General features: G+C 49.5%; 6 protein-coding genes and 1 long non-coding RNA gene across 22 annotated transcripts; 3 read left to right on the forward strand and 4 right to left on the reverse strand.

Annotated features, from left to right (window-relative positions):
* Positions 1-13,356: 13,356 nt before the first annotated feature.
* Positions 13,357-28,084, reverse strand: MAG (myelin associated glycoprotein). Of its 2 annotated transcripts, none has more exons than XM_082436853.1 (11): positions 27,906-28,084; positions 25,785-25,844; positions 25,218-25,286; positions 24,668-25,036; positions 22,942-23,238; positions 22,598-22,855; positions 21,283-21,543; positions 16,398-16,685; positions 15,950-16,046; positions 14,843-14,942; positions 13,357-13,872 (listed from the first exon to the last, which is right to left on the reverse strand). In XM_082436853.1, the coding sequence occupies exons 3-11, from the start codon at positions 25,261-25,263 to the stop codon at positions 13,708-13,710; spliced, it is 1,881 nt and encodes a 626-aa protein (XP_082292979.1). In that variant the 5' UTR covers positions 25,264-25,286; positions 25,785-25,844; positions 27,906-28,084; the 3' UTR covers positions 13,357-13,707. The 2 variants fall into 2 exon arrangements, with proteins under 2 accessions (XP_082292979.1, XP_082292978.1); XM_082436852.1 differs by lacking the exon at positions 27,906-28,084 and adding an exon at positions 27,626-27,718.
* A 4,180-nt stretch (positions 28,085-32,264) lies between these two features.
* HAMP (hepcidin antimicrobial peptide) lies at positions 32,265-33,756 on the reverse strand. Its single transcript, XM_082437092.1, has 3 exons — positions 33,603-33,756; positions 32,557-32,616; positions 32,265-32,475 (listed from the first exon to the last, which is right to left on the reverse strand). The coding sequence occupies exons 1-3, from the start codon at positions 33,687-33,689 to the stop codon at positions 32,374-32,376; spliced, it is 249 nt and encodes an 82-aa protein (XP_082293218.1). The 5' UTR covers positions 33,690-33,756; the 3' UTR covers positions 32,265-32,373.
* A 2,354-nt stretch (positions 33,757-36,110) lies between these two features.
* Positions 36,111-46,032, reverse strand: USF2 (upstream transcription factor 2, c-fos interacting). Of its 2 annotated transcripts, none has more exons than XM_082437085.1 (10): positions 45,476-46,032; positions 45,159-45,205; positions 44,930-45,048; positions 44,674-44,793; positions 44,027-44,177; positions 43,815-43,902; positions 43,424-43,482; positions 37,139-37,233; positions 36,861-36,989; positions 36,111-36,764 (listed from the first exon to the last, which is right to left on the reverse strand). In XM_082437085.1, exons 1-10 carry the CDS (start codon positions 45,538-45,540, stop codon positions 36,675-36,677), a joined length of 963 nt encoding a protein of 320 aa, XP_082293211.1. In that variant the 5' UTR covers positions 45,541-46,032; the 3' UTR covers positions 36,111-36,674. The 2 variants fall into 2 exon arrangements, with proteins under 2 accessions (XP_082293211.1, XP_082293210.1); XM_082437084.1 differs by having other exon boundaries at positions 44,593-44,793.
* On the forward strand, positions 45,160-53,262 carry LOC309648483. Of its 10 annotated transcripts, none has more exons than XR_014256680.1 (6): positions 46,216-46,351; positions 49,553-49,605; positions 49,694-51,392; positions 51,873-52,164; positions 52,427-52,588; positions 52,764-53,262. It is a non-coding gene; the product is annotated as an uncharacterized lncRNA (long non-coding RNA). The 10 variants fall into 10 exon arrangements; XR_014256685.1 differs by lacking the exon at positions 49,553-49,605 and having other exon boundaries at positions 46,218-46,351; positions 49,694-49,875; positions 50,096-51,392; XR_014256687.1 differs by lacking the exon at positions 46,216-46,351 and adding an exon at positions 48,448-49,452.
* Positions 46,679-61,082, reverse strand: LSR (lipolysis stimulated lipoprotein receptor; the record flags this gene model as incomplete). 2 transcript variants are annotated; one of them, XM_082437082.1, is made up of 10 exons in its annotated part: positions 46,679-46,811; positions 46,906-47,540; positions 47,802-47,933; positions 48,033-48,092; positions 48,243-48,404; positions 51,498-51,644; positions 52,199-52,255; positions 54,150-54,269; positions 59,275-59,619; positions 60,800-61,082. In XM_082437082.1, the coding sequence occupies 10 exons, from the start codon at positions 61,080-61,082 to the stop codon at positions 46,776-46,778; spliced, it is 1,977 nt and encodes a 658-aa protein (XP_082293208.1). In that variant the 3' UTR covers positions 46,679-46,775. The 2 variants fall into 2 exon arrangements, with proteins under 2 accessions (XP_082293208.1, XP_082293207.1); XM_082437081.1 differs by lacking the exon at positions 52,199-52,255.
* Position 61,083: 1 nt separating this feature from the next.
* LOC309648479 (protein FAM187B-like) lies at positions 61,084-72,549 on the forward strand. 4 transcript variants are annotated; one of them, XM_082437087.1, is made up of 2 exons: positions 61,084-61,198; positions 70,685-72,549. In XM_082437087.1, exon 2 carries the CDS (start codon positions 70,867-70,869, stop codon positions 71,485-71,487), a length of 621 nt encoding a protein of 206 aa, XP_082293213.1. In that variant the 5' UTR covers positions 61,084-61,198; positions 70,685-70,866; the 3' UTR covers positions 71,488-72,549. The 4 variants fall into 4 exon arrangements, with proteins under 4 accessions (XP_082293213.1, XP_082293212.1, XP_082293215.1 ...); XM_082437086.1 differs by having other exon boundaries at positions 61,106-61,189; XM_082437089.1 differs by lacking the exon at positions 61,084-61,198 and adding an exon at positions 61,205-61,512.
* A 2-nt stretch (positions 72,550-72,551) lies between these two features.
* On the forward strand, positions 72,552-90,570 carry LOC309648477 (protein FAM187B-like). Its single transcript, XM_082437083.1, has 2 exons — positions 72,552-79,194; positions 82,409-90,570. Exons 1-2 carry the CDS (start codon positions 78,425-78,427, stop codon positions 82,794-82,796), a joined length of 1,158 nt encoding a protein of 385 aa, XP_082293209.1. The 5' UTR covers positions 72,552-78,424; the 3' UTR covers positions 82,797-90,570.
* Positions 90,571-115,281: the final 24,711 nt, after the last annotated feature.

Here is a 115,281-nt window from a genome sequence, read left to right on the forward strand (position 1 = left end):
ATCTCAACATAATAAAGGCCATATATGACAAACCCACAGCCAACATCGTCCTTAATGGTGAAAAACTGAAACCATTTCCACTAAGATCAGGAACAAGACAAGGTTGCCCACTCTCACCCTATTATTCAACATTGTTTTGGAAGTTTTAGCCACAGCAATCAGAGAAGAAAAAGAAATAAAAGGAATCCAAATCGGAAAAGAAGAAGTAAAGCTGTCACTCTTTGCAGATGACATGATACTATACATAGAGAATCCTAAAGATGCTACCAGAAAACTACTAGAACTAATCAATGAATTTGGTAAAGTAGCAGGATACAAAATTAATGCACAGAAATCTCTTGCATTCCTATACACTAATGATGAAAAATCTGAAAGAGAAATTAAGGAAGCACTCCCATTTACCATTGCAACAAAAAGAATAAAATACCTAGGATTAAACCTATCTAAGGAAACAAAAGACCTGCATGCAGAAAACTATAAGACACTGATGAAAGAAATTAAAGATGATACAAACAGATGGAGAGATATACCATGTTCTTGGATTGGAAGAATCAACATTGTGAAAATGATTATACTACCCAAAGCAATCTACAGATTCAATGCAATCCCTATCAAACTACCACTGGCATTTTTCACAGAAATAGAACAAAAAATTTCACAATTTGCATGGAAACACAAAAGACCCCGAATAGCCAAAGCAATCTTGAGAAAGAAAAACAGAGCTGGAGGAATCAGGCTCCCTGACTTCAGACTGTACTACAAAGCTACAGTAATGAAGACAGTATGGTACTGGCACAAAAACAGAAATATAGATCAATGGAACAGGATAGAAAGCCCAGAGATAAACCCACACACATATGGTCACCTTATATTTGATAAAGGAGGCAAGAATATACAATGGAGAAAAGATAGCCTCTTCAATAAGTGGTGCTGGGAAAACTGGACAGCTACATGTAAAAATGAAATTAGAACAGTCTGTAACACTATACACAAAAATAAACTCAAAATGGATTAAAGACCTAAATGTAAGGCTAGACACTATAAAACTCTTAGAGGAAAACATAGGCAGAACACTCTATGACATAAATCACAGCAAGATCCTTTTTGACCCACCTCCCAGAGAAATGGAAATAAAAACAAAAATAAACAAATGGGACCTAATGAAACTTCAAAGCTTTTGCACAGCAAAGGAAACCATAAACAAGACGAAAAGACAACCCTCAGAATGGGAGAAAATATTTGCAAATGAAGCAACTGACAAAGGATTAATCTCCAAAATTTACAAGCAGCTCATGCAGCTCAATATCAAAAAAACAAACAACCCAATCCAAAAATGGGCAGAAGACTTAAATAGACATTTCTCCAAAGAATATATACAGATTCCCAACAAACACATGAAAGGATTCACAACATCACTAATCATTAGAGAAGTGCAAATCAAAACTACAATGAGGTATCACCTCACACCCTCACACTGGTCAGAATGGCCATCATCAAAAAATCTACAAACAATAAATGCTGGAGAGGGTGTGGAGAAAAGAGAACCCTCTTGCACTGTCGGTGGGAATGTAAATTGATACAGGCCACTATGGAGAACAGTATGGAGGTTCCTTTAAAAACTAAAAATAGAACTACCATATGACCCAGCAATCCCAGTACTGGGCATATACCTTGAGAAAACCATAATTCAAAAAGAGTCACGTACCAAAATGTTCATTGCAGCTCTATTTACAATAGCCAGGACATGGAAGCAACCTAAGTGTCCATCGACAGATGAATGGATAAAGAAGATATGGTACATGTATACAATGGACTATTACTCAGCCATAAAAAGAAACAAAATTGAGTTATTTGTAGTGAGGTGGATGGACCTAGAGTCTGTCATACAGAGTGAAGTAAGTCAGAAAGAGAAAAACAAATACCGTATGCTAACACATATATATGGAATCTAAAAAAGAAAAAAAAAAAGAAAAAAAAATTGTTATGAAGAACCTAGGGTCAGGACGGGAATAAAGTCGCAGACCTACTAGAGAATGGACTTGAGGACACAGGGAGGGGGAAGGGTAAGCTGGGACAAAGTGAGAGAGTGGCATGGACATATATACACTACCAAATGTAAAATAGATAGCTAGTGGGAAGCAGCCACATAGCACAGGGAGATGAGCTCAGTGCTTTGTGACCACATAGAGGGGTGGGATAAGGAGGGTGGGAGGGAGGGAGACGCAAGAGGGAAGAGATATGGGGATATATGTATATGTATAGCTGATTCACTTTGTTATAAAACAGAAACTAACACACCATTGTAAAGCAATTATACTCCAATAAAGATGTTTAAAAAAAAAAGAATATTATTCAGCCATAAAAGGATATCTTGCCGTTTGCTACCACATGCATGGGACTGGAGGGAACTATGCTAAATGAAATAAGTCAGACAAAGAAAGACAAATACCATATGATCTCACTTACATGTAGAATCTTTTAAAAAAATGAAAATTGACTCATAGATACAAAGAACAGATTGGTGGTTGCCAGAGGCAGGGAGCGTGGGGTGGGTAAAAGGGGTGAAGGTGGGCAAAATGTGCAAAATTCTGGTTATAAAATAAATAAATCCTAGGGATGTAATGCACAGCATGGCGACTATAGTTACTAATACTGTACTGTATATTTGACAGTTGCTAAGGGAGTAGATCTTAAAAGTTCTCATCACAAGAAAAATTAATTCTGTAACTATGTATGGTGATGGATGTTAACTAGACTTATTGTGGGGGTCGTTTTGCACTAAATACAAATACCAAATCATTGTGTTATACACCTGAAACTAATATAATGTTATATGTTGATTATACCTCAGTTTTAAAAAGAAAGTAGGAGTGGCTATAATAATAATAGATAAAGTGGATTTCAGAACAAAGAAAATGACCAAAGCCAGAGAAGGATATGTTATAATAAGGAAAGGGTCCATCCATCAAGAAGACATAGCAATCTAAATGTGTAAGTACCAAACAGCAGACCTACAAAATGTGTGAGGCAAAATCCAACAGAAGTGAAAGAAGAAACAGACAAATCCACAATTACAGTTGGAAAATTCAACACCCACCCTCAACAACTGATAGAACAACTAGACAGAAAAGCAGCAAGGATATATAAGAACTCAACGACACCATCAACCAACAATATCTAACTGACATTCATAGAACACTCCACCCCAAAACAACATAATACACATTCTTTTCAGACATCCACGGAACATATACCAAGATAAACCAAATTACAAAGTGAGAGAATGGCATGGACATATATACACTACCAAATATTAAATAGATAGCTAGTGGGAAGCAGCCGCATAGCACAGGGAGATCAGCTCAGTGTTTTGTGACCACCTAGAGGGGTGGGATAGGGAGGGTGGGAGGGAGATGTAAGAGGGAAGAGATATGGGGATATATGTATATGTATAGCTGATTCACTTTGTTGTAAAGCAGAAACTAATACACCATTGTAAAGCAATTATACTCCAATAAATATGTTTAGAAAAAAAAAAAGATAAACCAAATTTAGGGCCATAAAACAAGCCTCAAAAATTTGGAAATAATTGAAATCATATAGAGTATATTCTCTAACTACAATGGAATCAAACTAGAAATCAATAACAGAAACATCTCCAAACACTTGAAAACCAAACGGCACACTTCTAAATAACCTATGGGTCAAAGGGGAAATCTCAAGGGAAATTTAATAATACGTTGAACTGAAAGAACATGAAAATAGAACTTATCAAATTTGGGGGGACACAACTAAAATACAAGGGGGAAATTTATAGCACTGAATGCTTACATTAAAAAAAGTAAGTCATGGGAGTTCCCTGGCAGCCCAGTGGTTAGGACTCGGTGATTTCACTGCCGAGGGTCCCAGTTAAATCCCTGGTTGGGGAAATAAGGTCGTGCAAGCCAAAAAAAAAAAAGTGAGTCTCAAGTCAATAATATAAGATTCCATCTCTAGAAACTAGACAAATAAGAACAAAACAAACCCAAAGCAGGCATAAGGAAGGAAATAATAAATATAAAGGCAGAAATCGATGAAACTGAAAACAGAAAAATAATAGAGGAAATAAAATACCTGGTTCACTGAAAAGATCAATAAAATTGACAAATCTTTAGCAAGACTGACAAATAAAAAAAGAGAAATTGCTAATATCAAGAGTGAAACAGAGGATATCAGTACATATCCTGCAGACATCAAAAAGATAATAAGGGATACTATGAAAAACTCTATACACGTAAATTTGGCCACTTAGATTAAATAGATCAATTCCTCAAAAAGTACAAACTACCACAACTCAATCAATATGAATCAGATAATTTGACTAGCCTTATAACTACTAAGGTAATTTAAAACGTGAAAAAGAAATGTTCAGGCCAATATGGTTTTTACTGGAGAATTCTACCCAACATTTAAAGAAGAATTAACACCAATTCTACATAATCTATTATGTAGAAAATAGTAGAGGGAATGCTTCCCAACTCATTCTACGAAGCCAGTATTACCCTGAAACCAAACCAAAGCAAAAAAGACAAAGATAGCACAAAAAGGAAAACTACAGACCAATACTCCTCATGAAAATGGATGCAGAAGTCCTTAACAAAGTATTGGCAGATAGAATTCAGCAACATATAAAAAGAATTATATAACTATAACCAAGTGGGGATTATTCCAGGTATGCAAGTCTGGTTCAATATTCGAAAATCAATCAATGTAATCTCACATTAATGGGACAAAGAAGAAAAATCACATGATCATATAAATTGTTGCAGAAAAAGCATTTGACAAAATTCACCACCCTTTTATGATAAAAACTCTCTGAAAACTAAGAATAGAAACTTCTCAACTTGATTACCTACAACTGACCTACAAAAAATACAGCTGACATATTTAACACTTAACAGTGTTAATACTTTCTCCTCTAAGCTGGGGAACAAGGCAAGGACGTCTACTCTCAATCACTCCTATTCAGTATAATACTGGAAGTTCTAGACAGCATAATAAGACAAAGAAAGGCAATAAAAAGCATATAGATCTGAAAGAAAGAAATAAAACCTATTTACAGATAACATAACGGTCTATGTAGAAAATCCCAAGGAACCTACAAAAGAAATTCTAAAACTAATTAGTGAATTCAGCAAGGTTGCAGAATACAAAATCAACACAAAAATTAGTCACATTTCTTTATATTAATAATGCATATGTGGAAGCTGAAATTTAAAATACAATTCCATTTCCAATGGCTTACAAAAAGAAACACTTAGGTGTCATAAATCTAACAAAACATATATAAGACTTGTATCCTGAAACTACAAAACACTGCTGAAAAAAAATCAAAGAAGACTTCTTCAATAAATACCATGTTCATGAATTAGAAGACTAAACATAGTAAAGATGTCAATTTTCCCCAAATTGATATACAGATTTAATGCAATTACTATCAAAATCCCAGCAAGATTTTTTGTAGATATAGACAAGATTATTCTAAAGTTTATACAGAAAGAAAAAAGAACTAGAATAGAAAACATTTCTGAAAAAGAAGAGTAAAGGGAGAGGAATCACTCTACCTGATTTAAGACTTATTATAAAGGAATATACAATAAACAACAATAATATAAAAGGCATATACACATAAAATACAATGTGTGGTATTGGTGGGGGGATAAACATGTCGATCATCTGGACAGATTAGAGAACTCAGGAATAGCCCTACACAAGAACAACCAACGGATATTGGATAACAGAACAAAAAATGATTCAATGGAGGAAATACAGTCTTTTCAACAAAGGGTGGTAGAACAATTGGATAGCCATAGGCAAAACATGAACCTCAACCTAAATCTCATACTTCATACAAAAATTAACTCAAAGTGGATCATAGACTCGCATGTGAAACATTAAACTATAAAACTTTTAGAAGCTAACATAGGAGAAAATTTGGGGTACATAGGGGATGATGAAGAGTTCTTAGACATGAGACCAAAAGCATGACCCCTAAAACTCAATAAACTGGACTCCAAAATTAATTTTTTTTTGGCTCTGGAAAAGAGTTTTCTAAGAGAATGAAAGGACAAACATAAACTGGGAGAAAATATTTGCAAGCCACTTATCTGACAAAGAATTCATATCTAGAATGAATATGTAGGGATTTCCCCAGTGGCGCAGTGGTTAAGAATCTGCCTGCCAATGCAGGGGACACGGGAAGATCCCACATGCCGCGGAGCAACTAAACCCGTGGGCCACAACTAGTGAGCCTGTGCTCTAGAGCCTGCAAGTCACAACTACTGAGCCTGCACACCTACAGCCCGTGCTCCACGACAAAAGAAGCCATCGCAATGAGAAGCCTGCGCACCGCTACGAAGAGTAGCCCCCGCTCGCCGCAACTAGAGAAAGCCCGTGTGCAGCAACAGAGACCCAAGGCGGCCAAATTAATTAATTAATTAGTTAGTTAATTTTTAAACAGAAAAAATTATAGAATGAATATATAAGGAACTCTCAAAATTCAACATTCAAAATAAAAATCAAACAATCCAATTCAAAGATGGGCAAAAAAAAAAAAAAAAAAAGGTGGGCAAAAGGCATGAAGAGACATTTCACTGGAGATGCTATATGGATAGAAAATAATCACATAGGGACTTCCCTGGTGGTCCAGTGGGTAAGACTCTGTGCTACCAATGCATGGGGTCCGGGTTCGATCCCTGGTCTGTGAAGTAGATGCCGCATGCATGCCGCAAGTAAGAAATCCGCATGCCTCAACAAAGATCCCGAGTGCCGCAACTAAGACCCGGTGCAGCCCAAATAAATAATAAATAAATTAATATACAAATAAAAAATTAAAAATAATCCAATAAAAAGATGTTCAACGTCATTAACCTTTAGAGAAACGCCAGTTAAGATCACAATGAGCTATCACTCCCACACCCCTATTTGACAGCTAAAATTAAAAAATAGTGGCAATAACAAATGCTGGAAAGGATGTGTAGTAATGGAATCTTTTATACATTGCTAGTGGGAATGTAAAATTTTCCAGCCACTTTGAAAAACAGTCTCAAGACAGTTTCTCAAAAGGTTAAACATAGAATTCCCATCTACCTCTGTGATTCCATTCCTAGGGTATATACCCAAGAGAAATGAAAACACACCCACCCAGAAATTTGAACACAAATGTTCATAGCACATTATTCATAAAAGCCAAAAAACTGGGAACAACTCAGATGTCTATCAAGTGATGAACGAATAAAGAAGATATGGTGTATCCATACAATGAAATATTATTTGGCAATAAAAAGAAATGAAGTACTGTAGAGATCCTGCAAAATGATGAACTTGAAAACATTAAGTGAAAGAAGCCAATCACGAAAAGTCACAAATTGTATGATTCCATTTCTATGAAATGTCCAGTAAAAGAAAATCTGTAGAGACAGAAAGTAGATTTAATTGTTGCCTAGGGCTGGGGTAGCGGTGTCGAGAGGAAACCAGGAGTGACCGCTAATGGGCACGGGTTTCTTTTTGGGGTGATGAAATGTTCTAAAATTGACTGTGGTGATGGTTGTGCAACGCTGTGAATATACTTAAAACCATTAAAGGGTACACTTTAAGTAGGTGGATTGTATGGCCAATTAGAAAATGGGCAAAAGACAAGAAAAGACATTTCACCGAAGAGTATACACAAGCCCATGAACAGATGTTCAGCACCACTAGCCATTAGTGAAATGCAAATCAAGACCATGCAAATCACTGCATACCAACGAAACAGCTAAAATAAAAAATAATAACAATATCAAATGCTGGTGAGGATGCAGTGTAACTGGGACATTCATGCGTGGCTGGTGGGAATGTAAAATGGTACAGCCACTCTGGAAAATAGTTGGTAATTTTCTTGAAAAACTAATGAAATATTCCTACCGCATGACTCAGCAATTGCACTTCTAGGAATTGATGCCCAAGAAATGAAAATTTATGTCCACACCAAAGCCTGTACACGGTTGTTCATAGCAGCTTTATTTGTAATAGCCCCAAACTGGAAACAACCTACATGTGCCTCAATAGCTAAATGGTTCAACAATTATGATACATCCATACCGTGGAGTACTGTGTAGCAATGGAATGAAGTATTGAACAGGCAGCACCTTGGAAAATTCTGAAGGGCATTTTACTGAGTTAAAAAAAGCCCAGTCCTAAAGGGTCATGGACCATATGATTCCTTTTATGTAATATTCTTGAAATGACAAAATGGTAGAGATGGAGAACAGATTACTGGTTGCCATGGGTTGGAGACAATAGAGGGAAGGGAAGTGGATGTGACTACAAGGGTGGTCTTTGTGGTAATGGAATAATTCTGTATATTGACTGCAGGGTTACATACATCTAGACAAGAGATAAAAGAACTCAGAACTACATACAGGTTGTACTAAACATAATTATGTAACAAGTAACCGTGAGAGGAAACTCAACACAGCGCACGCCAGACTTCTCTCTTCTATCTTTGTCACTTCCTGTAAGTCTATAGTTATTTCAAAATAAAAAGTTAAAAAAACCCCAAAACCCCAGTGATCTCAATGGGGGACTCCCAGGCCAAGGGACAAGATCCCAAAAGTCTTCTGGGACCCACTGGGGACTCACAGCCCTGCTCATCACGTAGAAGGAGCGTCTGAGGCCTCTGCTGGCACAGCTCCAGGCATTGGTGATGGTCCCGCCACAGGTGGAAATTGGGCAGGGGGTTCATGCACGTGCCTTGATTTCTGGAGGCCAAGGGCTGCACGGAGGAGGAAAGGGCGGGAAGCAGGACTCCCGAGAATGTAGCTCTGGTGCCTTCACATCTTTCCCTCCAAAGAGGTAGATGGTCTCTGTTTTGGGCCACTTGGCTTGGCTGTCCCCACCCTGCCCTGGAAGCAGTGGAGCCAAGCACCTGTGAGGCCTGGGCTGCCTTCCCCACCTGGCTGTGTGCCCCCTCTGAGCCCCCTGTCCAGGCTGAAAGATGCGGATGACAGTGCCTTTCTCACAGGGTTAGTGAGGTCACACACGTGCTGCACTCAGCTGCATATGAATGACAAGCACCTGGTAAACAGACCGGGGTTCAAACCCCTGTCCTGCCATCTGTCATCCGTGACCTCCCTCAGTTTCCCCTCTAAGGATGATGCAGACACTGGCGGTTCTGACTGCCTGAGTGTGCCGTGAGCAACCGCGAGCACGTAAAACGCTTTGCAGGGTGGCCGTCGTGAAATGAGCACTCTGTAAAAGCGAGCTGTCATTATTACCAACAGTCCTTTGCTCTGTTTGACCAATACTCCCTGGTGACATCACGTCACATACCTCTGGCTGCTCAATTCCAGACTGTGCTGGACAGAGAGGCCCTTTGAGACAAAACAGTGGTTCCCCTCCCGCTCCCCAGCGAAGATGTCCCAGGCAGACCAAGCTCTGGGGATGGGAGGGGGTGGGGGGAGGGGTCTTCTCTTCGGCTGCTGCCCTGCCCGTGAGCTGAGGTTGTCACCTCCCCTCCAGGGAGCAGACGGGAACTGAGAATGAGGAAGGTGGCGAAAGGAGGAGGCTTGGATCCTCCTGGGTGGAGTTGTGAGCCCCCCCCCCCCCCAGGGGAGGAGACTTGGAGTAGCCAGCATGGCCTGGAGCCCTTTCATTGATGGGGATAATGGAGTCGCCCACCCCAGGCACTGGTCCTCAGGACAGCGTGGGGGGCGACCAGGGATGGCTCTTCTCAGCCAGGAGCGACCCAGGAGGTTGGCGGGAGGGGAGGGACAAAGTGGTCTATGTTGTCACGCCTGGTGCCTGGCCATCCTCCCTCCTGCATCGGGTGGCCCATCCCTCCCGACAGCTGCAACTGTGAGACCTGCTCGCCTCTATTCCAGGCCAGCCAGACCTCTTCTCCTGCATGTGTCCCCGTCCCTCTGAGTCACTCTGACTCTTCCTCAGCTTGAAATGTCCCCAGGGAGGGGTCCCGTCAGCCTTGCCTGTCCTTGAACGTGCTGAGCAGAGCATGCTGTGTTCTCCACCAAACGAGTTCCTTTCGACCTCTCCAGCATCCAAGGAAGTGGCCTTAGATCTAAGCATCTAAGCATCTCGGACTCCTCTCTTGCTTCCCCTCCGTACCAGCCAGCCCCATAAGTTCCCCCTCTAGAACAGGTCCTGATGCTCTTCCCTCTCACACCTCCACTTCCCCTCTCTCTTGGACAAGAGCCGTGGCCTGCTGAGCCCCTTGCCTGTATCCGCTGATCCCCTGCATTCACTGTCCGCACAGCTGCCAGCAGGGTCTCTGAAACCTCCAGCCCCTCCATAACGTTCCTCTGCATATAACTCTCCAGCAGCTCCCCAGGTCACTCAGAGTAAAACCCTGTGTCCTGACAGTGACCTAAAGCCCCTCTGTGATCGGGCTCCCTTGGGCAACCGCTCCGGCTCCTACGTCCCACTCCACGCAGGCTGGTTTCCTTCTCATTCCATGAACATAACAAGTACATTCCCACTCTAGGCATTTGCACCTGATCTTGGCTTTCCCTGGACCCACAGTCCTCAGAAATCGACAGAGCTCCCTCCTTCTCTTCCTTCTGGTCTCTATACTCAAATGACCGCTTTCTAAATCGGCAGCCTTGCAAGCACACTCTGTCCTTCTATCTCTCTTAGTTTCCTTCTTAGCACACTCACTATCTGACCACGTGTTTATCTGGTCTTTGTCTATCTCTTCCACAGGATGTCAGCTCCACCAGGTCAGAGTGTGGTTCTTTTGGTCCGTGCGGCGTCCCTAGAGCCCAGCACTGGCTTGGCACAGAGTAGGTGCTCAGTAACCATGTGTGGACAGAATGGATGAATTATGGGGGGTCCAGGCGCTGGGCGGAGTGTGATAGCTGAATTGTGGGTCATCACTGAACGTTAGTCCCTCCTAAGAGATGGCCTTTGTGTCAGATCACATCACTGCTTTCCAAACTTTAAAGGTTTGCCTGTGACCTTCAGGACTTTTATCCTGTCTGTGAACCACCTGAAACACTTTTATTTCATACATTTCTTTAAATCAATTCAACTTGATTTGTTTTTTAACTCAGCCTCATCCTAAGCTTTCATCAAAAAACAAAAAATCATGTTTGGTATGCTGCTTTCCTTTTGCTCTGATACAGACTAAATAAAGCATGACTATTCACGTAAGAGTCGCTCCACACCCCTCCTGGGGACACCCAGCTCACCCGGGCGGCGCTCAGGCTGCACCGCGGGCAGCACAGGGTTACTCGACGGCCCTGATTATTGACACTCCTCTGCCTCTCAGGGCGAAGTCCTTAAGGTCATTCCTCCCAGGCCAGACCTGCTGGAGCCACGGCCTGTTGTCGGCAGACAGGTGTGTCAGGGTGGGGCCCCTGCACGTGCGCAGGAGCTCTGGTCGAAATGTCTAGTATGGCTGCTATGAAGCCCCTGCTGTTCTCTGCCACCCTCTCTGACCACTCCAGCCTTGTTTCAGCTCCTGGAACTTTGCCAAACACGTTCCCACTTGGGGCCTTCACACAGGGCGTCCCCGAGTGACTTTCCTTCCATAGGGAAGCCTCCCCAACCCCGAGACCCTAAGTCACACTTCCATTCTAGGCTCTACCAGCCTTCCCTGTGCTTCTCCTTGGGAGCAGGGGGTCCCACTTTGCAGCCAGGTGTTCTGCCTAAGGTCATTTATTTAATGTCCTTCTCCCTGCATGACTGCCAGCTCGGTGAGGAAAGGGCAGGCCTCAGGGTGGGGTTCTGCCCCACTGCCCACGGCCCCGTTACCACGCACCTCTCTTCCTTTCTCATGCATGTGGACATCCCACTCCAGCCGAAGCGGCCTCGTCACCTTCCTTTCCAACACAGTTTCGTTATTTCCGCCTCTAGACCTTGACTTTGGCCTCCGTTGTATCCTCCGCCCTCTTCAAAAACCAGGGCAGAAACACCTTCCTCAGGAACCTCGCTGGCATTGCCCTCAGCCCTGCAGCTCTATTCTTACCACCCCCTCAGCACCTTCAGACCCATGAGCTCCCACTGCTTCTCACTGAAACGGCAGTGATGTACAGTGGTCAGCGCGTGGGCTCCAGAGCCAGGCCCCGGGGGCTCAAGTCGGGGCTGCAGCTGGGGGACCTCGAGGAAGTGATGCAGCCTCTATGCCTCGGCTCCTCCAGATTCTCAACGTCAGTGCATCAGAGTCACCAGGAGGACTCGTGAAAACACAGACTGCTGGGCCCCAGCCCAGAGGTTTTGATTCCTGCAGTCTGGGTGGGGCCTGAGAATCTGCCTTTCTGACAAGCGCCCAGGTGCGGCTGCTACCACTGGTGCAGGGACCCCACTTGGAGAACCACTGTCGCAGTCGTTAGGGAGAGCAAATGGAGATGAATTCATGTAAACCAGGTAGAACCACGTGGCACGTAGTAAGCGCTCAACAAAAATGTTAGTTGTTGATACCAGTTCATGCCAGTGAGTCTGGCCTTCTTTAAATTCAAGAAGACCTGAGTCCAGGGTCTGGCCACACCGTTTCCTGGCTCTGGGACCCTGGGAAAATCACCTGGCTTCCCTGAGCCCCAGCGTTCTCATCTTCACAGGACTGTCCTGGAGGTCCCTTCCCAGGATAGCCTGAGCTTCCTAAAGGGCTTCAATACACAGCTGATGCCTGATGGATATTTCTTGAACCAAGTGAAGTTTGAAAGATTGGGAATTCCCTGGTGGTCCAGTGGTTGGGACTCTGCACTTCCACTTGCAGGAGGCACGGGGTTCAATCCCTGGTCAGGGAACTAAGATCCCACATGCCGCACAGCATGGCCAAAATAAATTAATTAATTACTTTTTTTAAAAAAAAAAGGAAAAGAGAAAAGATTGAAGCTGCAGAGCACAGCATGAATGTGAGGCACGGCGGTGAAACCGACACAGGCTCATGGAACACTGAGATCTGAGGCCACCCCGCGACCCGCAGGGTACAGGGGGGGATGTCAGTGAGTGAAGCCAGCCAGGTGTGGGACAACAGGAAGTGGTGGGCAGTGTGGCAGATCAGGAGCCAGGCCCCTTCAGAAGAAGCAGCCACCGTCTCTTTCAGTGAGATGTCGCAGTGTGTAAGCGCAAGCCCGGGGCTGTCAGTCGCTCCACCTGTGGCAGGAGCAGGAATGAGGGTCGTGATGTGAAATCACCCAGCAGTCAAACATGACCTACTGTGGACCAGAGCCAGCCCAGAGCTTCCAGCTTGGAGTGGAAGCAGCTTAAGAGCGGCTGGCCTGGGCTCAGCGCTAGGATCCCTGAGGACCCAGGGAAGGGCAAGGAGGGGGGTTGGCAGGGTCCCCAGGGACGGGTCTGAAATCATCAGGATCTAGACGGGTGTTTGGCTTCAGGGCATTTATTTCATGTCCCTCCGGACAGGCCCTGGGGCCAGGTATGGGGACAAGAGACCAGGCAGGGGTAGCAATAAATAACACGGACAGACGGGCTCCCCTCCAGACAGATGAGGTTAAAGGAGGTTACAGGGGAGCCACAATGCGGAGCTGGGGCACTGGCAGGGCGGGGGCAGCTGGGAAGGAGGGGGAGGCCAGGCCCCCAGGACCTCGCTGTCACCTGCCCCGTCCCTTCCCTGCCCCAGCCCCCGCTACTTTGGGGAGGAAGGGAGCCCACAGCCAGTGGGGGCCAGTGAGGGTCCTGAAGGGGTGGTGGCCATCTGGGCTGCCCCCGGCTCCCTCACTTGACGCGGATTTCAGCATACTCGGCTAGCTCCTCCGTCAGGGTGTAGCTGTCCTTGGTGGGTCGTTTCCCCAGGTCCGAGTGAGAATAGCTCAGGTCCAGCTCTGGGGGTTCCCCCCGAAGGCCCAGCAGCCTCCTCTCAGATCCCAGGCGCCTCTCACTCTATGAAGGGAACCAACCCATTAGAAGGTCCTGTTCCACCCTTGCCAGATGCAAAGGCTGGAGTCGCTTGCACCCGCCAGAGCTGAGTCCTGTGTGAGCCTCCTTCCTTAAGGACCGCCAGCCCAGCCAGCCCACGGTCCCCGGTCCCCCTCTGGAGCTCTGGCCTGTGCCGATCCCCCCTACGCAAAATCACCTCCTCGCTGCCAAGCCTGAAAGCCACCCACAAATTCAACGTCCCCAGGAAGCCTTCTTCAACATAGGAATTTGGGGGGCACCCAATTCAGTCCATAACATGCTCTCAGATTAAAGCCACCTGGTCGGGTGCCCACCTTCCCCAATTTTTGTAAATGCCTGACTCAGTATGTTTGGGTCTGGTGTGGTCCCCCTCCTCAACCTGGGAGATCCTGCAGGTGCAACTTCGGCTTCCCTGTCACACTTTCCATCCCTGCCCCTCACCTTTGGACACACACACACAGGACAGTGGCCACAGACACACAGAAGCGAGCAGCAATGGGACAGAATAGACAAGGCCAGGAGTGCTGGGCAGAGCCAGACTGAAGTGGGGACCAACCTGGACGCCTGATGGGACGCACACACATGCACGCCAACCCCAGGGCCCAACAAGGGCCCAGAGGTGGGCACACTGAGGCCCCCGGGACCTACCTCCTGGGGTGCTCATTCCGGGGTAGAGAACTCTCTGGACTATTGGAGAAGGAAATGCAGTCATAGACGCAGGCGGGGTGGACGAGGGCTTCTCTTGGGCCCCGAGCTCCACGGCCCCCCGCCAGGCCTCAGCCTGAGTGCCCCCTCTCAGCCCAGGGCCAAGCCAGCCCTCCGCACATCCCCTCCTTCCCTTCTGCGGGGCCAGCTCCCCCTCTGCCCCTGGGCCTCCCAGGTCCTCCCCAGGCCCTCGGGGTCCCTGGCACACAGGATCTCCAGCTAGCCTGGCGCCACAGGGTTCTGGCCTCACCTCATATTTCTCCGGCACCCCAGAGATGCGGAAGTCACTGCTGAACAGGACGGGGGGGTCGTCCCCCGCTGAGAAGCTGGGGCTCTCTGTCATGTTCTTTCTGCAGGGCAAGACATGTCAGCTCCAGTGGGACCCCCAGGTCCCCCCACTCCCCTCTCTATCTGCAACCCCATCTACCTAAGGAGTTTGGCCCAAGGGACCCCAGTGCTGCTCCCGCCCGCCTCTCTAGGATGGGCAGCCGGCCCCTTTGCTGAGCACCTCTTCCTGTTCACCACTGCCCACCCCGCCTCTGCTTCACAGCTGAGGAGGAGCCACCTGGGCCCTGGTCTCTGCCACTTTCAGGACCCCAGCCTGGCTCCTCTGGGCTCTCCTCATTCGCTCTGGGGCTATCCGCACCCCCTTGCCGCCAGGATGCGGAGCGGGAGATTAATTCATTGTCAGGAGAGCTGATATGTGTGCACCACAAGGAAGAAAAACAACAGCAGCACGCTTGTGGCAGGTGGATGTGGCTTGGGACTGGGGAGCGTTTTGTTGTGTTGTGTTTTGTTTTTTTAAGATTTCTTTGATGTGGACCATTTTTAAAGTCTTTTCATTGAATTTGTTATAATATTGCTTCTGTTCTATGTCTTGTTTTTTTGGCCACGAGGCATGTGGGATCCCAGCTCCCTGACTGGGGATCGAACCCACACCCCCTGCCCTGGAAGGTGAAGTCTCAACCACTGGACCACCAGGGAAGTCCCTGGGGAGCGTTTTTGATACCACAGATATGTGTAATTGTTGGGGCTTCTGGAACCAACTGTGACTGATGTTCTGGCTGCGAGCCAGGGGTGCCGGCTTTCCCCATCACACCGGAGGGGCAGGAGGCCACAGCACAGGATGTGGGGCACAGGTATTGACTGGTGAGAAGTGCTCGGCTCAGACACTGGCATGCGTGACCCGACCCCGGCGGCTCATGTTAGCCGGGGCCCTCTCTCCTCCATCCAGCTGAACATGCTCAGAGCAGAATCCGCCCTCCCTTGCCCACCCCTAGCCTCCAACTGATCTGCCCCTGCCCTGCCCTTGGAGGCCACCCCGCCCCGCCCCAGCTCAGCCCGGAAGGCCACTTACTTTCTGCGCGTTTGGGTGATGTAGCAGACGATGGCAATTAGGATGGCAAAAGCAACCACCGCTCCCACGGGCCCGATCTTGGCCCACATCAGGCGATCTGAGGAAAGAGAAGACCCAGGCGCCCTCAGGGCTGCCGGTGGGAGTGAGGACACCTGGGTTCTTAGGAGACAGGCTGGGGCAGGGGTGAGCGGGAAAATATTTACACCGCTGGCATATCCTTGCACTGACTGGCTAGCCTGAAGGCCTTCGTTGCTGGAGGGGCCAGTAAAGTACAGGCAAGCTTGGGGCATCCTCTCCTAACTGGCTGGAAAGGGCATCTTTACCACCCGATCGACTGCGCAGCCTGACCCACGCGCAGCGGCTGGTGATCAGCCTTGGGGAGGGGAGCTTGGATCCAAGAGGGGTCCTGTCTGTCCCTTGACTCCCAGCCCCAGGCCACACCACTCACGGGTTCCCTGGAAGGGCAGCTCCAGGCTCTTGGTGCCATAGAGGTTGTGGGAGGAGCAGATGACCCGGGGTGGGGCCTGGGCCTGGCCCCGCAGCGTGAGGATACTGGTGAGCAGGAGGCCGCTGCGCTCCGAGTACACGAACTCGCGCTCCGTCTCGTTCACGGTCACGTTACGCGAGGGCAGCTCGAAGGCCACGGACGGCTCTGGGTTGGCTTTTACCACGCACAGGCACTGCACCGTGTCACGGGCCGCCGCACAGTGGGACTCCAGGAGGATCACGGGGGCAACTGCAGGGGCAAGACCGAGACCCCGCGGGCTAGAGATGGGGCCTCGGGGGCTCCTTGGCTGTCGCAGAGATGAGCTGCCTGCTCCCCTCTGCACTCTCTTCTACGTCCTCTCTAACTCTGCTCACCTTGTGAAACATAAATCAGGTCACGGTGCTGCCTGCTCAAAGCCCCCCTCCAATCGCTCCCCGTGTCACTTAGAATAAAACCCCAAGTCTTTGCCTTTGCCTGCAAGGCCCTGCAGGACTTAGCCACGCTCTAGTCTCCTGCTGTCACCCTGGCTCATTCCCTTCCAGCCACGCCAGCCTCCTTGCTTGTTTCTCATACTTGTGGAGCTTTTTCCCACAGCCGGGGCGGGGGATGGGGGGGGGGTCTTGCGTTTCTCCCTCCGCGGGGAACACTTCCCTGACACCTGCCAAACTCACGCCCTCACTCCAGGCAGCTTCTGCACAGACCATGTCTATTTCTCTGACCACCCCATGTAAGTTGCACCTCGCTTCACTAACCATTCCCTCGAGTTTTCTCCCCAGCACTTATCCCTACCCGGGTTATACACTGATGTGGCTGGTCTTGTATTTCCATCGAGACAGGCTCTTGCTCAGTCTCCACTCTGTCCCCCACACTTAGAACATGACTTTCCTTTCTTTTTTTCTTTTTTTTTTTTTTTGCCATACCACACGACATGCAGGATCTTAGTTCCCTGACCAGGGATCAAACCCAAGTCCCCTGCAGTGGAAGCGTGGAGTCTTAACCACTGGACCGCCAGGGAAGTCCCTAGAATGTCCCTTTCACCCGGCAGGAGCTCTGGGAAGACTCGATGGATGAGCTACTGCGTTCAGCCAGCTCCCCTTCCAGGCCATCCTACAGATGCCCCTACTCACTCCCCGGAGCCCCCAGCACCCTGACCCTCCCTCCCTCGCAGGATTCCCCGTGGTACCAGGTACCACCCTCCACCCAAGATCATTTTGTTGAGCTTTGCTTTGCTGCCATTTAAATTACAAAAACGAAACTGGTATTTTTTTTCCTTTCATTTTCCAAAATATGAAATTATAATAGAACATTGAATGTTGCTTTTTAAACTATGTTCTCTTTCCCTCACGGAGAGTCTGGCACTCCCCTCTGCTTGCTCTAGACTGACCTCTGCTTCTCAGCCCTGAGCTAAACCCACTTCCACATGGGCAAAAGATCCTTGGCCCACCTACCCCACTTATTTTCAATTTCCAGTAAAAAAGAATATGCAGGTAACAGCGACGGAGCAGAGAGTCACATGACCCGTGTATTTGCAATAGGGATCATTCCATTTGGAACCTCAATGTGTACATATCTCTACGTCTAGTAAATTAACAGTTAGATATTCCAAATTCTGTTGAGGCAGACGTGCACTATGCTTGCTGTAGTATTAACAAATTAACACACCACAGAGTAAATCAGTAATGACAAACCTGAACGGCAGTGATTAATTTTTAAAAAATCCTTTCATTCAAGACCGCACCCCTGGTGCTGTTGTGACAGTGTTGCAGGAACGCTGACACCCTGTTGCATGTGCTCAGCATCTCTGCAGCATTGCCGGCGGCCTCGCGACCTATGAAACCCTGACTGACGCTAGATAAACCCCAGGTCCCACAAAGGATGGGGAGTTTGGGGTGGGACGGCTTTGGCTTGAATCTCAGCTCTGCCATCTACTGGCTGATGGCCCCAATCAGGCCACTCGGCTTCCTGGGCCTCCGAGATGGACTTCTCATGTGTGCAAAGAGGGGTAATGGTTCTTGACTTGCGAGGGGCTACGGGACTCTGTTCTGAAGTGGGCACATGAGTGTGTTGAAAAGAAAGCTTAGGGACTTCTCTGGTGGTGCAGTGGTTAAGAATCTGCCTTCCAATGCAGGGGACATGGGATCGATCCCTGGTCTGGGAAGATCCCACGTGCCGCGGAGCGACTAAGCCCGTGCGCCACAACTACTGAGCCTGCGCTCTAGAGCCCACGAGCCACAACTACTGAAGTCCGTGCGCCTAGAGCCCACGCTCTGCAACAAGAGAAGCCACCGCAATGAGAAGCCTGCACACCACAACGAAGAGTAGCCCCGCTCGCCGCAACTAGAGAAAGCCCGCGCAGCAACGAAGACCCTATGCAGCGGGGGGGGAAAAAAAAAAGAAAAGAAAAAGAAAGCTTAACATCCCACCCAGGGATCGAACCATTCCAGCAGAGGAAGCAAGTGGGCAAAGCCTTGGCAGCAGGAAGGCAGGCGGATACCCAGCCAGGAGTTCAAAGGAGAGATGAGTGGGAAGCTCAGAGGATGTCTAAGACTTACGGGGCACATGGGGCATGTTGGGCACTATGGGCGTTGACCATAATTTCCTTAGTGTAAGATACTGTCATACCCGTTTTTCAGAGAAAAGAATCGGGGCTCAGCAAAGGTGAAGTCACTCGTTTGGGATCACACAGCACATCTCCATCACAAGATGGAGAAAGAGCTGGGATTCGGACCCAGGTCGATTCAGCTCTGTTGGGTGCTGGACACCAGTAACATTTCCATTTCCTCCTATTAAACGTGTGAAGGGCAGTCCCTGCCCCCAATCGCGTTGTTGTGAGAATGAAATAGGTCAATATGCGCAAAGGGCTGAAACCAGTCTTCTAGTCATCACAAGGTCTCAGTGAGGTGAGTGCCCTGCAGGTCCCACGCTGTGCTGGGACCCAACACCCCCCTGCCCCTGCCCCGCTCAGGAGCACACACCATTGCCAGCGAGCACGGAAGCCCCGGTGCTAGGGGACGCAGACTTCGGGGACAGAGAGGGGCCTGAAGCCGGACACCCAGAGGGCAAGCACAGCGACACAGGCCTTGGAGCCCAGTGACCGGCTCAGCAGGGGTGGGGTGGGAGGCACAGCTGCTCCTCCTCTCTGGCAGATCGAAGGCCTTGAGTACCTTGGGTACCAAGGACTGCAGGGGAGATGAAGCAGCCAGAGGTTTAAGAACTGGGTAGACAGGAGTCCAGAAGAATCCTGGCACTGGCCAGCCTTCCAGCCGCATGGCCTTGGGGAATTCTGACCTTCAGTTTCTCTTCAAAGGGGATGACGATAACACGTAGCTGCTTCAAGGGCTCAGCAAAAAAACACGAGCAGGGGATGCAATCCTGGCCCAGAGTAGGCCCTTAATGATCGTTTGCTGCCACCACTCTTATTATACAGGAGGGTCTGTGACTGAAAACGTCCGTGAGCTGGAGGTGTGTGTATGATCAGAGGTTTCCATCAGATTCTCAGGGGGTTCTCTGACTCTACACCTAAGAATCCCTGGCTTGGGATATAGGTTTAACGGGGAAAAGCGTGAGGCGGAAGGGTGGGCATGTATGGAGAAGGCGGGGTGCCCACACGACCTATGTGCATGCTCACGTTGGATGCTGCGAGCGAGCAGAGACTGGGAAGGAAGGTGCCCAAGGAGGAAAGGTTAGCAGGGCAGTGGTGGCCATCACCTTGCCCTGGAAGATGGCACTCCAGGAATAATCTGTCTCTACTGACTACGGCCACATGCCATATTGAGTATACGGACTGTGCTCAAAACCTTCTGGCAAGCTTGTGTGGCAGGGACCATTGTAGGTGGAATAATTTGGAGGCAAGTGCCAGAGGCCAGGCTGGAGCTGGGGAGGAAGCAGGGGGAATGGAACTGCGAAGGTGACATTCCAGAGGGAGTTGCTGGAGGAGGGGGAGTGGAAACTGCGACTTGGGAGCTATGACCCGAGTGACGGGCCGGGGTGGGGGTGGGGTGTTGGCGGGTGATGTCCATAGAAGGTTGGGAAGGGCTCTGGTTGGCAGTGGAACAATGGGCTTCATTCCCAAGACAGTTAGCTTTTTATATGCATCCGTCTCATCTCTCTGGCTGTACTATTATCTGTTAATACGCTTGGTGTCCTCTTGGTCCTACCCCCCACCTCCCACTGAACCACACAGCCCGTGCACATAACAACGGCTTGATCAATGTATTCTGATGTCATAACGTAGGATGAGGTCAATGGGCAGTACAGAAGAGTGGAACCAGACCACTGTATTTGAATCTCAGTTCTGCCGTTTTCTGGCTTGACTTTGGGCAAGTGACATAACCTCTCAGGGCCTCAGTTTCCTTCTCTGGAAACTGGAGACAGTAAGAGAACCTCCCTCGTTGGATGTAACAAAAACGAAAGAGTGGGTCCCTGTACGGAGCTTTCAACAGTGCCTGGTGCCTAGCGATGCTGCACAAGGGTTAGAGGTCGTGGTTATTCTTTTAGTTAACGCAAAGGGGCTGTGGCCACAGGATTCAGAAATCTCCTTGGTCAAAAGCCCACACCAGGATGTGGGGCTACCGTATTCTCAGGTGGGACTTTTATTCTCTTGCTATGGATTCCGCTTCCCCCCCTTCCTCATCCTCATCTGCTGGAGCAAAGCTGACCCCTGGTTGGGATGCGTGGGTACCTCCCGGTAACCTGGGTGTCCCCCATTGAGCCGTCTACCACAGGGGTGGGTGGGCAGGAATCAAGCCCAGCTGCCCCCCATTGAGCCATCCACCGCAGGGGTGGGTGGGCAGGAATCAAGCCCGGCTGCCCTCAGCAGGGGCAGCGGATGCAGGGGAGTACTCACACTCCACGGATAGGTTGAAGGCGGTGGCCCTCTGACCGTACTGGTTCTCGGCCACGCACCAGTACTCTCCATCGTCCTCAGGCATGACGGCAGGGAGCTCCAGCTGCAGCTCGCTCTCATAGATGACCGTGGCCAGAATCTGCTTCTCCTTGAAGATGGTAAGAATAGGATCCGGGTTGCTCTGTGTGGAGCACAAGATGGAGACTGTCTCCCCCTCCACGGCCACCACTGTCCCGTTCACCGTCGGCTTCCAGGGTGCATCTGGGGGGCAGGACAGGGGGCCGATGGTCAGAAGCTCCCACCCCCAAATGTGACCCCCAACACCCCAATCAGGGCACACCAGCTCAGGATGGCTCAGGTAACCCCCGGCCTGGCTGTGTCGTTTACAAAGACAGGGTCTCTGCAGCTATAGTGCTTGTGTTTGAATCTCGGCTCTACCCCTTCCCAGCTGTGTGTGGACCCATGTCTAAACCCCTCTGGGCCCCATTTTTCTTATCTGGAAAATGGGCTTAATAATATTCCCAACCTCACAGGGGTCACTGAGAACCAACTGTGACAAGCACTGTTTTAGCCTGAACAAGGGAGATGAAGATTCCTGCCCACGTGGACAGATGCTATATAAGGAAATCAAACATATAGTTGGCAAGATGGGGATAAGTGCTTTGCAGAAAAATAAAGGTGGGATGGGAAATCGGGGTAGTTACAGTTTTAACTAGGAGGGTGAGGGAGGGCTCCAGTGAGACTAGGAGGTGAGTAGGAGCCAGCCGTGCGGAGGCCCCAGGGAAAGAGTATTTGTGGGAGGCACTCAGAAACTGCTGAGTAAATGTTGGCCGGTGCTGTCATTTTTATTATCCCCAGCCCTGGGCACTTTGCCTCAATAAATATTTGTGAATGAATGAATGAATGAATGACCTCTCCTTGGTTCCTAGTTAAGAGTCCTGTCTGATGGGCCCCCTCTCCCTGGGGCCCCATAATGTTCAGGGGCTGGGTGAGGTCTGGGTTCTCCTCAGCCCTCCCATCAGAACTGCAATGGGGCTCATTTTAAAATGCAGATTCCCGGGGCCAGGCCCAGCTCTACCCGCAGGAAACTGAATTTAACAGGCTTTCCTGGGTGGCAGGGATTGCCTCTGTCTCTTCCCATCTTGTCCTACGGAGGAGAGTGGTGCAGAGTAGGTGCTCACCAGATACTCGTGGGAAAAATGAAGGAACTCCTTAACCTGCAACTTCCTCTCCGTCTCCATCTCAACCGCGGGCATGGTCCCGACCGCCCCCCACTGGGCCCCCAGCTCCGCCCCGGGCGGGGGCGGCGACTCACACATGACGCTGAGCCCCACGGTGCGGTTGTCCTGGCCGTAAGCGTTCTCGGCCAGGCAGGCGTAGACGCCGTCCTCCGCGGGCGTCACCTCGTCCAGCTCCAGGGACAGGCTCTCGGTCACCGCCTCCCGGAGCACCGTGCCGTCCCGCATCCAGGTCAGCAGCGGCGGCGGGTTGCTGTCGGCCCCACAGAGCAGGCTGACGTGGGAGCCCTCGATGGCCTCCACCGAGGAGTTCATCTCCACAATCACCGGGGGGTCTGCGGCGCCGGAGACACAGGACGTCAGCGGGCACGTGCCGCAGACCCCGCCCCCGGCCCGCCCCCCGGCCCGCACCCAGGCTCACACTTGACGTCCAGGCTGGCGTAGCCCTCGAACTGCAGAGTGGTGTTGGGGAAGGAGGCCTGGCAGCCCAGCCGGTAGCCGTTGGCCTCCCTGGTGGGCACGAAGTGCAGCAGCGACACCTGCACCCAGGTGCCCTCGTCCTCGCGGAGCCGCCCCAGCACAGCCGGCTCCCCGAGCCCCTCGTGGCCCAGCCAGCTCAGCTCTGGGTGCAGCTCGGGGCAGTTGTCAGGCACCGTGCAGCTGACCTCCACTTCTGTGCCTGCCACCACCTCTGGGGGGACCATGATGTTGGGGGTGTCTAAGTGAGACGGGGAGACGGAGGGTGAAGGAAGCAGCATCGGACCCCCACACTGTCCGACTCCAGTCCTGGTACCCGGTCCCCTCCCCATCCTTGGATGCAGAATTCCCTACAGCCTTCTCTCCTCCTGGGTACCCTTCACCCAGAAGCCCTCCGCAGATCCAACCGCAGATGTAATAATAACGGAAACAACAATATAGTGGTCTGAGTACTTTACTGTGTGTAACTTGCCAGTCCTTCCAGCCATGCTGAAAGTAGAAAGCGGGTAATGTTATTTTGCTCATTTTGCAGATGAGGAAACTGAGGCCACAGCTAGCATTGGGTAAAACTGAGCTTCAATCCCTGTCACTCTGGCTTCATCGTCTGTGCTCTGGACACTACATTATATTCCTCAAGAAACCTCTCTCCTTCCCATGTTTGCTTTGGTTTACCTTCCACGTGTGTGTGTGTGTGTGTGTGTGTGTGTGTGTGTGTGTGTGTGTGTGTGTGGTGTGTCCTGGAGCTGTCTGGCTATGCCTGGCGGCGGAAGGGGGGGCTCTCTTTCTGTATCAGGGCTGTAATCTGGCTCCTCATATAGGCTCAGAGCTGATGGCAAACCTGAGTCTGAGGGTTCCATGCCTCTCAGGGCCTCTCAGAAGTGAGGCAGTAGACCCTACTCTAATTGCCAAAACTGGCCCAGAGCTGCACTTCATTTGACCTAAATTTAGGGTATTTTTTTTAAAAATATCTGAATCAGCAGCTGATGTTGAAAAAACATAGAAAAATACACAGTTCCCTTTGAAAAATTCGGGAATTCCCCGGTGTTTCAGTGGTTAGGACTCTGCGCTTCCACTGCAGGGGGCACGGGTTCGGTCCCTGGTCAGGGAACTCGGATCCCACATTCCGTGTAGCACAGCCAAAAACAAAACAAAACAAACAAACAAACAAACGGAAAACTCAGAATGCTTGACAGCAATGACCCTGCATTCTCACCCAGCACCATTTAGATAGAGCTGGGTGCCATGTGCCAGGCACTGCTTTGCCCACTTGACAACTATTCCCTCATTGAACTTTGAGTGCTGTTCTTATCCCCATTTTACAGAAGAGGAAAACAAGGCCCAGAGAAGTTAAGTAACTTGCCCTCAGTAGCCCAGCTAACATAGGAATCCAGAGGCCTGACCCCAACCCCGGGGCCCCCTGCCTTTACCCCAGGTGTTTCTGGAAGAGTAAGAGCACTGCTTTCCTCTGAGAGCCCTGCTTTGCCCGTTTTGGTCATCTGCCTGGTCCGTGTGGGCAGGGGGGTTTGCACCCCTCCCCCCAGCCAAACCAACAAGTCCCTGGTCCTGCCAGCTAGACCTCCCTGGGAAGGTGCCAGGAGGACTTCCTGCTCCCTCTGCGCCCCCTGCATGGCCCCAGCCCCACGGCATCTGTACAGCCCCTGGGAACTCACTGATGATGTCCAGGACGCTGTGCTCGGAGAAGGTATACTGGTTGTAGCCCCCCAGGTCCCCGCGGAAGTAGTACTTGCCGCCCAGCTCGGGGCTGAGGTTGCTGAGCAAGAGGGTGCAGTTGCGCAGGCCCAGGTCCCCCAGGAGGCGGCTGCGGCCCTGGAAGCTCTCGTGGACGACTTGGGTGCGTGACTTGAAGACCACTGGCGGGTAGTTTTTCGGGTAGGGGCTATTGAAGTACCAGACGCCGTGCACAACGGCCGGCCGCAGCTCGTCGGGGAAGTCGAAGCGGCAGGGGATGGAGACACACGTGCCCTCGAAGGCCGAGATGGACGAGGGCATCCAGGCCCCCCAGTGACCCCCGCGAGAGGCTGTGGGCAAGCAGGACCGCTGAGGCTGAGGGACATGTCCTGCCCAGATGCCCCCAACCCCCCAGCTCCCATCACCTTCCACTGCCCTGAGGGGGTGGGGGCGGGGTCCAGAGACCCACAGAATCAACCCCAGCCTGCTCAGGGGCCAAGACCCCAGGAGCCCCAGACCCCCAGGCATTACCTGAAATCATGATCCAAAACAGAGGCAGCGCCGTGAGGAATATCATTTTGTACAGCAAGTGAGCAACAGCTGGATAGAGGAGACGAGAGGAGAGGGTTAAAGGCCAGGGGAAGTGAAAAGGGTGCTTCTAGTAAGGCTTTAGGAAGCAGCCTGTTCAGATGTTAGCCACTGCTGCTATTATTATTTATAATCACAAACACATCTATGAGCATCAACCATGAACCACCCCCAGTACTTTACTATACAGATTCATTTGATCTCTTTGAGGTAGGTGCAATTATTATCCTCACTTTGTAGCCGAGGTCCAGAGAGGTTGAGTAACTTGCCCGAGACCACACAGCAGGTAAGTGGCAGAGCTAGGATTCAAGCCCTGTCCGCCTGTCCAGGTCTGCAGATTTCACCACCCAACTGTCCTGACTCTATGTGGTAAGTGACGTGCTAATAATTATCTTCATCACCATCCTGCCCTTGGGGATCTCCAAAAAGTAAGGAAAGAGCCAAGTTTGGACCAGCAGCAGGAAGCAGGGGAAGCCAAGAGGAAGGGGAATTTGGAACCCTCCCCCTCACCTCCGTCTCCCTGAGTTGGGAATGTCTTCTGGTCCCACTTGGAGCTGTCAGCCGGCCAACCTGGAACAAGAGTCAGACAGGTGCAAGGAGGTGGGGGCCTGAGGGTCCCCTGCCCCCCCCGCCCCGCTTTCAGACTCTACTGTGAGTGGATCCTGTAGGCTGCCCACATGGTCTCTGTTGCCCATGGATGCTTCGAACCCTCCCACACAGCCTCAGAGCTACTCTGTGGTCACCTCCAGAGGCAAGCTGCAATGGAGAACTCTCGGGAAGAAAAGGGGAGCAGCAGAGCTTTGGGGTGGGGGGAGGCGGGGCGAGTGAACGCGGTGAGGGAGCACATGTCCCACGGCTGAGGGCTGGGGGTGGGAGGCAGGGACCCAGCCCCATCAATGACTGGGTTTCACAGCATCAGCATTCCCAACATGCCGCGTGAATTCCTGCCGCCCTCTCCCACCCTACAGACGGTCCCTGGTGTCCCCACCCTCTAGAAGCGAGAGCCTGGTACAAAAGAGCCCTGTTCCCTCAGGGTTAGGGTGCCTCATCCTGGGGGGCTTCTGGGGTAGGTGGGGGTGAGGGAAGAGCTGGGCGAGCCTGGCTGGGCTCTGCGTGGAGCCAGGAAGGACCAGGGATCGGGGTTAGTCACTCCCTGGCACCCAGCTCCTCTGTGGGTCGCCTCGGGGTTGGACCCAGTGTTTCCAAGTGGCTGCTTTTGCTGGCCTTTGACACTCTCTTCCCACGGACAGACGCATGCAGTCAGATGCATGCAAATGCTGGCATGAAATGTGACAGATCTGGACCCAGCCAGAAGGAGCAGGCTCGCACAATAACACCGATCAGGGCTCCGCACACACCGACGGGCACCGAGACCCCCGTGCAGCAGACACACACACACACCTGCATCCTCCTGCCCACCACACACCTGGACGGGCATAGGCATGGCAATCGGGCATACACACGGACCTGCCTGCGTGCCATGCTCGCAAAGACACTCGGACCGGCTATGGACAGACCCACTCAGACACATGCTGATGGACACGCGGCAGATGCCACCTTTGCACCTGCGACAGGAAGGTACAGGAGGTAGAGACAGGTGAGGGCCACAGGGCCTGGGCAGACGTGTGAAACAAGTGTGTAGACCATGCATTCTGAATGGGGGTGAAAATTGGTTCTTGGGGTGGGGTCCAGAAAAGTCTTAGTTATTACAGTGGTTTGTGGCTCTCTCAAGGGCCACGGTACATAAACATATACAGTCTATCCATAATATTAAGATTTCATGGGGGGAATTGGATTAGGAAAAACAGGTCTAAAAGCTTTCCTTAGTGGGGTGTAAATAAAGGTGGAGAAACACTGATGTGGATTAAGACTCACTAAGAGAGGTGCACACGCGTGTGCACACGTGCCCCCGTCGTGTGCCCAGGTGCTGGAACTTGCTCACTCACAGCCCCCTGTGCCCACACCCTCCCAGATGGCAGGATGCAGACGTCTGATCCCCTGGGCATCCTTCCACTCTTCACCTGTCCCTGGATGACTGCCACCCCATCTGCCACAAACTTAGGAGCCCCAGGGCAGAACCTCCACCAGAGGGGTGCTGAGGAGGACGCTTCATTCTTTCTCTCTGTGGTTTCCCCCCAAGGCCCCGTCACTATCCCGGCCACGGTCCCAGCCCACGCCCAGAGCAATCCTAAGCAGCACCCTCCCCCACCCTAAATTAGTGGCAGTTCCCAGCCACCATCCACGGCCCAGACCGCTTCGCACTGCACATGCCCTGGGCGACCCTGCCGCGTGCGCTCAGCCCCGGTCCTCTGTTCTCCCCGTCCCCCGGCCCTCTCGGCTGCAGCACTCACCTGATGCTCTTGCTTCTGCGTCCTCTGCTCCGCAGGCCCCGCTCGCAGTCCCCTGGCCTCCCAGGGTCTAGGCCCCCACTTACCAGCCCCTCCCCTCCCCCTGGGTGCCAGGGGCCGCCTGCCTCCAAGGCCCAGCTCCTCCCTGCCCCCGGGGGAGGGGGGCACAAAGGGCCCTTGTCACCACTGCTTGAACGGGGCAGCCTGATGCCTGGGTTCTACGAGCTCCTTCCCGGAGGGGCCGGGGGCGGCTGCCTCACTCATCCCCCCCATCACTGCGTACCCTGGTTCTGGGTCCCTGGGAGGGTGCGCTAAGATCTCTGGAGTCTCAGGCTGAGAAGCAGAAGGCATTGTCCTCAGCGTCTAGGGGATCTTGGTGGCAGTGTTAGGAATAACCCCGGGCCTGGGAGGCCACAGAGGCCGGTGTGGCCAGGAGGAGGAGGCAGGACATCTCACTCTCGGCTCCAGTCACGTCCACCCCCTCTAGAGGGTGTCGCGTTTGGTGCCCACATCCTGGCCTATTGTCTTCCAGCCACTTCTTGCCATCGGAAACAACCTTATGTGTTGACTGTCTCCTCCCGTGATAACATGACCTCCAGCAGGACAGGGCTTGGGCTGCTTATGCCCAGTCTATCCTGCTGGCAGGCCGGCTCCTGGCAGAGTTAAGATTCCTAACCGCAGAGTGGGTGCATGGGTGTGATCCTCAGATACCCTGACTGGAGGCCTTGGCGCTGCTTCCTTCCTCCTGGAAGGCTCCCCGGCCCCATCCCACTCCCGACTCCGCTGCTGGTCATATAGCCTGTGCAGCCTTTTGGCTCCCAGCGTGGATGCTGGATGCTGTTTCCTCTGGAAGCCTGCCCGGCTCCTCTCACCAAGCCAAGCTCCTCTGTTTAAATGCTGCCCGGTCCTTCCATGGCCCTCAGCACGCCGTTTGCCAACCTGCACCCTCAGTGAGCTGCTTCCCCACTGGCATCTGAGCTCAGGTTTGCGCCTGCCTGTCCGTCTGTCTGTCTTGTCCACCACTGTGTCCCCTAGAGCAGTGCCTGGTGCACAGAAGGTGCTCAGCCAGGGCTGTGCTGACTCTTGGAGCTGGGTAGGGACCCTCTGTGCGCAGAGTCCGCGGTCATCCTCCTGCCACCCCAGCCCCTCCCATTGGTCATGACCTTTGCGTGGTGATGGTGGTGTGATGAAGTGGAGTAGTGGTTTGATCATGAGCTGTTCAGTCACACTGGGGCATCTTCTGTCCTCCTTCAGGCCAGGGCAGTAGGGAGGGAGGCGGGGAGCGTCCTTTCTCCCAAGGGAGAACCCGGCCCCCGGGGTGGGTGGGGGGCGGGGGGGGGGAGGTGCAAGGGGTGATGGGTGGGGAAATCCCTCAGACTGGGGAGTGAGGAGTCAGAGAAGGCTGGATGGAGGAGGATGGGGAGTCCCACCCCCACCTCGGGCTTCATGATGTCAGACTCTGCCCGTGCCTTTCCCAGTCAGGGACAAAGACCCACTGAGAGCGGGTGGGGCTTGAACGCCCGGGTTCCAGACAAGAGAGTGGCCTGGTGCTTGGGCTTTGGGAGAGGACACGGAGAGCCTAGGGGACTCATATGTCACAGCCTTCAGCATCACACCAGCCATCTTGGGGTCTTGTGCCCGAGCAGTTTAGGGGGGGCGTCTATCGTCTCTCCGGGTGTGAACTGAATGAAGGCTGTCCCTGGGGGCGGGATGTACACGTGAGTGAGTCCCACAGAGGGCTCTATCGCTGAGATCTGCACTCAGGTCTCCAGCCCAAGGGAGGACTGGGGGAACCGGAGAGCATGTGCCCGCAGAAAGGAGAGGTGCTACTCAGATCCAGCTACCAGTGCTACCTGATCATCGGATCCTTCCAGAAAAGGCAGGTGTGTTAGTTTGCTAGGACTACTGGGACAAAGTCTTACAAACTGGGTGGCTGAAGAAACAGAGTTTATTGTCTCACAGTGCTGGAGGCTAGAAGTCTCCATGTCCACATGGTGTTTTCCTTATATGCAGGTCTCTGTCCAAATTTCCACTTTTTATAAGCATACCAGTCCTATTGTATTAGGACCCAACGTAATGACCTCCTTTTAATGTGATAATCTCTGTAAAGACCCTAGCACCAAATGCCGCACAATCGCACTGGGGGTTAAGACTTCAACATATAAATCGTTCTATTCTATTCTATTCTATTCTATTTTGCCATGCGGCTTGTGGGATCCTTAGTTCCCCGACCAGGAATTGAACTCAGGCCACCACAGTGAAAGCACCGAGTCCTAACCACTGGACCACCAGGGAATTCCCAACGTATAAATTTTAGAGGGACATAGTTCAGCCCATAACAGCAGGAGTTCAGATTTTTACGTGAAATACCTCTATCTTTAGATATCAGCCCAATTTTTATCTAAAACATTGCGCAGACCAAGCAAAATTGATCTCAGGGCAGAATCAAGCCTTCACAGGCCCACTCGTTGCACGTGCTCTTGAGGGGTAGCAGGTGCTTGGTCCAGCCCAGAGGCACTCTCTGCCCTCAGCCAGAGTTGGCAGCTTCAACAGCAGGCGTCTTCAAACTGTGGCCCCCAGGCCAGCAGCAGCAGTATCAGCTGGGAGCTTGTTAGAAATGCACATTCTAAGGCCCCACGCCAGACCTGCCGAATCTGCATTTTACCAGGCCCTCCAGGAGAGTCGGGTGCATGCTAACGTTTGGGTGCCCCCGCCTCACATCACTAGGACCACCTGAAGGACCGGCTAAGGTGAGAGAAGAGCACTGGTGTCATCAAATGCAATTAGCAATTTCGGGTTTCCCACCTCCCGGTATTTATTTATCAGGAGGGTCTGAGAGGCCTCCACCTCCTCTGTCAATACGAATCCTTTCCATTGATGAGGCATTTGACAGTTTCCACTCACACTCCTCCCTCTCTGAGCATCTCAACAGCCCAATGAGCTGAGTACTGTAGAGGCTTCTGTCCTTTTACAGATGAGGAAGTGGGGTTTCAGAGCAAGAGGAGGATGCCCGTGAGATCCAGCAGCTAAAAGGACGCCAAGCTCCCCAAATAGTCTTCCTCTCCCCATCCTTCGGTCTCTGTTCAGGAAAACCTCTCCCAGAGGACCAGCCTCTCGTGGCTTCCGAGGCAGAAGCTGGTAGCGTATGGGACTGATCTGGCTCCCAGCTGGATTTAGTTTGGCTCCCAGGGTGTTGAGTTTTAAAAAATCAGATTCCTTTCATCAGTTGTCAATATTTTAAAAATCAGGAAATTTCACATAAAAATAAGGATTTCTACCTTCTCTTGAAAAGGCGCTCTAGCCATGTGTCGCCTGCCTGTGGGCACGGCAGCTACGCCTGGCAGCCCTCTTTAGATGGGGCCCCAGGCCTCCCCACTCCCTATCTTTTTTTTTTTTTTTAAATGATCATGCACCTTTTCTTTTTTAATTATTTATTTATTTATTTGTTTATTTATTTATGGCTGTGTTGGGTCTTCGTTTCTGTGCGAGGGCTTTCTCTAGTTGCGGCAAGTGGGGGCCACTCTTCATCGCGGCGCGCGGGCCTCTTACTATCGCGGCCTCTCTTGTTGTGGAGCACAGGCTCCAGATGCGCAGGCTCAGTAATTGTGGCTCACGGGCCTAGTTGCTCCACAGCATGTGGGATCTTCCCAGACCAGGGCTCGAACCCGTGTCCCCTGCATTGGCAGGCAGACTCAACCACTGCGCCACCAGGGAAGCCCCCCCCCCACTCCCTATCTTTATGCAACATTGAGGCCAAATGGCCGAGGCCCTTTATCATCATGCTAGCGCTGATGTGTTCTCATGGGCTAAGATGATAGTGAAATGCATCTTGCATTTCTTCTTCTATCAAAAGTGGGGAAATCAGATAAATTGAGAGGGATACAGTTTTCAAGAAGAAAGGGAGGGAATTCAACCCCTTATGGAGATGAACAGCATTGTCCTATGTGTCTCCTATGCAAAGTATGTCGTTATTGAGAGAATACAAGTGAAGATGCTCCTGTGAAACAAATCCATCACATCTCACTCATTTGCTTCACCTAGTGGTCCCTGAAGGCCAGTGGTTCTCAAGTGTTTTGGTCTCAGGACCCCTTTATACTCTGAAAACTTATTGAGAACTTCAAAAACCTTGTGTTCTAGTGAGTTATATCTATAGGTGCTTAATCTATTAGAAACTGAAACTGAGAAATTTTTAAAGCACAAGATACACAAGCACACGATCCACCAGCCGTCAGAAGGACGACGTCCTCACACGTCATGGGGCCTCGCTGTCCACACACGAGGGAACGAGAGTGAGAAAGACGGGAAACATCTTAGTAGTTTCCACCTTGTCGAGCCCTGGAGTAGTCCCCAGACCTTACTCTGAGAACCCTTGCTAGGCATGTGAATTTACCCCTGTTTTAAGAAGATTGCAAGGAGGAAACTTTAACTTTCATTCCCTGTTGTTGCAACATAAATTCGAGGTCTTTTGAAGTGGGGAAAGATGGGGAAGAACAGAAACCAAATATCCTTCAACAAGCTTCCTTGCAAGCCTCACTACACACCAACCCCGCACACCCCACTGAGCACTGGTCCTCCCAAGACAGGGGCCACAACGAGCCTCTGGCAGAGGCCTTTGGCAGGGAGAAAAGACAACGGACTCTGGTTTGGAAAATAAGAGCCAGAACCGGCCATTTTATTCCAAGACCGTTCACTGAGGGCTGGAGGGTAGCAGGAACAAATAAGGGACTGGGGGCAGGGCGGCAGGGGTTGCTCTATGTTCTGCAGCATAACCCACACCCTGCTTTACCACAGCAGCCGCAGCAGAATACGCACACGGGGATGTGGGTGTCTCGTCTCAGCCTCTGGAGCACGGGCTATGGGAAAGAAAGGCAGTGAGCGGGGCGTAGGCATGGGAAGGCATGGGAGGCTCGGAAGGGAGTCCCAGGGGACCTCACCGTCAAGCCAGCTGCGTCTCCAGCTGTGTCCTGGGTCTGGAGGTCTGCGAGCTGTCTTGTCTGTGAAAGCAAAAGGGGCATTGAGGACGGCAGGGCCCCGGCAGAGCTCTCAGTCTCGCTCCCACCGACCAGCTCCTCCCCAGGGGTTGGCGTCCGCTGGTTCAGCTGGAATCCTAGGAGTGGCCTTACTTTCTGGCCTTTCCGCACCTTCCCACGGGTGGCTCTCCTGCCTACAAACATCCCAGATCTGTCTCCTCTCTCCACAGCTGCTCACTCTTCCGTAGCACTCTCCATGGCCTGGATGTCAGTCAGTCCCTGCCTGTATCTTGCCCCTTACAACCCGTTCCCCATGTGTTATCCGTCAGATCTCGGCTTAAAAGCCTGCAGGGCTTCCCCTGTGCTTGGAGGAAGATCAGCGTTTGCACAGTTGCCCACAAGACTTGGCATGGCCACCCCTCGGTCTCATCTCCAAGCACCATCTCCTTCCTTTAACAAGCCCTCTAGTCCTCGGGTACACCATGTTTGCCCCACCTTGGTCTTGGCTGGCTGCCCCCTTCTCTTCCTCCCAGTCATGGGTCAAATAACATTTTCTCACAAAAAAGCCAGCCCTTGATGCCATCTAAAGAAGCCAACCCTCATCATCACTCTCCCACCATCTTTTATGTTATTCACGAATAGCATTTACTAAACACAAGTGTTTCCTTGTTTTAAGCTCACTGACTAATTTCCCTGACCAGGATGCAAGCTCCACGAGAATATTCTTCTCTCATCTGCCTTGTTCACTGCTTGGTCACCACTGTCTAGAAGAGGACTTAACACAGAGTAGGCTCTCAATAAATAACTGTGGAATTAGATCAGGGCCCCCAGTCCCTGCCACTCAGTACCCCATCTCTGCACTTCGAGCAGCTGCCCATCCCCCTTTGCTTGCACTGAGCTCTGGCCCGTGCTGGGGTCTCCTGCTGCCCTCCGCTGACCCCCTCCCAGGGGCCTGGTTCTCCGTTGTGATTCTGGCTGCCCTCCTGGGCCCAGACCCTGTGGGCTCTCACCTCGGGTGGGAGAACGAGGCCACTGGTCAGGCTGACCAGGAGGAGAAGCAGGAGGCAGGTGGCCCGGATCTGCGTGTTCAGTGCCATTGCGCCGTCCGTCTGGCTGTCCTTCTGTTACATCTAGGACTTGCTCCGGTGTCTGGGAGCCCAGTTACAGTTGCTTTTATGGGGCCTCCTGGGGGGGGGCGGGGATGCTAAGCCCCCTCCCCTTTGGCCCAACTCATTTCCAAGAAGGTGGTGGCGCCAAAAAGGCGGGAGAGATAAGCGGGAACAGTGACGGGGAACAGGGTTGTGTCACCCTCAGCCAGCAGAGGTGTGTCCAGGAGGTGGGACAGACGCGACCACAGACACACACCTCTTGCCAGCCACCTGGGAAACACTTTCCCCGACATGACATCACCCTGTTGATTTCAGAAAAAATTCCACCTTTTGCCCCAGCAGCTGAACTGGTCGATGAGCACGAGTGAGGCGCCTCCTTCCCCACCCTTCCCCGGCCTCCTCATTCACATGCCATATGGCTGTCACTTGCCAGGGAGGGAACACCGTGACGGCCACGTGCAGGAGTTTGTGTCGACAGGAGCCCCCAGAACACGTATGGGGTCTTTTTTTTTTAAGATTTTTTTTTTTTTGATGTGGGCCACTTTTAAAGTCTTTATTGTATTTGTTACAATATTGCTTCTGTTTTGTTTTGGCTTTTTGGCCATGAGGCCTGTGGGATCTTAGCTCCCCGACCAGAGATGGAATCCGCACCCCCTGCATTGGAAGGCAAAGTCTTAACCACTGGACCGCCAGGGAAGCCCCACCTGTAGGGTTTTTCAAGTGTCAGAAACTTAAGATGTGGCCCTGGTATCTGGGAAATGTTCCTGCGAACTTTTGGCCAAAAAAAAGACAGTGGTGACGGTAATAGCTAACATCTGACTGCACCTTATGAGCCGGCAGATGTATTGACTCACTTTTGGGCTAACTCAGCCTGTGCCACCTATCCTCTGAGCAGCTCCTACCTGACTCATCCTGGGCTCTGCTCTGTATTCAGGGTGCTAGCTGCCTTCTCAGCCACTGACCTCAGGGGTCAGGCTTCCTAGATCCTGCTCCTGAGAGAGGAGCCCACCATGCCCACCTGAGACTTACTTTCTTCACTTTTCAGGAGAGGAGAAGGCAAAGATGAGGGCACTGCCCAAGCTCAGTCAGCCGGACGCAGTCGGGACTTCAGCCCGGGCAGCCTGACTGGGGCCTGTGCCCTCATCACCAGGCTTTCCTGCCTCCCAGAAAACACAGGAGGGCACGGTGGGTCTGCTGGACCTGGCTCACATGGCTCAATGAGCAGACTGTGCACGTCCCATCCCAACTCCAAACTCAGGGGCATCGTGTTGGCACCTTGAAACCCACTGTGGTGGGAGTACTTACACCACAGACGTTGGCAAACACTACAACCCAGGCTTTCCTTCGGAGGGCCGGCTCCCTGCCCACCATGGGAAGGGGAGCTAAGCCGAGGCTGCCTGACCGCAGCAACCTCATTGTTACCCACGACCTGAACCATCTTAGAGCGCACACGGCCCAGAGGAACAGCAAACCTTGACTCCAGAGATGGCCTCTTGGCCATTTTCCCTCTCCGACTCACTCTAGGGCCATCCAGTGTTAACCCTACGAGCCTGGGGATGGTGCTGTCAAGGAATGAACTCTTCTTCCTGGCCCCGAACTGCTGCCAGGGCCCACTCAAAAAGCACAAAAATGGGGGGCCCTTGGGAAGTAACGCTGTTCCCTGCCATTTGCCTCCCCACTCACTCTACGTTAGGCTCCTCCGGCTGCACACAACCTCACTCTCAGACAGAGGGGTGGCCAGGAAAGGAGACAGGGCTCTTGGAAGGAAGAAACCAGCTGGGGGCATCTGGGATGGGCGCGGCATGGCGAGCTCAGTCAGGTGGCCAGGCCTAGATGCTGGGAGCGGCGGGAGTTGCACGGGGAGACACGGCAGCACCCCCAGCACCGCCAGGCATCACTGCATCTCAGCTCAGGCCAGGTTTCATCATCAACCAGGGGCAGGGGTCACAGCACAGGCGCCAGAGTTGCAGTGCAAGGCGACAGGCTGACGGGCCAAGCCTGGCTTCCTGGCCATTTGCCCTCCCTGGGGGTGGGGGGGCTCAAGGCCAGGCCCCACCATTGGCTGGTACAGAGGGGAGGGCATCAGCCCAGAAGAGCAGGGCCAGGAGCCAGTCCTGTTTAGGAACTGGTGACACGGAAGACCCCAGCCTCTCCTCCAAACACATGGGACATGTCCTTGACCCTGGCTCCCCCTGTCCCCCACACCACATATGCAACACCTGGGGCCTCCACGAGGCTATTCATTCCTTAATTCCTTCATCCACACAACCAACAGACTGGGTACCAGGCGGTACCGGATGGCAGGGACCAGCACACAGCCACGAACACAAGAGTGAGGCGCAGCCTTCAGGAGCCCTGCACAGACCCCAGACTCCCTCCCCACACCTGAGATGGACAGATACACAGACAGACAAGGCGGGGCCACATGGGGCCAGTTTATTGCAGTTAAATACCTCTCTCTCTCTCTATTTTTTTGTCCATTTTTTCCATAAAGAAAATTAGAACACACTCACACACCCAAAGGGGAGCAGGGTTCCAGAAACAAGAGGTGGGGTGGGACATGGCCTCCCTGCGTAGGTCCAGGCCCCAGGGCTGGCCCCCCAAAGGCTCCCCTCCTTCCCATAAGCACCCTGTCTCAGTACCTCTAGAGTCCAAGGAGGCAGTGGGGTATGGCAGGGGCTCTGTCCTCCTCCCTCTTGCCTCCAGGTGAGACCACTAGAAGTGCCAGGGCTGAGTGGGGGCCGGGAGAAGGGAGACAGACAGACGGGCAGGGAGGATATTGTTTCCAAGTTGAGGAGAGCAGTGGGCGCTTATCCACAGAAATGCATTATTTCTCCCCATTTTTTGTTAAAAATCTACTATAAAAAAACGCAGCTGGGGGAGGGGCGTCTGTCCCTCTCTGTGCTAAGGGCTGGGGAAAGGGACGGCAGGGGCCCGGAGGCGGCCCCCGCCGCACGCAAGGGGCGGAGGGCGTCACTGCCGGGCGCTCTCGCCCACCATCTCCAGGTTGTGCTGCTGCAGCTGAGCGCGGAGCACGGCGTTCTCGTTCTTCAGCTCCTCGATCTGCCAGACACGACGGGGCACAGGCAGCCAGGGCTGGCTCCCCGCGGCTTGGGGCTCCCGGGTGCGCCCCGCCCCCCTCCCAGCCCTGCCGCTCACCTGCTGCCTCAGGAGCTCATTGTCCATCTGCAGCCGCTCGGCCTCCTTGAAGGTCTCCTGCATGCGCTGGTTGGTCTGGCGCAGCTCCCGGATGTAGTCGCAGGCCTTCGACAGGATCCCTCCTTTACTCTGGGGGGTGGGCATGAGCATCAGCGGGCACCGGCCGCCGCCCACCGGCTCAGCCCCGGACGACTCCCGCCTCTGGCGGTCAGGCAGACTCTGCTCAAGGGGGTCGGGGGACGGGCCCGCCACAGCACTGAGGGCCCGAGGGCACTCACCGCTCCTGTCTTGCTATTATCTGCGTTACAATCTGGAATGATTTTTGAAAGCTGGACGATCCAGTTGTTGATCTTGTCCCTCCGCCTCCGCTCCACTGCAGCAAGAACAGCAAGAACAAGGCTATGTTCACAGCACTCCCTCTGTGCCGGGCGATTCACCTCCTAAGGCAGATGCCATGAGAGCCGAGGCCACCCAAGGTCACACCGCCAGCAAGTGCGGGGCTCCGATCTGAACCCAGGCAGCTGGCTCCAGCCCACTCCACGTCGCTCCTCAAGAGGAACCCTCAAGTGCCACACGTACCTAAAGGCAGAATCGACAGCTGGGGGGCTGCAGGGTTCGCTTTGTTTAACCTGCCCAGCGCGTTTTCAAAAATTTGAATCAACATTTAAAAATTAGGAAACTTCACCTAACAATTGGCCTCTTTTGAAAACTGGAGTTGTGGCCACAGTGGGCACGTGTTCTTGGCAGGCAAGAATGGGCCAGAGCCCTTTACACAGGACCTGGGCACCCCTCTCTAGTCCCCACGGCCCCTGCATTTGATTCTCCACGGTGCTCGGGTCTCCCCAAAGCTCTGGGCCCCATGATCCCATTTCTCTTTTCATCTTTAAAATCACGGTCTGACCACGTCTCACCTCCACTGGAAGTCCTCTTCCAGGGCCCCCGCAGCAAGTCTCAGCTTCCCCGGCTGGCACTGCAGCTCTCAGGGGCCTGGCCCGTCAGGGCACTGGGTCACCCAGAAAGAAACGCTACGAACCCTCTCTTGAAGACCAGGTTTGACAAACTACTGGCAGATTTCACTTGAAAAGTCCAGATTTGTGATTTATTTCATAAAACACCACAACCTCACTGTCTGCTGAGTTGCGGGGAAGCTGCCCCCTTCAGGCAGGACTCGGATGTGTCTTCGCCCTGCCTTCTCATCGGGCCTGTCACGACCTATGACGGCGGCCGGGGGTCTGCCTGCGCGGCAGCCTGAGACCCCTGGTTTGGCGCTCACTGAACAAAGCTATCCCAGCCCTTCGTACTAGGCACTTGCTGGGGACACACAAGAAAGCCCAGCTGCCCCTGCGACTCTCACCCACACTCTCATCCCCCTGCCAGGGCAGCCCACGGACAAATGCAGGTGGTGTCTAGAGAGGAGCGGGGACTGTAGGTGGGACCTGGCAAGGAGGGCAAAGGGGTATTTTCTCAGGGCTGGGAGACTGGGGGAGAGGTTGGGTGAGCGTGAGAAAGATGGGGTGAGCCAGAAGCATGCCCCTGACTCCTTTCCTCCGTGGAGGCCAGCCCCACCCCTCGACCCGGCTGCTCCCTCAAAGGATGGGCCTGGCCCCTAACAGGCACATCCAACTGTCTTCTCCGGGCACTTGCTCTTGCCCACTCGCTGCTGACCGGTCCTGCCAAGTACCCCCCACTTTGGCCTCGGTGACAACACCCTCCCACGTGGACTCGCTTCCTCCCTCACTCTCCTCTCTTTCCGCCGAAACCTCTCCCTACCACGGTAAGAATGGTGCCCAGTATTGAGCTTTGCCTGACCCTGGCCCCGGGGTCAGCGAGGGCACAGACCTGGGCCCCATCACTACCGCGGTGAGCGAACCTTCCCAGCGAGGACGACCCTGTCTTACGGTCTTTGGGGACTCTGTGGCCCAAAACAGCAGTGGAGCTAAGGGTCCGCCCAGGCCTGGCAGCACCGCCCACCACGTCCCTCAGCAGCGCGCTCCATTCTAGGGGTCCAGCTGAGGAGCTCGAGAGGGGATGGCTGCTCGGTTCCTTCCGCTACCCTCCCGCAGCCCGGCATTCTTGAGCCCGGGCACCGCGCTGCAGCCGCATCCCCCACACACTCCTCACTTCAAGCCGCGGGGGACAGCAGTTCGCATTTGCTTCTTCAAAACTTACTGCCTGCCCTACTGTGTGCAGGGCACTCCGCGAGGCTGAAGTCCACGGCGGACTCAACCTCTGTCCTGCTGGCACTCACAGCACCAGCGTGACATGCACGTGAACACGAGACACCGACGCCACAGGACTGTGTGTTATAACTGAAGACTGTACCGAGGGCCTGGGGAACGCCAGGGTGGAACGATGCATTCTGCATAGAGTGAGGTGGGGTATATCTTCAGAGAAGGATTTAGAAAGGAAACATTTGGGCTGGTTTCTGAGAGGAAGGACATCAGGCAGACAGGCATCAAGAAACCCAGAAACGGTGATATGGAAACACCTTGGAGGGTGCGGGGGGTGGCGCAGGGTGGCAGGAATAGATTGTAGAAACAGGTTGTGAAGCCCTGAATGCCCTGCTAGCAGGTCTGGACCTTGTCTTCTCTTCCCCTAGGGGTCTAGGCCCTCGAGTCTAGGGCCTTTCTTGGCAATGTGGTCAGGCCTGTGGCTTGGGAAGACCACTTCGGCACAATTGAAATGGAGGAAGACCAGTCAAAACCAAGGCCATGTCCATTCCTCAGAAGGCTTAAGTCACACCTATACACCGTTTAAAACACGATTTAGAAGCAGAATCTGCCAGGACTAATGGGAGAAATGGGCAAATCCACAAATGTAAGACATCAACACTCCTCAGCAATTGACAGGACAAGTAGATAAAAAAATGAGGATAGAAAACCTGAACACTGTCAGCCAACCTGACCTAGCTACCACTGACGGAACACTCCACACACAGCAGCAGATACACTGTCTTTTCAAGCACACACAGAAACTTTCACCAAAATACACCATATTTGGGGCTGTAAAAGTAAGTCTCAACGAACTTCAAATAACTGAAATTATATACATAGAATATGTTCTCTGACCACAACAAAACTCACTTAAAAATCAGTAACAAAAAGATAGCCAGAAACTCCATAAACATTTGTAAGTTAAACAACACACTTCCAAATAACCCATGGATCAAAGAAGAAATCATAAGGAAAACTAGAAATATTTTTAATTGAATGACAAGAAAGCACAACCTATCCAAATGGGATATAGCTAAAGCAGCATTGGACTGAAATTTGCAACTGTAAAGGCTTAAATTGAGAAAAAAGAAAGGCTTAAAGTCATCTTAAGAGGCTGGGGGAAAACCCCCAGCAGATTAAACCCAAATTAAGCAGAAAAAATAAATTAGTAACAGTACAAGTGGAAACCGATGAAATAAAAACAGCAACTCAAAAATCAGACTTGATATAAGGACCTGGATTTCTGGCTTCTCAGAGGTTCTGGCAGCAGTGGGCCCAAATTCTGACACAGCAGCGATGGCTGGCACCATGAGGCCACCCTTCAGGCAGGACAGACACGCAGACCCCAGTTCTCCACAGGGATCACCACTCCCCTTTCTGCCACACCAAGTATCCTGACTCCCTCAGGCCCCTGAAGCATCTGCGGCCCAGAGATGGGCCCCTGTGGCACCAAGAAATGTGGGAGAGAGGGAAAAAGGAGACAGAGCTGATTTGAGGTCCACTTCGGCACAGCGTCTCAGGGCCTGTGGATGTGAGGAAAGAAGAGGGCAGAGTTGAAGTGGCCTGGCTCTCAAGTCTGGCTGGGGTAATCATGACAGGTGTGCCTTTTGCTGCTCTGGAAAAGGGAGGCTTTGGGAAGGAGGGACAGAAGGTTCTGTCTTGGACAAGTTGAGTGTGAGGTGTTTCAAGGACAACCAGAAATGGAGATTTTGAATGGGCACTTCAAAATATGGGTGCAGAGGGGCTCCAGAGAGATGGAGCAGAAAGACAGCTTTGTGCAGTGCAGGGGGCGGGGGAAGCCCTGGGAGGACATTAGCGGGCAGTCTCTCCTTTTTGGAATCACATACTTTTCCGGATAAAGCTCGCAGACGCTCTCCCGGGAGAAACGACAAACACCGACAACCGGGGATAGGGTCTCGGGGATACTGACCATCCCTGGGCCTGATGTTTCACCCTCCTGAGACCGCTAGAAGAAGGGGCTGGACCTCAAGAAACACTAACAGCCAAAGCACTTTCCAAACCTCGCCCATTGTGAAGAGTCACCTGGGGAACTTGTTGAAACACAGACTCGCAAGCTCCCCCTCCGACCTACCCATTCAGCACCTCGTGAGGACAGCCGTGACTGGGAAGCCCTGCTCTCAGGAGCAGGCTGGAAAGGAGAATCAGAGCAGGTAGAGCAGAAAGGAACATTCCCGAAAGGAGGGAAACGGGCAGGGTCAGATGCTTGGAGCGCAGACGGGAAAGGAAGCCAGTGGATTTGGCAATGAGGTCATCAGGAGTGACCTTAAATAGAGCCATTTTGATAGAGAAATGAGCCAGACTGCCAAGGGTATAGGGAGGCCAGGCAGAGGGTGGGTCAAACACTCTGCAGGTTAGGAGAGAGTGGGCAGGCCACAGCTGGAGGGTAAGGGCAAGGTCACGAGCGAGACTGATTTTTACAGGATGAGGAGGAGTCAAGACTTCGGAGCTGGATTAATCCAGTGACAGGCAGAGTGAGAGTAGGGTGGAGGGTGGCTGGCTGGTCTCCTGAGAGAGTCGTTAGCTGCAGTCTTACCAGATGGCACACCACCCTGCTGGGGGCTCACGACTCAACGTGCTGCACCCTCACTATGAGCCTCTGGGGTAGTCGTGTGAACGCATTCTTAAGAGGACTAAACAGGCGCAGAGGTTAAGAACCAGCCTAAAGTCATACGACCAGTACGCAGTAGAGCCAGGACTGCCCAGGTAGCCAGCTGGAGACCCCTGCAACCCGTCACACCCAAAACCAAGCTCACACTCACCCCTTCCCTTTAAATGAACCTGACCCCATCAAGAAAGCCAGATTCACGAAATCCTGATTCTGCACCTTGTGCTCTTCTGCCCCACAGCTCGGGCCCCCACGAGCCCCGTTCAGGACCCGCCCTGTCTGAGGCCCACAGCTGCAGTCACCTCTTGTTTCCCTAGCCTCTGGTGCCCCATCACCCTCACCATCCAGCCTCCACACACAATCCCTCTGCTTACTTCCCCTCGAAGCAGAATAAAGATCTAGGAATGGGGACCCTGGGAGGGCCTCTGACAAGGCCCCACGTGATCTGGCCCTGGCCAGGCCACCCACGACTCCACCAACTTCCTCTTATCTTTCCTGAAACCTGCTCTTCTTCAGACACACCAAGTCTGTTCCAGCCCAGGCCTGGGTGTTTGCACTTGCTTGTCCCTCGCGGCCTGGGACTCTTCCCATTCAGGCCCCTGCTCAAGCGTCACTTCTAGAGAGGCCTACAGAGCACACTGCCGCCATAACCCTCCATCTCCTTACCCGGGCTCATCTTCCTTCACGTGACACATGACTTATGTTCCCTGACGTCTTATTGTAGCTTTCTGTAGTTTCTGTCTCTCCCACCAGAATGAACACCCTGTGAAAGCCAAGGTGTCTGTTCCATTATCTGCAGCTGTATCTGAGGCCTAGAACAGGGGCTGGCACACAGTACGTACGTGCTGAATGAATGCCTGAACTCACTGAGCAGCTTAGATCACAGCCGCGTAAGCCCACCCCTCAATCAAACACCTTTAGGACTCTCAGGCCCTCACCCTGACGTTCAAGGCCTTCCTTGACCCTCCCAACTCTCTCCTCCCAAGCACTCCACATAGAACCTCTGCTTTAACCAAACCAGCACCCACGAAGCAACCTCACTCCACCCTGCTTTCCTGTGCTTCCCTCTGCTGGACAGGCACTCCCAAAGGCCACCTCCCTGGGGGAAACGTCACCTGATCCCCCAGCCAGTGTTCAGTCAAACAGCCTGAACTACTCTTGAGCTTCCTGGACACTCCAAACTAGGCCCCAGACCTGGCACGGGGCACGTACTGCCCAGCTTAGTATCCCCCTTCAGGAAATATCTGCTGAATGATGGCTATTTGGGTGGAAGCATTCCCCTGGACATGCTCTGGCCTCAGCCAGAGACATGGACTTCTTGCAGTTTCATCTTCAGATGTGCTCTTTCTCAGACCAGAACTACTTCTGGAAGCTAGGCTGGCAGGGGCATGGGGGGCTTGAGCAAAACAGCTGCTTCGTGGGAAGGCAGGTCCAGGCGAGCCAGACCAACCCAACTTTCCAAGAGGAGCAAGAAATCCATACACGAATGTGCAACTTGCCATTTAAAATATTAGTAATTAATTCAAAGTCACTAGCCAGGCTGATAAACACGCTGCAGCTCACGCCTCCTGCCTGCTTGCTCCTGACAGTGAACCTCCACACTTCCGCTTTTCCAGCATTCGACAAGCACCTCTCACGCACTTGTCGCATGCCTGCTGATCTGCGACTCCAAGCACCGGGCCAGGCTGTGCCCGTGAGGCCCAGCAGCTCCACCCTGACCTCACCTTCATTATGCTGAGCTCTCCTTCTCTCATCCCGTGGTGTCCTGGTTCCGTCGATTTTCCTAAAAGAGAATAGAAAAAATAGGCGCATGTTACCTCCAGCCCATTGGTCCAAACGTTTATTGAGGAGTCAGACTTCAATATGATCTCTGCAGTACATATCCATATGCAGAGAGAGAAAGAGAAAAAGAAAGAAAGGGAGAGAGAGAAAGAGAGAATGTGGTATTTTCTTTACTTAAACCAAAGAAACAAAAACCAACCAAAAAATATACCAACTGCCTGCCGTGTACTCAACTGCCTGGCTCCGATTCCAGAAACACATTCCCTTCCTTGGGCCCCCACACCAGGCCCTCCCAGTGTCCCCTACTCCTGGGACCAGGTCTCCTGCACATACGGGGAGTAGGGGTGTGTCCGGGGTGCAATTGTCCTCTGCGTTCCTGTCTGAAGCACGTCCTGGGGCGTCATCATGACATAGAACTGGCCTGCAGGAAAAGTAGGGGTTAGTGCTAAAACTGGGGACAGAGTCGGAACTGGCTGGGGGAGCTTCCCTCCCTGCTAGGCCTGTTGCCTCCCCTGCCTTCCGCCCTGGCCCCTTCCTTCCTTTACCTCCAGCCTGCAAGCTCTGGTCTGTGGTCTGTACGGACACAGCCGTGGTATCTCCCACACTGGACGCTGGGAAATAGGCAAATCGTGCCTCCCCACTGACAGCCTCAGCTGCCGGGCTGCCACCATTGCTGAAGGGATTTTGGATTACAGCCTAGGGAGTAGGAGGACAGAGGCCACCCTTAGCCATCTTTGTTCCCCAATCCATCCCCTAGTTGCCATATTTGATGTTTACTGCATTCTCTAGGGAGAGTGGGGAACCCCTCTGTGTGTGCCACTCTGCCCTGTGTCTCACAGCCCTGGAACTCGACAGATACTCAGCAATCACTTAGTGAACTGACCCACTTTTAACTCTTAGAGACTTTCCTGTTACCGTGATCCCCCTTTCACAAAAAAAAAAAAAAAAAGAGGTTCCAAAGGTTTTGCCCCACGTTTCACGGTGCAGAACAGAGATTCCACCTGAGGGCCTGAAGGCAGCATCTTGGTCCCACGTGCCCCACCCCCTGGGGCTCCCCAAGAACAGAGTCAGTGTCCCTTCTCCATCCCCCCAGGGGTTGCTGGGCACCTACCAGTGGGAAGGGCGCTGCGGGACCTGGGGGCACAGAGGCAGCAGCGGGGCCGGGGCGCTGGGTGGCCCCATCCACACCCACCTGGGTCACAGCCTGCTGCCCCCCCGCGAAGGCAGCCGTAGACACAACGCTGACGGCGCCTGCTGTGTCGCCCTGGCCGTCCAGCTGACCATCAGTCACCTGGACTACGCGGTATGTCACCTGCAGGGGGCGGCAGAGAAGGAAGACCCGCGCTGGGGCCCGGGTAGGGGCCAGGTCCGAGCCCCTCCCAGTCCGCCCACTCTACCCGGGGCTCAACCCTCCACTTGCCCGCCGGTCTCCGGGCCCGCAGACTCACCTGTCCTCCATTATTCTCTGTGCGGAATTGGTACTGGATGTTGTGGTCGCCGAACGCCGCCTGCTGGACGCTGGCGATGGCCACCGCCGTCTGCTCCTCCGCCCCAGGGCCGTCCCCGCCTGCGGTCGGAGGAGGGTAGGGGGGATGGTCAGAGGTGGCGCGGGCCAGGGCGCTCCCAGTGCCCTCCCGGGCGCAGGTCGCGGCCCCGGTGGGCCCCGCGACCACTCACCTTCCTGCAGCTCGACGCCCTCCTCTGCCTCGGGTCCCTTGTCGTGACTGCGGGGAGGACGGGAAGAAGAGAGAGTCAAGGTTGCCCGCGCCCCCGCCCCTTCGCCCAGGTGCAGGGCCCCCATCCCGCCCGCTCCAGTCTGGGGCTGCGGCACCGCCAGGTCCGGGGGCCAGGGATATTCGCGCGGGTCCTCCCTCCCTCGCGGCCTCCATTTTGAGCTGGGCCCGGCGGCCGCTCGGGATCATGGCGGCCCGGCCGCCAGGCCGAAAGGCCGGGGCCAGGGCGCGCGGGGGCGCGGACCGGCCGGGCTCCCTTACCTGGCGGCGGCAGCAGCAGCGGTAGCCGAGGCAGCGGGATCCAGACCCGGGTCCAGCATGTCCATGGGGGGGTGGGGGCGGGGGGGGCGCCGGGCCCGGGGGGGAGGGGAGGGGAGGGAGGGAGGGAGGGGAGGGGGCGGGCGGCCGGGGGGGCCCCGAGCCCGGCGCTCACGCCGCGCGGCAGGAGGGGACGGAGGAGACACGGGAGCCGCTCGCGCTGATCACGGGGACAAACAGTGGGGTCATGTGAGGAGGAGATGCCGCCGCCGCCGCCGCCGCCGCCGCTGCTCCTGCAGCCGCCTCCGCCCTCTCGCCCGCCGGCCGGCTCCCGGCGGCTCTAGGCTCCGGGACGCAGCGCAGCCGCCCCCCGCCCGCTCTACGCGGCCCTCGGGCCTCCTTCCCTGAGTAGCCGCCGCCGCCGCGACTTTATTTTTTAACCCGGCCCGCCCTGGATGGCCGCAGCCTCTCCCCTGGGTCGCCGGCTCGCGCGTCCGCCGCCCGGCCTGGCCCAGTGCGGCGGCGGATCGCTGCTGCAGCCACCGCCGCTTTCTATTTTTTCCCCCTTTTTTTTCCTCCTTTACTTGAGCTGCGCGCGCGCGCGGCGGCGGCGGCGCGAGCCCGAGGCCGACGCGCGCGGGGGGAGGGCAGCCCCCGGGGAGCGCGCGCGCTGTCTGTCTCCGATGGAGGGCGGGCGCGCGGGCCCGGGTGTCGGCGGGGCGCGAGGTCGCAGCCGCCGCTGCCTCCGCGGCCGCCGCCCCGGCACCCGCCGGCGGGCTGCCCGAGTGGTACGCGGGCCCGGATGGAACGCCGGGGAACCCGGAGGAGGGGCTTTGGTCGCCGGGAACGAGGCAGGCGGCTGGGTTCGGAGACAGAAAAGTAGGTCGGGGGGGAAGGGTGGATGGGAAGAGGAGCGCGCACGCGCGCCCCCGGCGGCCGCGCGGAGGTGCGCGAAGGCGGGGGCCCGAGGCGCATGCGCACGTCTGGGCGGGGCCGGGGGCGCGCACGTCTGGGCGGGGCGGAGCCAGCGTGGGGCACGTATTCTTGGCCGCCGAGAGACGGAGAAGGCAGAGCCGGTCCTTTCCTCCTGGATCAGGACGCAAGTCCCAAGAGAGAACTGGACATGCGGCCTTCTGCAGACACACACAGCAGCTGTCCGGGCTCCCCACCTCGCGCAGCAAAACAAACGCTTCCCTCCAGACTTAGGACTTGTGATCATAAGTTTTATTAGTCTTAGGAGAAGATCATCAATAGTTCCTCAAATTTTAAAAAAAGTACAAAAGTTACATACAAAACGTTGAGATCAGACGACTAAACTTTCCCGACTCAGGCCCAAGTTCTGCAAGGGAAAAAGAAAGAAGGATGTGAGCTGGGGAGGACTGGAGAAGAGGGTCCAGGAAGGCTCTTAGAGCCAGGTAGGGCCGTCCACTCACCTTCTTAAGCCTCCGCTCCCGTGAGGCCTGGGAGTCAGTCTCAGAGTAAGGGGGAGGCGCCGGAGGGTGGTAGGCTTCCTCTTCTTCCTCCCTGTAAGGTCTCCTTCTCTCCGCTGGCCCCTTTTTCCTCAAGGCCTCTTCTAGTAGCTGCCCATCATATTGGGGGTCCCCAGACCTGGAGCCATCATCTGGAAGGTCCCGGGAGGGGTGGTAGCGGGCCCTAGGGTCCGCATGAGGGCGGCCTCTAGACCTGAAGTCATCATAGTAGGGATCCCGGGAGTGTGGGAAGTGCCTTGAGTCGTCTTGGTCTTGGTCGTAGTCGTAGAGGTCATCACGGCTGCGGCTTCGGGGGGGTGCACGGGCCCGGCCTCTCCTCCCACTACTTGGGGGAGACCTCCCTGATTCAGCGGAGCCGGGCCGGGCGAGGTCATCTAGAGCATCCACAGAACGGGCTCGGGGCCGCCCGGCCCCCCAGCCACTCCCTGGCCGGTCCAGGGGGGGCTCTTGTTCCCACCTCCTCGAACTCCGGGGGGAGTGGTGACCCCATTCCTCGTCCCGGATCGGGGTGAGGGCAGGGCCCCGGGAAGGCCGGGATCTCCAGTCGTCCTCATGGAGGGAGGTGACTTCACTCATGGCTGTGGGAAGGAAGGTGTCACTGGTGGGAGGAGGTCAGGACCTAATGTCAGGAGCCCTGTGGTCCAGCAGTGTCACCCACTTGGCTCATATACTCTCAAGGGGGCCCTAGGCTTTTCATCCGTTTAGTGATGATCATACACTTCACTTCACTGTGGCCATGGTAGGGAATGAGGGATTGTGTCCAGGATTTGGAGCAGGTATCAGGGAGATATGTTTCCCCCAACCCCCACAAGAATCCCTCAGACCCCAAGGCTCCTCACCTCGCTCTACACGGCCATTTGGGGGACCAGGTCGAGAAGAGTCAAAGTTGGCCAGCTCCTTCTCCATGTAGTACAGGACCCGCATGGAGTCGTCCTGCTGGTTGGCCTGAATCCTATAGCCACTACGGATTTCTAGGGACAGGAGTTGGAGATGATCAGTTTGGGAGGTTGGATGCTGACCAAGCCCCCTCCCCTACAGGCATGTCCAACCTCATAAGGATTGGTTCTCACCAGAGGTCACGTTGCTGTCTGTGTCACGAAGCAGGGGTACCTGGGAGCTGTGGCCACCAACTGGGGGAGACTGGCTGTCAGGAGCAAAACCCTGCACTCCCAGCCCCCTCTCCTCTGCCCCCAATCCCCCCTTCCAGCCCCAGACCCCTTAATGGCCAAATATCCAGCCTACCCCCTGCCCCAGCTGCTCCTGGCTCCCCCCGACCTCACCTGAGCTATTCCTGTCGAAGTCTCCAGAGTACCCGTTGTACAGAGGGCCCATGGGAATCATGGCTGGGGGCGGCGGGGTCTTGGCAAGGGAGAGGTGGGCATAGGTGCTGGGGGCGTAGATGCTTGGGACGCCTGAGGTGGCAGCTTTGCCTGCAGCATACACTGGGGAGGACACACATAGCATGAGAAGGCCCCCAGGGGCCACATGCCTTCTTCCCACCCCACCTCCCCCCGTCCCCCCCCCCCTCCCCGGGCTGAGGAGCTTCCCTAGGTGCTTGGTTGGTTTCTGCAGGGTCCCTGAGGTTAGGGGACATCAGCTTCATTGAATACACACCTCCTGTGCCATTCCTCACAGAAGTTTCAGGATGGGGGTGCATATTGGCAGCCGGCAGCCGGCGGCCCTGATCTGGTAGGCCAGTATGTTTTGTTTGACAGTTCGATGGTTTGCCAACATCTGACAAGGTTTTACATCAAACTCTCCTGCCAGCTTATCACAAGGTGCGGCCACCCTGGACCTACATTCCTACAGAGCAACAGGGGCAGAGGCGCCCTATAGATAAAGCTCACAAGCCGGAAAACAAGTATTCCCTTTGGCAGCTGAGCCCTTGCTCTAGAAAAATGGATCATCTTGCGGGGGGAATCCCATGCCTGCTCCCCTCTCACGCCTGCTCGGTCCTCCCCACAGGGTCTTGCAGACCCAAATGTGATGGGACTCAGTCTGAGGCAGGAGCTTGGGAGCCTCAGCGTTCACTCGCCTCAGCCAAGCGGCACAGCGTCTCCTGTAGTGTTTCCCACTTGGGGGCTGCACCCACCCCGCCCCCGCCTGGTTCTAGGCTTGACAGCTCAAGGGCAAATCTTCCTCCTCTCCCTGCCACCTTCCTCCCCAGGCAAGAGGCTGGGTTCTGGTGGCTGCTTTGAGGCAAAAGTCACGGGCCTGGGCAAGTCACTTCCTCCCTGGGACTCCAGCAGGAAGATGGAGTGGGGAGATGGGCTCAGAAAGCTCCCTTCACCTCTGATTCAGTTGGGAAGCAGAAGGCTCAGTGCTCAGCCCCACCCCACCCAGCCCCGAAGAAGCCCTTCAGCGGCTCAGCTGATGTGCCCTTTTATATTTAACTGTGGGAGATGCTGCTCCAGGACAGCTCAGCAGGACTGTGGCTGTGACAGAAACAACAGGGCCTCCGGCAGGGAGTTAATGGGACCTCGGTTTGGGGTAACAGGGTCTCAGGATGGAGGAAATGGGGCCCTGGGACTGGCATTTGCAGTCCTGGTCTCAGCCTTAATTAGTGGGGTAACTGCAAACTTGTTTGCAGCCCTTGGGGATTCCACCCGACCTGTGAAATGACCAACACCCACCGCCCAAGCAGTAAGCAAGAAGCTCTCACTAAAAATGATGAGAGGGAGAGGGGATGGCCAGCACGGGCCTCCAGAGAGCAGTGGATTTCTTTATTCAGGGCCGCGATGAAGCAGGTTGCCCACCGCTGAGTTCAGTGACCGTAAAGTTAGCCAGCATGGACTGAGACGCGGCCCCGTGCTGGGCCTGCATTCACAGTGCTCCCTTGATGCTCACGACGCCCCCGTGACGGCGGGACCCTTGCAGAGAAGGAAACCAGCGGCTCGTCTGAGGTCACATGGTGTGAGTGGCAGGGCTCTGATTTACCAACGCTGACAGCAGCAATGTCCAACAGCTAGTGGGCGGGGAACACTCTATGTAGGCCAAGCCCCGCAGTTAATGCGGGACACACCGGGTCACCGGATCCCAACTCACCCTGTACAGCGGGCTCTACCATGGCCCCATTTTACAGAGGAGGAAACGGGGGCTGAGAGGGGAGGTCATTCACTGGGCTTCCCAACAGGTAAGGTGTCCAGCCAGGCCTTAAACCTCCACCTGCCCAAGCTTGCAACAACTGCCTATGATTTTACCTGGACCATATTACACTGGAGTTATGGCACGTGGAAACCTTAAATATAAGGATGCCAACACACAGCCATCTGAGCTACATGGGTAATTCTTTCCACCACCTTGGCCTAGAAATCAGCAGGTGCCAGGAGAGGGGCAGGTCTGTCCCTCTTTTGGTCTCCCATAGTCTAGGTGCTCCTAACACGTAAAGTTATTTATTTCTATCTACCAATATCATCTGTTCATCAACTAAAGATATGGTGAACTTGACAATGATGAAGGAAAAGGTGAGGTGCCCGCACTAAGAACTAGTCGGGAAGTGTGCTTTCATGGCCCACTTTCAATACAAGGAACAAGAGAGCAAATATGTCTGAATATAAGAAAGTAGCCAGTGTAAACTTCCACGTCAGAGTTGATGAAAATCGTCATGCGAACTTCCCAACAACTTGAGTGCACAGGTGCCGGTTCACCCAGATGCTCTCTGGAAGGCAACCAGGGAACCGGCAGTGCTGAGGTCCCTGAGGAAGGGGAACGGGGCAGCTGGAGGAGGGAGACTCTCTCTTCCTTTCCACCCCTGTTTTGTTTGCTGCTTCTCCCTCCATCTCTGGTCCCACGTCTAATCCCAGGCCTGCAGGTACCCACTCTGAGGCGCCGGATGTGTCCTGAAACGGCATCCGTGGGAAATCCGGAGTGCTTGTGTGGATGTGGGTTGTTAAAAGATGCTTAAATTTGCTGGGGCTGTAAACCTCGTTTGGTTTCTCACCTTTTTCACTTAGATTTTGTTTTTATTTTTTATTTTTTTGGCCATCCCGCGTGTCATGTGAGATCTTAGTTCCCCAACCAGGGATCAAACATGTGCCCCCGGCAGTGGAAGCGTGAAGTCTTAACCATTGGACCGCCAGGGAAGTCCCCAAGATTTCGTTTTTAAAGGGAGTTTTACTTTCCGGTGAATAATGTTTTGTACTATTTGAATTTTTTTTTTTTTTTTAACCACGTGCATAAATTATACTTTCAAAAGGAAAGACTCAAAATAAATGAAAAGTAAAAAATAAGTGAAGAGCTGAAGTATGTAAATGATCATCTAAAACAGCAGGTCCTCCTTGGCCCACTTTCTCCCAAATTGCTCCCCTCAAAACCTCCAGACCAGGACTTCCCTGGTGGTCCGGTGGTTAAGACTTTGCCTTCCAATGCAAGGGGAGGCGGGTCAGGGAGCTGAGAACCCACGTGCCTCAGGGCCAGAAACCTCCAGACCGGTGAGTGGCACCGTCCCGGGAGGCAGGCAGACGGCCACGTCCTCTCCTTGGGCCCAGGAGGGAGGCCGGGCGGGGGCGGACACGCGAGGGGCGAGGGGCACTTACGGGCCTCTGGGCAGCAGCACTTTTCGGGGCAGCAGGGGCACCTGACGTAACAGCAGCAGGTGTGGGGGCAGCACTGACACCAGCAGATGCCCAGCAGGAGGAAGACGAGGAAGGCAGCCAGGCAGACCACGACCACGAACAGCCAGTCTGCGGAGAGACAAGAGCAGGCCCTGAGCTGGGAGGCCAGGGAGGGGACAGGGATGCGGGCAGCGGGGGCCATGCGGAGTGAGGGTGGGGCAGGGGCCGTCTGCACAGCTCTCCGGGAAGCTGCAGCCCTCGCTGGAGTCTCCACACCAGGGGCTGGCGCGCAGCTGCAGAGGGACGCCCGCTCCTCTACAACCCAGGCCGGCCCCAAAGTTAGGGAACTCTCCCCAGGCTCATCTGGACAAGGCAGTGAACGCAAGGCGACCCGGCCGGAGCAAGATAGGCTGTAGCCTTGAGAGGGGACAGAGAGCCAGCTGCCCAGATCCCGACCCCCAGAAGAGCACTGCAGGCACCAGTCACAGGAGCCCCCTGCCTACACCCCAGGCCCCTCGTCAGCCAGCCCAGCCCAGCCCACAGCCCAGAGCCAGGTCACTAGATGCCGCAGAGCCGGAGTCAGGCGGCATTATTAGTGGGGTCTGAGTGAGTGGCGTTTAGGGTGGGGAAGAATACTTGGACTGAAGCGGTAAGTGGTGCATGGGGGACTCCACCCCCCCTACCTTCCATGGGCCCCGCCTGAAAACCGGGTAAGAGCTCAGCCACCCCAGAGGTCCTGCCTGGAGGGACAAAAGAGAGACAGATTATGCTGCCCCTGCCCTGAAGCCCAGCTCCGGGGTCATCAGGGTGGAGGTATGCCCTGCAGAAGAGGTGGGGTCGGTGGACTAGGAGGGTCCTAGCATGTGGTTCCTGCCCCCATCCCCCCATCCTACATGGGTGCTGTTTTCCAGATTTCCATCACATAATTCACTCACTCTCTCCCGCCACGGGGGATTCTATTGCCCAGAAGGGTTCCAGGATATATCCCATGGGTTCTGAAGGATCGACCTCAGTTTGGGACTCCATCTCTTCCACACACATGGGTCCTATCGCCCCAAAGGGTTCCATCCCAGGTGAGTGGGGCAGTCCCTGTTCCCCCAGGCACAAGAGGCATGTTATGCTAGGGCCCATGAAAATGTTTTATTTTAAAATCTGAAGAAAACAATATGACAATACTGAATATGTAACAATGACTTGTCTTTATAACAACAACACAATCATAAAATATAATTTTTTTTTTTAATCCAGAGGAAGAGGCCCTTGAAGGCGAAAGTGCCTACAACCCATAAAAGTCACAGTATGGCCCTGGTTCTCTGCCCACCAGGGTCCCCTACGCAAGTTTCATGGCATAGCTAGTGCCTCCTTTAGGTGCCGCCCGGCACTCTGTGCCCCGCGAGTGCTGTATCTCAGGGACATCTGCACACCCGCCTGTACACCAACAAAGCTCTATCCAGAGCTCAGCACCCCATGCCACATGCCCCTAGGAGAAGGTTCTAGCATGTAAACCAGCGGTTCTCAAAGTGTGGTCCTGTCTGGGAGGCCAAGCCGCTCTACTGATAACACTAAGCCATTGTTTGCCCTTCTCACTCTCCTTCACCAGTAGAGGTGCAGGCAGGGGAGCTTTCCACAGGTTCCATCACATGTGATGATGTCATTTGCTCTAATGGTAAAGGACTGTGTGCTTGTGTGCCAGATTCAATTTCTAATATGTTAAACAACTATAAATATAACCCACAAAAACTTAAAACTTCTTTGAGATCCTCAATAATCTTTTAGAGTGTAAGTGGGTCCTGCGACTAAACTTGAGACATGCTGATGTAGACTGTGCATTTTACCAAAGAACACACAGAGTTCTCTGGGTCCCTGGTGCATGCATTCTGTCACCCAGACATGAACTCTGTTGCATGATCTGAGCACCCTGGAGCGTGCTCCCCCATCATGTGCTCGTTCACACATGCGTTACCTTGCATCACGCATGGGATGATGGCAACGTGCGACCTGGCAGCATCTCACATACAGCACACACCACGCGAGACTGTATGTGTCCGCTGAGAACAGAGCGTCTGGCTGACGGCAGCATCCCTTCCACACATGGCGGGGGGGGGGGCCTCACAGCCGGGCGGGGGCTGCTGGCGGGTACCCCAGCCTGCCCCTGAGCTTGTAGAGGCAGCCGAGCTTAAGGGGAGCACTAACCATGCAAGCCACGCAGTGCCATCCCAGCAGGGCAGAGGGCCAGGTTCCCGCGCTCTGGCAAGGGACTCCGGGGTGAGAGGTGGCCCTGGGGGTGGGGCAGAAGCCTCCTCTCCATCACATACGCCATCAACCCTCCTCGCTCGCTGCCCATCAACTCTAACCATTTCTGTATTTTTAAAAACTGAGACTGGGAAGAGGTAGAGTCCCCATTTCTCTCCACTCTTGGTTTGGCTCTGGCTTATCTGAAATGTTGCAGCGGGCGAGGGGTCCCTACCCTGCCTGGGGTGCAGGGTACAAATAAGCCCAAGTGACTGGTGGTGCTGTGAGGGGAGAACAGAGCAGGCAACAGAGCCCAGAGAGTGAGCCGGAGGGCAGAGAGCAGAGACACAGCAGTGGCAGAAGAAGCCCCCGACCCCGTCCCTCAGGGCCCAGCCCACTCACCGAGGACGATGAGCTCTGCGAAGGCCTCGTTGTTCCCCTGGAGGTCCTGGGCTGAGACCACAGAGCAGTAGTACACACCGCTGTCCCCCCAAGCCGTCTGGTCAAAGGTCAGGTCAGCATCTGCGTCAGGAGGAGACGTGTGAGGGCACCTCGGGGGAGGGGTGCCTGATGCCTGCAGCCCCCGCCATGAGCACGTGGGGAAGGGGGCTGCAGACGGACGAGTGAAAATTGAATCACTCATACCAAGGGCGCGCGACCTCTTAGGCTCGGTTCTGAACACTTAACGCGGGGAATTTCGAGAAGGCTGTCAGGTGGCGCTGTTATCTTCCCTGTCTTGTAGAGAAAAGAGGTCTGGTGAAATTACTGATGAGCCGTACAACCGTGGCAAAAACCAGGGTGGCGGGGCTGGGACGGTCTGACTCCAGAGCCAGCACTTCAGGCTGTCCCGCGTCCCAAAGCAAAAGTCGACTCCCGGACACGACCCACCACGGAGCCTAGTGCAGACCCAGGGGCCTGGGTCCTGGATAAGGAGGCAAAGATAAACAGGCCAGATTCCAGGAATCAGGAGCCGCCCAGGCATGAGAAGGCGGGGATGTGAGGGAGACACTTAGACCAGTTCCCTCGTCCTCCAGCCGCTTCCAGGTCAGGCCCAGGGCTTGGGGACGCTCCGTGAAGCAGTCCCGGGCAAGGAGCCTGTTAATTACACCAGAAAAGAGTTTCCGCACATCCGGTTTCCTCTCTGCTCCTCAGGCCCTAATTAGTTAAATCCCTCCAGCCATTCACCAGGGACCAGGGCGGGACAGGGTGTGAGGTGGGGCTCTCGGGGCCACTCCACCTTAGGCCCCTGGAGGACAGGAGGTAGGAACAGGCCAGAGACAACACCCCCAGAGGCCCACAGCCTTTCTCCCCAGCTGCTCTGGCTCTCTGGCTCCCTCGGACCTGCCTACCACCTTGCCCCACGGACCCCCTGCCCTTCCCCAGGACAGTTCCGAGGGCAGCCACTGCGTGCGGCCCAGTCCACAGCACCTGGGCATCAGTCAATTGCCAAAGGAATGAAAGAACCGGAGCCTCCTTCATTCTTTGGAAGGAAGACCTCACATCCATAGAAAAGCCTCCTCTCAAGGTCTATCTACACCATTCCAAACGCCTTACCCTGGCTCACAAGGCCCGTGCAGTGACACGGCCACTGGTCGCCAACCCAGCCTCATCCCTCCCACTGTCCTTCACTCACGAGACTCCAGACACACTGGCCGCCTCACTGTCCCCCCACGTGCTGGGCTCACAACTGCCTCAGCCTGCGCTCCTGCTGTCCCTCTGCCTGGCTCTGTGTTCTCAGACCCTCAGAGGGCTGGTTCCATCCTGCTGGCACAGCTCCCCTGCCAGACTCTGCCTAATTATATCAGCCAGCTTAGGGGCTGACTGGCCATGATCCCATCCCCAGGAGAAAGCGGGCTCCAGGCAAGCAGAACCTGGTCTGTCTTGGTCACTGCTGAGTCCCCCAGGGCCTGGCCAGGATCTGGAAATGAACCCCTTCCCTCCTCATGCTGACCTTCCTTAGTGTTCCGGGCACGTGGCTATATTCGAATAGGCGCTTGATACAGTCATTCGATATGTGACACACGATTACTGAATGCATCTGATGATGTTCCAGGGAGTAAATGAGGCACCTGGTGTACTAAAGAGCAACAGTTCTCAAAGTGTGATCTGTGGGACCTGGGGTTCCCCAAGACCTTTGCAGGGGATCCCTGAGGTCAAAGTTATTTTCATAATAATAGTAAGATATTTGCCTTTTTCACTTAATCTCATGAGTGTAGTGTGGAGCTTTCCAGGGGCTACATGTGTGTGTTATCACAATACATTGAATGCAGAAGCAGCTTTGAGAATCCAGCTTCTATTCAGCCAGACTTTAAGGAGATGTGCAAAAATAGAAAAGCAATGCCATACATTTTCATTAAAGTTTTTCATTTGGAAAATACGGTTATTTTTTCATAAAAGTATGTTATTTATACTAATCTATAGAGTTTATTATCATCAATTAAAAATTTTTTTTTATCTTCTCAGTTTTCTAGCTGTAAAAACAAAGCTCTTTGAGGACCTCAGTAATTAAGAGTGTAAAGAGGCCCTAAGACCCGCCCTAAGACCCACACGTTTGAGAACCACTGCTATAGAGGACAGGTATGAACCCCTGCCCTTACATGGCTCAGATCCTAACTGGCAAAGAGAGACAAATAAAAAATTTAAACATATCGAGGATCAGATGGTGGTAAGCAGTACAGAAGGCAGACAGGAAGTGCCTCTGTTGTAGAGGTGGGGACTGTGCGGAGTTTAAGTGACCCGAAAGGTAGGGTGACCTTGGGCGCAGATACTCCCCTTCGTGGTCACGTATCCAGCCCCCAGCTATTGATCTCTTACTATGTGCTGGGTCCCTCTGCATATGTTCTTTCATGGAATCATCCTAAAACTCTAACCTACATTCTCCCAAATCCTCCAGATTCTCCATAACACCCTCTTGGCCCATCATTTTTTCCACTTGTACCTTTAAATCAAACTCTAAAAATGCCTCTCCAAAACCAGAACCCAAAAGCAGGGCCCCACCCAAAGCCAGAGGTGGGCGGGAAGGCAACCCCTAGGCCAGCAAGAGCTCCTAGGCCAGAAGCTAAACTCTGGGCTCCAGTGGGCCGGATCTGGGTCTCAATGCGTTTTGTTTGGCCTGCACAATGTTTTCAAAACCCATGAAAAATACCACTTTCCGGCTTCTTTTGATCAGTTCTAAGGCCTGGGCCCACCTCCTTCCTGCAAGGCGCACCCTGTTCCCAGTCTATGTCTGGTCCTGACATCACCTGGGCTGGGCATTGCTCTAACTGTTTTAGGTGCAAGGAGAAAATGCCGGGTCTCCAATTGGGAACAGGAGCTGGGCTTTCCTCCACCTCCCTGGGCCTCTGGTTCCTCATGTGCACACAGCAGAGGCGGCCCTGGTGATCTCAGGAGGGTCCCATGAGCTCTCAGGTCCAGCGCTACTGAGTGGGGGGCATATGGGCCCCAAGCAGCCTGAAGAGGTAGAAACAGGGCCCCAATCCAGGCACCCACATCACCCAAAGGAAGGAAGAACGGAAGGGGAAGCGGGACCCACCAAAGCTGAGGGACACAGCTCTGGTTTTCCCAGGACGACTTTCACTTTTAAAACCTGGGCCATTGGTGACCCTAGGAATTCCAAAGGGAACTCTGCTTTTCTCCATCCTCAAAGCTGAAATGGAGGAAGCTCCCATGGCTACTGGGCTTCCTGAAAGGACATACGCACAATGGATGTTTACAAATCATGGCCTATATCAAACATGGGCCCAGGTCAAGGCAACTTGAAAGACCTGGGCCTGTGGGGCCTCTGGAGCAGGAAGAATCTGCCCCAGATAGAGCCTGAAGGTCACTTGAGTTCTGGACTCAGCAAACGGGGCACAATTCCAGCCAGCCTTCAAGGGCACTCTCAGGGCTGGAGCCGTCCTGACAGGGCTGTCCGGTCATAACCTGGTCCAGGCTGGAGAAGTCCCTGGATTATGGGGTAGGGGCCTACACAGGTTGAACCCGCAAGAAGCCGTTTATCCACAAGAACAGCAGGATGCTTCGGGCTCGCTGCCCATGGAAATTCAGAGCCAGCAGGGCCAGTCCCTCCCCAAAACAAGACTGACACGCTGGGTCCCTGCCCGTGGTCTAGACAGAGGGTGGGAAGGACTGTGCTCCAAGGCCTGGTCTCTTGGAGTCTGCAAAGGGATGCCCCCTTCCCTCCTCTGCCCCCAGGCCCATGATTGAAACTCTAATCCTTGTTGAAGCAGGTGAGCCTTCGTCCCTCACCCACTGCTGCCCATCACCCTCCTCTCTGCCGGCTAGATTCTTTAGGGCGCAGTCCCAGTTCCTCTTCAAATCACATTTGCAGCGGTTTTAAGGGGTGAGCTCCGAGTCATGATCACATATCACCCAGGTCTGTTTTCTTTGTAGCACTTTGCAGCACACTCTGAAATTCTCTTACTCTTTCTTTATCTGCTTGTTTGTTGCCTGTCTCATCCCACGAGAACATCACCTCCTTGAGGACAGGGATCTTGGCTGACCTGATCACCCCTGTAGCCCCAGCACTGGTTACCATAGCTTCTGGCACTTAGAAGATGTCCCATAAATACCAAATAAATGGATGAATGAATGAACGGCTTCCCCACTGCCCTTTACCTGGTTCCAACAGGCACCTCCTATCAGCAGCTAGCATTCTTGTGAAGGACAAGGGTTCTCAGTGCTGCCTGAGTTCAAATCCCAGCTCTAGCCCTTTACTGGCTGTGCACCAAGACAAGCTACTTGATCTCTCTGTGCCTCAGCTGTCCTGAATGTAAAATGTGGGCATAAAGCACCTGGCAAGTTGTGGGCTTTCTCCATTAAAATCCCTCACCCCTTCGGTTCACTCCTGTTACCTCCTCAGTGAGTTCTTTGCTGAACGCCCTGGGCAAGCAAAGGGGTTACTAGCTTGAAGACTAGACCCAAAGTGTCTGACTTAGAATCCCACCAGCTGTGTGACCTTGTGCAAGTCACTTTACCTCTCTGGGTCTTTGTAAAATGACAATAACAGAATCTACCCACTCAATTACTGTGGTCTAAATGAGTTAATCCATGTCAACCTGGATTACAGCCTAGCACACAGGAGGCTCTTTATGAGTTGTTACTTATATAAATTCTACTTATTATTGCTGATATTACTAGTATTATTATAGAACCCCTGCCTCTCTCTCCATTACCCACTTTTCTTTATCTTCAAGCACTTGATAGTATGTGTTGTGTTTATCTTATTTGTCTCCCTCACTGGAATTCAAGCTCCAAGAGGGACGGGATTTGATGATTTTGTCTACTGCTGTATATCCAAGGCCTCAAACGGTGCCTGGTATATGTTAGGTGCTCAATAAATCTTTGCTGTTAAATAAAGGGATGGACGGATGGGTAGAAGGAAGGATCCCTCCCTCTGTCAATCCTTTCAGACACTGGTGCTGACGAGCTTCCAGGTGGGGACTCCAGGTTGGGCATGAGGAAGCCGGCGCCACCACCCAAACCAGCCCCAGCCCATCCCCTGCCTTTCCCCCCTCCCCACCCCACGTACTTCCTGTGATGGTGATCCTCCGGCCCTGGTAGTAGTCTCCCAGGGTCACGGCATTGCCCTGTTTGGTGGCCACAACCCTGACGGTGCGCACGCTGTCCTGGCACTCCACATAGGGGTTGTAGCCCGGGTTACCAGCCGCCAGCTGGGCGTTGAGCTGGTTGTCAACACTGGCTGGGGAGAAGGCATCAGCGATGCGGTCCCGGCAGAAAGACTTGTACTTCCAGATCACGATGGGCGCCGTGGGGGTCGTGGTCGACTGGTAGGTGCAGGGCAGGGTCACGGGTTGGAATAGAATCACCACATGGTAGGGTTGTGACACAGTCACCTGGATGGCGCCGGCAGGGGCTGAGGACAAGGAGAGTCAGTAGAGGGACCGCTGTGAGCTCAAGGAGGTGCTTCAGCAGGAAGGAGTGACATTACTTGTCACCAGCTTGACATTTACAAGTGTACGGTTTTACAGAGCACCTGGCACACATTGTTCCTTAATCCCCAAGACCGGTGAGGTGGCTCCGATAATCATGCCCGTTTTATAGACCCAGGGGGCTGAAGTGGCCGGTGCAAGGTCACATGGCCAGATGCCTTGGAACATCCTGTCCACCCCTCTTCCCAGAGTGTGGCCTCTGAACCGCCCCAGCCCCCTCTTCCCTTGGCCATTCTGTCATGGAAAGGGCCTCTCTGTGGCCTGTACAGGCAAGCCCAAATGGCCCCCCACAAAGCCCACAGTGCTCAAGGCCCCCCCTTCAAAAACAACCACCAAGTGTTCCAAGTTACTCCAGGTTCTGTGAATTTGGAGGGGGGGATTTTGGAGTTGTTTGGACTGCTTTGCATACAACAGTTAAAGCCCCCCTGTAATGTCTCCACCAGCCTCCCACCTCACCCCACCCAAAACCATCTCAAATGAACACGCCAAAAGCGCTTGCTGAAAAATAAAGTACCTCTGATACCCTCACCCAAACAAACATCAGATACAGCAGAAGATGGTTTCCAGACAAGTCCGTGAGTCCCTTCCACCAGACTCTTACGCACAGATACTTCGGACGTGGTTGGGTTGGGGGGTGGGGAGTTTCCAATACCGCACCCACCCAATGCCTGGGCGCTGTTTCTTGATCTCTCCCCCTGGGAATCGTCTACTCCAACCCTCAAGTGCCTTCTCCCCGTTACCCCAAGACTTAGAAATCTCGGCGGGCTACCGATCCCTCATCCCGGCCTTTCCCAGTGATCGGTGGTCCTTCACCCCTACCCCACAAAGGGTCCCATTCTCCTTGCCGCTCCCGGATTCGCTGTCCCGGGAGTTTCATTTCCTGTTATCCCTGAACAAGGGCGGGGGAGCGCTCTCAGGCACGTATAGGGCATTCCTCTCTGGCACACAAGGGATCTCCGGAGACCTTGGGGATCAGGAGGTCTTAGTCTCTGCGCTCCCCCTCCCCCAGTTCTCCCGCCTCCTGGGCAGTGTAGAACTCCATCCATCGCCCTTCTACAGTGCCCTCCCGCCGTTCCGCGGCACCAGGGGCCCCGCTCTCCGTACCTGTGCACAAGGTGCCGAGAAAGAGCCACACGAAGACGACCGTGCCCCAGCCCGGGGTGGCCGGGCAGGAGCTCAGCCGCCCACAGAAAAGGCGGCGGGCCAAAGGCGCCATCTCGCCGGTCTGGGCGCGTCGGGCCCGCGCGTCCCCTCCCAGGTACCGGGAGGGTAGGGGGCGCGGCGCGCACCAAGACTGGGAGGGGTGCCTGCTCCTCCCCTTCCTGCTTCCGTTCCTTGTTCCTATTCCAAGCCCACCCTGTTCTAGGATTTTAACTAGAGGAAACATCGTGGACGAAGAGCACGCTTCCCGCTTTCGGGGAGAAACTTGCTTGACCCACTGTGGATCTCCGAGCCACTCCACCCCCCGTGGCTCTGGGGAATGGATCGGCCCAGGTACACAGGGTGAGAACACAGGGCAGGGCTAGGGGGTGGGCGGCGGGGAGGGGCTCCTCCACCTCCCTCCCCGGAAGTGGGCTGACCCAGGTGAGCTCCGGCCCCGAGGGTCGGAACCAAGTGACCAGCCTGCCGGGAGGGCGCCTGCAGACTAGGGATCCCGTCCGGCCCCCTGCTGCTCAGGTCATGCCGAGCGGGGTGTGAATCACCGAGAATCGAGACTCAACTGGGGTGATTCACCTGTTGAGGGAGGCGGGCGCCACTGCGCACCTGTTCCCTCTCTGCCCACACCCCTCTCCCCACCTGGCGATGGACCCGCCTAGGTGCACCCTGCGGGGAGGGGCGAGTCTAAGCGAGCCTTGGGCTGGAAGAGGCTTGCTCTTAGCGCCTGACTTTTCCACTAGCCCTCGGGGTCCTCGCGTTCGGCTGGACTGAGGCGATGCGGTCCTCTCGCGCCTTCCATTTAGGTGGTATAAAGAACCAAGATAAGTTTTCGGAAAGGAAGTCTGCCTCCTTAGGGATGCCCGAGGGGAATGGGGCCCAGGAAAAGTTGTAGTTCTACTTCGGAAATTTTCTCCGCCTCCCCCCCCCATTCCTAACTTTTGGTTTGGCCCCCGGGCGTTCATTGCCCCCGGTCTGGCCTCCGGAAACTATGGCTCTTAAAGGGGCCGAGCGGAGGCGCGGGACTAGGGAAGGTTTCCGCCTAAGGATTCCTAGGGACCGGGGCCACCTGCGTTGAGGGCGGAGTGGGGCGAGGCCAGGCACCCGGAACGCGAGGCGCTCTACGCGGCTCTGCTGTCCCCCGATGGCGGCTAGGGGAAGTGCATCCTGGGGAACTCTGGGAGCTTCTGAGGAGTCTCCCCAGAGGTCGCAAACTGGTTACTGGCTGGCGGGTTACGTGCCCAGGGATGTTTTGTTCGACCGCATCCTGTTAAAACCCAAGTTGGATCACGACCCTCTGCTCAAAACCTTCCCGTGTCTCCCCCTCCCAGCAGAAATCAAAATACTGGGAAGTAGCCTGATCCCTCTCTGACGTCACCACTGTCCCCCTGGCTTACTCAACTGGCCAACTCAGCGTTCGGGAATGTGCCTCTCACCCTCTCACTTCAGGCCCCTTGCCCTCACTACTTACCCTGCGGGAACACCCGTCCCTCAGACGGCCACCTGATCCTCCCCTCCTTTACGGCTTTACTTAAAGGTCATCTTTGCAGTGACACCTTCCCTGACCACTTTTTATAAAATTTCAACCAGGTCAGATCCCCCCCCCACCCCGCACACACACTTTTTTGTTGTGGTAAAGTATACCTACCATAATCATTTTAACCATTTTCAAGTATACAATTTAGCGGCAGTAATTACATTCACATGGTTGTGTACTCATCACCACTATCTAATCTTTTGCATCATCCCCAGTATAGACTCTGTACTTATTAAACAATAATTCCCCATTCCCACCTGCCCCCAGCACCTGATAACCTCTTTTCTACTTTCTTTCTCTATCAAATTGCCTATTCTAGGTACCTCATTTAAGTGGAATCATATGACATTTGTCTTCCATGTCTGGCTTATTTCACTACACATGTTTTCAAGGTCCATCCACATTGTAGCATATATAGCAATCAAAATTTCTGTCCTTTATATGGCTGAAATAGTATTTCATTTTATGTATATACCACATTATGTGTATCCATTTATCTGTTAGATACTTGAGTTGTTTCCACCTTTTAGTTATTGTAAATAACGCTGCTGTGAACATTGGTGTACAGATACTTGTTTTCAATCCTTTTGGATATATAACTAGGAGTGGAATTACTAGGTCATATTGTAGTTCTAGTTTTAAACTTGAGGAATTGCCAACTTGTTTTCCATATTGATGCACCTTTTGTATTCCCACCAGCAATGCACAAGGGTTCACACCTCACCAACACTTGTTTTTTTCTGTTTTCTTGATTATAGCCATCCTAGTTGGTGTGAAGTGGCATCTCATCAGGGTTTTGATTTGCATTTCCCTAATGACTAATAATATTGAGCATCTTTTCATCTACTTCTTGGCCATTTGTGTATCTTCTTTGGAGAAATGTCTGTTCAAACGTTTGCCCATTTTTGAATTGCGTTGTTTTGTTCTCTGCTGTTGAATTGTAGTTCTTTTTATATTCTGAATATTAATCCCTCGTCAGATATATAATTTGCAAATATTTTTTCCTGTCCTGTCGATTGTCTTTTCACTTTCTTGATAGTGTCCTTTGATTCACAAAAGTTCTTAATTTGATGAAGCTTAGTTTATCTATTTTTTCTTTTGTTGCCTGTGCTTTTGGTGTCATATCTATGAAAATGTTGCCATATCCAGGGTCATAAAGATTTTCTCCAGTGTTTTCTTCTAAGAGTTTAATAGTTTTAGCTCTTAAGTTAGGTCTTTGATCAATTTTGAATTATTTTTTGTATATGGTATAAGGTAAGGGTCCAACTTAATTCTTTTGTATGTGGTTATCCAGTTTTTCCATCACCATTTGTTGAAAAGACTGTCCTTTACCCACTAATTGATCTTGACACCTTTGTCAACAGTCAATTGACCGTATATGTAAGGGTTTATTTCTGGGTTTTCTATTCTATTACATTGGTCTGTATGTCTACCCTTATGCCAGTACCATACTGTTTTAATTACTGTAGCTTTGTAGTAAATTTGAAGTTGGGAAGTGTGAGTCCTTCAACTTTACTCTTCTTTTTCAAGATTGTTTTGGCTGTGCAGGGCCCAGTGCAATTCTATATGAAAGATTTGCTTCCATTTCTTTGAAAAAGGCTGTTGGAAGTTTGGTTGGCACTGTGTTGAATCTGCAGATTGCTTGGGTGGTATTGACATCATAACAATTTTAAGTCTTTCTGTTCATGAACACAGAATGTCTTTCCATTTATTTAGATATTCTTTAATTTTTATTAGCAATCTTTTGTAGTTTCAGCATACAACTCTTTCACCTACTTGGTTAGATTTCTTCCTAAGTATTTAATTCTTTTGGATGTGATTGTAAAATGAAATTGTTCTCTTAATTTCCTCTTGGTATTGTTCAATGTAGGTGTAGAGCAACACAATGGATTTTTGAGTGTTAATCTTGTACCCTGCAACCTTGCTGAGTTTGCTTATTAGTGGATTCTTTTTGATTTCCTATATGTAGGATCATGTCATCTGAGATTAGGGATAGTTTTACTCCTTCCTTTCCAATTTGGGTGCCTTTTACTTCTTTTTCTTGTTTGATTGCTGTGGGTAGGACTTCAATACAAAGTTGAATAGCAGTGGTGAAAGTAGACATCTTTGTCTTTTTCCTGGTCTTAGGAGGAGAGCATTCAATCTTTAATCATTGAGAATGATGTTACAAGTGGGGTTTGTTTTGTTTTGTTTTTTAATAATACCCTTTATCATGTTGAGGAATTTTCACTCTATTCTTAGTTTCCAGGAGTTTTTGTCATGAAAGAGTGTTGGATTTTGTCAAATGCCTTTTCTGTATCAGTTGAGATGATCACATGATTTTCCCCCTTCATTCTATCAACATGATGTATTACATTGGTTAATTTCCTTATGTTGAACCACCATTCATTCATAAATCTCCCTTGGTCATGACTTCTGCCATTTTGCTATTTGTTTTCTTTTTTTTTTATTTATTTATTTTTGGCTGTGTTGGGTCTTCGTTTCTGTGCGAGGGCTTTCTCCAGTTGCGGCAAGCGGGGGCCACTCTTCATCGCAGTGCGCAGGCCTCTCACTGTCGTGGCCTCTCTTGTTGCGGAGCACAGGCTCCAGACGCGCAGGCTCAGTAATTGTGGCTCACGGGCCTAGTTGCTCCGCAGCATGTGGGATCTTCCCAGACCAGGGCTCGAACCCGTGTCCCCTGCATCAGCAGGCAGATTCTCAACCACTGTGCCACCAGGGAAGCCCTGCTATTTGTCTTCTATATGCCTTATAGCTTTTTTGCCCCTCATTTTCCCCATTACTCCCTTGTTTTGTTTAGTAATGTTTTTGTAGTGAAATATTTTGATTCCCTTCTCATTTCCTATTGTGTATATTCTATGGCTATTTCCTTTGTGGTTACCATGGGGATTGCATGAAGCTATAACACTTCAATATGAATTTATACCTGGTTAACATTATTTTTTTTAATTTTTAAATTAATTTATTTATTTTTGGCTGCATTGGGTCTTCGTTGCTGCTGCAGGCTTTCTGTAGTTGCAGTGAGCCCCCCACTGTTCATTGTGGTGTGCAGCCTTCTCATTGCAGTGGCTTCTCTTGTTGCCGAGCACGGGCTCTAGATGTGTGGACTTTAGTAGTTGTGACACACAGACTCAGTAGTTGTGGCTTGTAGGCTCTAGAACGCAGGCTCAGTAGTTGTGGTGCATGGGCTTAGTTGCTCCATGGCATGTGGGATCTTCCCGGACCAGGGCTCAAACCTGTGTCACCTGAATTGACAGGCAGATTCTTAACCACTGTGCCACCAAGGAAGCCCTATACCTGATTAACTTTAATAGCATGTAAAAACGCTGCTCCTATACCTCTCCATCACCTCCTTTTTATTATTGAGGTCACAAATTACACCTTTATACATTGTTTTCCCATTAACAAAGGTTAATAATTATTTTTTATGTCTTTTCTTTTAAGTCATGTAGAAAATTAAAATTGAATTTTAGTACAATAATACTAGCTTTTATAATTGCCCATGTATTTATCTTTACTGGAGATTTTTATTTCCTCATACAGTTTCAAGTTACTGTCCAGCATCCTTTCATTTCGACCTAAAGGACTCTCTTTTGCATTTCTTGCAGGGTAGTTCTAATGGTAACAAACTCCCTAAGCTTTTGCTTATTTGGATATGTTTTCATTTCTCCCTCATTGTTGAAGGGCAATTTTGCCAGTTTTGGAATTCCTGGTTGAAAATTTTTTTCTTTTAGCACTTTGAATAATTCAACCCATTGCCTTCTGGCTTCCAAGTTTTCTGATGAGAAATCAGCTGATACTCTTAATGAGGATCCCTTTATGTGACAGGTCGCCTCTATCTTGCTGCTTTCAAGATTGTCTTTTTGTCTTTGGCTTTCAGCAGTTTGATTATAATGTGTCTTGGTGTGGATCTTTTTGTGTTTATCCTATTAGAGTTTGGTGAGCTTCTTGGATTTGTAGATTTGTGTCTTTCATCAAATTTGGGAGGTTTTCAGCCATTATTTCTTCAAATGTAGTTCTTTGTGTGGCTTTCTCTCTCTCGTCTCCCTCTGGGACTCTCACAATATGTATGTGGTTCCACTTTATGGTGTTCCACAGGTCCCTTAGGTTCTGCTCACTTTTCCTCAACCTTTTTTTCTTTCTGTTCCTCAGACTCAATAATTTCAATTGTCCTATCTTCATGTTCATTGATTGTGTTTTCTGCCTGCTCACATCTGCTTTTGAACTCCTGTAGTGAATTTTTTCATTTTAGTAATTGTGTTTTTCAGCTCCAGAATATCTTTTTGTTTTCTTTTTATATTTTCTACCTCTTTATTGATATTCTTATTTTGTTCATACATCATTTTGGTGTATTTTTCCATGTCTTTGTTAGCTTTTTGAGCATTTTATGACAGTTTACATCTTTGTCTAGTGTGTCTGCTGCCTGGGCTTCCTCAGGGATATTTGTTTGTTTTCCTTTGAATGGGTTACTTTCCTGTTTCTTTATGCCTTGTGATTTTCTGGTGAAAATGGACATTTAAATCTTATAAGTGGTAACTCTGGAAATCATATTTTCCCCCTTCCCAGGGTGTGTTGGGGGTTGTTATTGTTGTAGACTATGTCTGTGCTGGGGATCAGCTTGAGGTGAAAGCTTAAGGTCATCTCAGATCTTTTCTGAGCTCACATCTTTCTCTGGGTTTGTGCAATGACTTTCTAAATCCCCTCATATTGTGTGTGTATCAGTTGTTTTTGAAAGTCCTAATCCCTAAAAATGTCTGGCTCCCAATAGGGGGGAAAGGGAAGAAAACCCAACTGTCCCTTTAAATCTCTGGGAAGCCACTTTAGCCAGTGGGGGTTGAAACAATGATGACCTGCCTCTATGTCTGTACATCTGTGATCAGAAGCCGTAATCTGCAATCAGAACACAGAACCCTGATATTTGGAGGACAAGGTCCTTTTTGCCCATCCCTCAATAATAACACCAACTGAGCACTTTATATACAGCATCTCAACAAATCCTCATAAGAGCCCTGTGTAGCCAGTACCATTGAAATCCCTATTTTGAAAATGAGGAAACTGAGGTTCACAGAGAGAAAGCCGTTTGACCAGACCTTCAATTCAGGAAGAGGCTTCATTGCAGTTCCATAAAATATGTGAGAAAGAAAAACAACCCTTGGTATCTGGGAGCTGACCTGACACAAATAACGGGGTATTGGTATTTCTAGGAGCCAGCCTAGAGTTCACAGCTAGGTCACTGAACATAAACAATTTCATAGAACGCCAACATCACACAAAGTCTCTCTGTGACTGTGAACCAAGACAAAAACAAGACCACTCCATAATCATGTCTGAACACAGACAAACAGAAACACTGTCCAAGCCACAAAAGACTAAACATCTCCCTCTCCCATTCTTCTCACCTTCCAGATAAGATAGAATTACTCCCACTTCCTGACAGCACCCCATTCCGAGAAAATCTCCACTTCCTTGAACTCATCCCCAAATCACATAAAACAAGCCCAAATTCTGTAAATCTGTTCTCACACTTTCTTACTGAAATGTTGTACCATTCCTATGGTGTGCACCTTCCCTTACTGCAGTTAGTCAACAAATCCAACTTTGTTCAACCACAAGTGTGTTCCTAGTCTTTGGCTGAAGTGCACTGGCACCTGCCAAATGTGTACCCATCTCAAGGCCTTTGCATTTGCTGTGTGCTTAGTCCAGACTTTGCTTCCTCTGGCTCATCTTATGTAGGTCTGCTCAAATGTCACTTTTTTTAGAGAGCCCTTCTCTCTCCATCCCATTTAAAATAGTCACTGTATTAGTTTGCTAGGGCTGCCATAACAAATGCAGCCATAACAAATGACTGGATGACTTAAACAACGGAAATTTGTTTCTTCACAGTTCTGGAGGCTGGAAGTCCAAGATCAAGGTGTTGGCAGGGTTAATGGCCTACAAACAAAAGTAATGTAGATCCCTCCCAGGTCAAAGCATTTGACTATCCTTCCTTATTCCATAGCAGCTATGCAGCCTCCACTGGCCATCTTATTTGAAGGGACTGTGTAGAGCAGAGCTCTCCACCAACCCACAATGGACATGTAAGATGAGAAAAAAAAAAATGTGTTAAGCCCCTGAGATCCCAGAATTATTTTGTTACACAGCATAACCTAACTTATCCCAATTAATACATCCCCCACTAGAATGGAAGCTCCAAGAGGGCAGGGACTTAGCCTGGATCCTTAGTGCCTGTTGAAAGATGAGTAAACAATACTTATTTATGGAATAATTGAATATGCCAGGCACAAGAAGGTGAAGTTGCTGGGCATGGATTATTCTAATAAAAGGTGGATCTAGAAATGAAACTGATCCCAAAACCTGGGACTGAAGCCACTTGGCCACATTCCCACTAACTAACCACTGTGTTAATCCAAACCTGGACCGTTCCAAGAATTTGACATCAGTAATCTCTTGAAAGCTTTATAACACCATAGTTTGTGATGGAAAGTTCTAATATCCCATTTTACAGATGGGGAAGTGAGGTTTAACAAGTCTCAGCAACTTGCCTAAAGGTCGTGTAGCTCACATAGTGCTTACTACAGTCCTGGTACAACTGATATTTCCTAACCATGGATGCTGTGACAAATATGGTTGGTTATACCAAATAAGCATTCTCTTCTACATCTCTCCTGCATACAAAGCCCTGATTTTTTTTGGAGTCTTCAAAGACTCTATGGTCAGAGGTTATACTTCCCCAGTCCTGGAGAACAAATTCTGATTGGCTTAAGCCAATCATGGAAATTTTCTTTCCTTTCAGAGACTGATTTTGATCTGCACATGGGACCTAATTCTGGCCAATGGAACTTTAGGAGAGATCTGATGGGAGGATTTGGGGAATGGTTTTAACTTTATGATATAAAAGAACACTGCTTGTAGTAGACATTAGCTGCAGTAATTATTACTGACTGCCATTTTCTAAATGTTTCCTGGACATATTAGAATTCCATTTCCTTTGTTGGATTGGTGAATTGCTAGTGCCATGTAACCATTTCTGGCCAATGGTTTGTGAGCAAATGACATGTGTCATTTAAGGCCAGAGCATTTAATTACAGACAGGAAATCCTACAGAGCTTTCTTCCTCCTTTGGCATAAAACTGGAAATGTTTGGGATGGCAGTTGCTCAATCATCCTGTATCCCTGAGTGATTGTAATGCCAACCCACAAGGGACATGGAGCATGAATGGGAAGTAAACTTGTGTTATTGTAAGTCATTGAGATTTGGATGAAGTTTATTATAAGAGCAAACAGCCTATCTTGAGTGATACAGCAATTAGTATCAGGAGTGGGGTGCTGCTGTAATAAAAAATAAAAACACATGGCATTGGCTTAGATACAGAGCAAAGGGAACAAGAAAATTATTTGAAACCAGAAGGATGAAGATTATTGCCTGAAATACTTTGGGAGGCAGATAACATACTTAATGAACTTGCAGCTTTAGGGGAAGCAGTTGGAACACAGGACACTAGGAGTGAATATTGGCCAAAGATGGCCCCAAGTCAGGAAGACCTTTGAGAGTCAAAGTCCAGTTAGAACTCAGCTTTTGTCAAGGCTAAAATCAAGGATTAGCACCAATCAAATCATTATTAACCATTGTTAAGATCTCTGAATAAATTAAGGTACTCCCAGGAAACACTTAAGATAGTCTGAGGTAGACAAAATGGCTTAGAATATGGCTTTCCATGGATGCCTGATAGAGTCTAAGTTACCTGCAATGAGAGAGAGAGAGAGAGAGGGAGAGAGAGAGAGAGAAATGAGGAACATCTTGAACAGAACTGTGGATGTGGGGGGTTTGTACTTGGAGTTAACTGGAGACTTATAAGAATCCTTAGGTCCCACACTTTAGGAGACAGAAAGCAGGCTGAGAAAACTGCTCATGTGCCAAGGAGGGCACATCTTCCAATGTCACCTGAGATGTAGCCAAGGAGGATAATGGAAAAGGGGGTAACTCCCTGGAGAGTGAAGACATAAGCCACAGCAAACAAAGATTTGGGAAGCTCCCCACCCTTAAGGAGTTGATTTGGTACTAATTAAGGAACCCTCCCCATCTATAAGATAGGAAGCCCTTACAGTATCTTTTCACTAGATTTTAGAAATGATACAGACCAGTGCTTTCTGTGTGTCTTCCCTTATTCCCCTTTCCAATTGGGCATTTTGACCCATTCCATCATTGTATATTGGGTATGTGGAGGGCAAATAATTTGACTTTTTAGTTCACTCGTTCTGACATAGGTTCACTCATTGTGTTTCCTGCCCATCTCTTGCAGACATTTGAGTTTTTGACTCAACAGCCTACACTAAGCTATTTGATGACATGAACTGAATTGGACTTCTGGAAGTGCAGTGGATCAATGTCCATTCCACTGCCCAGGGCTGATGCCTGAGTTCTGTGGGTGACTTCACAATGCCCCGGTGGTTCCCAGTCTCCTTCTGTAGTCTGTAGGTGGCCATGTTGGCCACCTTGTGGCTGCTTAGCCTTTCTCTCCCCACTTCATGGGCCCAGATATTAGTCAGCTGTGCCTACAAGAGTCTCTGCCAGCAGGCCCTAATCTCAGGCAATGATGTTGTCCTGCAGTGTGACCATCTCAAGGCACGCCGGTACTTCTCTTCCATTCTGGGGGAGGATCTCTTGTTGCTATCCTCAGTGCCTAACATAAAGAAACTGCCTGGGGGCAGCCTCCAGTTGACCAACCCTCAGCCCTCCCAGACAGGCCTCTATCACTGTGAGGACAATGACAATGCCCTCGTGGTAGAGTATGAGATTGATTTCCAAGATGTCACTACCCTACGTATTACGCACAAAGGCCTGGGCCAAGAGCCCCTGCAGAATGAGAGCCTGAGTCTGGGCGGCAAGGAGCTCATCTTCACCCACTGGGAGCCCTGGCAGGACTGTAACAGCTGTGGGGAGCCAGGTGAGCGCAAACGCCTGGGGTACTGCTACATCGAGGAGCCCCTGGAAACGCCCATGCCCTGCTCGCTCTATCTGCAAGAAGAGAAGGTGCAGTACAGACGCATGTGGCCTGAGATGCAGGTGGAAGCCTACCTTATACCCTGCGACCACATCAAGTAAATCAACCAGCCATACTTTGCCTTTGACATTTCCCAGTTGGGCAAGTTGACCAACAACATGTGGCTCACCTGCCCCTTGGCCTCCAGGTGACTGGACCTGCCTTTAACCCTCACCCAGGCTCTGTTTCCTGTGCCTACCTGGGCCAGGGGGTTACCTTCCAATAGAAAAGCAGGGTCTGTCTCCCAGCCCATAAGCTTTCAAGGTCAATCTGTGCAGGAAGGGGTCTCTTCATGGGCTTGTTCGGATGTTCATTCAGCAAGAATTCCTGGCTGCCCCTTCTGAGCCAAACCCCAGGTAGGTGATGTTGGGGACACAGTGGTGACCAACAAAGACCTAGTCCCTGCCCTTCTAGACTCCTGATATTCAGAGTAGGCCAAATGTAAAAGCTAGAGACCAAGACATTCCAGCCCATGTTCATGCCAACATAGACTTTAGTGTGATTTCTGTCTCCTCACTGGACTCTGACTGATACGATTTATCTATCCATCCTTGTACCAATGCTACAGTGTCTTAATTATTATACCTTTATAATAAGTCATGATATCGATAGTATAGATTTTTCAACTTTGTTCTTCAAGATTGTCTTGGTTATTCTTGACCTTTTGTAAAAAAAAAAAATTGAAATCAGCTTGTAGTTCCCATCCAAAAAAACTCCTGTTTTTTTTTAAAAAAAAAGGGACATCATTGAATCTAAAGATAAATTTGGGTAGAATCAGTATTACAATATTTAGTCTTCCAATCCATGAACATTGTAAACACTTTCATTATTTAGGCTTTCTTTAATTTCTCCCAATAACATGCAGTTATTAATGTAGAGGTTTTACATATATTTTATTATATTTGTTCCTAAGTATTTGATTTTTTCATGCAAGTTGTGTCTTTTTTTTCCCAAATTTTGTTGTATATAAAAATATATTTGGTATTTATATATGACCTTGTAACTAATTATTTTGCTAAATTCACTTACCTCCCGTAAAATGCTGAATGGAGAAGTTGATGGCAGACATGCTTATATTATTCTTAATATTTCACTATTAAATATAATTCTGCCCTAGGTTTTTTTTTTTTTAATGGGGATTTAATCCTTTTTTTTAAATTTAATTAATTAATTTATTTATTTATTTTTGGCTGTGTTGGGTCTTCGTTTCTGTGCGAGGGCTTTCTCTAATTGTGGCAGGCGGGGGCCACTCTTCATCGTGGTGCACAGGCCTCTCACTATCGTGGCCTCTCTTGTTGCGGAGCACAGGCTCCAGATGCACAGGCTCAGTAATTGTGGCTTACGGGCCCAGCTGCTCCGCAGCATATGGGATCTTCCCAGACCAGGGCTCGAACCCGTGTCCCCTGCATTGGCAGGCAGATTCTCAACCACTGCGCCACCAGGGAAGCCCTGCCCTAGGTTTTTAATAGAACTTTAATAGAAGATTAAGAAAATTCTTTTTCATTCCTATTTTGTTAAGAGTTTTGAGCCATGAATGGGTGTTGAATTTTATCAAATGATTTTTCTGCATCTACTGAAATGATAATATGGTTTTTTTCCTTCATTCTGTTAGTGTGGTGAATTACACTGATTGATGTTCAGATGTAAAGCCAACCTTGCCTTCCTGGGATAAACCCAATTTGGTCATGATGTTTATCCTTTTTATTTATCATTGGAGGCAATTTGCTAATATTTTGCTTAGGATATTGTGTTCACGTTCATGAAAAAATGGCCTGATATTTTCCTTTGTTGTAATGTCCTTATAAGTTTTTGGTATCAAGGTGATTCAGACCTCATCAAAGTTTGGAAGTGTTCCATCCTTTTTTATTTCTGGAAAGATTTTGAAAGATTTATGCCATTTCTTAATTGTTAAAAAATATCTGGAAGAATACACTGGTAAATCTCCCTGGGATTGGAGGGGGCTTGTGCATAAGTTTTAAATTACAGACTCAATGCCTTTAATAGTAGATATAGCATGGTTCAGTTTTTTCTTGTGCCAGCATTGTTGAGGTTTTCAATGAATTTACCCATTTAATCTAAATTTTCAGCAGTTTTGACCAAAAGTATTTTGCAATATCCTCTTATTATCTTTTTATGCCAGTAATTTCTGTAGTAATGTCTCCTTTTTTGTTACTGTTATTAGTTATTTAGGACTTCTTTCTGGTTTTTTTCCCCTTGATCATTCTGCTAGGGCTTTATCAATCTCATTCATCTTTTTAAAGAACCAACTTTTGGCTTGTTGATTTTCTTTATTGCACTTTTGTTTTCTATCAGTAGATTTCTGGTATTTGAGATGCTTGCTTAGATCTCCAAGTTTTATCCTTTTTTCTCCAGAGTATGTATTTAGGCTGTAAATTTCCCCCTAAGCACAACTTACCTGCATCCTGGAAGTTTTTATAAGTTATACTTTCATCTTCAGTCAGTTAAAAATACTTTCTGTTTTCAATTGTGATTTCTCTTTTGATCTATTAGTTATTTAGACATTTCATTGTATAGTTTTCAGATATCTGGGGACGTTCTTTGTTGTCTTTTTGTCATTTGTGTCTAGCTTAATTCCACTGACCAAAAAATGTGATTCTATTCCTTTAGCGTTTATTGAGACTTGTTTTATGGCCTAGAATATGGTCAATTTTGGAAAATATTTCATATGAATGTGAAAAGAATGTATGTTCTGAAGTTAAGTGCAGAGTTCCATATATATGAATTAGGTCAAGTTTATATCATATGGTTCAAATCTTCTATATCTCTCCTAAATTTTTGTTTGCATGTTTAATTGTGGATTTGTCTATCTCAACATTTAGTACTATCAGGTTTTGCTTTATATACTTTATATACTTTTAGGTTCATACAAACTGTATCTTCCAGTTGGACTGACATTTTATAAAATGTCTCTTGCAAGTTTCTATTAATACTTTGACCCTTATATCTACTTTTGTTATTGGTATAACTACTACACCAGTTTTCTTTTAGCTAATGTTTGCATGACATGACATTTTCCCATGTTTTTACTTTCAACTTTTCTATATTCTTTTATTTAAGGTGAATCTCTTTTAAGTAATATATATTTAGATTTTTGTTTTGATATTAAGTCTGAAAATCTTTGTCTTTTAATTGGAGTATTTAGTTCATTTACTTTTAATGTAATTACTGATTTAGTTGGGTTTAAATCTACCATCTTCCTATTTGTTTTCTACTTGTTCTGTCTCTTCTTTAGTTATTTGGCCTTTTCTTGCTTTTGAATTCACCAAGTATTTTTTTAAATTGTCATTCCATTTTCTCCTCTATTAACTTATTAGATATGCATTCTTTTATCATTTACTCTAGAGCTTACATTAATTCTCACTTACTACAATCTAATATAAATTTGTACTTGTACCATTTCCTAGACAATACAGAGACCTTACAACCTTTTAGCTCCATTTACTCCCCTTCCATTTGTTGTACTCTTGTTATCAGGTATTTTTATTTTACATATATTTTAAACCCCACAAGACATTATTTTAAAACACTCTGAATATTAATTTAGTTTTAACCACATATTTATTCTTCCGGTGCTTTGCATTCCTGTATTACCTTGCTTCCATTTGGGATCATTTTCCTGCTGGCTGGAGAATTCTCCTTAGTATTACCTTTAATGTGCTCTGCTGTGGTGAATTCTCTCAGCTTTCATCTGAAAGTATCTTTATTTTTTACCTCCATCTTTGAAGAATATTTTCATTGTGGTATATAGAATTCTATACATAGAATTCCAGATGGTAGTCATTTTCTTTTAGTGTTTTGAAGATGTTATTCCATTGTCTTTCTAACTTTCATTATGTCTGTTTAAAAGTCAATGTAGAGTGTTATGATTGTTGCTTTGAAAGTAGTGTATCTTTTTCTCCTCTGGCCATTTTTTAAATTTCCTCTTTTGTTTTCTGCAGTGTTTTCCTATAAATTGCCTAGGTGTGGTATTTTTTTTTGTCTTGTTTTGGTTTTGATATCTATCTATCTATCTATCTATCTATCCTGTGTGGAGTTTGAAGACCTTCTTGAATTTGTGCCTTGATGTCTTTCATCAGTTTTGGAATATTTTCATTCAGTATCTCTTCAAGTATTACTTATGTTCCTGTCTCTCCTTTTCTTCTGAATCTCCATTTACGTAAGTGTTAGACTTTTTCACCATATCCCATGTCTCTTACACTCTTTTGTGTATTTTCCTATTGTTTTCCTTAGCATGCTTCAGTATAGATATTCTCTATGAACCCATATTTCACTTCCTCTCTTCTATTGTGTCCAAAAGATTGTTATCCCACCTAGTGAATCCTTAATTTCACAAACTTTATTTTTTTATTCTAGTGTTTCCATTTGATTCTTCTATATAGATTCAAAATCCTCATCTTGTCCTCTCTTAGACATACTAATCTAAGTGTAGACTTTATCTTAAAGTCTACACTTGTTATTAGCAAAAGGGTAGTCTGATATAAGCTACTCAAATGTAGCAGTGAGCAGAAATCTCACGCATATTATTTAAAGAATAGCAGGGAATTTGGAGTCTCATGTGAAATGTCTTGGATTTTACATGTTGGTCACAGATTTAAATATTCTAAAAACACCTTAGGGAGGCCAATTAAAACATTTCTTCAGACTGGCTCCAGCTAGTGTGACTTCTCACCTAGGTAAAGTGAAAGTTGGAAGTGAGCTTTCTCACAGTGTCCCCATAGCCCTGTTTACTTGTTTAGAAAAGATTCCCTGGGCTGAGGAGAGAGACAGAGAGGGAGAGAGATGGGGGGAAGCAAAAGGGGTATAAATGTTAATATGTCTCAGACAGAGGGTCTTTATAAAGTTCTGGGAAGCAGACAAAAACTCTAGATGGTTTTGTAGACCTGAGAGCAGAAGGGATGTGTGACCCACTCTCGGGGTGAGGGTGGCAGCAAGATAACGTAAGCATACAGCTTATGCCAAACACAGCCTGTAAAATTCCCACATGAGGTAGGGGCATGACCAAGAGAGCTCCCAGCCATTAGAAGCCAGGTAGAGGAAGGCAGGATATCTTAGCAAAGACCTAGATGAGCCTCCAACCTCACCCACTCAGCACTCTCCCCCTTGTCCTTTCCTCCTTAGTCACTCTGGCCTCCACACTCTTTACATATACTAATCAGGCAGCCATGTCAGGGTCCAGCCCTCTCCTGGAAATATCCTTCCTTCAAATACCCACATGGCTCTTTATCTCACCTCACTTAGGTGTTTGTGAAAGTTCCCCTCCTCAGACAGTGCTCACACAGGCCTGCTCATCCCCTCTAAAACAGCCCATCCCCACACACCAACATTTTACTTTCCATCCTCATTTCCCTGCTCTGTTTTTCTCTTTAACAGTTATTACATTTGATCCTCATTATTCAAGGATTCCACACTTGTGAATTCACCTGCTCACTAAAATTTATTTGTGACCCCCAAGCCAATACCCACAGTGCTGTCATAGTCATTTGCAGACATGCACAGAGTGGTGAGAAAATTGAGTCACCTAACGATGCGCATTCCCAGCTGAGGCCAAACAAGGAGACCCTCTGCCTTCTTGTTTTAGCTCCCATACTGTGTTAGCAAGTATCCTTTTCATGGTCTATTTAGTGCCATGTTTCTTGCATTTTTGTGCTTTCTATTGGTGATTTTGCTGTTTAAAATGGCTCCCAAGCATGGTGCTGAAATGCTCCTAAGTGCCTTATGAAGTAAATGCGTGCGTTAGATTAGCTTTGTTCAGGCATGAGTTACAGGGCTGTTGGCTACAACTTCAATGTTAATGGATCAACAGTATATAGTGTGTCTTTAAATAAAAACATACATAAAACAAGGTTATGTGTTGATCAGCTGATAAAAATACTGTGACCAAAGGCTTATAGGACCCTAACTTTGTATTTCTCCTAGGACCGCTGTTTCATTATCTTGTAATTCAGCGACTTTATAGAACATACTTCCATGAATAATGAGAATCTACTGTATCTGACATTATGTATTATATATTTGTTTATTATCTGTCTCTTCCACTAGAAGGTAAGCTCAAGAAGGGCAGAGGCTTTGTCTAAACTGTTCACTGCTTTGATTAGAATACCAGCCAGCACATAGTAGGCATTCAGTAAACATTTGTGAAATGAGTGAACAATGGCAGGTCAAGCCTGCACAATAATTATTTTTTAATGTTGATTTATTTATTTGGTTGCACCGGGTCTTAGTTGCAGCAGGGGGGCTCCTTAGTTGCAATTCGCCAGCTCCTTAGTTGCGGCCTGTGGGCTCCTTAGTTGCAGCATGTGGGCTCCTTAGTTGTGGCATGTGAACTCTTAGTTGTGGCATGCATGTGGGATCTAGTTCCCTGACCAGGGATCAAACCCGGGCCCCCTGCATTGGGACCATGGAGTCTTATCCACTGTGCCACCAGGGAAGTCCCATAATTATTTTTAATTTGAGAACTGAGAAGAAGTTTAGGAAAGGGTTTGGGAAGTGGGCAACTGAGAAAAATATTTGTTTGTTTAAATGAATTGAGTCATGCAGATATCTGTGGGAGGACCAGCATGTGCAAAGGTCCTGAGGCAGGAGCTCTTTACTTGCCTGATATGTTCAGGGGACTGCAGGGAGGCCAGCATGGCTGGAGCAGTTGGGTGGGGAAGGATAGGATGTCAGAAGGGAACCAGAGAGGATTTATTCACCTCTCCATCCCTAGTACTAAGAAGTGTGCTCAGAACATAGTAGGTGTTCAGAAAAAAGGTGTTGAATGTTCACATGTGACACTTTAACACCAAAGTAGGGGGATGGTAGAGAAAACCCTGAATAGACAAATTAGGTGTCCTGCTGACCAAGCAGAGTGGAAGACTTGTCATAGACATGAAATAAGATTGTTCACTTGTCACAGAACAAATGTGGGAATTGTGACCTCACATCCCGTGGGGGTGGACTACAGTTCATCCTGCGGCCCAGGGCTGAGACCTGAGTTTCATGGATGACCTCACAAAGTCCAGGGTGGTGCCCAGCCCACTGCCACAGTCCCAGCGCGCCATGCTGCCCACCCTTTGGCTGCTGCTCAGCTTTGCTGCCCCGCTGCTGAGGTCCCACTTTTCCATCAGCTGTCCTAATCGGCATTGCCAACTGGCCCTGCTCTCAAACAATGACATCTTCCTGCACTGCAATGCCTCTGGGGCACAGTGGCAATTCTTCTTCCTGACAGTCAAGACCCCCTGGACCAACAACCCCTTCACTAACTCCAACATGGAAACAATGCCCGATGGCAGCCTCCTCATTAGAAATCCATTGCCCTTGCAGACAGGCTTCTACAACTGCCAGGACAAGGATGGCAAGAAAGTGGTACAGTACGAAATTGACTTCCAGGATATTGAAACCATACATATCACACACAAAGACCTGGGCCAAGAGCCCCTGCAGAATGAGACCCTGAGTCTGGGTGGCAAGGAGCTCATCTTCACCCACTGGGAGCCCTGGCAGGGCTGTAACCGCTGTGGGGAGCCAGGTGAGCGCAAACGCCTGGGGTACTGCTACATCGAGGAGCCCCTGGAAACGCCCATGCCCTGCTGGCTCTATCTGGGAGATGTGAATCTGTGGTCCAGCCGCACGCGGCCTGAGATGCAGGTAGAAGCCTGCCACGTCCAGTGCACGTCATCAAATGTGGAATACGTCACTTTTGACAACTTCAAGCTCAGTGAGAAGTTGGGATCTGCATGGCTCACCTGCCCCTTAGGATCCATCTACAGGTGATGGAAGCGAGTACCAGCCCTGCCCTTGGCCCCTTGCCAGGCTCTCCCCATCTGGGAGCCTTTGTGGGTTAATCTGTGCAGAGAGGGAGGGGTTCTACGTGGGTCAGCCCCGCAGGCTCTCTCCACTGGCTTCTTTAGATATTCCTTTGGCAAGAATCTCCCTGGTGCCCGCTGAGTCACACACAGGTAGAACGCTAGCATAGAGGGAGCGCTCAGCTGACTCCGTGTCCAGCCCTGTGCTGGGTGGTGCTATGGACACGGCAGTCGTCAGACAGCTGCAGGCCTGGCCCTTAGGAAGCCCCCCAGCCCAGGGCGGGAGACGGCCCAGGGCGGTCAGGGCTGGGATGGGAGAAGCCCAGGCAAATGATGGGGCTGTGCTGGGGGGTAGCCCGGGAAGCTGTGAGACTCTGAGGCCTCAGACTCATCTGGGAAGGTCAGCAAGCCCGGGAGGAGAGGACGGTGCCCCAGGGATGCCCTTCAAGACCTGTGCCCCAGCGCTCCCATTCATGTTCTTGTCTACCTGCCTGGGAAATCTCCCCGTCCTCTCGTTTTCCCCAGCCCACCTGCGCCTACCCCAGTAATAAGAACTACAGCCACTCACAGTGCTGCACGTTCCCCATGGGCTGGTTCCTGGGCAAACTCTCTTAATAAACTCCAAGGAGGCCCATTTATAGATGGGGAAACTGCAGCTCAGAAGGGTGCAGTCCTTGCCTGGGGGAATCCGTGGCGGGAGGGGGCAGCGCAGACCCCACAGCTCACATACTTGGCCATGGGGACCCTCTTGCCCTCCTTCCCCGCTTGCCAGAGGCAGCCTCTTCCTTGCAAGCGGGGAGCCGGAGCAAACTCTTGGGGCCTCTGCAGCCACAGGCTCTGTGGAGTCTGGCCTCACCGCCTCCATCTGGTTTTCTTTCCCTTGCTCATCCCAGCTGTCACTTCTATTCTTCTCTTTTTCTCTCTATATGTTTTTGTCTCCCTTTCTCCTTTCTTCCTCCTCCTCAAAGTATAAAAGTAACACCTGCTTCCTTAAACAAGCCCACAATTCAGAAATGCAGGAATGTGCACGTATGTGACCCCTCCTCCCAACTAGACCGGGACACCTACTCTGTGTCTTTGCCAGTTAAGGGACACCCAAGTGCCCATCACAGGGAACTTAAGAAGAGAGGTCAGTGAGGCTTCAGGAATTGCCAGGTCTCTAGGGAGGCGAGGGGAGTAGAATTTCACGTGAGGTTTCTGTCTCGGGCTCTGGATTCAGCCAGGCCTGGGTTCCCGTCCTAGCCCTGCCACTTTCCTGCTGTGTGACTTTGAGCCTGTGGCTTCTCTCTGGGGCTCAGTTTCCCCATCTGTAGAATAAGGGTTGTATTAGTTTCCTACGGCCGCCGTAACAAAGTACCACAAACCAGGTGGCTTAAACCAACAGAAATTTCTTCTCTTACAGTTCTGCAGCCTAGAAGTCTGATCAAAGTGTCCGCAGGGCCCTGTACCCTCTGAGATGCTGGGTAGAATCCCTCCTTGCCTCTTCCTAGTTTCTGGTGGTGGCCGGCAATTCTTGGCCTGCCTTGACTTGTAACAGCATCACTCCAGCCTCTGCCTCTGTCACCACCTGGCGTTCTCCCCGTGTGTCTGTGTCTCTGTGTCTCTTCTCCTTTTCTTATATGGATACAGATTATATTGGATTTAGGGCCCACCTGACTCCAATCTGGCCTCATCTGAACTAATTACATCTGCAACAACCCTATTTCCAAATAAGGTCACCTTCTGAGGTTCTGGTTAGGATATGAATTTGGGGAGTACAGAGGTCTTGCTGGCCCTGGCTTCTTGGGGTCATTGTGATCTCTAAGGGGGAAAATGCCTGTAAAGACACTTACGACAGTGTCTGACATGGGGTTCCACACTCTAATAGGTGTTACTATTGCTTTTATGATCACTGGTCTTGTCAGTATTGTCTGTTGACAGTCCCCTCTGTTCCCCAGCCACAATCGGTGTGTTATATGCCTGATTCATGTATTCACTTATCACATTGTTCCCTGAGCATTTACAAGCCAAGCACTGTTCTAGGTACCGGAGATGCCATGAAGAACAAAACTGAAAAAGATACCTGCTCACAGAAACTAACACAGCATTGTAAAACAATTATACGCCAATAAAGATGTAAAAAAAAAAAAAAAAAAAGATACCTGCTCTCATGGAGAGATAAACCAATTACATGAATGAAACACAGTTATTATATTATATTTTATTTTATTTTATTTTTGGTAGAAAAAAATATTTTATTGTAATAATCATTTATCACCATCATATAAATATCTGTACTAAGTATCTGTATGTTAAGTATAAACTTCTTTATAATTGCCACAAGAAAATTATAAACCAATTTCACTTATGAACATTGTTGGAAAAACTCAATAAAATTTAGCAAATTAAATACAACTCAGAGGAACGGCTGCTGGTGGTCTGGAGGAGTTGACAGCATCCTCAACTGACAACCAGCAAGGAAACGGAGACCTGTATCCTACAACCCTACAGCCGCAAGGAACTGAATTCTGCCAGCAACCTGAACAAAGTTAGAAGGAAACACACAGTAGTTTAGATGGTGATAAAGGAAGGGGAATGGGAGTGAGGGAGGTGAAAGTTTTAAATAAGGTGGTCAGGGAAAGTGTCTCTGAGTAGGTGCTATCAGCCAAGACTGAGAGAAGGTGAGAGAGTCCTGTGCCCTGAGGGAGAGCGTTTCAGGCCGAGGAAACGGCCAGGGCAAAGGCCCTGAGGCAGGGCTGTGTCCAGCGTGTCAGAGGAACCTCTAGGAGGTGTGGCTGGGGCAGAGTGAATGCGGGAGAGCAGAGGAAATGGGGCCAGGCAGGTAAAGGGGGGCACGCATCAATTAGGGAGTGTCCTTGCTAATTCCTCCAAAGAACCCTCTGAGGTTGTGGCAGTCATGGCACCCCCAGGTTTCTTTGAGCCTTCAGATGGAGGCTCAAAGAGCTACGGAGGCATTTGGCCAAGTGGCCAGGGCAGTAAGGGGCAGGGCTCTGAGAGCTCCCAGCCGTCCAGCCCCCATCCTCCCCTTACTCACTGCTGGGTCTCTCTCCTTGGAGGAGGTGCTCTGTTTGCTGTTCCCAGGGAGAAGGGAGAAGGGTGCTGCCGTCTCCACCTCCTTTCAGACATCGTCCCCCCTTCCTCTCTGGGGCGCTGCAGCTGACCTTGTCCTCCTTTGCAGGCCCATCATCTGGGAAGCCGACAACATCTCCCTGACCTGGAAGGACCAGCTCTCTGGCCAGGCTGTCAGCACCGTGCTGGACACCTCCAACGGCGGCAATCGTCTGCAGGTCTTCCAGCCAGCCACTTATAAGTGCTTCGTGCAGCAGGAGCTCTCGGCTCAATTCACCCCCAAGTCCGATCTGGATATACCGGCGTCTCTGAGCACAGAAGACTTTGGACAACAGCCGGAGGTAGAGGAGGCCCAGAAAGGAAAGGCTGACTCCGTCCTCAAGGGGCTGAGGCTGATGCTGCTAGTGGGCACAGCCCTGGGCCTGCTAGGGGCGCTGCTCAAACTCTTCCACCCTTCCCGGGGCAGGAAGAGAAACCAGGTGTTGCTGGTGAAATAAAGTGAGCCCTCGGGGCCCAGGAGACCTGGCCTCCTGCGCCTTCATCGCCTTACCTGTCCTCCCGTAGCTCCCGCCCTGGGCCCACCCACACCTCCCACTCTGAACGTGTGTGGACCAAAACAGCCCCGGGGCCACAGCCAAGGGTGACTGACCTCTCCCTGGTCCGGGTCCTGCTCTGTTAACTCATTCGCAATCCCCATGCCACAGATGAGGAAACTGAGGCTAGACTACCTGTCTAGTCATTGGGTGGGGGGCGGGGCGCCAGTTCAAACCCAGGTTGCCTGGCTCAAGCCTCGTGCTCCGGGAGGAAGGGAGGGGTGCAATGAGGCCATTTTGGGGACGAGTCCCTGGGTGTGTAAATTGTAGCCACCTCACTCACCACTCTCCCAAGGACGAGGGCGGGGACGGGGGGTGGGAGTGGGTCACCCTCAGCCCCCCCAGATCTGCACTGGACTGCTGCCTTTCCTTGCCCATCCCTTGCTCCCACCTTGCCTCAGTGGTGCCTAGGGCCTCCAGGCCTCGCCATAGCTCCCCAAGTTAGAGGTGCCACCAGAGTGGTGGCCCGGGCAGCAGACACGCATCACCGTTCCTGGATCTTGCAGTGGAGAGAGCTCCCTCGGACACCCCAGAAAGGGGAGACAGGCCCCTCCACTGGGACAAGGCACCAGGCCTGGCCCAGCTGACCTGTGGGAATCACCAGTCCCAGCTGTTCCCAAAAATGTTATACACTATTTAACAGGGTGCAAGTGTCAGAAATGAAATATTAATGCCTTGTAAAATTCATGGCCCTGCTATTCCATTGTGAAGCAACAACAAGGCAGATCTGAAACTTCCAGAACTTCTGCCCCCGAGGAGAGGGAAGCGCTCACCCCTTGCATCCCAGACGCCGTTGCCAAAACACCTAAGGCTTCACGTGGTGCCCAGAGATGCAAAGATTCCTGCAGAAAGGGGAAATGTTCATGGAGAACTAAAGGGGGTCCATTGGGAAGCAGAAGCAGAGAATAATGACAATAATAGCAAACACTTGGGGACCTCCTGGCATGGTCAGAACGCACACCCTTTGCAAACGTTATGTCCTCACAGCCACCCATGAGGCTGGGGTTACTATGAACTTCTTTTTGTAGCTGAGAACACTAAGGCACAGAGGGCTCAAGCAAGCTGCCTGAGGTCACATAGTGAAGTTGGGAAGGGGCCAGCAATGGGAGAGTGAAAGAAGACCTCTGGGCGGCCCCCTGACCTGCTCCCAGGAACCCCCCAGGGCCCTGTATCCACAGCAGCCCATTGTGTAGCAGCTGGAAATGGAACAGCCAGAGCCAAGCATGGGTCCAAGGCCCAGGCCTGTCTGCACAGCACTGAAGGTCACCCAACCCACACCAAGGCTGTCAGTGCCCTACTGTGGAGGGCAGACCCTAAGGTGACCCCAGTGACTCCCAACTCCTGGTGTCCGTGCCTTTGTGTGACTACCCACGCCTTCCGTGTAGATGGCACCTGTGACTTGCTTCTAACCAGTGGAATTTTATGAAGGTGTTTGGTGTTGCTCCTTTGATTAGGTTACATTACCTAAGACTCTGTCTCAGCCAACGAGAGCAGGAGAGGCTTGCTGGCTTGATGAAGTAAGCGGCTGTGTTGAGGAAGCCCACTTGGCAGGGAGCTGTGGGCAGCCTCTGGGAGATGCAAGTGTTCACCCTTTGAGGGTGACAGCCTCTATCACACAGTCGCAAGGGAATGAATTCTGCCAACAACTCGAATGAGTTTGGAAGCAGATTCTTCTCCAGTTGAGCCTCCAGATGAGAACACGGCCTGACCAACACCTTGACTGCAGCCTTGTAAACCCTGGGTAGAGAACTCAGCCAAGCCACGTCTGGACTCCTGACCCACAGAAACTAGGGGATCGTAAAGGTGTGCTGTTTAAGCTACTAAATGTATGGCAATTTTTTATGCAGCAATAGGCAACTGATAACACCCAGCCATATCCCCCAGCCCACCATGAAGTCCCCCGAAGCTTCAGCTGTCACATGGATGGCTCCTGAAGGCACCAGTGACTTCCTAACTCCTCTCAGAAGCCTGCTGAGCCAGGTGTGGGGCAGGCTGATAGCCAGGCAGTCAGTGCTCCCAGGAGAAATCTGTACTCATGAAGGGTGGGCGTGGGAGGGTAGACATCCAGCTTCCCCAGCCCTTGATGGTACAACTCAGAGGCACATTCCACACCTTCTCTAGGAGGGTCCCCAGTGATCCCAGTGTGCACAGCTACAACCAGCTCATTAGGGCACCTTTAATCAGCTTACCCCCTGCCCTGCCTCACTGTCTCTTACCTCTGCTTCCCGAGAAAATATTCTTCAAATATTTTTTCAGCCCCACATTCCCTCCCCTCTCCTGGGACTACAAAGACATGAATTTAGAGCTGCTGTTGTCTCACAGGTCCCTGAGACTTGGTTAATTTTCCTCCAATCTTTTCTGCTGTTCAGGTTGGGGAATATTTACTGATCTGTCTTCAAGTTCATGGACTTCTTCCTCTGTCATAGCCATTCTGCTGTTCAGTCCATCCAGTGAGACTTTTACTTTGGTTATTGTATCTTTTAGTCCTAACATTTCCATCTGGTTGTTCTTTACAGGATCTTCTATCTCCTCATTGATATGTTCTATTTTCATATTTGCTTTTAGGGAATCCTTAACTGAGACACCAACATTGCTAACTGAGTGGCCCCCATGAGCCAAGCAGAAAACACAAGTCAGGGAAAAGGCCTTGGGGGGCTGCTGCGATGTAGGGGTTCTTACCCCAGGTTGATGGGCCTGGTACTTCTGAAAGTTCCATGTGATTCTAGAGACTGAGATGTTTGAGTGAAACTATCCAATTTATGAATGTTGGCTCAAAAAAGTTTTCAAACACAGTGCCAGCCAAATAAGACATATCTGCAGGCTGAATTCAGCCCATGGCTGTTAGTTTGTGAGGTCTTGCTTCAACCTTGATTGGCGTCAAGTGTATATTTCCATTTTTGATTATTCATTCAACAAATATTTGCTAGCTGGAGTAGCCAAGGACAGCTTCCCTGAAGAGATGACATTTCAGATGAGCCCGAATAACAAAAAACTGGGCAAGTAGGGATCTGGAGGAAGGGTGTATTAGTGTCCTATAGCTGCTGTAATGGATTACCACAGACTTAATGGCTTAAAACAGCACACATCTATAATCTTATAGTTCTGAAGGTCAGAAGTCCAAAATGGGTCTTATTTGGCTAAAATCAAGGTGTCAGCAACTGGATTCCTCCGGAGGCTTGAGGGGGAGAATCCTTTTGCTTAAAGCCAGCAACACTGTATTTTCAAATGTCTCTCTCTCTCTCTGACTCTCCTGCTTCCCTCTTAGAAGGACCCTTGTGATTATATTGGCCCCACCCAATAATCCAAAATAATCTCCCCATCTCAAGATCCTTACCTTAGTCACACCTGCAAAGTCCCTTCCACCATGTCAGGCAACATATTCACAGGTTCTGGGGATTAGGAGTGACCCTCTTTGGGGGGGCCGCTATTTAGCCTACCCTAAGCAATTCCAGGCAGAGGGAGCATTTATAAGGGCTCTGGGTGGGTGTCCGCAGTGGATAGAGGACTACCAAGGAGGTGGCCAGGGGCCAGATCATGTAGGGCCCTGTGGGCCAAGGTGAGGGCTTTGGACTTTATTTGAAGTGAGAGGGGAGCCATGGGAGGCTTTTGAGCAGTGGAGGGACATGATCTGATATTCATTGAAAAAGGTGATTCTGACAAGGTAGGGCTCCTTGCAGGTAGGAGTGGGGCAGCCCACAGGTTGGAGCAGGGAGTAGCAGCCACTCTCCATGTAGCCAACTGGACAATGAGAAGCTTTCACCACCTAGCAGGAGAAATGCCACCTCTTCCCCACACCTGCAAGTGCAGTGTAAGACACAACATGCTCCATATTCCATCTTTAGCCATCTTCTTCTACCTTTTCCTTTCCATATTGTAATTTTTAAAAGACAATTTTTAGAGCAGTTTTAGGTTCACAGCAAAATTGAGGGGAAGGTACAGAGATTTCCCATATACCCCTGCCCCACACATGCATGGCCTCCCCCATGATCAGCATCTCCCACCAGAGGGGTCCATCTGTTACAAATGATGAACCTACACTGACACATCATAATCACCCAAAATCCATAGTTTACATAATGGTTCAATGTTCTGGATTTTGGCCATTTTGATAGGCGTGTAGTGGTAGCTCTATTTTTCACGGGAGGAAACCAAGGGCCAGAGAGGTGAATTCACTTGCCCACGGATACAATGTTCGTGTATCCGTTACAGCTGCAAAACAAAACATACCCCAAATCAGAGACTGAAAATAGTAAGCATTCATTATTGCTTACAAGTCTACAAACCAACTGGGTGGTACTTCTGGTCTCAGATGGGATCGATCGTTCGTGCTTCTCTGATCATCAGTGGGCTGGGGTTGGCTCTGTTGATCTTGGCTGAGCTTTCTCACATGTTTGGGGGTTGGCTGTCTGTAGGCTGGACCAGGTGCCATTAACTGGGGAAACTGGGCTGTCCTCCACGTGGTCTCTCATTCTCCAGCAGTCCAACCCAGGCTTGTCTACAAGGTGGTGGCAGGGGTCCAAGAAAGTGAATAGAAGCCACAGGGCCTCTTGAGGTCCAGGCTCAGAACTAGCACATGTCCAGGGACTGGGACAGGGTGGCCTTGGCTTGCCATGTGACCTGAAGGTCAGGTTTGGGGGAGGCCCCTGGGCAAGATATCAGTTATCTACTGCTACATAAGAAACCACCCAAAACTCAGCAGCTTAATACAACAATTATTTATTTCTCTCTTCAGTCTGTAGGTTGGTAGTATAGGCTGGTCTCAGCTGGGTAGTTCTTCGGGTCTTGGCTGGACTCATTCATGCATCTGTGGTCAGCTCTGGGTGGGTAGATGGCTCTGCTTCAGGGGGATAAATGGCATTTGGTTCGGGAACCTCCAGTCTCTTATCTTCCAGCAGGTTAGCCCGGACATGTTCACAAGGTCATGGCAAGAGTCCAAGAGAGCAAGCGGGAGCTGGAAGGCTTTTTGAAGCCTAACCTTAGAACTAACACAGCATTACTTTCACCATGTTCTATTGGCCAAAACAAGTTACAAGGTCAACCCAGATTCAAGGGGTGGGGGAATAGACTACATCTCCTAATGGGAAGAGTGACAAAGTCACATTGTAAGTATGTATATATAAAGGAGTGAAGTATTACGACCATTATGTAATCACTTTACCAAGGGCAGTAAGTAACACAGCTGGGATTCTAACCCAGGATGACTGCTTCCACATAGCCTTCTCTTCTCAAGGTGTATCACTTCTGTCCTTTCTTTAGCTTCTCCACCTCCTCTAATATCTTCCCTAACTGTTATTTAAGCCCTTCAATAGCTTTCTGTATTAGAACACATTTAACTGCAAGTAACAGAAATCCAAGCAAAGAAGTTTAAGCTAAGAAGGAATTTATTGGTTCTTGGAATCAAGAAGTCCAGCAGGTAGGCCCTGCTTCAGGCACAGTTAGATCCAGGTGCTCCAAAGACATACTCCAATACTGTCTTCCTTTGTCTCTCTACTCCACCTTTTTCTGTGCTGCCTTAATCCTCAAGCAATGCTTCCCAAGAATAGATGAGGGCCGCTCCAGAATCACATCACAGCAGCTTAGCAAACGATGGAAAGAGAGCAGACCTCCTGTAACAATAGCAACAATGGAGCACTTGCTGTGTGCCAGGTGCTGTTCTAAGCACTTAGCAAGTATTAACTTATCACTCCTCACAACACCCTATGAGGCATAATCATCATCCCCATTTTACGGATGAAGGAACTGAGGCACAGAGAGGTTAAGATCCAGGTCTAAGGGTACATAGGTAATAAGTGGTGGGGCTGGGAGCTGAACCCAACCAGGTTGGTTCCAGAGTTTTTGCTCTTAACTACTTACCTAGTCTGGTGGGAAAGTAGTAATAACAGCAAACGCTATTCACAGCAGATACTCTGACACTGCCTGACACTGTCTGGGACATCAGAATATAATAATAATAATAATAATAATAATAATATTCATGTAATCCTTCCAGCAACTGTATGGGGTAGGCACTGTTATTATATTTCCATTTTACAGATGGGGAAATTGAGGCACTAAGAAGATAGAGAACCCTAAGGTCACATGTGGGGCAACTGAAACTTGAATCCAGAGAGTAGGGTCCAGAATCTGTATCTGCTGCCTTTAGGGTCCCACTCCTGAGCCAGGGGTGAGGTCAGCCTCTGAGAACTTGATGTAGTGAGATGGAGGGAGGCCCCAGGACAGCCCAGTGCTCACCAGCTGGGTCTGCCCCTCCCTCCTCTCCCCTCCACCCGCCGCCTGGCACAGCCTTCCCAGAACCCACGTGTGAACAGACTGACTTAATGCAGGCTGGGCCAGAAGGCTGAGTCCAGACAAACAGGCAGTGGCCAAGAGAGGCCATGTGAGGCAGTCCCGAGGCGGGCGTGGGGTGGGAGGGACAACACCTGGTGTCATGGGGCAGCTGGGGGTTGGAGCCCATGAATTTGACACCCGTTAGACCTCTGCAAAACAACCCTTGCCCACCGACTGCCCTGACAGGGAGGCTGGCCAAGATGCCAAGTCACATTTAATGCATTTACGAGAAACTACTTATAGCCTTTTGATTTACCTGCCAACTGAGAACTGGGTAAGTGTAGTAACATCCCAGGAGCAGAATACAGGTGAGGCTACCCGTCCCTTAGCAAAGACAGCGAGTGCACTTCGCCACGTGGGCTCTCATATTCTCGTGACCACCTGTAGTCCTGGGGAAACCGAGCCTCTCTCATCCCTCATAGCTGGGACGTGGCAGGGCTGGGAATGGAATCCAGGAGGACTCAACCCACCCAGAAAACCGCCTTGGCTGCCTGGTCAGGACCCTGCCAACAAGTCCTCTGAGGACAAAACTCTTTCCTCAGTTGTCCGTGGGAATCTCTGAAACACTGTAGCACCTCACACTTTCTTCTTTCCTCACCCACCCCTTCCTCCCCACACTCTCCCTTCCTCTTCGAGATTAAAATGTTTTCATCTTTCTTCTTTATGTCCTTTTATCAAGGCAATCGTCATAACACAGTAGGTAGCATTAGAGAGAGAGATCAGGTGTGCCCTCAGCCCTCCACAGACAGAAACTCACCAGCCTCAGCCGACTCTCCAATAAATGCTATTCGTAGCCCCATTTCACAGATCAGGCGAGTAGTCCGCCCACATCAGCTAGAATGCCAAGTGGCTCCCCCAGGCTGCATCTCCTGGTGCATTTAGGATTTGCCACCCTCCTGCCACTGACGCTCTCAGCACTTGCCCCAGCCGATGATCCCGTCACTGTGGCTGATATTCAAGAGAGGGCACCAGAAATGAATCAAGAAAGTGTCCACCTTTGGAGGAAGCTGATGTTTGGTTTATTCTTACTCTGCAGTGATCATCTGTGGCCCCCAGTGTGATGGCTCTTCAGGTGGGTGCAGGGAAGCGCTGCTCTGTGCCTCAGTTTCCCCCCCCCATCCTTATTGTTGGAAGGATCAAATGCATTGATACGTGTATAGTGCTTAGAACAGTGCCTGGCCCAACACGCACTTCCACAGTGTTTGCTGTGGTAGCTGACACCGTTGTTATTCAACCCTGGCTTTGGAGAGCTTGGGCGGGACACTGGACGAAGCCCTGTGGGTTTGCTCCTGGCCTCATGCTTCCAGGCTGGGCCTTCCCTGCTGTCAGGCTGTCCAGCCTCCAACGGGGACCTCCAAAGCTCCATCATCAGCTCTCATTTTGTCGCCCCCTCTTCCCAGATACCATCAGTGGGGTGCGGGCGCTCACACGAATGAGAGGTGCAGACACTTGGGATCGCATGAGCGGAGGCCGCCAGATTCTGAGATTCATAGCTTCCGGGCCTCACTTCCCGACGGCCGCTGTGGCAGTGCCCTGTCCCCTCACCCTACCCCCCACCCCCACCCCCGGGCTTCCCCCTCCACCGCTTCCTCCCTCCAGGGGCGAGCGGTAGTCACAGCTTCTGCTGTTCCTCCTCTGTCACAGTTCCCACACCTCTTAACAAGATGTTTATGCCTCTGGCTTTTGATTCATCAGCGTTACCCACAAAGCCATTCTCTGTCGACTTCCTGCCCTGGAAGATGAGTATTCGATTCCTACCATCCTCTTCTGATGTCATGATACCACTCAACCTCCCGGGGCTTCAGTTTCCACATCCGTAGATGGGAATAATAACTGTACCTACCTCATAAGTTATTATTACCCATATTATTACCTCGTAAGTTTGCCTGAGGGGCAAATGGAGTCATTCATGTGACGTCCTTAGAACAGGGCCTTGGCTGTTATTGTTGTTATAATCATCTTCATCATTTTTGGTTTCTCTATTAGTTATCTTTCTAACTCTCAGTAACAAAGATCTCCATTTCTTCTTACCTTTTCTCTCCCTTGGCCTGGAATGTGGGCATGGCAGTCGTTAGCCGCTGAGGACAGCATCCGTGGGTGACACTGCAGCAGGACAAAAGGGCCAACTGGGCTGTCACCAAGAAAGATCCAGAATTCTGCCTGGTTTGAGCCACCGTTATTTTAGGTATCTGCCACAGCAGTGGAACTAATTGCTTAGGCTTTTACTTTTCCCCCAACATTTAATTATGAAAACTTTCAAACCTACAGAAAAGTTAAATGCCTTTTACCATAACACGCATATACCCCTCATCTAGATTCTACGATTGTTAACATTTTTCCATATTTGCCTTATCGTATACCTGTCTTTCCCTCTATTTATTCATTAATCCATATGGTTTCTTTGATGGATTTTTAAATAAGTTATGATGAAGTATTTGAAAGCAGACACCAGTACTCTTTTTTTGGCCCACCATGCATGTGGGATCTTAGTTCCCCCACCAGAGATGGAAACTGTGCCCCCTGCAGCGGAACCACTGGACCACCAGGGAAGTCCCCGGACATCAGTACTCTTAACCCTTAAACACTTTAGCATTCATGTCACTAACTAGAGTTCAATGTTTACAGTTCAAAAATGAGGTAAAATTTGCATACAGTGAAATGCACACATTTTGAACATGTTTGCAGAGTTTTGACTAGTTCATATACCGTGCAGTACAAACCCCTATGAAGATAAAGAACATTTCCATCATCCCATAAAGTTCCCTTTTACCCCTACTCCAGCCCCCAAAACAATCATGGTTCTAATATTTTTATACATTTACCATTAAATTATCAAGGTTGATACATGTATGTTCTGGGAGTGGTCTTAATTTAATTTTGTGGGTTAGTAGCTAGAGCTAAAAAAAATTCACTGTTCCCTTCTACAGAATACGGGACCATAGTCAACACCATGATGCCAGCAATGCCTGGGACTGGAGAGGATGAGGGTCTCTCAGTGTTGACAGCCAGGACCATTCTGCTGAAGGCGATGGTCTGAGCATTGAATGAGCTATACTGTTTAAGTTCCTGTGCCATCTCGTGTGCATCACTTAACCTGGATGTACTGCATAAGATGTTACTGGCTGAAGTAAGGGAAGAACAAATTCCAAACATCTTAAAAATAAAAGCCTTTATTATTTGACAAAACAACTAGTTCCACCAAGGTAGGGAGGCTCTACAGAGGTCAGTGCCTCAGTTGAATGGTATCCTCATGGACTAAGATTCCCTGGCATGTTGGCAATGTCATCCCTCAAGGTGGCAACATGGCTGCCACGATTCCAGCCTTCATTTCCTATAGATACAAAACATTACAACTTTACACTTCCTTTCGCTAAAATCCTACTCCACCCACTTTCCCCCCATATTTTAAGCATTTAGCCTCTCTGATTTTGCTCTTGGTCCTAACCACTGGAATTCTTGACCTTGGCTTTGAGGCTCTTGGCTCTTCTAAGTGCCAATGAAAAAAAATTACAGAAAGATAAGTGGAAAAAGTATCTTTCTTTGCAGCTGCAGAAAATCAGACACTCCTCAGCATCATTAAACTCCTCATACAAATATTCTTTGTAGGCCATAGGGGCTTCAGAGTTGATTAGAACATCCCATGAAAGAAAATTTTAACTTTCCAAAATCTGTAACTCTGATTTCTTGTCCTACTTAATAATTTATTGCCCTGGGACTAATACTTAAATTGGCATGTAGATTCTGAAAAAGAAATATTTGTGAGCTTTTTCTTTGTTAAACCAGAAGAATGTTATTACCACCCCCTCTTCTCTCACATGGATGGAGGGGAAAACAAAACACAGACTCTCTTATGATTTTGCTTTAGACTAAGAGTTTAAAAGAATCGAATTCCAAGGTAATTAATGCCTCCTCACATTGCCCCACTTTCTGTGCAAGGCAGGAAAGGGAAGTTTCTTTCCCCTGCACTACTTTTTAAAGAAAAAAAGTTTACCCCAGAAACCTCCCACTAACCACTCCCCAACTGACTTCCCCTCACATTATCTTGGCGAGTAGTGTGTCACAGCCCCTTTCAGAACTAATCACTAACAGAAAGACTGGAGAGCTATGACCGGCTTAGACCACTTTTTCTGAACACATGGACAGGGCTAATAAACAAACTAATAAAATCAGGGCCCTGCCTACAAAGAAGAAGGAAGGGACTGCCCTGGTGGCACAGTGGTTAAGAATCCGCCTGCCAATGCAGGGGACACGGGGTCGAGCACTGGTCCGGGAAGATCCCACATGCAACGGAGCAACTAAGCCCGTGAGCCACAACTACTGAAGCCTGTGTGCCTAGAGCCCGTGCTCCTCAACAAGAGAAGCCACCGCAATGAGAAGCCCGCGCACCGCAACGAAGAGTAGCCCCTGCTCGCCACAACTAGAGGAAGCCGGCACGCAGCAACGAAGACTCAATGCAGCCAAAAATAAATAATTAAAAAAACACAAAGAAGGAAGGACAATGGATTTGCTTATTAATAATGAAGATTCCTAGCTCCTGCTGCTGGTTTCATGCTTGCTTCTAGAGTCACCCCACCTCTGACCTGCCACTTTGATTCTTCTTTTCTCTCTCAGGTTGAACGAACCTCAAACACTCAAGCCTCATAAAATAGGAGCTTCTAAAGAGGGAGTGGCTTAGGAGTGAAGGAAGCACCTGCCCACATCCCTCAAGGGGAAAGTACCTAAGCTTGACTGTCTGCATATCTTTGAGGCTTTATTATCAACCAGACTTTCTAGTGCAAGTGACTGAAATCCAAACAAGATTAAGCACAAAGAGAACTTATTGATTCTTAGAATTGAGAACTCCAGGAGGAATTGGATTTCAGGTATGGCTGAATCCAGGTGCTCACACTCAGGACTTTGCCTCTCTCCCTCTCTCACCTCTGCTTTCTTCAATATTGATTTCATTTTCAAGCAGGTCCTTTCCTCCCCCAGCACCTGCAGCCTTACAGCCTACCAGATAAGTAACCATGGCAGAACAAAAACTCAGTTTTCTGAGCAGTTCTGGCAAAAGTCCTGCAGCTGTCTCTCATTGGCTTTACTTGGATGATGTGCTCATTTCTGAAGCTGGGGAACAGGGTTGGCCCCATCCAGATCACACAAAGAGAAGGAAAGGATGGTTCCCAAAAGAAAATGAGAAGGGGAAATTAATGCCCACGAGGCTAATATATCTCTTATAGAGAGAGAGAGCCAGCCCTTGGGGGTACCAACCCATCCTGTTTTGTCATGAAGAGCAGTTAAGTTGCCAACAGGCTGATAAGGGGCTAAATTAGCTGGAGGTAGTCAGGGATGGCATCTTGGAAAAGGTGATGTTGGAAGCAGAACCCTGAGGGATAAAAGACAGTGTTCCAGGGGAAGAGACCTAAAAGGGCAAAAGACCTGAGGCAAATCAACATTTGGTGGATGAGTGGATAAGTACATGAATTAATGGATGGATGGATGGATGCCTACAGGTGGGGACTATATATGAGAGCACATCTTCCTGCTCAGAAGGAACCCATGAGCCCTCGTAGTAATGAGGGAGCTGGGGTTGGACCGGCGTAGACCTTGAGGGGAAGTGGGGTGTGCAGACGTTGCCTGAGAGGAGGAGGCGAAGGGGTGTTTAGACACCCCAGGAGCTAAGAGGAGGGGTGGACAGTGGACCCTACCTTGGAGATGACGTCCCACATCCCTCCCTCCACTCCCGAGGCTCCTGGGGCTGCCCTGAAACCCTCTCCCAGTGCAAAGCTTCCCCTCTCCTCCCTCTCTCCCTCTCCCACAGCATCCTCACTTCCTCTTTTTTGTTCCTCAAACATACCAAGCTTGTTCCCACTTCCAGTCCTTTGTGCTTGCTGTTCCCACTGCCTGGAACACCCTTCCCCAAGAGCTTTGGGAGGCTATCTCCTTCTTAGCCCTCAGGTCTCAGCCAAGTGTGCCTTCCTAAGAGCCGCCCATCTGGACCACCCCAACTGAATCACCGCCCCCCCCACCGCCCACGGCAGCCCCTTCCCAATCACACCACCCTGCTTTACCTCCTTTCTTGGAAACTTTTGTGAGCCTGTCGCAGTCCCAGCTGTCACACCAGTGCCCAGCACAAACCCTGGCACAGAGTAGGTGCTCAAAGGGCTCAGGATCCAGCAGCTCAGAGCCCCTCAGTGCCGGGGACTAACACCCCTGTGCTCCCTGTCTGTTCTTCCCAGTGTGCTAGTGCCTTCTCTGTACCTCAGTTTCCTCCTCTGTAAAATGGGCATAGCAATAGACACGACCTCTGACAACCTATCTAAGGCGCACAGAGCACATGCAGCCTGGCTCATAGTAGGTGCCCCATAAGGTCAGCCTCAGTAATATTATTATTACCAGCCCAGGCTTGTTGTGAAGTCTTTGGGAGGGAATTGGGCACAGATTCCAGCCATGACTGGAGCTTCCTGGCCGTGTGACCCTGTTCAAGTGACCTCCTCACACTGGGACCATATCTTTTTTTTTTTTTTCTTTTAACCTTTCGGCTGCGCCACGTGACATACAAGATCTTAGTTCCCTGACCAGGGATCGAACCCGCACCCCCTGCAGTGGAAGCGCGGAGTCTTAACTGCTGCACCGCCAGGGAGGTCCCACTGGGACCACTTCTCTCATTGTAAAAGGGGAGCTCACTGCAGCATCACCAGGCTCCTCCACTCCCCACCACACACCCCCCCACACACACACCCACACACACACACCCACACACACACACACACCCCCACACACACACACACCCACACACACACACACACACACACAGACACACGGCTGTGCAGGTTAACTAGCTCATGCAGATAAAAGTTAGTGCAGCGTTTCAGGCAGTAAATGGGAAGTGATGGATGATGTAATTTGTTCAGCCAACTATAATCTGGAGAAAGGTTTCTTGGCGGGACATGTGACTTCAGCAATGGCCTTCACCTCCAACCCTCCTCCCCTTTCAGCTTTCAAGGGCCAGCTAGGGGCTGTCCCCTGCATGTAGGGAGGATGGGGGCAGCAAGTATCAGCCCCTGCCCTGCCCATGCTGTCGGCAGGTGAGGGCAGCTGAATTGAAAAGGCTCTCGCTCACTGCCAGGGGGAGTAGGGGTGAGGTGGGGGAGTGGAACAGGAAGTTCCATGGCCTCCAAGACATTCTCTCTCTCTCTCTCTCTCTCTCTCAGTCTCTCAGGGCTTAGTGGTCTTAACCCTTAGGTCCCTGGGGGATGGGAGACAAGGACTTGGGAAGGCCAGGTTTTTTTTTTAAGACGTTGGTGGTTTGTTTGTTTTTTCACAAACTGTTAATGCATGCAACAAAAATGTGAAGTCTGATATAGTGTCCTTACTTTTGAAAAAAAATTTGCAAGTAAGGACATGGAAAACAAACAAAACTACCAAACGAAAATGCATTGCTATAGGATTTTGAAATGGGCAGAAGACCTGAACAGACACCTCACCAAAGAAGATATACAGACAGCAAATAAGCATATGAAAAGATGCTCCATGTCACATGTCATTAAGGAAACGCAAATTAAAACAACAGTGAGATACTACTACACACCTCTCAGAATGGCCAAAATCCAAAACACTGACATCACCAAATACAGGTGAGGATGTGGAGCCACAGGAACTCTCACTCATTGCTGGTGGGAATGCAAAGTGGAACAGCCATTTTTTAAGACAGCTTGTCAATATCTTATAAAACTAAACATACTCTACCATACAATCCAGCAACTGTACTCCCTGGTATTTACCCAAGGAAGCTGAAAACTTATGTCCACACAAAATCCTGTACGCATATGATTATAGCAGCTTTATTCATAATTGCCAAAACTTGGAAGCAACCCAGATGACCTTCAGTAGATGAACGGATTAACAAACTGTGGTACACACAGACAATGGAATATTATGCAGCACTAAAAGGGAATGAGCTGTCAAGCCATGAAATGGCAAGGAAGAAACTTAAATGCATATTTCTAAGTGAAAGAAGCCAATTTGAAAAGGTTACATACTGTATGATCCCAACTCTATGACATTTGGAAAAGGTACACTATGGAGACAGTAGAAAGATCAGTGATTGTCAGGGGTGAGGAGTGAGGGAGGGATGAATAGACAGAGCACAGAGGATTTTTAGGGCAATGAAACTATTTTGAATGATACTACAATAATGGATACATGTCATTATACATTTGCTCAAACCCACAAAATGTACAACACCAAGAGTGAACCGTAATGTAAACTATGGACTTTGGGTGATTATGATATGTCAGTGTAGATTCATCGATTGTAACACAAAGACCCCTCTGGTGGGAGATGCTGATAATGAATGGGGAGGTTGTACCTGGGTGGGGAGATGGAATATATGAGAACTTCCTGTACTTTCTATTCAATTATTTTGCTGTGAACCTAAAAATTGCTCTAAAAAACAAAGTTAATTTAAAAAATTGCTATCAACCACAGTGACTTTCAAACTTTCTTGACTCTAAGAAACTCACTTTACACCATAACTCAGGAGGAACACAGGATTACAACAAAAGTTTCCCAAAACAACACTTCCCAACAGCCTGAGACAAACACTGATACTTTAAAATTTCTCTTCTCTTCTTGATTTCATTTTTTAAAAAATGCTTGTCATGACCTTCTAACTGGATCTTGTGAGCCACTATTGAGTCACTACCCACAGTTTTCAAAGCTCTAACTACACGCAAGAGAGGATGATTTAACACCAGGAAAAAGTGGGAGGGTTGGACCCAAAGAATATTCCGTTATACTGAGTACGTTTTTTGTATTTTATTTTATTTTTTTATTGAAATATAGTTGATTTACAATGTTGTGTTAGTTTCAGGTGTACAGCAAAGTGATTCAGCTATACATACATATATATCTATTTTTTTCAGATTCTTATAGATTATTACAAAATACTGGGTAGAGTTCCCTGTGCTATAGAGTAGGTCCTTGTTGGTTATCTATTTTATATATAGTAGTATATGTATGTTAATCCCAAACTCCTAATTTATCCCTCTCCACCTTTCCCTTTTGGTAACCATAAGTTTGTTTTCTATGCCTGTCAGTCTGTTTCTATTTTGTATATAGGTTCATTTTATACTGAATACATTGTGCTTGATGAAAACACCATAGTTTGCTTTTTAAAAAATCAGACTGATGGAGAGCGCGCATGGATAGGCACAGATAGGGGAAGCTAATTCTGTGGGATTGATTTCATTAATTCATTTACTCATTCAACAAATCTGTGCTGGGTGCTGGGGTGTCGACTGCAGTGGTGTGCTGGAGCCCACTCCTACCAGGTGGCAAAAGCCTATTGTTAAATTTTTCAGGAATTTTGGTTGAAAACATTGGTGGCTTGAAATTGTCCACGGTGGGAGATTTACACTATGGAAATCAGCAAATGCTATCAATCAGCACTCACGACCCCTACTGCCGCCACCCCACCTTGCCCCACCTTGCCCCACCTTGCCCCACCTTGCCCCAGAGGCTCTTGTTAAACATTCATGAGCACATTGGTGGTCAGCAGTGACCAAGACCTGGTCCCTGCCTGGACAGAGCTTATGTTCTAAAGACAGTGGGGCGAGGAGCATAGTTTACGGAAATAACCACAAAAATAAAATAAACATGATAAATGCTATGGATGCTATAGGAATCCATGAGAGCCTATAATATAAAAGGGGGCTCCAAGAAAGCTTCCCTGGAGACATGAAATTTGATCAGAGACTTGAAGGATGGCAGGATTTAACTAGACAAAGAATGCAAGGAAAAGTATTTCAGGGAGCAGGAATAGCATGTGTGAAAGTCCTGTGTCAAGAGAGAGAATGGTGACTCTGAGCAATCTAGCTGGAGTAGAGAGCAAGTGGGACAGTGAGAGATGGGGAGATGAGTCTGGAGGTGTGGGCAGCCAGGCCAAGCAGGGCTGGTGGCAGGGTAGGGCATTTGGTATTTATCCTAAGAGGAAATCACACAAGGTTACTCCCATGTTGCATGAAAGATGTTCTTATAAATGCCCTCTTTCATACCTTCTTCCATCAGATTCTGTGAACTAGATTTATGATGCGGAGTGCACACTGCTTCAGGGCAGGGAAGACGTTTCCGTCTCTTCCTGATGCGCCTTTTGTTAATGAGGAAGACTTGCATTTTAAAATAAACCTCTGGAAGGTCAGATGTGACCATCATGAGCAAAAAGCAGCCCTGGAGAGCTCAACATTTTGCTGGCACAATGGAGAAAGGGTGAAACTGATTTTACTTAAAAATAATGAAGTGAGGAATATTTATGGTTTTTCTAGCTGAAGGTGAGCTTTGAGGTGATGTCGGGAGGTGATTAAGTGTGGTAGCTCATCAGCCCACACCTGCAATGTTTGTTGAGGGCAGCCAGAACAGCAGCGAAGAAACCAGGGGTTGATGATGGAGAGAAAACTACTTCCAGCATCAGCCGGTCTTGGTGTGGGAGACTTGGAGCCAATTTACCTGTGACCATAGAGGGCAGAATGAGGACTGTCAGATGGCAATTATAAGGGGGCAGCTTTTCACCCAAAATGTAAAAGGTTTTCCTTGACCAGCCAGAGGCAGGACTCCTTCACTTCTGCCTTGCAAGACATTGTTCTTGGCTAACCTATACCGGGGGAATCAGGGGATGTGACCTTTCCCTATTTCCACACCTGAGGAGTCCTCTCAGTCCCTGTTGTCAAGACGTTGTTGGCATCCCTTTCCCTCTGTTGCTTCTTACTTATTGTGTAACCTTGAGGTGGCTGTCTAAGCTCTCTGTGCCGCATCTGAAACACGGGGGCCATCTTGGTAGCCATGTCATGGGGCTGTTCTGGGATTAGAAGAGATAATACACGTAGTATTTAAAGGGCACCTGGCACATAATAAGTGCTCAATAAAGTTAGCTGCCATTGTTGGTGGTATCTCCAGCCTCCCTACTTTTCCCTCAAATCAAACATCTTATATGTGAGGCATGTATAAACAACTTCTTTTACTGAGGGGTCAACTTATTAGTTTTGACTCTATTGCAAACATCAGAACCCTACTTTCAAACAGAGTTAAACAAAAGAAAAACAACAACAACAAAGGAGATAGAACTTATTGGTACACTAAAAAGTCCAGATGTGTTTGACTTCAGGCGTAGTTGGATCCAGGTGCTCACAGGACCCCATTAGAAGTGTGTCTCTGTCCCTTTTACCTGCTCAATCTGCCTCTATGTTGACCTCATTCTCAGGCTGATTCCTCCCTGCTGAGGGAAACAATGGCCCCCAGCAACTCCAGGATCAGATCCTATCAGCTGAGGAACTGAGGCAACATAACAGCAAAGGTTCCAGAATTGTCTCATTGGCCCAGCTTAACCATGCACCCATCGCAGAAACAATGACAGTGGCTAGGGATACAATTTATTAGGCACAGTGCATATGCCCATTCCTGGATCTAGGAAAGGGGGTCACACCCCAAACTCTAGGAGCTGAACATGTGGGCAAGTGTTCCCCAAAGGAAAATATGGGTTCTCTTACCCAAAGAGGAGAGAATGGTTACTGGGCAGGGGGAAGCAAAAGATATCCCCTACAGTCAAATAGATATCTGCGTGGAGGGCTCAAGGGTGTGAATTTATCCACCTTCCTTGCTTCCTTGAACCATATAAGGAAAGTGAGCCACCAAGGCTTGCCTCTTGGAAAGGAAGGTGTCGGGAGTGAAAGATTCTCTTTCTTGCTCCCTCTTTTCTCAATCTTCCTCCTACAGTCTCCTCTTTCCAGACTTTGAATCTGGTATTCCTCCTTTCTTCCCTGTGAGACTTGTGAGACTTCATCCTCCTATTTTTTTTTTTTTTCTTTTGGATCAAGGCTTCAGTCAGATGCTAATAGAAGCTCTCTTCTGGCCAGCTCTCCTAGTCCCAATGGGTCATGACCACGTTCCAGGTTCTGGTTCTGAAATAATAAGAATTTGCTGAGTGTATCAGGATTCAACCAGAGAAGCAGAACCACTAGGATATATCTATAGGTAGGTAAATAGCTATGAAGGGACTTGTACCTGGATTTGATCTTATGTAATCTGGGGAGCTGGTGAAACAGTCTCTGTCAGGGTGTTGTCTCTGAGTCTGATGCTCTAACTTGAAGTCCACAGGGCAGGCAGTCAGGGAAGATGGATGTAAGATCGATGAGCGTTAAGAATAAGCTGGAACACAGAGCCCAAGCTGGACTCCATGAGGCTGGACTGAACCCCTTGTCAGTTCTTGTTGCCTCTGATGACCTTGGTGGCGTGGGTGTCCTGCTGGAGCCAGGGCGCTTCACCATGGGGCTAAACACACCTGGCCCAGGAGGTGGAGAAGCTGAAGAAGGATTGGTGGCGGGGGGGCCGGGGGGGAAGGTGGAACAATGGCAGGACTAATGAAGTGAGCCAGCAGAAAAGAGAAAGCATTATGAGCTACTAAATGGCTGCTACTTCCCCCCTCCCTGAATCTCTCCTGGTTAAGAATCCGCCTGCCAATGCAGGCGACACAGGTTCGAGCCCTGGTCCGGGAAGGTCCCACATGCCGCAGAGCAACTAAGCCCGTGCGCCACAACTACTGAGCCCGCGAGCCACAACTACTGAAGCACGCGCGCCTAGAGCCCATGTTCCGCAACAAGAGAAGACACTGGAATGAGAAGGCTGCACACCCCAATGAAGAGTAGCCCCCTCTCGCCGCAACTAGAGAAAGCCCGCGCACAACAACGAAGACCCCACGCAGCCAAAAATAAATAAATAAAATAAATTAATTTTAAAAAGAAAAAAAAGAATCTCTCCTGTAGCTCAACATAATTGGAAGCATCGCGAAAAGGGAATTCGGGGAAATGTAGTTCAATCTAAGTGAGTCAAAGCCACCACGGTACTCCCCTTGTCAACTTGCACATACACATCTCCTTAAACCATACTTAATCTCCAAATAGAGTAACAAAGTCATGCTTTTACCTAAAATTAACCGCAATTTACCATCCAAGACTTCCCCTGGCAGTTGTGAGCCAGAGTTCCAAATTAGTTCCATCAGACAGACCCTGCCAGTACAATGTTGTCTAGATGGGGAGACAGACATTCCTGCTGTTTCGTACTCCATCATCTTCCAAGAATGCTCCTGAGGTTTCTTTTTGGGGTGATGAAAATGTTCTAAAATTGAGTGTGGTGGTGGTTGTACATATCTGTGAATACACTAAAAATTATTATTTTGTTGTTTTTTTAAAAATTGTATTGAAGTATAGTTGATTTCCAATGTCGTGTTAGTTTCAGGTGTACAGCACAGTGATTCAGATAGATATATATATATATGTACATATATACACACACACACACACACACACACACATATATATACATATTCTTTTTCAGATTCTTTTCCCTTATAGGTTATTATTAAATATTGAGTATAGTTCCCTGTGCTATCCAGTAGGTCCTTGTTGGTTATCTATTTTATATATAGTAGTGTTATACTAAAAATTCTTGACTTGTATACTTTAAAGGTGTGAGTTGTATGACAAGTGAATTATATTACAATAAAACTGTTACCAAAAAAAAAAAAAAAAAGAACAAAGTGTTGCTCTTTCCATGAAGGAAGCAGTTCAATGTAATCAGTCAGCCATGGTCCACCTGGTGGATCCTCTTGAGGAATGAATGGTGCCATAGCAGGGATTCAGTGTTGGTCTCCGCTGCTGGCAGATGGGGCACGTATCAGTGGCAGGAGCCAGATCAGCCTTGGTGAGTGGAAGTTCTTGTAGCTGAGCCTGTGTACAACCTCCATTGCTGCCACCTTGGCCACACTGTTTATGAACTTATTGGGCAAATACAGGGGTCATTGGAGAAAGTGGCTGACTGGTGTCCACAGAGTGGGTTACCCTAAAGTAACCCACAGTGTGGGTTATTCCTAAAATTTTATTTTCTGAGGTCACTCTTTGTTGAGCATTCACACGGGACACAAATACCTTCCCACTCTGTAGAGATCTATGCACATACCTCTTCCCCAGACTCTGTAGCAGTCTCTGACCATCTAGCCGAGAACCATTAATCCCAACATGTGAATTGATGTAGAGCCATATTTCTGGACATCTCTCCTTCCAATCAAAATGGACAACCAGATGCACTGCTCAAATTTCTGTCCACTGGGAAAATTTCCCTTTACCCCAGTCCTTCGGGGATGTCCCAGAATGGGGCTATAGCGATATGGCTGTCCAGTTTTGGGTGGTGCCTGCATGTCCTGCAGAACTATATGTAAACCAGGTCTGAGTTTTTTCTTCCTCAGTCAGCTGGTCACAGGGAACTCCCTATGAGCCATCGGTCTTGTTTGAGAGACAGAAGACAATGAATCACGAATAAGGGATCTGGACATCCGAGCAACTTCCTCATGCAAACTACCTGTGCTTCAGGACCTGCTAGAGCCCAGGCTTGCATAAACCACTTCCACGGAGTGCTGCTGTGTGTGCCCAATGTTATGGCTGTTTGGGTCAGACAACACACAGATAATGATGGGTAGCTCAGATTGCATGGTATCTTGGTGCCCATGGTAAAGCGTTCAGTCTCTACTAAAGCCCAGTAGAAAGCCAAAAACTATTTCTCAAAAGTAGAGTAATTATTTTCAAAGAATGACATAACTTTCTTTCAAATCCTAGAGATCTACACAGTGATTCCCCAGCTGGGGGCTGCCATAGTCTCCAACAGCATCCGTATCTACCACTGACACATCAAGCACCATCATATCAGCCTGAATCTGTGGCAGAACTTTCTCTTGTTCTGGATCCCACTCAAAACTGGCAGCTTTTCAGGTCGCTCAGTAAATGAATCACAGCACATGAGGTATGTGTTGTTTCCAAAATCCAAAGGGGCTCCCCAGGTCTGTGCCTCTCTCTGAATGTTAGGAGGGGCCGGGTGTAGCAACTCTTCCTTCCCCATCAACATGCCTCAAATCACTGGATCCCAAGAACTTTCAGTGAGGTGACAGGCCCCTGAACTTTTGTGGGTGGGATTGGTTTCCCATCCTCTGGCATGCAAGTGTCTTACAAATGTGTCTAAAGGAGTTGCTACTTCTTGCTCATCAGATCCAATCATCATAATATCATCAATGTAAGGGAGCAGCATGAGGTCCTGTGGAAAAAGAAGTTAAGGTTAATCCTTAACTTAAACCATATTATGACACAGGGCTGTTAAACCATATTATGACACAGGGCTGAAGCACTGATATACCCCTGAGGGGGAGACAGGGAAGGTGTATTGCTGGCTTTGCCAGCTGAAAAGAAACTTCTTCTGATGTCCTTTACTAACAGATATAGATTAAAAAGCATTTTCCAGATCGATAACTACATACCAGGTCCCAGGAGATGTGTTGATGGCTCCAGCAACAAAACCCCCTTTGGAACAGCAGCTGCAATTGGAGTCACCACCTGATTAAGTTTATGATGAGTCACTGTCATTCTTCAATGACCCATTTATCTTCTTCACTGGCCAAATAGGCCAAATAGGCAAGTTGAACGGGGTTGCAGTAGGAATCACTACCCTTGCATCTTTCAAGTCCTTAATGGTGACACCAATCTCTGCAATCCCTCCAACAATGTGGTATTGCCTTTGGTTTAGTATTTTCATAGGTAGAGAGAGTTCTAGTGGCTTCTACTTGGCTTTTCCTATGATAAAATCCCTCATCCATGGGTCAGGGAACCAATGTTGGGATTCTTCTAGTTGCTCAAGATGTCTATTTCAATGATGCATTTCAGCATTGAAGAAATATCCAGAAGGTGTATTCAGGGACCGATTAGGCCTTTTGTGAGACAGATCTTCCCCAAAACTCCATTGATCACCTGACCTCCATAGCCCTACTCTGACTAGTGAACCACAGTGATGTTTTGGAATTCCAGGAATTGGAGTCAGTTCAGACGCTGTGTCCAGTAATCCTTGGAAAGTCTAACTATTTCCCTTTCCCCTTTGCACAATCACCGGGTGAATGGCCACAAGTCTCTTTGGAGAAGTCTGGGAGGAAGATTAACAGCATACTTTTTTGGCAGTGTAACAGGGTCCTTCCTCAAGGAACCTGGCCTCTCCTTTAATCAAGGGCTCAAGCTGGGAAGTGACTGAGGGTCCATGACTCTCTGTTTTGAGCATTCTGGTCAGGCTTCCATTCGCCACACCCAGAACTCATTCACTTATTCAGATCAAGCAAGACTTCAGTAGGCTCCCCATCTACTGCCATGATAAATTAGTGATGCTAAAGATCTCTGTAAGTCACACTACGCTCATTACTGTTTTGGCTTCACTATCCACTATGGTAACCATGCCCATCTTATCTTTGGCATATGAGTGCCACCAGGATACCTGCCACCTCTGGGTTCCAGCATGCCTATTGCATTTAGAGATCCCAATTAATCGCAGCCATTTCCACTAGAATTTCTGACCTACAAAGAAGCGCCGTCACAGAGGTCTTCAAGGATGCTCAGACTCTCCCTCATGAATTTATTTCTGATCGCTACGGTGAAAATTGCATCCCCCTGACCCTCCTGGTGAAGGAGGGGTCAGCAAACTGCAGCCCAGCGGCCAAATCTAGCCCTCAGGGCTGTTTTTGTATGGCCCACGGGCTAAAAAGGGTTTTTACATTTTTAATGGAAATTAAAATCAAAAGAAGAATATTTTGTGCCACTTAAAAAAATGATATGAACTGCAAATTTCAGTGTTCGTAAATAAACTTGTATTGGGACACAGCCATGCTCATTCATTTACAGATGGTCTTTGGCTGCTTTCCGGCTATGACGGGAGAATTGAATAGTCACAACTGACACTGGCCTGTGAAACCTAAAATGTGTACTCTCTGGCCTTATACAGAAAAAGTTTGCTGACTCATGCTCTGCAGGTTACCAAGGAACTTCTGACATTTCCACCCAGGATAGGCCACCTTTGGGAACATACATCAGTCAAATAACCAAGTAAACTGTCAGAGCCATTCCTAGGCCCTCTACCTCAACCACTGAATCTAGAATCTCTGTTTAGGCGACCAATGTCAATAAATTTGGCCTGACCCACTTTATATTCCTCCACCTTGATTCATCACTCTTAAGACCCATTTCCATACATATGCCCCAGTTTTCTCTTGATATAAATTGGCAAACAGAAATTGGCAATTGTTTGGTATTATATCACACCTCCTCATGTTTTGTACCTCAGCCTTTGGTTTCTGTTGAGACGAGTCTAGTTATAGGTATTGGAAGCAAGAAAAGGGCATAGAAGTAGGTTCTGAGAAGGATCCGCAGCGCCTTGCAGGGAAACTGCCTTGGGGAGGCCACTATAGCAGGGGTGCAGGCTGCTGCTTTGGGCAAAGAAGATGGCAGAATTTAGGGGTTTGGCGTCCCCAGCCTTATTAGAATCTCCTCATACATCCTAATCCCAATTTTCAGGATCCTAGGCCTTCCCAATCAATGCCCTAATTTTAACAAAAAAGACCCCATGAGGTTAGAAGTTCAATTTGTGTTGTAATTCAGCCACTCACAGGATCGGACTTTGAGCTTGGTCTTCAGAACTCTTGGCCCGGTGACCATGAGAAATAAGTTTCTTTCAGTGTAGCCACAGAAGCTTTCGAGTCTCTTATACAGGTCTTGACTGGGAATTTAAAGCTCTGAGCTCATCATTTTCTTTCCCCCATGTTTTCCAGCACAGTTAGAAAGAATCAACCAATCCAGCACACTCCTTCGTTTTACTGAAATGTTCCATGGAGGTAAATGCTTAGTCACCCAGAACCTTGCCTCCTATAGAACTGATTCAGGAAGCTACAGGTAACGACCTGAGGAACTGTCCTGCCACTGCATGCTATGGATTATCAGTGCCCCCTTTACCGCTGGAAACAGGGTCATTAATGACTTCAAATCTGATTAGATCAGAGAATCAATTCCAGAAAAAACCAAAACTCATCCTTAAGAGTCTGTTCTTCTAAGAGTCTGTCCACTCTTAGACCTAATTCTATATCAGCAAAGCAGAACCACTGATACACACACACACACACACACATACACACACACACACACACGATTTGTTACAGGGATTTGATCTTTCCGCATTGTGGGAGCTGGGTACGCTGTCTCTGTAAGGCTGTTGTCTCTGTACTTGATGCTGGAACTTGAAATCCACGGGGCAGAAGTCAGGAAGGGCAGACGGATGTAAAGCCAGGCAGAGCAAGAACAATCTGGAAGCCACGAGGGTGGACTGAACCCCATCATTCTTTATTTTTTTTTAATTTATTTTATTAAAGTATAGCTGATTTACAAAGTTGTGTTAATTTCTGCTGTACAGCAAAGTGACTCAGTAATACATATATATTCTTTTTCATATTCTTTTCCATTATGGTTTATCACAGGATATTGAATATAGTTCCCTGTGCTATACAGTAGGACTTTGTTGTTTATCCAGTCTATATATAATAGTTTGCATCTGCTAATTCCAAACTCCCAACCTTCCCTCCCCCACCCCCCTCCCCTTTGGCAACCACAAGTCTGTTCTCTATGTCTGTGAGTCTATTTCTGTTTTGTAGATAAGTTCATTTGAGTCATATTTTAGATCCCACATATAAGTGATATCATATGGTGTCTTTCTCTTTCTGACTTACTTCACTTAGTATGATAATCTCTAGGTCCATCCATGTTGCTGCAAATGGCATTATTTCATTTTTCTTTATGGTTGAGTAATACTCCATTGTATATATACCACATCTTGTTTATCCATTCATCTGTCGATGGGCATTTAGGCTGCTTCCATGTCTTGGCTATTGTAAATATTGCTGCTATGAACATTGGGGTGCATATATCTTTTCAAATTATAGTTTTGTTCAGGTATATGCCCAGGAGTGGGATTGCTGGACCATATGGCAGCTCTATTTTTAGTTTTTTGAGGAACCTCCATACTGTTTTCCATAGAGGCTGCGCCAATGTACGTTCCCACCAACAGTGTAGGAAGTGAACCCCGTCATTCTTGTCACCTTTGACCTTGGTGGTGCAGGTGTCCAGCGGAGTGAGGGTCCCGATCCCAGGGCTAAGCACGCACCAGGCCCAGGAGTTGGAGAAGCTGAAGATGGATCCAGGGGGAGCTGGAGCATTTGCAGGCCCGGCTGTTGCCTGACGCCAACGAGATGAGTGGGCAGGTAAGTGACAACCGGTGTGAGCCACAAAACGGCTGTTGCTCTAATCTCCCCCCAGCAACCCTCCCGCTAGAACATCTCTCGTGGCCCACCCTGCCCAGAAGCACACGGGGAAGGGGAGGACTCTGGGAAATGTAGGTTAACCTCACCAAGTGGACACATCACAAAGCCACTCAGAGGGCGTTTCAAATCCTGTTTAATCTCCCACCAGCAGGAGCCGGAGTTCATTCACTCACCAGCCTCTTCAGAAGCAGCACCCCTGCCTGGTGCAAGCATTTGGAGGACGCTCCCGACGCCCCGAGAAAAGCACAATCTAGTCTCATATGAGAAAAGCAGATTTCTTCCGGTTACTGTGATTTGGCCTGAATTCTTCCAGAACAAGAACCTTGTCAGTATTGTACTCAGGAGCCTGGCTGCGTGACAAGAACCACTGCATTAGCTATTGGCAAGAAATCTCGCCCCTGATGTAAGAGCGGAGGAAGAGGCTTCAGTTCAGACTACGCAGCAGAAAAAGGTGTCGTGCTAGAAGGGGTTTGGGCAGCAGAGGAGAGCCTTTGGGGAGCCCTGGGGCACTAGTGGACAGGTTTCTGAGTGTCTTTCCCAGGTCTGAGATCCAGTGTTGCTGTCCCCTGGAGGTCTCAGCAGACTTCAGTCTTAAGAATTACCTTCTCTTCTTGTATTGGAATAAAAATTGCTTGAGCTCCCATCCCTTGACTTGGGAGAAGCTCAGCATCCTCCTCACCACATCCACAAGTTCCTCCAGGCTGTCGTTTTCCCTGGTGGTATTCAGAGTGTTGTAGACTCAGCCAAAAGACTACGTTTCCCAGTTTCTTTTTGCAGATAGGAGTGGCCAGTCAGAAGTAAGTAGAAGTCTTTGGGAGGGGATCCTGAAAAGTCTCTTTAAAAGGAGCTGACTCATCAGTGGTGAGTGGGCAAATAAGTGACAACCAATGTGAGCCAGAAAATGGCTGTTGCTCTAATATGCATCCAGCAACCCTCCCACTAGAATGTCTTTCGTGGCCCACCCTAACCAGAAGCACACGGGGAAGGGGAGGACTCTGGGAAATGTACGTTAACCTCGCCAAGTGGTTAACCCTGCCTTTTTCTTTTGCTCTTGCTTTTTCCCCTGGAATGTGGCATGATGGCTGAGGCTCCTGCAGCCATTTTGTGACCTTGAGGATTAGAGCCACATTCTAAGGATGGCAGAGCAGTAAGTCAGTAGGAGCCTGGTCCCTCATGACATCAAGGAACCCCTTCCCCAGCCTTGGACTACATGCTTCAGGGTTCTGTTATGTGAGAGAGAAATAAATCACCTTGCTTACATCACTGTTGTTTCTGACTTATGTCTCTTGCAGTTGAATACGGTTTCTGCTTCCAGAATTCTTGCTATGTGAGATAATAAACGTCCTTTGCGGCAAGCTATATTACTGTTCACCAATATCCAGTTCCCTCCCTATAAGAAGGTTGTAGTTTCCTGCTCTCTTGAACGCAACTGTAGCCATGTGATTTCCTTTGGCCAATGAAATCTGAGCAGAAATAATAAGTGTCCCTTCCCGGCAGAGGCTACAAGAGTCAGTATGTGTTTCATCTTATTTTCTTTTCTTTCTGTCAGTGATAAGCAGGAATATTTCTGTAATAGCTTCTCCATCATCTTAGGTCACATCATAGCTCTTGGCTGACCCATGATGGACATGCAGTGTGAGTGAGAAACAAATCTTTGTTGTTGTAAGCCACTGAGATTTTATTGTTTATTACTGTCATATTTAAGCAAAAATGGGCTGGCTTGACACAGGGAATTAGGGACTGACAAGCTCTTTGACAAGGCTAGTGGAAAAGAAAAGAAAAGGCTAGTGGAATGGGCTCTAGGTTAAGACTTTGCAAATGATTCCCAGAACATGACTGTAAGGAGAAACTCATTCCTCCTCCTGTGCATTTCTCCTTTACCCTCACACTACTGCCACACTCACAACACTTCTGATTCCAGATGTGGGTTTTTTTTTTTCCCGCACCAAGCAGTTCTCTGTGACACCAGCTGGATGTCCTACAGTTCAATTCAATTCTGACACTAACCAGAATTAGTGCAGACACCACAGGTTAAGGGCTCAGTCCCACAAGACTGCCCCCCACTTCAGATGCCAATCACTAGCAGGGCCCCAGGTTACCCACAACTTGTGTCCAACTTGGTTACCGTTGGAGGTTCCCAGGACTCCCCCCAAACCTTGGATTCGATTGTTTCCCAGAATAGCTCACAGAGCTCAGGGAAACACTTACATTGACCAGTTTATCATATAATAAAGGATGTGATAAAGGATACAGATGAACAGCCAGATGAAGAAGTTCATAAGGCAAGATCTGGAAGGGTCCTGAGCACAGGAGCCTCTGTCCCCCTGGAGTTGGGGTGTATCACCCTCCTGGTATGTAGATGTGTTCACCAACCTGGAAGTTCTCTGAACCCCATAATTTTGGGATTTTTATAGAGGTTTTTTCATCGTGTAGGCATGGTCAACCATTAACTCAATTTCCAGCCCCTCTCTCCTTCCTGGAAGGTAAGGAGTGGGGCTGAAAGTTCCAAGCTTCTAACCATGGCTTGGTCTTTCTGGTGACCAGCCCCCATCCAGGAGCCCACCAGGCATTGCTTCATTGGAACAAAAGACACTCCTATCAGCCAGGAAATTCCAAGGGATTTAGGAGCTCCACATCAGGAACAGGGATCAGAGACCAAATATTAGAATGAAAGATGCTCCTAATGTAATTTCCTATCACTTAGGAAATTACAAGGGTTTTAGGAGCTGTGTGCCAGGAACTGGGAGCAAAACCAAATATAAATATATATATATATATATATTTTTTTTTTTTTTTTTTCTCATTTCACAATGACCAAACTGACCCACCTGGGGAGCTTCTCCCTCCACCCCAATCAAGAGGATCCATTGTACATGGCACCTTCAGAATCTTGTAGCTCTGTCTCTGATCCAGGACCTGGAAGTCATCCCAGCCCAGGACATAACTGCCCTTTTGTCTTCCATTCTGTTGTGTTTTGTGTTGAGGTATAATTCACATGTAGTAAAGTACACAAATCTTAAGTGTACAGTTTAGCCAGTTCTGACCAATATATACATTCAATTAATCTGCATCACTGTCAGGGTACAGAACATTTCAATCCTTCAAGAAAGTTCCCTCATGTCCCTTCTCCAGCAACCTCTTGCTCTCATAGTAAAGGCAACATAATAGTAGTAGAGGCAACTATTATCCTGACTTCTATCACCATCAATTAGTTTTGCTTATTCCAGAATTTCATATAAGTGGAATTATACAGTGTGTGCTCTCTTGTACCTGGCTCCTTTCACTCGGGATAATGCTTTTGAGATTCATTCATGTTGTCGTGTGTACCAGCAATTCTTCTTTTTATTGCTGAGTAGTGTTCCATCGCACAAGTATGCCACAGTTTGTATCCACTCACCTATGCTGATGGATATTTAGATCGTTTCCTGTTCTTCGCTATTACAAATACTGCTGCTATAAACACTGGTGTAGTACAAGTCTTTTCTGGACATCTGGTTTCCTTTCTCTTGGATAGATATTTAAGAATTGAACTGCTGGATCATATGCTAAGTGTACATTTACTTTTTAAAAGAATTGATAGCTTTCTAAAGTGACTGTACTGATTTACACTCCAATTTACAGCAACGTATGAAGGTTCCACTTGCTCCACATCCTCTGCAGCATTTGGTATTGTTAGTCTTTCTAATTTTAGCCATTCTGTGTGTGGTGGTGTCTCATTCTCGTTTTCATTTACTTTTTGCTCGTAACGAGTGACGTTGAGCATCTTTTCATGTGTTTATTGGCCATTTAGATATCCTTTGTGTGTGTGTGCATAGCTGCCTCTCAATGCCCACGAAGCTAGCGACTGGACACTGGAATGGCGCGGTCCCAAACGCATCACCTTGGCAACCCTGCTTGTCAGCAGAAAACAGCCAGTTGAGCAGAAAGATGATCTCTCTGGCTTTCCAGTTTCCTACGAGGGCCTCTAATTAGCAGAGCTGAATCCGCATCCAGAACTCCACATCAAGGGCATCTTTGAAAAACAGTATCAGCTTTTTCATCTCTGCCCCACGGGAAGATGGAACGAGGGGGGAGTGGACGCCCAGCACCAGTTCCCCAGTTATGATGAAGTGGGTCAGTACTGCCCTAGTTCTGCCCTGAAGGCTGTCAGGCATGCTCGTGGGCTGGTGATTCCTCAAGTTCAGGCTGTGCTCCAGTGGTGGCATGGGCAATGGTTTTAGGCCCCAAACAATATTAACTCACATTGAATTGCATCACGAGAGTAAATTGCTTTTTGAATATCTTTTAATCCATCCAATGATATGAGGGAGAAAGACTCTGTTTAGTCAAGAGATGGCTGGCTTTTGTGCTCAGCTCCTGGAAGGTAATCTCTAAGCCCCTGGAATGTCCTGCCTGAAAAGAGTGTCTTTCTTTACCTGGGGGACTTGGGCCAGCCTAGATAGTTTTCAACAATGGGATTGATGGTAGGGCCTTTGGGTCGCAGGTATCAGCCCCAGAGGGGCTGGAAAGTAAGGTGACCACGTGGGTGGTCAGTCGTGTCTTTGTGACTGAGCTCCAATAAAAACTTTGGACACCAAAGCCTGTGGGAGCTGCCCTGGTTGGCAGTACTCCATGTGTACTGTCACACATTGTTGCCAGAGGTCATCACCGTCCACAGCTCCACTAGGAGAGGACAACTGGGGGTTTCATGTCTGGAACACTCCTGGACTCTGCCCTATGTGTCTCTTTCCTTGGCTAATTCTAATCTGGTTCCCTTCACTGTAGGGAACTGTAAAACACTGTATTTCGCTGTAATAAACCATAGCTGTGAGAATAATGACTTTCAGTGAGTTCTGCGAGTCCTTTTAGTGAATTATCGGACCCAAGGGTGGTCTTGGGCACACTCAGGCTTATAGTTGGCGTCAGAAGCGAGGGTGGTCTTGGGCCTCCCAAACTCTGCAGCGTCTTTGGGCAGTAAGGAAACAATCACAGCCCTGACACCTGATGCTCTCCTCCAACAGAGCAGACTCTGGCCTCCAGCTCAGAGCCCTCAGCCAGCAACTCAGTATCCAGCTCAAATGCAGTGTATCTTTCTCCTTGTTTGTCTTCATTAGATTTATCTTTATGGCTATCTTCTATCTATATCAAGCAGTGCTAGGTCTCCACATATGAGTGTGCCTTTTAAAATAAATGTATCTAAGTTAAAAAGGGAGCTGATTTTTTAAAAAGTGAATAATAATAGTACAGGCAGGATGGAAATACAGCAAAAATTGTGAAGAGCATGCGTGATGATTGAAGTTTGGAAAATGCTAGAGACATCTTCCACATACTCCTGTGGCCATCCAGCCAGGGGGCAAATGTGGCTGCCAGCACTTCCTGTTCTGAGAAAGAACCTTAGTTCCTTCGCTGTGACAACCTATATGCTCCCTCTCCCCAGTGCTTTTCAATATTTTTAAAAAGTGACCTGCAGTATGAAATCTGTTTTATGCCACCATCATTAGGTTGAGCCACATGAAATTGTTTTTATAGGTCAAAAAAATTTGAATAGTGACGATTTCATATTTAATTTATATTTCAATTTAATAGATATAACACATTACACATGAATATATACATATATGATAATATAATGATATATTATATGATAATGTAATATATGATATATATATGAATGTAATATATGATATATATTATATGAATGCTATATATAATGATATATTATATGATAATTATAATATGCTATACATAATGATATATTATATGATAATGTAATATATGACATATATATATGAATGCTATTCCCTCCTGATTGGTTAGGTATCTGTTCTGATTAGTAGGTAGGGGGTGCCAATCAAAAAATATTTTTAGTATCCCCCCATATGTATATTATATATATATATCATGTATGATATATATCACATAGATAGTATACATATATTACACATAATATATGTCACATACAGACATATACAATATATTGCATAAAATATATGTGTTTGTTTCATTGAATTTATCTTTTTGGCTATCTTCTACTTATATGAAGCAGTACTGGTTTTCCATATATCATTGTGCCTTTTTTGGGGGGTTTTTTTTTTGGCCACGCCATGCAGCATCTTAGTTCCCTAGGCCAGGGATCTAACCTGTGCCCCCTGCAGTGGAAGTGTGGAGTCTTAACCACTGGGCAGCCAGGGAAGGCCCCCTCACTGTGCCTTTTAAAATATATTTATTTAAGTTAAAAAGGGAGTTCTTCTCTTAAAAAATGAATAATAATACAGGTGGGATAAAAATGTGGCAAAAATTGAGAAAAGAATCTATCTACAATGTCATATTATTTGTGATATATTCTGATATTTTCTTTTCTATTTTATTACTTCTTTTTCTTTTTTTTTTTTAATGCTACTCACAGCCCACTAAACTGATTTTGTAACCCCGGGAACAGGCTATGACCTGAAGTTTGTGAAACATTGTTATGCAACCACCTTGAACAGGACCTTGTCTCTTGGCTTTGGCATGATGACCCTTGACCCTGAGCAGAGGTCCCCACCCCAGGCCCTGCACTTCAGAGGGCCTGCTCCCACCTCATCTGGTTGAGTCCCTCCCCAGGGGCTGCAGAACCTAAGGGTTTTCAGGAAGTGCCCACAGGAGCCTGTGCCCCTTCTCAACCATGCTCTGGGTCCCCAGGGCCCTGGAATTCCCCACCCAAACTACTCTGAGCCCACTCCAGGGCCTGCGAGGCTTTCTTTGTGGGCACAGCCCTAAAACCAAGAGGCAACCAGGGGTGTGGATGGACCTTGGATGTGCAGGGCGGGGTGTCCACACTCACGTGCTGAAGGAACCCAGAGTGGGAAAAAAGCGGGTCACCGTGGGCCTGGGCCCTCCATTTGTGTTTGC

The sequence above is a fragment of the Balaenoptera physalus genome, assembly GCF_965194825.1.
Source record: "Balaenoptera physalus genome assembly, chromosome: 19".
NCBI classification, from domain to species: Eukaryota; Metazoa; Chordata; class Mammalia; order Artiodactyla; family Balaenopteridae; genus Balaenoptera; species Balaenoptera physalus.

Coding starts and splice junctions, on each gene's coding strand:
- MAG (XM_082436853.1), bottom strand. CDS start 25,263: ATGATATTCCTCACGGCGCTGCCTCTGTTTTGGATCATGATTTCAG. Junction 23,239..24,667: donor CAGCGTCCTGGACATCATCA/GTGAGTTCCCAG, acceptor CGTCTCACTTAG/ACACCCCCAACATCATGGTC. Junction 16,047..16,397: donor GCTGCCCTTCCAGGGAACCC/GTGAGTGGTGTG, acceptor CTCTTTCCTCAG/ATCGCCTGATGTGGGCCAAG.
- HAMP (XM_082437092.1), bottom strand. CDS start 33,689: ATGGCACTGAACACGCAGATCCGGGCCACCTGCCTCCTGCTTCTCCTC. Junction 32,617..33,602: donor GCCTCGTTCTCCCACCCGAG/GTGAGAGCCCAC, acceptor TTGCTTTCACAG/ACAAGACAGCTCGCAGACCT. Junction 32,476..32,556: donor GAGACGCAGCTGGCTTGACG/GTGAGGTCCCCT, acceptor TCTTTCCCATAG/CCCGTGCTCCAGAGGCTGAG.
- USF2 (XM_082437084.1), bottom strand. CDS start 45,540: ATGGACATGCTGGACCCGGGTCTGGATCCCGCTGCCTCGGCTACCGCT. Junction 44,794..44,929: donor CAGAGAATAATGGAGGACAG/GTGAGTCTGCGG, acceptor CGCCCCCTGCAG/GTGACATACCGCGTAGTCCA. Junction 37,234..43,423: donor GAGAGCTCAGCATAATGAAG/GTGAGGTCAGGG, acceptor TTCTTGCTGCAG/TGGAGCGGAGGCGGAGGGAC.
- LOC309648479 (XM_082437087.1), top strand. CDS start 70,867: ATGTTGGCCACCTTGTGGCTGCTTAGCCTTTCTCTCCCCACTTCATGG.
- LOC309648477 (XM_082437083.1), top strand. CDS start 78,425: ATGGATGACCTCACAAAGTCCAGGGTGGTGCCCAGCCCACTGCCACAG. Junction 79,195..82,408: donor CCCTTAGGATCCATCTACAG/GTGATGGAAGCG, acceptor CCTCCTTTGCAG/GCCCATCATCTGGGAAGCCG.